The 117,845-nt window shown below is 34.7% G+C and overlaps 6 protein-coding genes across 7 annotated transcripts; 1 reads left to right on the forward strand and 5 right to left on the reverse strand.

Moving 5' to 3' along the window:
- Positions 1-3,717: 3,717 nt before the first annotated feature.
- LOC123549977 (uncharacterized) lies at positions 3,718-17,796 on the reverse strand. The gene is made up of 7 exons (XM_045338422.2): positions 17,681-17,796; positions 16,791-16,891; positions 13,788-13,856; positions 12,910-13,009; positions 12,271-12,369; positions 10,094-10,280; positions 3,718-3,801 (listed from the first exon to the last, which is right to left on the reverse strand). The coding sequence occupies exons 1-6, from the start codon at positions 17,715-17,717 to the stop codon at positions 10,105-10,107; spliced, it is 582 nt and encodes a 193-aa protein (XP_045194357.2). The 5' UTR covers positions 17,718-17,796; the 3' UTR covers positions 3,718-3,801; positions 10,094-10,104.
- On the reverse strand, positions 4,399-6,454 carry LOC123564690 (uncharacterized). The gene is made up of 2 exons (XM_053546502.1): positions 6,361-6,454; positions 4,399-5,786 (listed from the first exon to the last, which is right to left on the reverse strand). The coding sequence occupies exon 2, from the start codon at positions 5,638-5,640 to the stop codon at positions 4,531-4,533; it is 1,110 nt and encodes a 369-aa protein (XP_053402477.1). The 5' UTR covers positions 5,641-5,786; positions 6,361-6,454; the 3' UTR covers positions 4,399-4,530.
- Positions 17,797-24,218: 6,422 nt separating the features above from the next.
- Positions 24,219-32,237, reverse strand: LOC123549976 (uncharacterized). Of its 2 annotated transcripts, XM_053547017.1 has the most exons (7): positions 32,167-32,237; positions 31,170-31,273; positions 30,394-30,462; positions 29,565-29,667; positions 28,508-28,600; positions 27,660-27,841; positions 24,219-24,309 (listed from the first exon to the last, which is right to left on the reverse strand). In XM_053547017.1, exons 1-6 carry the CDS (start codon positions 32,204-32,206, stop codon positions 27,666-27,668), a joined length of 585 nt encoding a protein of 194 aa, XP_053402992.1. In that variant the 5' UTR covers positions 32,207-32,237; the 3' UTR covers positions 24,219-24,309; positions 27,660-27,665. The 2 variants fall into 2 exon arrangements, with proteins under 2 accessions (XP_053402992.1, XP_045194356.2); XM_045338421.2 differs by lacking the exon at positions 24,219-24,309 and having other exon boundaries at positions 27,591-27,841.
- Positions 32,238-36,914: 4,677 nt separating this feature from the next.
- On the forward strand, positions 36,915-52,701 carry LOC123548369 (uncharacterized). Its single transcript, XM_045335565.2, has 8 exons — positions 36,915-37,073; positions 42,877-42,983; positions 46,044-46,115; positions 46,892-47,009; positions 48,537-48,593; positions 49,894-50,118; positions 50,763-50,991; positions 52,635-52,701. The coding sequence occupies exons 1-7, from the start codon at positions 37,037-37,039 to the stop codon at positions 50,978-50,980; spliced, it is 834 nt and encodes a 277-aa protein (XP_045191500.2). The 5' UTR covers positions 36,915-37,036; the 3' UTR covers positions 50,981-50,991; positions 52,635-52,701.
- A 3,494-nt stretch (positions 52,702-56,195) lies between these two features.
- Positions 56,196-76,955, reverse strand: LOC123548368 (uncharacterized). Its single transcript, XM_045335564.2, has 8 exons — positions 76,834-76,955; positions 70,865-70,980; positions 69,867-69,935; positions 60,404-60,524; positions 58,393-58,446; positions 57,892-58,050; positions 57,124-57,200; positions 56,196-56,252 (listed from the first exon to the last, which is right to left on the reverse strand). The coding sequence occupies exons 1-7, from the start codon at positions 76,868-76,870 to the stop codon at positions 57,124-57,126; spliced, it is 633 nt and encodes a 210-aa protein (XP_045191499.1). The 5' UTR covers positions 76,871-76,955; the 3' UTR covers positions 56,196-56,252.
- A 13,241-nt stretch (positions 76,956-90,196) lies between these two features.
- Positions 90,197-99,728, reverse strand: LOC123549975 (uncharacterized). Its single transcript, XM_045338420.2, has 8 exons — positions 99,591-99,728; positions 98,265-98,374; positions 97,086-97,154; positions 95,692-95,812; positions 94,962-95,033; positions 91,495-91,731; positions 91,057-91,291; positions 90,197-90,263 (listed from the first exon to the last, which is right to left on the reverse strand). The coding sequence occupies exons 1-7, from the start codon at positions 99,625-99,627 to the stop codon at positions 91,068-91,070; spliced, it is 870 nt and encodes a 289-aa protein (XP_045194355.1). The 5' UTR covers positions 99,628-99,728; the 3' UTR covers positions 90,197-90,263; positions 91,057-91,067.
- Between the last annotated feature and the right edge of the window lie 18,117 nt (positions 99,729-117,845).

Below are 117,845 nucleotides of genomic sequence, written 5' to 3' on the forward strand. Positions count from 1 at the left end.
GGTTGGCCAAAACAATAAAACTGTAACTTTTCTTTTCATTTTGGTATACCTAAATTTTGATCAAATATTGCTATCAAGCGGAATAAGGTTGCTTGATACTGTATAGGGCTTATCCTAAAATTTTACTAATATGAAATGTAAATTTCAGTTTCAAAAGTAGACTTTGATCGCGGACACTAAATGTATTTTTTTCACTTTTGATGCGACTGTTATCATTTATGTAAGTATATTCATAAAGTGTTATGCTCATCGATACATAATTGAAATACTGTTAAAAAACGGCACAAAACCGTTTTATTGTTAAGTCTTTCTTTCTTCCTCTTTAAATTTCCTATCCTTTTCCTACATGTTTAGTCGTAAACCGAAGTCTTGTGATGTTAGCGAAAAACAAATTGATAATTTAATCTCTAAGACTGAAAAAAAGATGCATCTCCTTTTTTAAAATCATAAAAGGATGTACTGCCAACATTCCAACGCGAAGACATTCTTTTAGGCAGTGGTAAACAAGTCCTTGTCCTTTGGAACCTATTCTTATTTGAACGCGAGATATCATGATCAAAATGTGGTAGACACAGTTCCATATAGGTAATCAAAAAAAAAAAAAAAAAAAAACTTATGAGAACCGAATGAAGAGAGAGAAAAGTTATCGCAGTATCATCATCGTTGTCGTCTTCGTCATCTTGAAACACTATGTAATAAATAGTTAGTTATTAGCAATCTTATTGATAATGAAAGCATTTGATGTTTATAGGTCAGAAATGAAAACAAACTGAAGCAGGTGGTAGGACAATATCATTGATAATGTAAAGATGGTGTCTTTGCATCTAAAGACGTCCTTTTGTGTTACTTTAGACTCTCTTAATAAGTTCAAAACCAGATCAAGTTAAGAGGGTTCGTTTCATTCTTCCTAAGGTTAAAGGATTTCGACATAAAGTCCTTTTCGCTTATTGAATATCATGCTAGGAATATATTGCATTTATGTGTGCCTTTCTGAGTTCAACGAAGCTATTCATTGTAAAAGGCTTTTCATTTTATGTTAAATGCATATAAAGCAGCTGCCCAAATGTACGTAATGCACAATAATATGGTTTCAATATTGCTTTTTAAGTGATAAAGTAAGAGCCATAAAGGGAAGTAACAAAACTATTATAACACTTTCTCCTGAGTTAATCAGTATTCAAATGTTTGAAGCAATATATGAAACAAGTATCGAATAAGGATTTAGCTGAGACTTGATATGTTTATGTTCGTAACCACATTATAAGCAATGATATGATCTTATGCTTTTTGTACTACTAGACCGGGTTGTTACACCATGAGAAGTATCTTTGTAAGTACTAGTAATCCAGTAGGAAGGTTTTTTCTGAAAGAGTGGTGGATTTTTATCTTGCCTCCAAGGCCCCCCCACCCCCACCACACACACACAGAGTCGTGTCCTGAAAGTTATAACCTTGATTCTGATTTCAGACAAGTTATTAGGTCAGCTGATGTACTGACAGTGTATTGACCCTATTTAATAAGTTTCTTTAAACAGTCTGGTATTTTGTCACTTATGTTAGAGCTTATCCCGGCGGGAATTAATCATTAACACAATTATTAACACTGTTTTGTTTAACTATTTGAAAATAAGGTAAGTATGAGGTTTGCACTCCCCAAACGCGTTTAACCCCGAGTTTCCTTTATATGGGTTACTGACTGTTCTGAGGCGTTGCACCTGTTACTTCTTGTCCATTTTATGTTATATCTATGCATATTGTCAAGAATGTTGGTGGTGGTACTTCCTTTCATTCCCTCCCCTTTTCTGCTTCCTTGTACACCATTTCTTTCATAATATGTTTAGTTAAGCGAACGTTTCAATATTGCTCTTAAAGTTAACTTTTGTTTTGTTTGTTTTTAATGGGTTTAAGCACAGTTATTATAATCAAATTACAGTGGTATTTCATGTATTATGATACATTGTTTATGGATGTTTTAGGATACGACTCCTGAAATAGACTTAGTGTAGACGAATTTGCATGTGGCGTTTGATTCATGTATTTCTTTCATTGAAAAATGCCAAACTTGTTGAATTGATAACATTATTTTTGTTGATTATTAGTTTTGTTTACCGGAGGAAATGTTTATAATCTAAATCGACATGCCTTCAGATGTCCTCACAAATTATTCTTCAATCTCACGTACTTGTTTTGATAAACTGGTCAAACCGTGTTAAGGATTTAATTGCAGGCCTGTAAATGAGAAAATTTTTGAAGAAAATCAAAGGAGATGGAAATTATCTAGCCTGTTACCATAGGCGGGACTTATTTGAGACAGTCTTGTAATCTATTAAAAATAAATTTAATAATAAAAGGCCAAGACGGTACGAATACGATAGGGCACATTTAAAAATGTATATGAAGTTTTGAATTTTTACGGCGTGCCTCCGTTGCCATTAGAATACTTTGTGACATTCGGCCGATTATTTCACAATTACAGGATACATAAACTTATAATAACTATATGTAGTTTAGTTTTAAGCTAACAAATGGAATAGTCTCATAAACAGACTCAATCAAACTAAGTATTTTATTATTTTGACTGGTTGCTTCTTGGCACCCATTGGATATTTTTTATATTCTATTAGATAAAACTAAGTGGGCTAAAAAGCGCCGTATAGCGATCGTACAAACCCTCCCAAGTGCTGTTTTTAGTCAGCTTATATCCTTAGGACGGCCAGCACATATTTATGCAATCTCGCCAAGCATATCAATGTACTTATGTGATTAAGTTCCGCTTAAGCTGGTGCTGGTTGCATACGGGTGTCACACATTTTGTTACCTCTCATAAACCGGCTAAATTAAATTGTGTCTGTTATTACTTTGCTTTTTACGGTATATACTTCCAAATGATTTCTAAGAATTTTTTATATTATTTACAGTGCACTGGAAACATGTGCACTTTCAAAAGAGTTGGGTCATAACTGACATTACTGGTAAATTTAGCCTATTTGGTTTCTATTGAAGAAGAATTCCACACAAATGAACACGTATTAAATGAATGAATGAAAATATAAAATCAAATGACAGTGTGGGGAAAACAACAAGAGCTGTCACAGGGGACAGCGCGCTTGACTATTTCGGTGCTGGATAGTGAAATTGGGGATATCTGAGGGAGCTGGAGCTGTCACTGGAGTGTTTAATGATTCCAATGTGTATGAAGATGGTGTACGATAGCTTAAGTCTGTGTCAAAGTTATTTAGTAATAACAGAGATAGAGATATAGGGTATCAACACATTAAATGAGTATAAAAGTGACATAATTCATGGAAATTTTCTGTAAAAATAATGCACCATGTGTCTTATTACGTGGTAAGTAATGTGGAACAACTATTTCAAGTTTGAATCAAATCCATTTTGTTTCTGCACAAAACTTTTACCTGAAGTTCTGAGTAAAAAAAGGGAATAGTTCATGAAATATTGGTGTGAGAGTTATGATCTTTCTGCTATATGCAGTGAGTGATGATGGGAAATAACTGTGTAAAGTAAGTTTTAAAGCAAATACATCAAGTAATTACAGAGATAAAGTGAAGGTGCATCAAAACAAAGGTGTGAAAGCGGAAGGGTGCCGACGCAGACACCGGGTCGGTCGAGTAGAATAGCTTTCTATATACATTTACTTCGTATTAAGAGATTTCCTAAATTATACTTGCAATGAAACTAAAAGGAGTAAAACACAAACTTCACTTTGAACAAATTTAATAGCTCTTTACAGATTTTACAATCATATCGAGTTGATATGTCTTGCTTTGCTTGCGACCGTCCTCTGAAGAAGAAACAGATTATCACAAAAATTATTTTACGATGGTGGTTCAATATGAAGAGACAAAACGTCCTGTTACTCTCCCCCGCTCCCATCCCACCCCGCGCCTCTTTTGTATTATCTGCTAGTTGGTTGGTTAGCTGGTAGACTCTTATTTTAAGCGTATGTCCTTCCTTAATTGATACAGATCAATTTAATTACACCGTTACTAATCCAACTTGTCATGTGTTATAACACCTGTTCATAAATATAAAATTGTGCACAAACAAAAATGTACAATTCACTATAAAACGCTGAGCAACACTTCATTTTATTATCGGGTGATTAAAAGTCACTTTGGCCATAAATAAGCTGAAAAAATCCCATCTGAATCAGTTTAAAGGATGGTATGGAAGGTAAGTCATACACTTACGGACATTTTTCATTGTCTTTTTTGTGATAAGAATATGATATTGCGTCTAAATGTTCTTATTTTCCACTTCATTGTATAAGTGCAAAGGAAGTAAGTTAATAGATATCTGTGCTTGTAAATACTTGCCTGAGGCAAGAGTTGTGATTCTCTGCGTCCACGGATATGTAATAAATATCAACAACAACAACAACAACAACAACATTTATTAGCATAATCGACATATATATGCCTTTGGCTAATGAACAGTATACAGTTCTTTCAAATCATGCGTATAAATAATTTGTAATCAAGATTTCAAACCCTTAACAAATAAATTTCCTTCAAATATTTACATATATTCCATTGTCAAACATTTTCAGATTTGGCCACGATGTTTTTGGCAAATATTTTGAACGTAAGTTTTTATATTTAGGACAAGTCAATAACACATGATACTCAGATTCTATAACATTTAAATTACAATTTTGACATATTCTTTGATCCCTAGCTATACCACTATACCTTCCAGTTTCAATAGCTAAGCAATGTGAAGACATTCTAAAACAACTGAGTAATTTTCTTAAGTAATCATTATCAACATTTGTGAGATATGGTTCAAACATAAACAGCGTTTTAAATCTTGAATAATATTCTAGTTTTGGCATGTTTGTAATACTACCATGCCATTCCTGTATAAACTGGTCTCTTAACCGTTTTTGTAGCATTGGAAAATAGTTAATATTTGGCGCTATATGGTTCCATAAATATCCATATCCTAATTGTTCTAAAAGAGTTTTAACATATTTGGGCCAGTTTGTACATCGGGGAGAATTGACATTGTTACATTGGTCTCTAAAAATATCAGTCATGATAGAATCTGGATTATTTACAAGCTTTAACCAATATTTTAGAACTCTCTCTTTACACAGTATTGAGAGAGGATACCTTCCAAGTTCCCCCAACACTGCCATATTTGGGGTTTGCATTTTTACACCGAGTATCCTTTTACAAAATTTCATATGAATTCTATCTAAGCAACTTGTATCGTATACGCCCCATACTTCAGCACAATATAATAAAATTGGTTCAACCATACGATCAAAGAGTGTCAATTTAGTCTTAACATCAAATTTTAACCTAGAAAATAGTGAATATAGACCATTAACAGCTTTAAGTGCTTGATCAGACAGTGCCTTAATAGCTTCAGATAAAGCTCCATTACAATTAAATTTCATACCAAGATAGCAAAAAGAGTTCACAGTTTCCACTGGTGCATCATTAATGTACCATTGAAAATCAATATTCTGTTTTCTTTTTCTAAAAATACATATTTTCGTTTTATCAATATTTATCTTAAGCCCCCATTTAACAGAGTAAATATACAAGCTATCTAGCTGTGCCTGGAGACTCTTCTGGTCGGTAGTAAATAGTACCATATCGTCTGCAAACATCAACAAATAAATAGAAAGCTGTTGCAAGTCGTACTCTGTTAATGAGTTAAAATCAAGGTTTGCTGTGACGTCATTTACGAAGAGTATAAAAAGTATTGGCGAGAGTGGTTCCCCTTGTTTTAAGCCAAGCGAAACCTCGAAAAAATCTGAAACATTTGAAAAAACCTTAACACAAGCTGATACATGTTTGTATATTGACTGAAGCATTCTAACCATTTTACTACTGATACCTATTTCAAATAATTTAAACCATAGGGCATTCCTATTAACTGTATCGAACGCCTTTTCATAATCTATAAAAGCACAGTACAACGATCTATTCATAGAAATAATCTTTTGTATAATACTATGAAGAATAAAAACACAATCAGAAGTACTTCTGTTATTTCGAAAACCAAATTGCATATCAGTAAAAGCATTTTGGTGTTCACACCATTTATTCAATCTGTTTCTTAATAACAAAGAAAAAATCTTGGCCATAGTACTTATCAGTGATATTCCTCTGTAATTAGAAGGATCAGATTTATCCCCCTTTTTATGTAGTGGGACAATTATTCCTTTTGTCCATGATATGGGATATACTCCATCATGATAAATTTTATTAAAAATTTTAACCAAATATGGTGTTATAAATTGTTTGGCATCTATAAAAAAATCTGCAACAACAAGATCACATCCTGGAGATTTATTCCTACTTAAAGAAGATATGGTTTTGCTTACTTCTTGTACGTCAAAAGGCTTATCTAAACAATCAATATCAACAGATCGATCCCTTTCGTTTATTATTTGTACATTATCTGAAATAAAACTACTTTCAACAGGTGTATTTAGAATTTTAGAAAAATGATTTCTAAATAATGAAACATCAACATCGGAATTACTTGTTTTACTTGAATTTCTATACTTGTTTATCTTTTTCCAAAACATTTTCGGTGATTTGCGACTAAGTTCAGAAATGTTGCGCTTTTCCTTTGCAAAAAAGTTGTACTTGGCTTTACGTTTTACATCACAATAATATTTACGACTCTGCAGAAATTCGACAATATTTTCAGAATTTCCACACCTCTTTACTTTCCTTTTGTTATCTAAAAATAAATTTTTAGCCAAAGTTTGAGATACTGATACAAAGGAATATTTCAATATTTCATAAAATTCTACAGTTATACCTTAAAATAATCAATGTCTGTACTTATTGTGTGTCTGTCGTTGTGTTGCTACTCAATTGGGTAAATTTGAGATGAGAGCGTGTTGTTAGTGAATGGTTTACCTTCATGGTGTAGAGATAGACCATCAAATTTTCAGCGATAGAAATAAAGTCTAAAAATTAATTTCTAGGTCATTGAATTTACTCAAAATGATTTTACAAATGTGAAATATATGATAGTTTTGTTAATATCAATTACATAAGTTTTAATATTTAATTTAAAGTTGTGACCTGCAAAGAACGACAACTCATGTCTTAGCTATTAGTTTACTTCCCTTGCAATGAACGGTTTAAGATACGATATCATACCTTTTTGCACAAAAACATTCAGGATTTAGTCATATGTGTTTAATTTACCTTTTAAAACCTGCTTCATGTGATTTTGTCAGCTTACTTATGGTAAAATAACTTTTAACAAACCGATAAAAAATGAAAGTATTTCATAGTGCAGATAATACAGTTTTACTTGTATCAAAATGACAATCTCTATTTCCTATACATACATGTACATGGTGTTTAAAAAAAGGAGATTGCCATTAACGAATTTCAATCAAACTCAGACCTTACCTAATATAATCACTTTTAGTATCAGTAGTAAATGACTCATAAGGTTCACGGACAACTAATTTTCTCTGCTACAGTATAATATAATTAGGCCTAAAACAATTGTTTGTTTTCAGTAACATGCTAAAAATTAGGGTATGTAGGTTGGCTTTTTTTTCGATTCTTTTTATTCATTGGGACTTTCGGAAATTATATTTGTGTGAAAAAAAATGAATACAGATAAGGGGGTTATGCCTTTGGAGCATCATTAAGTTGATTTCGAACGACACTGGCCATGTTTAAAGCATAAAAAGTGCAATTTTACAGTGTTTTGTTAAAAAAAGTTGAAAAAACTCTCCGAGGCCATAAAACATTTAGGGTCGGGCCAAACATTATGATACTATATATACAATATGTTATAACACAACACTTTGATTATAATTTGCATATAGAAAAATTCACAGTTGTTGATTGCTTAAAACTGCTATAAATAAAAAAGTATTTAATTTCAATCTTGATAACATTTCATTTTAAAAATGGTGGTAAAGTATTAGAAAAGGGAAGAAATTATCATGTTAAAAGGAAGATATTCTGAAGAAAATACAAAAACACTTTTTTAATTGTGTCCATATCACCATGAACTTATATAAAATATTTTACAGACTCCACATCAAACATGAGCTTGTATAAAAATATTTTACAGACTGGACAGGAAAAGATCAATGTTGATTTTGAACCTTCAGTTGAGACCTTGGCCTTTGAGCTATGGGACTAGGTACTGCACATGACACATTATCTTATTAAGGGGAACAATTGTGTCAAGTAATATTAAAATCCCTTACTTGTTGGTAAAGGTATGGACCAGAAAGGAAAGAAAACCTATTAACTTTGACTTCCTACTGTGACCTTGACCTTTGAGTTAGGGATAAGGTTGTTGCGTAAGACAAGATGTCTCATGATGGAAAGCATTTGTGCCAAGTCATATCAAACTCCCTTACTGAATTATAAGTTATGGACGTACTAGAATTGACCTTTGACCTCAAAAATGTGACCTTGATCTATGAGCTAGAGGTCTGGTTGTTGTAACATGTCGCCTTATTATGGAGTACATTTGTGCCAAGTAATATAAAAATCCCTCTAAGGATTGCTGAGTTGCAGACCGGATAAAACAATGGCCCTGTTGGCATCTGACCTCCAAGTGTGACATTGACCTTTGAGCTAAGGGTCCGGGTTTTGCACATGGCATATCGTCTTATAGAGAAGAATATAAGTGCCAACTAATATTCAAATCCTGTTTCGTATTACAAAGTTATGGACCGAACAGGAAACACCCATATTGACATTTGATCTCCAAGTGTGACATTGATCTTTGAGCTAGGGTTCTGGGTGTTGCGCATGTCATGTCGTCTGATTATGGGGAACATTTATGCCAAGTAATATTGTAACCCCTTGATGGATGACAGAGTTCTGGGCCGGACACGAAACATTCCCTGTTCATACCATGAGAACAAGTCCGGCAGTTGTGCAGGACTGGAGTACATTTGTGTCAAGTAATACTTAAATCCCTTCATCGATTGTTGTGTTACAGACCGGACAGAAAAAAAACTTTCCTGACCTCAAAGTGTGACTTTGAGCTAGGGTTCAGTGTTTTGCGCATGACAAGTCGTCTCATCATGGAAAAATATTTGTGCTAAGTTATATTAAAATCCCTTGATGAATGACAGAGTTATCAACCGGACATGAAATTGCTGGCTGAAGGAATGACGGTCGGACGGACAGATGGCCGGAATGACGACAGAAAAGCGCAATCCTATATCCCCAGAGACTGTTTTTCAACCAGTAGGAGATTAATAAAAGCCTAAGGTCACCATGATCCAGAGACAATATTTACGACTTTTACGCATTGTTAGGTAAACCAATGTCACAAGTGATAAGTTAATTGCCTTTGGTTAGGACATTGTCCCTATTGCCCAGATTTAAAAGGTCAGAGGTTGATTTGAAATGGTTTTCAATCACTGAATAAGCCGCACCAAGAGAAAACTTATACAGTGCATTTGCGACCAACATGGATCCAGACCAGTCTACGCATCCGCGCAGTCAGGACCCATGCTATTCGCTAAAGGTTTCTGTAATTGCAATAGGCTTTGAAAGTGAACAACATGGATCCTGACCAGACTGGTCGCAAACGCATTATGTTTGTTTTTTCATGGTGCGTCTCAAATGTCTAATGCTTTTAGCCTACTGCCAGCTTACGTCCTAGGAGGTAAAACTGGTGTCAGTAGATTATCCTGTTTACAAATGTACAATGTACAAATATAACAAAAGTACAAAATATTTAATAGGAAAAAGGTAAAACCCAAGTTTATCTAACTTTAATACCACGGTTTGTTTAAGGAAGCTATTGTTGATTAGTGAAAGCCGTAAAAAACAGCCAGTAACGTAAATCAAAAAATTTTGATAAAGGTTCACCTACCCAAAAATGTCAAAAGTGTTGCAGTGCAAGAGAATCCGATTTATAAATAATGTATAATGTACCCTATATATGTACAGATACAGTCATTAGGCATTTTGGACCATTAAGGCATTCAAGAACTTTTATTTATGTTAAAATTACTTCACTGTTTCCTATGGACAAAATCCACTTACTTCACTCTTTCCTACAAAATCCACTTACTTCACTATTTTCTATAGACAAAATCCACTTACTTCACTGTTTCCTATGGACAAAATCCACAAGATTTACTACATCGCTTTTGAGCAAGGGCGTAACCGGCGCCAGCAGAAGGGTTACAATATCCGTAATTCATCATATCTACACAGGTAAAGTTTGGGTCATCTAAATCCACGCAAGGTTGGGTTGTCGTCTGTGTTAGGCTGACATTGACCATAGCAGCTGTATGTATTGATATTTTACGTTAAAAGATAACAATATCTAGGGCATAAAGTATCCAACATAAACTGTCATCCACATATCGACCATGAAACAATATAGAAGCTGTCAGTGTGAGGGAGTTTTGAAAGTGGAATAAAACTTTTCTTGTAATAGACTGTAAAATATTTAACTTTTTTTTGAGACTTAAAAATTCTGGAAAGGGGGATGGGAATAAGTTACTGTGTTTTTAGCTGATGAAGTACACGGGTTTAGTTACTGTGATCGCTCACGGTCCGTCGTCCGTCCGTCCGTTCGTCTACATTTGTTTTCAGACGACATCTTCTTTAAAATCATGTGGTGGAAGTTTATTAAACTTCCCCTAAAACCACGTGGTGGAAGTTTATGAATGTGACTTGAGTAGTCTTTGATTTAACATAGGGGCCGTCAGCGCTGAAAATATAAAACGACATCTGTCGTTAAAAAGTATTCTTGTATGGAACTACATTTGTACTGACTCAATATCAAAATTCTTTTACACAAATGATCCTTGTGTGATCCGATCCTCTACTACGATTTTTTTTCAAACAAAACCAAATTAAACCAATTCATCAATAAGAACATGGCCGCCATAGGGCATGATCACTTTTCCCTTTATGTATATTTGAAAACTTAAAAGTTCATCTTGTCAGAAAAAGCAGGCCCAATTTTAAAATAATTCTACACAAATGGTCATTGTCTGACCAAATACTAAGATCTTTCAAATTATACCGATTTGTTAAAAACATGGCGTGATTACTTTTCCCGTTATATATATATACATAAAGGGAAAAGTGATCATATATATATATTGAAAACTTTAAAACTCAGAAAGAGCACACCTAGTTCCATAACAATTTTACACGAATGTTCCTTTGGTGACCCTTAACGAAGACTGTTCAAATCATTCTGATTCGTCGTTGAAAATGGTCGCCAGGGGCTGTAACTCCTTTTCCCTATATATATGTAGTGGCAACTTTAAAAAATCTCCCGGTCAGAAACTGCTGGCCCGATTGTAAAATAATTTGTCTGTCTGTCTGTATGTATGTCTGTCTATCACAAATTTTGTCCACGCAACTCTTCCGACACCACTAAACGGACCACAACATTGATCATTGCCAAGCGTAGTTATACATATTGTTTGATGATTTTAAGCGGAGTTATGGCCCTTAATTCATCAAATCTTATGATGTTTGGCGTCTATTCGTTTTATTTGACAAATTCTATGGATTTTTAGCAACTTTTCTATACCTTTGGGTAGATTTCCACCAAGTCTTACAGGAGTTATCAGTACCAAGCTTAGTTATACATGTAATCGGCATGTTACAGTTCAATGATTTAAGTAGAGTTATGGCCCTTGTTTCGTCTTATTTTACAGTGTTTACACTGTTCACTGAATACAGTGAATTTCACCAAACCTCACAAGTGATTAGTGTGAAGCATAGTTGTGCATATTATTGTCACGTCCTGACTAAATTCCTGAAACCATGACCGTTGATTTGTCAAATTATTTCATCTTTGCTATTCTCTGATGCCACTGGTTGGAATGCCAACAAACTTCACAGGGGTTACCACTGCTAAGCCTAGTTGAATATAGTTGGCATGTTATAGTGCAGTGATTTCCACTGAACTGGCCCTTAATTTATGACATTTTACCATTTTTGCATGGTAAACGGTGGGAGACATACGTTTTTCGTAAAAAACATGCTAGTTTTAGACCATGTTGTCAATAACCGAAGATGAAGGTACCTCAGGACTTTATTGACTGTGTTTTGTACAAAACAGATGGCAAAGCTTTTAATCATCTTTTGCATACACAGTTATTTCTTTCAAACAAACTAATCCTAGAATTCATTGAATCGCTTAATGTTACATTCAGCTTACAGTAAGAGAGAAATGCAATCATTTTCTAAATCCGTAAAAATGACTTAAAGTAAATAAAATTTGACGATACAAATTCAGAGCAAAAGCTTACTTTGTGGGACCAATACAGTTGTCGCTGTAACTGAGGCAGGAGCATGGGTTGTTGGTTGTGGTGATGTTGTAGGAAATGGTGTAGTTGTTAAGAACTGAGCTGGAAACAAAAATACCGAGATTAATGCTATTCTTTTAACTTATGCAACAATTAACAGTAAATGAGCCGCACCATGAGAAAACCAACATAGTGTTTTTGAGACCAGCATGGATCAAAACCAGCCTGCGCTTTCAAAGCCTATTGCAATTAGAGAAACCGTTAGCAAACAGCATGGATCCTGACCAGACTGCGCGGATGCGCAGGCTGCTCTGGATCCATGCTGGTCGCAAAGGCACTATGTTGGTTTTCTCATGGCGCGGCTCAAATGCAAAATCTGCAGTGTGCCTGTTTGTGGAAGTTGTACTTTACTTGCATGATTCTCGCCAAACTATATTTAATATTAAAACTAGAAATTCTCCGCATGATCTTTACAGCCAAGAAAAAATACTGTTTGTCTTGATAACCATGTAATGAGGTAGTATATTAAATTTATTGATTAAAATAATGTTGAGGTTGTTTTGGAAACGGTTTTTTTATTCTCAGAAAAATGCTGTAAATAAGTCACTTTGAGAATTATATAATTAAGATAAAATTACTGACCGCATCCACTTTTTTGACAGTCTGTGCTATCACAACATTCCTTGCAAAGCAGCTGGCCCAAGTTGTGACCATGTTGATTTTGATGGTGGTTGTTACAGTCCTGAAAAGGGAAATACTTTTGAGTTTTTTTCTAAAGTCTCTTCAGAATTGTTTCAGCTTGCATATAAATGTTGTTTACATAATGTGATATTATAAACCTAAAATACATATATAAATAATATTAAAGAGTCTATGCGATAATGGAATTGAAATTATACTATAAATTCTGTGAATTAATGGATCGGGATGAATAAAGTACTACTGTCCGAGTGTATGGCGAACATGATATCGTTTTATTTTAAATTAATGAGTTCGATAAATTCAGAATAAATCAGAAAAAAATGAGTTGATCTACGTTTGTTTTCAGCTGGTCTCTTTTTAAAATATAACTTGTTTTAGTATATTTAGATGAAATACATAATAAAAGAATAAATATTATAAGAATCTTTCACTAGTTGCGGGTTAAGATGGGAATATCCGACACTCGGGTAACTGTTTAGGCGGTAACGAGGGTCCTGCTGAGTTACCGCCTATACAGTTACCCGAGTGCCGGATATTTCCATCTTTACCCGCTGCCAGTGATTGATTCTTTTTCTTGCATACCTTATTCTTCAATTTGTAGAAGATATAAAGAAAACGATATATTATAGTATATGGTAGCGTATGAATTTACACATTCATTCATAAATTATAGCAAGTGAGTCATTTTACACCCCTGTGTGTAAGACGAGTTTTTCTAGCACCCGAAAAGCACGGGAAAATCCTGTCCGGCCTGCAAGAAGAATAAATATAATCAAATCTTTATGTTAGGATGAAGCATACAGAGTAAGATTACTTACATCCGGATGTCCGCAGCGATATCTAAACATGTTATGTCCATTTTTGAGATACACTTCAGTTACACATGGCTGCAATCAAATTTCATATCCTTTATTGTATACTTAAATAAATTCTGCAAACCATACGACTTGTATTTCACAAGTAAATACGAATAAGCTGGAAAACATATTATACTTTAAGTCCTGTATATTTTGTATTTTGCTAGACTTCTTTCATTAATCTGATACAGTTCTGTAACGAGTTTATACAAAACCCATTCAGTTCTATTTTAACATCGATAAATCTTGAAGAGTTCTTTCAATGTTAATTACGACAGACAAAAATGTGGAGGTATATAATAAACGGGTCATTACAATAGAAGGTTAATCTTGGATATTGTATTCGGCTCTTGTGGATTATCCTTGCCGAATCACACTTGGGGCTCGCTCATCCCAATAGATTCGACAAGGAAAATTCAACTCCAGCCGAATACAGCATCCCAAATCAAGCTGCTTTAAAAAAAATCCCTTGATACATTGTCTTGAGGCTTAAGATTGGATTTACCCCTATGTGCCGTTTGGCGGACTTAGAAGTTCTCCTCGTAGTTGGAATCGGTGTCCTTTTAGTTCGTTGTACATCGGAATCATTAACTATATTCAGTGGTTAGGTTTGTTATAGGTCATCTTTATTCAGAGCAGACTTGAACAAACTAGTGTTTTGTATAAACTTGCTTGCTTGCATTTTAAGTTTCCAAAATTACTCTTTACAGATTTTATTTATAAGAAAATGAGGTTTTTGAAACCGTAACATCAGTTTAAAGCACGGCCAAACTAAGCGTATTATCTGTGCTAAAAGATGCTAAAAGAATTTTAAACTTAAACGAGCAATCAGAATTCTTTTCCAAAACTATTGCTTTTGTAGTAAATGTATACACTAAATAATCATTAAACACTGTTGTAGGCCATACACTTCAGGTTGGATGGCAAAATATTTTCTAACACATGCAAACTTGAATTCTTCAAACAGCTAAGTATGATCTTTCTAATTTGATTGTATCTATATATATTAATGGCTAATACGTACCCTCAAAGACGGAACACTAGTGAAAATGACATGGTAGTGGCAAATACAGGCAGCTTACGTGTGACAGTGACAGTTTTAAGGTTCGTCAAAAGTGTTTGGAGACCACCCCTCCAGTGAATGTCGATTTTGGAAAGTTATAGCTCATAGACAACTACTATTTATAGAAAATATACTGAATTGTTCAGAGGAATTACGAATAATATATACAACGGTAAGATTCTCTTGGACTTTGTATTTTGTCTAATATATGATGTACTTCGACTGTCAACGTTCAATTTTGTAGAAAATATCAAACTTCCTTTTCAAAAAGTATTTTTCTTTAACTTTGTTTTAGTTATGTGTGTTACATATTTATCTAGGTGCTTCCTTCCAGTAATGAAATATGGCTTACTTATATATTTTCTTAAACATAGCAGTATTTTGTCATTTTGTCAGCTCTTCTTTCACTATTGTATGGATTTCAACTACATTCGGCTGAAAGCATCCTTCAGTAGTAAGGATGCAAATTTTTATAGTTCTAAATGATTGCCTGACACCTTAGGGACGGCGGAGAGGGACCCTTGAAATAATGTAACGATTTTAATTTAAATAGCTTCTTGTCTATAGCTCCTTTCTGTATTCCAATAAAATTTCACTGGAACATCCACGATTAGAAGGGAAAAGGTAGCCCTAGCGCAATTGGACCAGAGGTTGGGCTCTTATATAACTAGCATCTTTTTGCTTATTTCCTTAAAATGTTTTCTTTCAAGAACTACTTAGTGGACACGACAACATTCAAATAGAATCGTCTTTTAGTGGTAGGAATTTGAATTGTAGAAATACAAGATATGATCCCTAGGGGCTTGAGGACAGGGCTCTTTATATGCAATATGGATTTTCTTTAAATGAAGCTTCTGTAGTATTGTGAAGTTAAAATGGTTCAAATGATGGTGGTCATGACCACTTGGGACCCTTACTTTGCAATAAGAATTACCCTTGACCTATTTTGTTCTTCAGAACTATTTTATGGAATAACACATTAGAAGCACCCTGAAGTAATATGAATTGGACCTTTGCTAAATATTATCCTGACAACTTAGGTTTTCAGAGGGCGTAACCCTGATATCTTAATAGTTATCTCCTTTTAACACCTTATTCTCCAAAATTTCTTGGTGCAATTCAAACAAAGTTTCCGGAAACGCCCTCAAACTATAGAAAGTAAATTACTAAGAAAGATGAACCAGTCACAGTTTAGGTCACAAATCAAGAACGGAAGCTTGGGTATAATAAGGAGTCTTCTTTAAACAATTGTCTCAAAATACTTGAATGAGTTCAATCAAACTTCACTGGAAGCATTCACATTCTCTGTTTGTAGGAATTCACACTTGTGCAAATCATTGCCCTGATCTAATTCTTAATTAATATATCTAATTAAAGTGAAAGCTTTTACTTAAGAAGACTTCTGGCCTAGAGTAGTTGAATGGAAATCAACCATTTTTGTTGAATGAATCCTCCGTTGGTATTGATAAAGAATACTTTAATAATGGACCCAATTCCTTTTTTGCCGGGAGTCGATTACTTAAGCGTAATATAGAATATTTCTTCTTCAAGGAAGTAAGCCCCAGTTTTAAAAGTTTTATGACTGTGCACTGTGTTCTTGTCTTCTGATGTATATAAATAAAGTCTTCCAAGAGATCCTTGTCCGGACTTTGACTTTTGATGAAATTTTACAGTACTGATTTATATGATTTTAAAATCTCATCTATACCGTTATGTAATGTGATACTATATAGTAAGTAAATACCTTTACTAGTAGTTTTGGGTCTAGAAGAAAGACATCTATCGGGCTAGAAATTATATATTATATGGCAATCGAAATGTATTTGAAAAGAAAATTGTCATTTATGCCTCTTGATTAATTTGAGTTACATGTCATCATGGTATTTGGTATGATAGCTTACTTCTGCACAATGGTGTATCTCTGTACATTCGGCTAGACTTCTGACTAGATGATGACAATTCCGGCACATTTTACTGTTCGGTGCCGGTATCCCGGGGATCACTGGAAGAAATAAAGTTGTGTTACCTGTTGCAATTTTACTAGTGTTCTGATACCTGAGACGCTTGTTAAAAGTTAGCAAAAGGAATCAACCATTCGTTGATATTGGAAATGGTACAGAATTCTTTAAGCGTCATCGCATTTTCATGGAAATGCGACATAAATGGAAACCCTGCATTTTCGATTTTTTTGAGTTTGAGCATCATCTAAATACAAATAAACAAAACAAATACGCAGTTCGCACGTAAATAGGAAATAGAATTTCGCACATCTGTGTCTTTTTATAGTAAAAACCTTGTGTTAAAGGTCATCATTATGTGAAGTTTCAGCCTTCGCGGGTTTATATACAAATACAGATTTCAATTAGAATTAATTATACTGGCAAAAACATGCTGGAAGTAGCATTATTATGTGAAATTTAACAAGAAGCATTACGTGGAGTGTCATTTGCAACTGAAAAGCAATTCACCATGTTTAATCATCTGCATTCATTACATTGACCATAATTCTGAAAGAATTTATGAAATGAAAGTAAGTACAGAAATCAAATATTACAAACTTCTTAAATATTGATGTGCTGCAAAATACTCCCACCCAGTGCACTAGATTGCTGAATTCGAATAAATCAGTCCGCACCCTTGAGTGCTTGTGGAAGTTTTACAGTTCTACTTTAAAGCCTGTATGTCTTGGGGGTATTAAAGTTTTAATATCAACACGTATGTCTAAGTAAAAAAAACACGATCTCAGCGGACTTTACAAACCAATAAAAATCTAAAACAGTAAAATACTTACAGCAAACAAATATCAATAACACTGCATAAGTCGCCATCTTGTTCACTGAAATAGATATGACTGCCAAATGATATATCTGAAAAGGCTTAAAATACACTCAAGAAAATTAAAAACGCAACATCCGCTTACGGCATATTTAATTCTTGTAACTTATATTAAAATAAGACCAATACTCATTCATATTGGTTTGTGTTACCTGAAATGAATTGTGAACTACCATTTCTTCTATTTACCGCGTATTTACTAAAATCTTTTTTTCAGCGTTTATTTTTGTCAAAAAGGCGTTTCTCAGTATTTTTAGTGAAGCGTTAGTTAAGCCCAGAGTACCTGTCACGTTTCATTTACTTTGTATGAGTATACCGTGCAGACTGCATTATCATTTACCTTAACCTTCACCCTGCTAAATTTCTAAAATGTATTGGTCCATCAATGGACCATCATTCAATTTGGGCAGCACCAATTGTTTATCAAACGGATGTTCACTGAAAACTTACTGACTAAATATCGAACAGTGCAGACCATGATCAGACCTCACGGATGTGCAGGCTGATCTTTGTATGCACTGGTCGCAAAGGCAGAATCACTTGCCGCCAGCAGGCTTAAGGTTAAGTCAACGTTTTTAAATTTTGTGAGCGTACGAAAGCGTTTTTCAACGAAAATATCAACTCAAATTTTATTATTGAAACTCCTTGGTCAATTGATTAATTCTTTAATAGTGTCGGGACTTTAACGGATATTTACGGAAGAGCATAGTGCCAGGTGTGTGTTAATATATTATTTATTAACTCAGTAGTTACTAACACGAAACTCGAAATTTTGAGTTACTAAGTCGAAATTTCGAGTTATTAAGTTGAAATTTCGAGTTACGTATCTCGAAATTCGTAGTTACTAAAAACAACATTTTACGATGATGTATAGGTCCTGGCCAGGATTAGGTACCTGGTGCATCCATCGCGTAGCCGATTAAGATGACCGGGCAGCGTTTGCTAATAAAAATATCACTATTTAAACCATGTCTTGAAGGTTTTCCACCTAGTTTGAGCCCATATGGCAAGGGAATATATACCGTGTAGTAATGAGTCTGACCAAGATTGGGTACCTGGATAGATCTAGAATTTGAGGAGAGGTCATAGAAGGTGATCGGGGAGTATTCAACCTTAGAATATTTCACTATTTTGACCATATCTAGAAGGTTTCCGACCTAGTTTGAGTCCCTACCACCTGAATATACTATATATGTAAATGAAGGTATATATCGTGGATACAGTTTGAAATCTGGAGTAGCTCTAGAGGCTATGGGGTAGGTCGTACATTGATGTATGGTAGTATATGTTCAAGTCGCTACATGTTGGGTACAGTATAGGGTATAACACACTAAATAGTTGTTGTTCTTTATTCTATATAAAACTGACCTACTTCCAATGGCCGCAGCACACATCAGAACCCATTTTAAATGTCTGTAACCTACATTTTCTTGAAGAATATTTTCAGTGCTAAATAAAAATCAGAAGAAAAGTGGGGGTCATGTTTGATGCAAGAAAAATAATTTCAGTCAAACACACAAACTGCAAAATCAGCTAACAAATGAGACCCCAAATTATACTGGTGGTGTATGATCTAGGTTTCCATGAAAAATTTTGTCATGTTGTTATCATTATGAAAATGCTACCTACATGTCAAGCATGGATCTGTCATGTGATTTTAGCAAAAAAATTGCAAAGAACATAAGGAAAATAGCTCTACAGAGCAAAAAAAAACTGAGGACTATTTGTATCCGCCATTATATTTAGTGTCTGTATGTCTATATAGAATTCTGCTTCGAACAGTCAAACGTCATTCATTACATTTTTGGCCTTTGACAGACGGACAGACGTTCAAATTTTGCGGATAAAAGGGCAAAATACGAAGTTGAAATTCAGTATCTCGAAATTTCGAATTAAATGACTCGATACTTCGAGTTACTAAGTCATAACTTCGAGTTAAATATCTCGAAATTTCGAGTTAGTAGCCCGAAATTTCGAGTTAGTATCTTGAAACTTCGGATTACTCAAAAAAACGCACCCGACACTAATGCTCTTCCGTAGATATTCGATTTTCTTTACTGACGATCGAATTTCTGTTTTCTTGAAAGAAAATTAATCACTAGTCACGCTTCAAATACAGAAAAAGTGCCACTTTTACCTGTATTATTGCACAAAATGAGAAATATACACATAAGCAAAACCTTCTAAAACAACATATGTAGCATTTTTAAATTTCAGCAGTGTAGAATGTTTGTTATCTCTCCATTATGTCTGCAGAAAGAAGTCCAATTATACATTACTCTCTTAACTTACAAGGTGACTTGTTCCATCTTTTATCTAGAGAACTTCGTATATATGACATAAAATAAGCTGTTCAAGCCCTATATGCAGCTTAATTAACCGGACAGAGGTATTTGTCTCAGACAGTGTAATCTACATGCTTTATGGCATATTCGCTTTTTGCTGGGTTTAACCACAGGCGCTTGAAGCTCTGTCAATAAATATATGCATTATCATATCCCACCCACCTAATATACTATGAAATAGTACAGGTTGGCAAGTAAATCTCGTATTGTCATGTTTTACCAGCTGATAACCGGAACAGAATCTCAGTTATCAATGTAAACAACCTTTCAGATGTAAGAAAAATTATTCATCCTATGTTATGCTGAGTACAACTAACGATCTCTTCAAGAGATCTAACCTGCATATTTTATTAATTAAGCTTCAAACACCTGTGGTTTAACGTCACTCCGACACAATAATAAGTCATACGGCGACTTTCCAAATTATAATGGTAGAGGAAAAACCCAGGTGCCACTTTGGGCAATATGACATCATAGTCGGGCACCTGGGTAGAACATATGTAGAACCAACGACCTTTTGTAAGCCAGCTGGAGGTCTTCCTCTGAAACCATCTTACATCCCAAGCGAAATTTAGAACCTAGAGCAGTGATGGGCAAGTAAAGTCAGCAGCCTAAACAACTCGGTCAGTTTTGAAATGCTGATTAAAAATATTTCAGGTAAAGCCTTGCAGCAGGGATACTGGATCAAATCTTTTCAATTTTAATTTGTGCTGTTGTGCTATATGAAGAGTTTACGTTTACGTTTACTAAGATAAGAACCAAATAGACTTAAAGACCTAAAGTCACGATATTGACCGAGGCAAATGTAAGTGAGTCTCTTTGCAATATAGGTTTTCTAAATAACACGATCTTTAAAACTTCCTTGTTAGAAGAGAAAGATAAGGGAAGGCCGTTCATTGAATGACTTTATTCAATGTCACTTTTGTACATGACCTGTTGGAGTTTTATCGTTCATTCTCGGTTTAAATTTGTTGACCTCTCCTATATTTACTGGTCTGGCCGTTAATGTTAACTTTAAAGATGTATTTGTAATGTTAGAACTAATGTTTCATTATACAGTGACCTCCAATGAATGTTTTACAAGTTTCAGTTGCATCCTACTTTACATGCACACTTGTAGCAAGATATCAACGGGTGGTGTAAACGTGTGCGGCGGTTGGTACCTCATACAACTCCATCTACACTTAACATTTTTGTCTCACCCCATTTTGAAATAGTAGCAAAATACGAATTTTATGAATATACTAGTATTGCATTTATTTAGACAACTCGCTCAAGTTTTATGGAAAATTTGAGATATCTTAAACATCTTTTTTTTTTCAAACAGCATTTTGAAAATGAAACAAGAGCTAATTATTCTGACATGAACTTTCTGCGATTTGATCTCGATGAAGTCAAAATATTTCGAAAGTTGGGGGTCAGTCCATCCCGCAAAACTTTGAAAGGATTAAGCAAAATGAGTATTTGCTATATTTCTGTTCTAAGTTTTTATTGCGTGATTTCATTTTTTCTGAAACTATCACTATATGAAGGGTTTCATGATATCCACCGAAGTGTGTGTGCGAGAAGAGTTAAATCGATACAAAACCCCAGATACTTAATGATATCTAATGGTCATCTTTCACTAAATCAGATTATTTTTAGACTAGACAATCTTCGTCAGAAGAATTTAACTAAATTTGTTTAAAATCTTCCAGTTTTTGTGGTAGTACACGTTTATATTGTGCTATTACATGTATTCTGATTTAAACTGTTTATACATACAAACATTAAGTTTAGGATTACACAAATACTAAATAGTCGTTAATATTTACAAATATGACTTTGGGTCTAATACATCTTCAATTTTTCTACAGGTATGCTCAGGATGTTTATTTTCTTTCTTTCTTTAAAAGACAATGATGTTATTTAACGTTCCATAATTTGTTTGATTGTTATAATCAAATTTACTGAAATTGTGAGTAAGATCAGGACATTTATGCACTTACTGTGACTTTTAAAAAATCAGGACTAAAATGAGCCAAGATATAAGAGGACTTAAGTAACTTTCTATGCTTTTTAAAAATGGGGAGTAAAATGAGCCAAGATATAAGATGACTTAGGTGGTAGCATGTTTTGAATTTCCGGTGAATGACAAAAATAAAGACAAAGAATATTCAGTACATTCCAAAAATCGTTAAGTTATAATTCAACCAAATAGTTTCCTTTTCCCACCAGAAAGGAACAGTTTTTTTTATTTATTAATAACGAGGTTTGGTACCTTTATTACAGGCAATAAACTAATATAGAAATTCTTGCGTGACTTCAGTGAGCTCAACAAAGTAATGTCAAGCACAAATATTGATGTGGAATGTAAAGTAAGTTACACACTACAATGTCCTACCAAGATACTTACTAAAAACAATGCACATGCAGAATGGAGAGATAAAAATAATTTTGACAGATCGTGAAAACTAATGACAAATTTTGAAAGGTGTATGATGACTTATGAAATAATTAAAAGTTTGCTGTTATTTCTACCTTCAAGTTTGATTTTCTTAAAATGGTTCTTCTATATTGTAGCTTACAACTCATTTACTAAAACAATAAAAGAATAAATTGTTACCTTACTGTCGTTTTGTCTATCCAGTTGCAAATCACGTAAAAGTTCCTATTGCTACAGTCATTTGTCACTAATTAGAGCAACTCACAGTGTTGAAATCATACAAAACACATCCCTTATTTTCATATAGATAATGAGCATTTGTATTGGAAACACAATTTTAATACCAATTGTATATTGCAATAATGCTGAAATATCTTAGCCGCGGTGTGTCCTTAAGTAACTTTCTATGTCTTTTAAAATGGGGAGTAAAATGAGCCAAGATATAAGATGACTTAAGTAACTTTCTGTACCTATTAAAAATGGGGAGTAAAATGAGCCAAAATATAAGATAACTTAAGTATCTTTCTGTACCTTTTAAAAATGGGGAGTAAAATGAGCCAAGATATAAAATAACTTAAATAACTTTCTGTACCTTTTAAAAATGTGGAGTAAAATGAGCCAAGATATAAGACAACTTAAGTAACTTTCTGTACCTTTTAAAACGGGGAGTAAAATGAGCCAAGATATAAGATAACTTAAGCACTTTATATTGAAATTGCACACATCATTGTCTAACCGTACGCCAACTTCCAGGAATGTTTAAGATACTAGCTAAAATCGCAATGTTGCGTTGCTTTCATCAGTTGTAATTAGTTTCCATGTCTGACAATCAAAATTTATTGAAGAAAAGTATTTTCCTATATTCCGAAAGAAGGTTGTGCATGAATGTCGATGAAACATAATAAATATATTCACATTGTACTCTTAATTTTATTCCTGTACAATTTGAAACTGATAAAGATGTTTATTCCCTTACTAGTTTGAAAACATATAATAAAACAGTTTCTTTTACGACAGTCTTGTATATTTACATTTCGCCTGAGGAAAAGGCTTCTGGTTGTGAATTTCAAAGTTAATGTAGGCAATTAATTCAGCAAAATGTTGCACCATTTCTGACAATATGCATAAAAGGGACATCCGACGCAGATATAAAGTCAAGCCCATCCCAAATCTCACTACAGACATCTAATTCAGATTCAGGCCCTGAACACTGCAGTACATCATACCACAGCTACTATTTCAGTGTTGACCATTACTTAAGAAAAACAGGCCCAAAACCCAAACCTGTATTATGTTGAAACCTAATTCTGTATAGCCGTCATATCAAGAGTGAGTTGCTCAACCTTCACGAGAAGCTACCGCAAGTGCCTATTCTACAACGACAGAACTAGCAAGACGGATTTTTTTATTGGCATAATAGTGTTTATGTGTGAGATGTACGTCGTACATATTTACATTCCAGTAGTCAGTTTTACATTTTAGTATAAATAGTTAATAAGGCTAGCTGTAACTTGAATTGAAGTCAAAGCTAGTGCGCTGCTGCTTTCTGTGGTAATGCAGTACTGCTTTTCTTTCCTGACGGGTGTATTTCTATAATCTGTTTCATATAAAGTGGCTCAGTAAATGTATGAAGCAGAGAAATATTATTTAAGGAGTTATAAAATAACGGACATTTGTGATATACTGGTGCCGATTTTGTGAAATAAAAAGAATTAAAACGTAAGTTTCAATATTTAAAAGTATATTAGCAGATTTAGCATATAGTTTTAACAGTCATATCGAGTTCGAGTTTCTGGTTTCGCTTGGCGCCATCGTCTGGAAAACAGATGCATAAACAAACATAAAAAATGTATTAACAACATCAAATGGTAAGAATGCTTTGACAGGAAGTCGGACGGCCGGTTGGGGGAACGCATTTACCTTTCAAATATCAGACATCATTTGAGATAAGGATAACCATTATAATCAAATGACCTGTATCATTTTAGTGGTCAATCGATAAAGGGTAAAGGACACCGTGGCCTAGAAACTATAACCGATTACTTTATCATAAGTTAAAGGTCCATTACTAAGGGAAAGTGAGTTGGCAATTGTTTTCATAGCCAGTGCATAGACTTCTGCAAGTCACTAAATAATGAAGATTGGCAAGTCAAAATTTATAGAAGGTCTTTGGAACTCAAAGAAATGTATGTGTATTATGTTGAAATTTCAATGAATCGACAGAATGACCCCCCAGGTCTTTTTAACTTTCTTCATACTTCATAGAAAAAATATTGTACATATACTGCGATTTATTTCGAATTTCTACATACCAACTTTCATTTTCCAATAAAATGAAATAGTTTCTGTGCTTTTTAAAAGAAATTAAAATGTTCACTTTCCTTAGTATTGGACCTTTAATTATTCTCAGCATACAAGCGTCAGGAAGTATTGAGGTCATAGGTTCTTTGAATCTGAAAAAGATTTTCGATCTTCAAAACAAGTATTGAGGATGAATAGTAGTGGTCAGTAGAAGACGCTATAGATTTTGGGGTTATTATGCAAAAAGTCAACAAATCATAACTTGAGAGCACTTCTAAGGAAATAAGGTTGTCAAAACGTTGATTGACTGTGTCAAAAGATGGATGACCTCTATTCTAGGGTTGAACGCTTGGACTTTTGAATGCCAGTCTTCATGACAGGATTGTCAGTGATCATTAAATTATTCCTACCTATTTCAAGGTTACGGTAATTCTGCTCAATTTTTCAGCGTAGCGGGTACTGAAAATAACATATAATTTAATTGCATTGGTTTAAGGGTCACGTAAAGTGTTTGGAGAGCACACAACATAGGTGAATCTTTATTTTGGAACATTTATACCGCATAGATCATTCCATAATGAATTGTTCAAATGGAGAAAGAAAACCAAGATTTATGTAATGTAGAGCTTGTTTGGGAATATATATTTTAATTAATATCACATGTACTTCGACAGTTTAAGTTCTGTTGTGTAAAAGATGTCAAACTTCTTTTAAAAAGTATTTTTCTTGTCTTTGTTAAGATATTCATCTAGGTACCCCAAGTAACGAATCATGTCTAACTTTCTAAACACAGCACTATTTTGTGATTTTTACAGTTCTATTTTCACTTTTATTTACGTCTTTTGATGTTCACGTATAGTTTGTAACAATTTTGACATCCGGAGCACCTAGAGAAACACATTAGGCACACGATAATTATAGTCATAATGACAAAATAATTGCAAAGAAGTTGGATATTTTCTAGAAAATGGACAGTCGAAGTGCATTTGACGATATTTGATGTACAAAAAAGAAAAAAATATGTAATGAAAACCTCTTCTACAGCCGACTAACTTTTTCTGTAAAACAAAGACCTATGCCGCGTAACAGTCTAAAATAAAATTCACCTGATGTTAATGTGTATGTGTGTGTGGGGGGGGGGGGGGGGGCGGTCCAAATCTTTCCTCTTTTTGTCAATATGTACAAATTGGTTTAAAGAAAGACAGAACCATAGTAAAAGAACACGTTCACGTCACATAAGTATCATGTTTCAATTATAAATGTAAATATCAAGAGTTATATTAACTGTTATTTTACTGAAACCCAAGCGAAGCCCGTGTTATTGGTATTCCCATGGAAATTAATTGTGCACCCCTTGTCGCAGATTTGTTTTTATATTGTTATGCAAGAGACTTTATGTTGAGCCTTTCTCCAGGTACGCAGGCAGACATTATAACTGCATTTAATAATACATCACGCTGTCTGGATGATATTCTTAATATGGATAATGCGTTTTTTGGTCAGTTGGTGGATACTATTTATCCTAGGGAGCTTCAGTCAATTAAAACTAACAATTCGGATACTGATGCTTCATTTTTAGATTTACATCTCTCTATTTATGACAATTTTATACATACCAAAATTTATGACAAGAGGGATGAGTTTAATTTTAGTATTGTAAATTTTCCCCATTTGGATGGGGATGTACCTCAGGCTACATCTTATGGGGTATATATTTCACAATTAATTCAGTTTGCCAGAGCATGCAGTCATGTCAAGGATTTCATTGAACGCAGTCAATATATTACAAGTAAACTTCTTCAGCAAGGCTACCGTTATTACAAATTGCGTAAATATTTTGCTAATTTTACTTTCGTAATTCTGATTTAGTTATAAAATTCAATAGTAATTAAAAGACAGTTCTGCGAGAAGGAATTTCAAAACCCGTTTTTTATGGTAATGTGGTTTACAAACTTCGTAAGATATTGGTTCATGGTAATTTTCCAACTGTATTTGGTAAAATTATAAAACGTTTTATTAAAAGAGGTTACGACCCAGTTGTTTTGAGGCATACCGCATGTTTAGTTTACAGTTGGACACTACGCTTCCCTCTTTGATTGTGTCTGACGGAAGAGGGAGAGGACTCTATGATAAGCAGTTTTTAAATCCCACTAGGACTGAACTGTTTTGATACCTGTCTTCCGGCCTGTTTCGTCGGGCCATTAAGGGTGTTTCTCTTGATACTCAATGTCTTCTGCAAAGGCATTGAGTATATACGTTTTTGGTTCTTAAGGTTTGCTTTTTATATGTTTATACAGGAGCATTTTTGTGTTTTACATACCATGCCTTTTTGTTTCCATTACGTGTGTTAGAGATTCACCTGGCGGGGATTACTTTTATTTACACTGTCCCGTGTCTTTGGAACATGGTGGGGGTTAGAGTGAGGTTGAGAGCGCACCATAAACCGGTTTAAGCTCCTCAGCGGTGTTTTTGCCACTGACCGTTCCAAGACAGTGCCCCACTGTGTTCCTTTATTTGTTCGTTTTGTCCTCGTGTGTTTGCTTTGTATGCGAGTGCGTGTGTGTGTGTGTGTGTTTGTAGTGTGCATGTCTGCGTGCTGTGGGTTTCGTTTTGGGGATGCTGTGTTTTTGAAACATGGCATTCCCTGTTTAATATTTTCTTTGTTTATTTTCCAAGTATCATGAGAAAAAGATTTAAGAAATGGTTCGGTTAAACGAAATTGTCGATAATGTGGCGTCCAGATGTATGAACCTGATATAAAATTGCGTTTTAAAACAATATGTACAGCTGCGGGTAATAATCTTTAATAATCTATGATTAAAAGCGTATAACGAGTTTTCCTTGACATGTTTTTGTTACTTAACTGCTTTCTATGTACAAAAACCACATGTTTTACGACATCTTTTTTGAGCAAGCGCGTAGCCAGCCCCGGCGTTAGGGTTACAATATCCGAAAAAAGTCATGTCTGCACAGGTAAAGCTGACGTCATCTAAATCCACGCAAGGTTGAAGAGTCGTATGCGTCTGTGTTACATTGACCATTACTCCTGCATGTATTATAAACATATTGTGTTAAATAATGAAATTTTATAGGGAAAAGAAAACGCTTTTGTCAGTAAAGTAGTATGATTTTAGCCGCTGTCTTAAAAATGGTACTTGAAACTTGGTGACAATGGAAATCAAATATGCTGAAAGAAAATTGTTCAAATCATTGTGGATCGAAAGTGGGAAAAGGTTGTAAAAGTGCACGTTGGTAACAAATGTCTTGAAAACAATCATTTATTTATTCTATTTACATGCACTGGTAATATATTTTCTATTCTTATTTTCACAAGTATTTGCTCAGTAGAAGTTAGTGCACGATATGTATAAAACATAAAAACGGCTTTCTCTGTATCAACATGAATATTCCAACATATTTTAAACAGACAGCAAAATCTATGAAATATCCTGTATCTTAAAAATTATACATATTTGATGAGAATAAGATAAAGTACAGCTAAATTTCTTCTATATTACATATCTTTCCGGTTATCTCCTGACTAACGCTGAAAACTGTCTACACATTTCAGGCACTGCAATAGCGTACACATTAGTTGCATTTGAACCGATTCACCTTTAAGAAACATTTCTTTAAAGCACTTGAAATTTAGAGAAAAGAAACGACATAAAAGTACAAATATCACATACAAAAATTGAAAGCAAACGTTTACTTTGATGTGATGTTACAGCAGGAGCTACAGCCATTGTTGTCGTGTGTGCTGTTGTCATCGTCGTCAGAGCAAGGGTCGTTGTTAAATTCTGAGCTGAAAGCAGATATCACCATGTCACTGTCGATGCTCAAAATGAACAAAAGATTTCAGAAGAATCTTTGGAAGCATAAAGCGTGACAAACAAAATAACAGCAGAAACGGTTTGATTGAGTCTGTTCATGACTTTGAAGCATCTAATGTAACTAAACAGAATAAAAGCACACTCGGTTTTACAGAGTCCGTTTCGAAAGAGGTTATAAAACACGCTCTTCAAAACACTCACGTTCCCTAAAACCGAGTTATTACAAATATTGGGTGGACTCCTTAATCTCAAAGAAGCAGAAATACACACAATTAGTCAGACCATGGGGAAAAGGCCGCAACCATGTGATATGAACGGTAAAATGTATCTATTGTGTAGTATTCACTTTAAACCGGAATCGCCTGTCCCGTCGTCCGTCCCGCAAGGCCGTCGCCTCGGGAATCCCGGTCGGGGTGGCTCCTGGAGGGGAACCGGTACCCCACTGCTCGGACTGTCTCAGGCTGGGAAGACCCGCGATCGCGCCGTGCGACCGCAGCCCGTGTGGGTCGGCCGGTCCCGTTTTGATCAGGAACGGAAACGAAGCCTGGTGTCCGGGCGAGAGGCTGGGCATGGCCACTCTCTTGCGGGGACGTCCTCGGCGTGAATCGCCCTAGGGACGCCCCGACTTTTAAATATGCGTTTCGCTAGTTTATAGACGGTCCCATAAAGGCAGCAGTCTTTTTCCAGTTGACTTGTGAAAAGCTGAGAATTCAATTAACGTATGTATCCGTACGTGGGGATCTTTCGTCAATTTTTTTTAGGAAGATTCATATAGCTTTAAACCAGACACTTTTTTTAAATTTCAATATTATATAAGTTTACTTTTACAAATACATTGTATTTTACATCAAAACGGTTTGCGGAAAATCACTTTCTTCCAAAAAGATATGTTATGTCAATTTTAAAAAAGAAATAGACAAAGATGAAAATACTGACAGCACGCATCCCTTTGACAGTGCGCGTTATCACAACATTGACTACATACATTCTGGCCGTACTCGTACTCGTGTGTGTGTTGGTTATGATGTTTGTCACATTTCTGAAGAGTAAAAATTTGTAGAATTTGCACAATACCTTTACTGAATCTTTTCAGAGTAGTAGAAAATGGTCCTTATTATCCTACCCTTTGCCCCTAACAAAGACGTAGGGGATGTGGGACTTGTCTCTGTCCGTGCTTCCGTCCGTAGGTAACGCTTCTGCCCAAACTATAGCTCAAAAGCTATTAAAGGTATTATGTAGAATGAAGAATTTTCACACGAAGACAGAAATAAGGACATTTGCAGCAATGAGTAAAGTGATATTATAGTACAGTTTAGAGTTTGTTGAAATTTTAGTTACATCTTATTTTAATATATTTCTCTGAGCGTATGCTAAATTGCCAAAAGTACTTTCAGAAATTTTTAAGATACACGTAATTGTAAAATAATACTTGTTCACTGATTTATCTAATAAATGCTATTACATCTTAGGATGATGTAGTTCGATCAGTAGACGAAAATAAATTTAATAATGGTAGCAAAATTTTAATTTATATGCCTAAAATCCCAGATTATTTCTAAATAATATTCTTTCTTGCAAACTGTTCATGAACTTGACAATCGTATCCTAGATTCGTAACCACCAATCATTTGTTGAATTTTACTAATTTTAGAAATCAAGCAAGAGATTGAATCTTGGTATTCAGATTTTGAATTGACAATTTTTCACATATTTTCGCGAATTTACGTGAAATCAAAAGACGAACTTTTTTACATTATATACTTACGTCTGGATGCACGCAACCGTATCTGAATTTGTGCTCTCCATGAACAATGTACACTTCTGTTATACATGACTGGAAATATTAATATCATTGAACTCACATATGCGATGGGCTAGTGATCTGGCCAGCAGCCTGAACCACTAAATCACGGAGATTGATACATGTATCAGAATTTCACTCGAGAAAAAAACATAACAAAATCAGTCATTATACATGTGTTAAACAATTTACGAAATTTAGTTTAAACAATATATTATTTTTGAAGCAACATACACATAACATGTACAAAAAATTTGTACAGGTCAAATACATGGATTGGAAAACAAGCTGATAGGTTATATAAATTCCTTTCCAAACATTAAAAAACTACGAAATTTAACAAATCTGAATCATTTCAGTGACAATGCTACTTTTGTAAACTGACAATTTCCTATCCCAAAAGATAATAACGGTTGTTTACTACATTTCTGGGTAAAGGTTATAATAAAATCTAAACCGAGATCAAATACAAGTCTTTAACCTTTAGTCTGCTGGCGGCAAGCAGTTCTGGCTTTGCGACCAGTGCAGATCAAGATCAGGGTCTGCACTGTTCGCTATTCAGTCAGTAACTTTTTAGTGAACACCCCTTTGATAAACAAGTGTTTCTGCCAAAATTGAATGATGAACCAGTCCATTTTAGAAATTAAGTAAGGTGAAGGTAAAACTCGAACATTTGATCCGTTGTTTCTGATCACAACCAGTCATGAATTTACACTTGATTTGAAAAACACATAGCTTACGTCATGACAGTGGTGGAGCTCCATACATTCTGTAGGACCTGTGACAAGATGGTGGCAGTTCCGACAAAGCTTGGTGTGCGCTGCTGCCGGTAACCCAGGAATCACTGAAAAAGATATGTTTTGTAACCTCATTGATTTCTGTTAAGCTTTGCTTCTATAGCACTTGTGTCGCGCGGAACCCACCAGTACCCAGTTAAGCTCGGACATTTAGATCGAGAGTTGTGCTCCTTGATTTATATCAAAATGCCATGCTGGTATTTAAGTATGTTTACACTCAAGCAGCAACCAATATTTCTTCAACAATTTCAAATGATATTTGACAAACGGAATATATTTGACCTTAAGATCTCGGAAAAGTATGGCTATGGATAAATTCAAATAAGGAGATCAATAGTTTTAAGCCATTGATATATCGGAAAAATACTCATCATGCGTATATTGTATAATAAAATTTGTGAAAAAATAGTTGGAAGCAGATATTGCAACCAAGCATTATAATAGGAGAGTCTGACTCAGTTTGATTGAGTCTGTTCATGTAATGATGTGTGCAATACCCTAGCGGTTAAATCCGAATTCTGTTACAGTAAAACTAAGTAAGAACCTGAAAATATTACAGCACAGACTTTTTACAACCATGAAACGACACGTCAAGGCTGCTGTTGTAACAGTTAATAAAATCTGTGAAATGATCATCAATTTTGGAACCTCATATCTTAACCAATAGTTTTCATGTTTGCACAGAATGTGTGTAGCTGTAAGATCCCGTTCAAGTAGATCGCAGCAGAAGGTTCAAAGTCATGTAAAATATTATGTTTGACTAAGTTAACATTCTAACAGTCATTTCATTACTAAATGTCCCCTAATAATATTAAAATATTTACTCAAATTTCATCCCTGATAAATTCGCACTAATTTTTTTTATTTTTCTCAATGACTTATCATAGTCGGGGGACATAAAAGACATTTATTATAGTATCTGAAATAATAAAACACTCACGGCATAATAATATCAGTAAGACTGCAAACGTGCCCATCATCGCATATCATGGCTTTATTTTGAAGTTTGTTATACAGTTACTTTAACAGACAATTTCTGTTATCTCTTCAGTATGTCTACTCATATATTAGCTTACATGCGCACGTGTCCTAATACTATCTAATAAATGTTTTCGCAATCAAAATTATAGTGGGTCCTGTCTTTTAGGTTATATTTCAATTTACAATCTGTACAATATTTCAGCACCATACGTGTGATATTATTTTATTATATTTCCATAATTTATAAACACAATTTTAAAACACTCAAATATTCAATATTTCGAAAAAATATCACACAAATGATCCTTTGGTAACTCTCTACCAACATTGTTAAAAAGTTCTAATGCGTAAAAATACAACAACAACAACAAGAACAACAACAATAATAATAATAAATAATAAATAATAATAATAATACAATAACAATAATGATAATAATAATAATAATAACATTATTGATGATGATGATGATGATAATAATGATGATGATGATGATGATGATAAAATAAAAACAATAATTATAAAAAACAAAATGATGATCGACAGAGGACATGGTCACTTTTTTCTACATATATATAGTTAAAGTTTAATTTTTTGTGTCTGAAGCTAGCCCGAGTAAAAAAGGTATCATATTAATGTTCCTTGGGTAAAGTTTTACGGAGTCTGTTCAAATTGCTTCAGTTTGTCAACAACAAGAACAAGAACGACAACAAAACAAACAAACAAAAAACGCTAGGAGAACTAAAATTTATTATCTTAAAGTAATATCACATGAACGATTGTCTGATTTTTGAAATAATTTCCGAGATTTTCAATTTATTTTTGTTCATCAAAAAACTGGCAGATAGGGAACGTAGGGGAAAATTTCACATAGAACATTGAAGATTCTTTGGCAACATTATACTAAGATTGTTTCAATTATTCTAATTTGCCAGGAAATATGGCCGCCAGGGGGTGTGGGGGCGGGGGTGGGGGTGATTTCTTTTCCCTTTATGTTTATAATGGAAATTTTCAAGACGTCTTCTCAGCAGAAACTCTTGGCTCAACATTGAAATATTTTCACATGATTTTTTGGGTGACCATCTGTCTAGACTGTTCAGATAATTCTGCTTTTTCTTAAAATATTGCCGCCGGTTTCTCTGTATGTATATTGTGCAAACTTCAAAATATCTTCTTGCCTTACCAGGGCGTGCTGGTCCGATCATAAAATATGCGACAAAAAGAAAAGGTTGTTGGGTGGCCCTATACAAAGATGTTTAAGATTATTCTGATTTAGCAAGAAGATATTCACCTAAGTTAAAAACTGAAACCTCCAAACAACTTCACAACATTTGGTCTCAATTTCAAATAATTTCACAAAAATATGACCATCAATATAGACTGTTCAAATTATTTCGATATGATAAAATACATGACCGCATGAGCTAAAAATGAAAAACGATTCAAGTCGCATCCTCTACTGAACCACTGGTCGGGTATTGAAATAATTTCACAGAAATGTCATGGGTCCACTACTAAAATTGTTAAAGCCATCTTGGTTTGTCCCCTTTCCCTCCCACCACCTCACAAAAACATGATTGTCATTTCGAGAATTTTCTACCACATTTTTTTTTATTTGCTTAAGCTTTGAAACTCAGCTGAGCGATTTAGGACCACCATGATCATCTTGTTTCTTCATGTTTTTATTGTGACTGTTTAGTGATCACTTTTAGTCTGAGATCCTTTCTTATCGTTCATTGTATTTAAAAGTAAAAACATAAAAAAATAATTACTATTTCTGTGATCATTTTATTGAAGAAACATAAAATTCCATTGCAAAAACACTGAGAATCTTTTCTGAAGCATTTTGAAATGTAAAGCTTTCAAATTCAAGTTCAGCTTACGTACAACAAACGCTGCTAAAAAATGAACGTCTTAATGATTTCCTCTGTCAAAAAGCAGCTGCTTTGTTGAAATTAAACCGAAGTGTTTTGAACGATTAATTTTAATCTGGCCAGGAAATATCCACTTGTGTTGCAAACGAATGCCTGTATTTGTAAACAAATGGAGAAGAGGTTTGGGGGTACTTCTAATGCCTGGAATTCTATCAATATCCAGTTTTATGAAATAATCTTTTCAAGAGATATTATCACTTGTAATACACTTCACAGTTCAATATTTTGAAGATAGTTTGAAATATTTTAAACAGTCAGTGTGTGATGATAAGGTGATTATCCAAGTTTATTGGCCTAAGCCGATAGTACGCTGAGGACGTGGTCACTTTTCCCTATATGTATACAGTGAAAACTTTCTTTCCGAAACTATATATCCAGTTTTGATTTTGCTCACATCTTCAGTCGCTGACTTTCTTCCAAAGTGTGTTCAAATAGTTTTGTTTCGTGAAAGACCATGATCACTATTATGCATGGTCACATCACTCTAAATATTTATAGCAAAATTTGAATTAATTTCACATATAGGTCATTAAATTTCGTTTGTGAATGTTCAAATTATTTTTGAACTGTCAGATGTTATGTCTGCCAGAGGAAGTCGACAATTTCCCCGATATATAAATGTAAGCGAAACTTTATAAAATGTTGGTCCGATTTTATATTGCTTTTCTAATAAGTATTGATTTGCTGCACTTGCTAAAATTCATTGTACATCATATGAGCCATGCCATGGGAAAACCAACATAGTGGGTGTGCGACCAGCATGGATCCAGACCAGCCTGCGCATCCGCGCAGTCTGGTCAGGATCCATACTGTTCGCTAACAGTTTCTCCAATTCCAATAGGCTTTAAAAGCGAACAGCATGGAGCCTGACCAGACTGCGCGGATGCGCAGGCTGGTCTGGATCCATGCTGGTCGCACACCCACTATGTTGGTTTTTCCATGGCACGGCTCATATAATAAAATACAGAATAATTGAGAACATAGCATGTTGCTGCCCACGTCAGCGACGTCTTTATAACGTCCCCTTTGTTCACAAAAGCTTTTGTTATTAATTAAGTTGTTTTTAAATCTATTAAAGCTATACTGAACAACTTCTGTTGTTAAATCTCCATTATCATATGAAGAATAAGAATATACATTTTCAACAAGATATCACTTTTGGTTAACGTTACATTTAGCTCAGGCATGTGGATATTTCATTTCTTTTGTCATTTATATTTCTGGAAATCATAAAATATCTTTTTGTGGCTGCACCTCGATTTTGAAAACCAAGTGACAGAGGATTTATAGTTAAACTGTAAACAGAACAGTTAAGACACTCCTCTTTCGTGGCTTTACGTTTGCCCTTCGTGACTAAATGTTTCCTATAACGTATTATATGCTGAAAATGTTAAGTTGGTAACAAATACAGATACAGACATATATGCAACCTTACATGCGAAGATGACGAGAAGTGTTGTAACGTCAATCGGGACATAAAAGATATTTAGAAAGAAAATCTATACGAACATCTTTTGGAATTACAGGGCGCAACCAAGCAAAATATAGAAGACATATGCGACACCCCTAATGCCCCAATGACCCGTGTACATATCACGGTATAGGACTTGAATATTAAAACGAGGAGAAAATATGTAGTCGGACGGGTAGCTCAGTCGGTAGAGCATCGGAACGGTATTCCAGGCTCAGGGTTCGAGTCCTGGTCTATTTGCACATTTTTCTCACCGTGATATTTGGCGCCCAACGTGGGGCTCGAATCCACGACCCCGAGATTAAGAGTCTCGTGCTCTACCGACTGAATTTAACATGATTTTGTTTTCGCAATGTTGTTGTTTTTAGATAAGTTAAGATAGTAGTTATTTTTATTACTTTTGCGTCCTGAAATTGACAATCATCTATTGAATGTTTTTACTATAATTATGTTTAAGTCACTGAAACTGATAATTGAAATTTTTTATGTTAAAGCCGCTAAAATTATTACAAACTTTATAATCTGTTTTAAATCAAATGTAATTTCTTTATACTGAATACTTAATTTAAAGTTAAAAATGTAATTATTATCACATTTTATGTGTTTGACACTTGTCATAAGAAAACAGAACACTTCTGTCCGGCATGACATTTTAAACCCTTCGGAATATTAAAGTATACGAGAAAAAAATGATTAATTTTGATTATAAAAGTAGAATATATCGACTATGTTTTATCAAATAACGTTTAAACTTTGTTCTGTTTAAATAGGTTAAGAGTAATACCAATTAAATACATGTACTCCCACTGAACTGTTGTAAGAAATATTGTAATCAAATATATACTAGTTTGACAATCTAAGAGGAAAATGGTGGTCGTTTTGAATTTCAAGACGGTCACCAAACCAATGATCTAAATCTGGAACAATACTTCTTTTATTCAGTATTGTAATATCTCTTATAAAGAGCACAGCAAACCTTTCAGCATATTGACCATTCAGCACATACAGTGCGTTTCTTTCTTTAATTCTCTTATAAAGTGTTAAAAATATTTATAATATTTATTTTCTGTTAGAATCAATCAGTTTATCTTTCTATCCATGTATTTGATATGTTATCAGGCTTTTAAGCGTGTGTAAACAGTTCGTAAATTGCAAACAAAAGCTCGGTAAGAAGCTCCATTTTGCAAGTCAACGACAGCAGTTGGATTTGTGCATTTAAGGAGCACATACTGCTTCAGGTTTGGACCACAGAGTTTCACCAATAACATTTATGTCGTATGTCTTATCAGTAAAATAGAAATAGTGGGAGTTCCACAGGCCGCCCAACCTGTGATTTAACCCAGAGATAGTAAACAGTTTCTATAGGTTTCAAAACCTTAGCGTGAATATAACTCACGAACAGCTCATTTTAAACGTTGATAACGATGTATATTACTGGAATAGTTTTCGTTTTGTCGTGTTGTAAGTATTTCAGACTTGCTATTTATTTTCCTGAATAAAACAGAAAACAAATAGCTTATCATAAATGTTATGCCATTTGGGCGGGGGCGACAGACAACGAAAAAGACTGCTATGTATGGATCTTCTTTTGTTCCTGGCGAAAGGACGAGACACTGGCATAACAAAAAATCAGTTCTATAGTGTAGCTTTATATCAATTTTAATTTTGCTCCCACATTTATGTTTGGAGCATATAGCGTGGTTGTGGCTGTCCGCACATCCGTACGTCCCGAAATCTTGTGTATCTTCTCCAACACTAATAGCCTGATTTTCTTCAAGCTTTCAGAGATGAACAAGCTTAATGTGCAGATGACCATAAAGGAAATAACTATTTTTCCAGCAGTTATGCCCTTTGATAGTTTTGCTATGATTTAGAATATAAAGAAAAATATTGTCTATCCAACTCCTTAAACACTTTTGAAAGGATATGCGTGAAAGATTCACAGATGAAGGACCTTGATGTGAACATGAATAGAAACAATGTACTTTTTCTGTGGTATTTGTTTTCTAGAAATATGGCCCTTTTTAAACTTCATTAAATAGGGCATACTGAAGAAATTTGGTGTATTCAACACTTCATACACTTTATGAAGGAATGGATTTAAATTTGCACATATGCACAAACTTATTCGAATACAGTTTACTTCAAACTTTCAGCCGATCATGTGAAGACAGTTTGTACAAAAGACTCTGCTATTTAGAGGATGTCGCAATATTTAGGAGCATCCGTGTCCTATGGACACAAATTTAGTTTTATATTTTAGTTCAAACACCTTTTCTAGATCTTTGACGAAAACGTAAACAATGACCAGCTTATTTAAACATTTCCTATTTGAAAAAAAATTACCATCTTATTCGTTAAGTGTCTGTTTATACAGATCACTATTACATGTACGAGGTGTAGCATAATTAATAATTATACATTTACTAAAATCTATTATGTCATGTACAATAAACGTTAAAGGTAAGAATGTACACCCCCCCCCCCCCCCCCAACACACACCTCTAGAACAACTGGAGCACAGCAAACACAGTCATAACGATACGTTGCAAAATAAGCCAGAGTCTAAATAGAAGGCCTGAATCTTAACCTGTGAATAAAGACCACCTGTGAATAAAGACCACTTTTTGTTTCTCCCAAGGGTGGTCTTAATGGACAGGTTTGACTGTATGTAGTAGAAAGTTATAGGCGACTACTTGCTTCAAAACCCACCAAGAAGTGCCTACTAATAATATGAAAGAAATAAAAAATGGGGAAGGGGTTAATAGGTGGGAGAAAGGGAAGGGGAAGTAAAAGTGTGTGTGTGTGTGTGTGTGTGGGGGGGGGGGGGGGGGGGGGGCGTGTGTGATTGAAAGTAATACCACCGCCTTGGAACGGCAAGTAACATATACAAAAGAAACTGGCAGTTCTTACGTGATATAGGCATGGAAAAGTTTTCTATTTTCAACTATAAGACATGTTAATGTAAAAAAAAAAGTTATTCCCCTCAGAGATAAGCTGTAAAGGTAGTGACAAAATTCCAGACTGTATAAGGCAAAACATGTTAATAAGATCGATCTGAGGTATCAGTGCACTGTAAAAGCACATATTTTCCCTGGGTCAGAATTTCGCGAATCTTTAATTTTGAGAAAATTCGCGACGTTTAATATTCGCGAAATTATAAAAATGGTATCATACTTGAATCTAAAATATACAAATGGTTAATATTTACGCGAGGATTAATTTTCGTGATATGTAGGACCTCGCAAATATGGCGAAAATTAAACCCTCGCGAAAATTTCTGCTTTTACAGTAGCAGTGCACTCAATAATGACTTGTCTGAAATCAGAGCACAAAGAACATAACTAGACAAGTTGCAAGACAAAACAAAATCCACACCCTTTGTTTATGTAGGATTTAGGACAACATATTTTTCAAATATATTTTAAATAGATATCATGTTTAGTTAATGCACATCCCCATATTATATTTGGTGTATAAGACCAAATTTAAGAAGAGTTCTGTTATAGTGATCTGTATCAACAGACACAGTTTGTATCTTTAAATGTTCTGTGGTAATCTGTGGTAAAATTTAGTTAAATCCTAGATAGTCTGTGATAGTTGTAACTCTGTTGTAATATAACAAGATTTCTAAAATTGAAATCTCATAACATCATGCAATCTCTTACAAAACGAAGATGTTTCGATGTAAAAATCCATTTGTTGTTCTCCGATAAACATTTTTATGAAACAAATAATGTCATTTCTTGTGAAATGTCGTCAGAGATGTCAGTTTAATAAAAAACGTTACTCGTCAACAAATACTTTAATAGAAATCTTGGTGCATTTCTTGATGAAACCTTGAACTTTAAAGATCATGTGAATCGCAAATGTCGTTCTGCCATTTTGAATTACCTACGAATTAAAAACATTCGAAAATATTTAACCAAAGCAACCACTTATATTTTAGTTTTGTTTCTAGTTATCTAACATCTGGATGACTGCAATGTCATACTGTAAGGTTAAGCTAACGGTGAGCAACATAAGATACTCTAAACATGTGTGCAAAACTTGTCCTTACCAGGAGGAAATCTGACGGTTCCAAACAAGCATTGTATGACTTATTGTATGGATTCAGTGTTGGATTCAGTGTTGTTATATTTTCTGGTCCTTTGGGATCATGGAGTCCACCCAATGTTCATAGGTAATAGAGTTCCGCTTAAGCCGGTGCTAGGGGGCATGAGAGGTGTTGCACTTTCCACTACCTCTCATGAACAGACTCAGTCAAACCGAGTCTGCTATTATTTTGCTTGGTTGCATTATATGCTTCCAAAGGATCCCCTAACAGATTTCCAGCAATATTTTAAAGCCGTGTGGCGGCCGTAAAATGTCTCCCCGCACTTTGATTCAGTGTTGTTATATTTTCTGGTCCTTTACCACTCAATGTTCATACGTAATAGAGTTTCGCTTAAGCCGGTGATAGGGTCGTAAGAGGTGTTTTCATTTTCCATCATGAACCGACTCAATCAAACCGAGTCTGCTATTATTTTGCTTGGTTGCATTCTATGCTTCCAAAGGATCTTCTTACATATTTTATTTACATCGGTTGCTGGTGAAAGCAAGGATTGAGTTTAAAATCCTTTCTTTCAGCTGTTACATTGGCGGAGCACCTACTAGATGTATTTAACAGAATTGCTTACAAAGTTTTTTCCAAGAAGACATTGTCTGAGATCGTCAGAAAATTCCGAATGTCGCCATGTTGTTCCATACAACAAGTGCAAAACATTCAATGATAGAAGTTTCTGTACTATTGGTCCAAAACTGTGGAATGAACTGCCCTTAGCATTACGCAAAAGTGAATCACTTGATACATTCAAACAAAATCTTAAAACAATGTATTTTAAAGACTTTATGGCATTGTTTTAATTTTTTTGATAAATGATTTAAATGCCATAACAGCAAGTGTTAGGTTTTAATTTTTTGTGAGTTTTTTTTTTACATTTCATCATTTATATTTTTAAGGCTTGTTAAATTAAATGTACAACGTCACTGAATACGTCATTTATAGAAATAGGGGTTTAATGGGGGCTTCGTTTTGAGGTCGCTGCGCTTTTGGTGCGTGGCATTCCCTGTTTGATATTTTTCTTTGTTTTTACTCAAGTTAATCAGTTTCAGTTTCTAATAGCAATAATAGCAATATCTGTTAGTGATGAAAGGAAATCCACAATCAGAAGAATACAGCTTCCTTGTCTACGTTGTTACAGTTAATTGATTTAAGGGTACAGTCCGATTTTATTATCTAGATTTTTATGTTTTCCCTTTGACATAAAAAATAGATGTAATATTGATCTTTATAAATTGTTTTGAAATAGATATATTAATAAAATAAGCATTAGTTATGAAATCGTAGAAATCAGTTTCTCAGACTTTTTGCATTTTTTGACGCATGATTTAACTAACACGTTTAGTAACTTATCTCTATCCGACCAATAGTTACACCCTCTCCCCCGGGACTCTTAACATAACTGCGTTATATGTAAGTAGGTCAGTATCTGCATTTAGAAACAAGCTGGTCATGCTTTTGAAAATTCATCAAAGTCGTTGGATAAAGATATGTTTGAACTATATGCTAAATAAAGTTTTAAGATAAACGTTCTGATTACCTTTAGCTGTATATATAAATTATGTTACTTAGTACACTTAACATTATAGTGACACTGCGTACAGTTATAACATTTAAGTATGGTGACTGATATCTGCCATTTCGCGATTTCGCCCCGCGACGCCGCTGATTGAAAACACGCGACTTAAGAAGTTAAAATGGCGGGGGCGCGGGGTGAAAACTCGCTATTTTGGACAAAGCGTACGGGGACAGTGCGCTGCCATACCGTACTATTGCCCAATGGTTTCTCGGTTGGAGGGGAGAACAAGAACCAAATATGAGGCCCGCCCTGGTTGCCCTCTGACTGTTGTGTCTGACAAAGTAATTGATGCTTTGAAAGTAACAAACGAGAAAGATGTAAGACACAAGAGCGGATAGAGAAAATGTCAGCGGTTTGCCTGATTTTAAAAGAAAGGCTAACCCAGGAGAATTAAAGAATGGGACAAATTTTACTTGTGAGTTACAAAAATAATACTCGCTCTCTTTATAACCAGATTGCATCCTATTAACAGTAAGTAAAAGAGCTCTTGAGAATGCTAAAATGATAGTTTTCATATACATGAGGTTTCCTCAAATGTAAGATTCCATAGTTAGATGTAGCCTCGACACTAATTCATCAAGATTTAAAATTTAGACTTGTTGAATTTTCTTTTTGCTATGCCATGATTACATTTGTAATAAAACTTTGCAAGAATATGCATTTTTCAGTTACAGAAAACAGGACAAAATACCATAAAATATAAATATAAGTAAAACAAATCTGTGTAAATTGAATATATTAAAGGGCAAGGACTGCCTAACAGTAAGTTAATTTTATATGATAGCGATCCTCAAGCTTTTCATAACGCTGAAAAGTCGGACTACTATTGAAAAAGCTATAACAGTTTGAAACTGAAGAAGATAACTGATCATGGAGGCAGTCATTAAGTGTGTCATTTAGTGTGTTTATGACGTCATTAACATACTGTTGAATTCCTTATTTAGCAAATAACATTTTAAAAAGATTAATTTCATATGTTTCTTGAGTGGAAGATGTAAAACATTGTAATTCCTTTAAAATAATTGGAAAAAGGCAGAGAAGTTATTTTACAGAAATAAACAAATACAATTCAAATATGTATATGGAAATTTAATAAATCCACCATTTTCTATTTTGTTGCCATGGAAACAAAACGGTCACCATTTTCAGTAGAAATTGAAAAGCTCATAGCTTTCTCATTTTTAAGCCAATTTTGAAAATCATTTCACTTCCATAAATGGTTAAAGAAATACTAGCAGTAAGAAAGAGTTAACGAAGAAAATTATTGCCTTTCTCTTCAACCTTCAGAAGTCTTAACTTCAGGCATTGGTCGCTGATAAATATGACCCATACGCATGCGCGTTGAATTGAGATATTCATATATGAACATGAACAAAATCTCAATCTGTATAATAAATACGAAAATGTTCTTTAAGGTGGGTCGGTGGAAAAGATCTCCCCTAGCCCGTGCGCCGTTAAGAATGGGAACGAAGACTTTTAGTTATGAAGGCTACGCTACTTTGAGTTTATGACTTGCTGAATTGTAGTAAATGCGAACTTCAATCTAAGGAAAGAAGTAAATAGAAATATACTTATCTTTTCAGTGGTACTAGGAGTTCCGGCTCGTGGAGGGACTTTTATGTGTCGAACCTGCCATAACGTCAAGGACCCCAGTAGCTGCACAACTTTTGAGAGGTGCCACGAACACGAAGTGAGTCTGTATAAGAACAAAGTAACAAAACACTGAATCTGTCTGGGAATTAAAAAAGAGGTAGCTTAAGGCTACGCTGATATGGCGACATCAGTTTTTATAACAGTTGTCAAATCATTAGACAAGTTCACGCTACCCAAAATCATTTCATTGTCCTGCATGTCAAGGAAAAAGTGAATTTCAACTTTGATTTTGGAATGTTTTTGGTAACAACTTATTGTTTGCTATTATCTGCTTTTATGCACTTAAGGGTTTATTGGCCTTTAAATACTAATCGTACTTGTTAAAAACAACTAGTACAGGGAATAGAAAAAAATGAAAATGTTTATTTATCAAAAAAGCAAAACAATTTGTTGCAAAACAAACGATACTACAAGTAAAATAATGCTATTTAGCATTGTGAAATTTATCAATGATACTGACATTTGACAAGAGCTTGAATAAACTATTGCTGCAAAATCACAATGAAAAATATGAATGGATGTACATGTACTTGAAACAAGTGCTATTTGTTACTTTACTTATATGCACAAATGAATACATGTTGAATAGTAAATAGTGTGTAATTATATAGAAAGCCTGACTTTTTGCATTATGACCCCAGAACAATTGGAATTTCTGCTATGCTATAAAATTGGATGGCCGTATATCCAATGTCTTCTAATTATAAATTCTTAACCAGTTACAGTCTCAAGAAAACTGTGATCTTGACCTTTAACGTCTTACCTCCAAAACAAAAAAGGGTCACTTACTGACCGTAGACAATTATGATATAAAGTAAATTTGCATAAACTTAACATTTGTAGTAAAATATGTTATTCAAACGTGCAATAATACCTTCAATTGTCTTCTGTGTAATTTAGAGCTCAGATTGTGATGGAAAGGATGTGTACTTAGTGTATATAATTTCAGTAATTATACTCAACTACAGATTACTTTTGATCAAGATGCAAGTCTACGCATGCCGCTTCAGTTGACTGAGACCACGTATTAATATGTTATATCTGGCAATATCGTTTGAGATCCTCTACTAACCACTGTCAGTCAAGCAAAGCAATTTGATGGCAGTTGTCTCAAGCTTTCTGCAGCCATTGAAAACAAACCATTTTAGTATCAGTACCCTTGAGACAATGAATATTAATGCATTGCTTGTAATTTGAGAGTTCTATGCCAAGGTATTCTTCAGTCATTTTTCGGGTATTAGCTTCAGCCCAGAAGTCACTATTATAGGGGCGGTGCTGAAAGGGCAAAAGGGCACCGATATGGGCAGAAGGGCGCCGCTAAAAATGGACAGGGCACTGCGCCATGCTATTCCGCTCTAGAAAAATCCCTACGATATGACAAAACATTCTAAGTCAGTAAAGCTCCTCTACTGATATCAATCAAGATTGTTTTCGTAATTGGTAAATATATAACGATGTCCTTGATTTATTTATTTATTTATTTCAACATACAATGTATCTATACAACATGACAAATTACCTATACATACAACAAACAATAAACAAATCTGTATGAATATAAACTGAAATGTGCCAGGTCACAAAACATTATATGCCAAGGATAACACAAAAGAAGAGTAAAGATAAGCTCAATACTCTTATTTCCATTGTGGTCCTTAATACATAGTATTGTATGACAAAGGAAGAAAACAAACATTTTAAATTACTTAAATATTGAACTTCAAGTAGCACACTTAGAAATACTTTTTTTAGAAGAATAAATCGAAATATAACTTCAATAAATTACTATCACAGATATAATTGAAGCAAAAAATAATCTCAAAAATAGTATCACATTTGAATGAAATACATTAAAAATTACAATATCATAGCTTAATGGACTAATGTTATAAATTTGTAAATAAAACATATGGTAAAAAATGAGTAAAAATATACCAAATTGCAATTCAGGTGCAACTAGATTAAGATTCAAAATAATTAAAATAATTTGCCAGTTTAATTAAAGTAACTGAAAACTTGTGTTAAAAAAATCAATCTAGGCAAAATTAAGATTTTATAAAATATAAAAGAAGTATTTTCATATAAGAGTATAAAATTTTATTGAAGGGAATCTGTAAAATGCTGTTTAACTATACATTTAAAAACAGACATTGATGTGGAATCCCTAGCTTACTGAGGTAAGTCATTCCAAAGACAACAGCCATTAAATACAAAGGACTTTTGGCCAAAACCTTTAATCTTCCAGTATCATTCACATCAAGATCCTTTATCTTTTTGCTAAATCTTGTGGAGTACTTATGGACAGACTTTACAGGGGTGAAATGCTCACACATATATGATGGGGCCTTTTGACATTTAATTTTAAAAACATGTTAAAGTATTAATTGGTTGACCCTGACCTCAACCGGTAGCCATTTCAGATCAAGAAAATGTTCTTTCTTGATGTGTGACCTAGGGTGTAAACCAAATGATATCTAACTAATTTGTTCTGGGTGATCTTATTCTTCAATTTCTTAGTCAAACCGTAAAACCAGGCTGATGAAGCATAATCAAAATGACACTGAAAAAGTGATGAAACCAACAACTTTTTAGTATGAGCAGTGAGAAATGCACTCTTGCGGTAGAGAAATTTTAACCTATCATTGGACTTCTTAATTACTGACCTAGCCATGGATTCAAATGACAAAGTGTAAACAATAGTAGCACCCAAATATTTGACAGATGATTTAGAATCAATACTATGGCCATTGCAAGAAATATTCATACTCAAATTAGATTTTAACCTTTGTTTTGACCCAAAGAGAATTGATTCAGTCTTTCCAAGATGAAGAGATAATTTGTTACTAATCAGCCATTTATTGACAGTGTCTAACTCTTGACTTAATTGTTCTTCAATATGTAGTTTGTTTTTGCCCGCACCTAGTACAGCTGAATCATCTGCATAAAGAAGTAACCTGTTTTTAACAACACCAGACATTTCATTGTCTTGTCTTTGGAAAAGAGCCGACAGGGTAAGGGCCAAGGGAGATTGTTACGGTTGTATTACGTTGTTAATAATTTCATCAGCCTTTTATTGATTACTTTGTTTTTATTGCAGTCGTGTGTAACACAAGTGCATAGCATGAACAATGAGTATGTCTTCACCAAAAGTTGCAAGGAGTCACATCATGTAAGTTCCACTTTATAGTTTTATCAGGTTATTTAGTTGTATGAAGGCCTATCATGTAAGTTCTACTATGTGTTAGGTTATTTAGTTGTAAAGAGTCCCATCATGTTAGTTCCAATTTCTAATTGTATTAGATTGGTAAGTTGTGTGGAGGCTCATCGGGTAAGTTCCACTGTCTAAATTTATTAGGTTATCTAGTTTCAGAAGTGTCCCATTAAGGTCAGCTGTCTAATTGTATTAGAAATTTAGTTGCAAAGACAGCCAATCATGTTACTTCCAAATTATAATTGTATTAGATTGTTCAGTTGCAAAGAGCCTTTTACGTACGTTCCACTATTTGATGGTATATTTATTAGTAATATTTAGTTGCAAAGAGCCATCATGTATGTTCCGCTGTTTAATTATGTTAGGTTATTTAGTTGCAAAGAGCCCTGTCATGTAAGTTCAACTGTTTATTGTACTAGATTATCTTACATTGTTTATTGTGATATATTTAAAAGAATATTCAGCTGACAAAACCATGTTGGACCAGCCGATAGTAATCCAAAACGAAAATTTCGCCGAGCATTTATTTACAATAATTTTTACTTTTTGCTTGTATAATCAACATTAATGAACTGAACAAAGAATACCGGAAAATGATACCAAAATAAGAAAACGCACGGATATTGCCGATCGCCATTACAGGCGAGTCGCTTTGAAGGTGCATTTACTGTGTATCGTTGAGTGTAATTATTTGCCTGGAAAAAAGGATGGATTTCCGACTTATTTATTTACAGACTTGTGATCATAATCAGGACCTCCTCCTTGGAAAAAGGCAAGGGCCGCACCATGAGCACGGTCAACTCGTGTGTCAGAAATGCTGCCACACTTCGGGATGTGGCAGTGACCTATGTTGTCAGTATTTCAAATTCATTGATCAACAATAACAATACTTCTTATTATTTCTAAGGGCACTGATTCACTCTATTGTAATCCTACTGTAGTATTTATACATGCATCCGCCAGCTCTATAGATAAAAATACTTTAGAAGTTCCCATTCTGTTTAAAAGTTGGATAATTATAATCATTCACAAAGCTTACTATTCATTCTATATAAACAAGGACATAAAACATTTGAATAGCCATTCAAACTTAATATTAAATTTATATTTAAAGGTTTAATCATGGTACAATTTTTTATTTGGTCTGGCTGCTTGTAAAGATTTAGCCGTAAGTTTTACAAATATTTGTAAACTATTCGTCTCCAAAATGACAGTAAGGTCAGATCGATGTCAGCTACACTTATCTATAAATGAATGAAAGTCACAGCTGACAATTTAGGTGAATTACTTACGGGACTGAAATGACGTTTGATTTCAACAAATCACCTTGACATTGAACTGACATGATTGAAATATGTGCTGAACATGTTCTCTCTTTATGGCAAAGTTTGACCGAGCTGATATACAGTACTTCTTACCTAACCTTTGATACCACGGTACAATCGATATGACTTAAAGTTGCGTTCTGCACGTTTATGCCAAAATGTTTCACAATCAAGTCAAGTGGAAAACATATTCAGAAAACACTATTCTGTGACGGACAGACAAATGCACGAACAACCGGATGAAAAATTATGTAGTCTCCCGAATTTTGAGTAGGCATAGAATCTAACCCTTTTATTAACGAAAACGTACACATTCAAATTCGTAATCGAATAATATTATGTTATATGTACTGTTTAAAAGGAAAGTCAATATATTTACTATAAACCTGATAAGTTGCCATGAAACAATCGGAACATTGGAACATTGATTTGATAGCGTTTATTATCTAATTAATATCATGTTTGTATGTCTGTTAAACACAACAACATATTGTAATACCCCAAGCCTCGTTGTATGTTGCATAGATTGATAAAGTCAGCAGATTGTTTTCCAAACACAGATATATTTACAAGATAAACTATACTAAGAAACAATCCGGATATAAACGCATCAGCTTCCTAAACAATCTTTGTCCCACATAAAATTTTTGAATAATTTATTCTTCCAAGCCGAACGTTCATATTCATTATCCTTACCACTCAAACCTCTTCCAATTTTTCCTTACTCCGTGTCCCTCTCTCAAAGCTGTTCCCGTGTTGTTTGATTACCCTGTCCCGTTCTGTCCTAAACAATACCAGATAAAATAAACACATTGATGAATTAGCTGAAAGCTGACCTGCGCTCTATCATTGTGTGACAAGATAACGAATAACTTGATCTGCCAGTTGTTAATTTAAGAAAATGTATACAAAAAACTCTCACCTTATGACAAGCTGCTGAAGAAATATCATTATATTGTGACTTACATATAAGTATTTCATAAGTATTCTGTTTCAAATGACACTTTTTATGAACGTTTTCTGAACTTATTAAATAATTTGTTTTCTATTTCAGCGACATATTTTACTGCAGCAAATACGCATGCCCCGGCGACCACGATTTCAGTAGTCGGTATGGAACTCTTTGTAATTGCTATATCACACGTCACATTATGGCGAATTTATATACATGTAGTTCTTAGTATTTTGTTCTTTAGATCTCATTTTCAATCTCTCGATGAAATATTGTTGTTTATGGTGAAATTCTTGACGGACAGGTGGTACTGCCTTCAATAAATAATTGCAGTAGTAACTTTGGTAGAACATCACAACACCTTTTTTTGGTCTCTTTGGATAAGCTTATCATAACAATGTGCTTGTTTGCTTGAAACTATAGAACAGTTATTGTAAGATGATGAAGTTGATATTAAATTTTATAAACACTGGTCAGGCCAAGGTCAGGCCCATGGCAGACATATAAACTTTGATGTTCTCCGATATTATCGTACAGTTAATACTTTATTTTATGTGTACGCTAAAAAGGAGAAATGTGGTTAATACCTAATTGAAGAATTAAAACTAGATTGTTCATAAGTAAAATGTTTACAAACAGCCGGCCTTGGTCTACCAAAGTACCCCTTATCTACTGATAATATTGTGAAAAAATTATACACGAGCTACGAGATTTTGCATCCATTCCACAATATGCAAATACATTTCCACATGAAATACATATATGTTCTGTATAGCACGTGAAAATATCGCTCCTTTCGGTGGACCCAGTAACAGTCCAATTTACGAGTCATAAAATACTCTCATTGTTTTGTACAGTGTTATTGCACAGTTCGTTAAAGACATATAAAAAGTAAGTGTGATTTACAGCTTTTTTAAATCCAAGTTCGCGCATTTCGACTGTTAAGTCTATATCTAAATTTTGACTGTTTTGTATGAAACTTTGCCAAATTTATGGAAGTATTTTAAATGTAAACCTTATGGTCAAATTAAGCAAAATTTTGATAACATTTTAAAGTTTAACATTTTACTAATTCAAAGCAGCTTTAAAGAATTATTTTAAGTTGTCTAAAATCTATAACATATTAAATATTATATTCCGGATGCATGCAACGATATTTATCCATAATTTATAATTCAAAGCTGTTGAACTGATTAAAAACGTTCAGAAGAAATCTTAAGTGTAAAAAAGAAGTAACGATGCTTGAAAGAAATATCCCGTTCTTTCTTTTTTTTCCTTAAAGATTATAATAATAGGCCTACATATCTCTCTGTGCTTAACGGGGTAACAGCGGTTACATGACAGGAAAGTATTGTATATTAAAAACTAATGTGCTCTCGGCAAATCAGAGTTGTTCAATACCTCATGAATATTAATGAGGTTTTATTGCTGCAAATACGCATTTATTGATTTTATCTAGATAGTGCATGTAGAGACTACGAGAGCGCCACATTCCAGTGCGCTGAATTAGAAAAGTACAATTTCTGCACAGACACCTCTAGCGTAGGGTATGCTATCGCGCACGATAAATGTGCGAAACATTGTGGTTTCTGCAGCCCATATTGGACGGTGAGCCATGTAACAATGGCACCAACTACTACAACAACACATCTTCCACCCGTAACAATGAAACCAACTACCACAAGTAAGATTGTATATAAATTTGTCTCGGGGCGTTGAATTCTTCATTTGAGGAAGCCATCCAGCTTGCTTACGGAAGGAAGGTCGATGATTCTACCCAGGTGAAATTATGCACAGAGGGCACCTGGGGTCTTCCTCCACTATTAAAGCTTGAAAGTCGCCATATGACCTATACTTGTGTCGGTGCGACGTTAAACCAACAAAAACAAACAAAATAAATTTGTCATTTTTTAAACAAAATAAAGAAATCTAGGCTATAATACAAGTACGCGTAAATGTATGTAAGACCAAACAGTGTTTATTAAAACAAAAATATCCGATCATACCTATAAGACTCTATAGAAGTAAAGTTTGAACTGCAAAATTTGGTTACACATGTTATTTTTGAACATATGTACATCTAAAACTTGTTGAAATCGGAAAAACAAATAGTGATACTATTCCCACATATCGTAATGTAATTATACGTATGCATGCCTTTACATTTATAAGCCATGAGCCATGAGCCTTTTTAAAGAAAAGAAAATGTTATGTTTTATTTGTAAGAAACTTGTGTAGAGTTGCAACGTCATTCAACAGTATGTTAATGTAGCGGGAGTGTACGTCTAAACTTGATTTATACCATTATTTTATATCATTGTTTTTAAGTGTCTAGCGACTTCTCAACTACCATGGTTGGCGGTATCTCTCCTGTGGTTGTTAACGTCAACATCACGGCGACGATTTCCTCTGGCGATTGCGCTGATAATGATGATCCTACATTAACTTGTGCTGACATGCAGAGGTTTGGATTTTGCTCCTCGGACTCTGGAGCTGGTTACACGTTTGCGAAGGAAAGATGTAGAAAAACATGTCAGTTCTGTTAGGAGAAAACTAGGCAAGTACCGGATAGAAACTTGGGTATACACATAGTGAGACCCCGATATTTCATTTTTAAGCATTGCTTCTGATGTTTGACATTACATAGTTTGTCACGTAAATGCAACCGTAGATTTATCCGTATGATAATCCATTTTAATCATATTTTTTATTCCAAATACTTTTCTGAAGTGGACATTCACATTGTATTTACTAGTTTACTGGCTAAACTTTTTTTAATCTTTAGATTTTTTAAAACTACAAATTTCTACAATGGCGTTTTATATTCTCAGTCAAATAATGTGAAATCTTTTTTACTGTTTTGAATATAATTTCCTTTAGAAATATTTTTTTTTCTACCAAAATAGGCCGTTTATAATCTCATTTGTATGGCACGTGTCTGTTATACCAGCTAAATTCGAAATTTAACGCAAACCACTGACAATGTTTTTGTTTTGGGTTTAACGTGTTTTTTAACAGTATTTCAGTTATTTTACTGCGGACAGTTAACCTAGTCAGTGTTTCTGGCTTCTGTACCAGTAAATATTAGTTCTCCACAAGTACCTGCCAACTTCCCCCATGAATCATAGGTGGAGGACGAATGATTTCAGATCAAATCGTAACGCTAAACATACGCCTCTTGCGGGGATCGAACTCACGACCAAGCAATTCGTAGATCGGCGCTCTCCCTGTTGAGCTGAGAGAGACAATGATAGTACATATAAAGAATATTAGGTTACTGTAAAGTCGAGACTTATTTTTTCTTAGCCGAACCTAATAAATCTAGATTTTTAAAGACATTAACCTAATGTTCTATTTATCCTACCTTCTGATTTGAAATCTTTTTTAATTGAAATTTACCACAAACTAGAAATGTGTCTGCCTTACATTTCAAAAAAAATAATACTAGTATGCCAATCAAATTGCATATACAACCTACATCAAAATGGTAAAATCCAGAACATTATAAAATAAAAGTAAAAAACAAAGGCTAACCGTGTGTTTTGTATCCGACCTCTTTGTACTGCTAAACACGAATGACTAATTTTAATTTGCTGCAAGTAAAGGTTTATTTGAAGTTCAGTTGCAAGTCGGATACCAGTTCTCTCCAAGCAAACGTTAGACGTGACTTAAATTTATACAAGCCATAACGCCGCTTGAAGAAAACAAATTGGTAACCGTTTCCAGGATGGTTTCATTCAATAACATTCCATTCCAGATGCAGTATACCTTGATTTAAATGCAAAAGCTAAAATCCTGAACAAACGCTACAGATGAGTCATTTTCCGTTTCTCCGAGTGTTTCCGTTATAAAAATCATTTTGCGGTAATTGCGAATACGGTAGGCATACGCTATACATTAGTCGCACGGTCTCACGTACCTAATAAAAGCGCATTTATAAAAATAATTGCATAAAGACAAGATGGTGTCGTTTTGAAAAAATAATCAAAAAAATAAGTCCGGCAAAAGTTTAGATTAAAGCAAAATTTATTACTAGTATATCCCTAGATTTTTCCCTATATTTCTCATGAAGGTAGGATAAATATTATATATGTGTGTGTTATAACTGTTCTTTTCTGTTATATTTATGCTTTTGTTGCTTATTTATTTAACGGTAATACTATGCAAACAACAAACGTTTAATTTCTGTTCTCGTTTCAGACCATTTACAAGAATATTTTCTGTGTTCGTTGTCAACCGAATTTAAAAATAAAATTGTGGAACAGTTTTTTGTTTCAGAATATTCTTGAATGATCTTTAAGATATATCCATCAGTAAATCAAAAAAGGACATATATCCAATAGGAAATGTTTCCAGACTTAATATATGGTGTAATGGACTATCATGAATCCTATGAAATTATCTGTTTGTCAGCTGTTGAAGCCTTAAATATTAAAGGTAACAGTTTATTTTTATTCATAAACATATTTTTTAGATTTCTTCTACCTTATTTACAAGCATATTTTTAAAATCTGCACGCCGAAAATCTGCACGCCGAAATCATTATTTTCAGACTGATTCTAATTATTTGATGGGTTATGTAGGTTTACAGGCCCGGATCCAGAAATATTTGACTGGTGTGCACCACAGGGATCGGTCACATGCTATGATAGAGGGGAAAAAATTTTGTTAGAGAGGAATTTGTTTTTGTTTTAAATGTATTTTTAGATGAAATTCAAGAACTTATATGTAAAAAAATATATCTCCCGTAAAAAACATAAATATAGACAAGGGAGGTAACATGGTCAATTTCAATCTTGTCTACTACGTTCTTGTACCCATGCTATCGCGTCACATATTCATAATATCCGACTAATATCCACTGGACTACATGAGCAAAGGCTCACTTTAACCGAAAATGTATACTTTTCCCACCTTAAAATGTTCCACAAAGTCGTAATTTATAATTTTCTATATGCCGACACAGTCGTGTTTACATCAGGTACACGATCGCGTAAAATATTTACACGGTCATGTCCAGGGGTAAAATGCAAAAAATAGCGGTAGAACGTGGTGAAACAAGTTATGGTTCTTAAGAATGATAATAAATACACTAACTCGTGTATTTTGTCTTTCTCGCTCTATTTTCCTGCATTTCGCGACAATTTTGATATCACGTGACAATCGTCAAACAGTTCATGAAACCCGTGTTCTGATTGGATGACTGAAACAAAAAATGATCATGTGGCCTTTCTTGTGTCATGGCTGGAAAAGAAGAAATGTTTGTAGTAATGATAAAAATACACGAATTCTTCACCGATAGCGCTTTCCGAGGTGTGTAGATGTTTGCACCAACTGGTGTGTGTGTGTGGGGGGGGGGGGGGGGGGGGAAGGATGGACCCTTTGGCATGGGTCCGGGCCTGGTTTACATGAATATTGTTCACAATTATGTTAACCTTGCATACCTGTGCTAGATAAGAATATAACCTGAAATACAAAGTTTACGTAATTGCATGGAAAGCTGAATAGCACACTAATGTTTCTGTCTGGAAACAGGCCGTTAGTTAGAATTTTCATATAAGCGTTCGATATGTCTTACTGCTAAGTTTCAGCAATTGGTAAATGTAATTTTCAGGGGAACATATATGATGTTCTATGAATGCTGCATATTGAAGGTTCACAAACAATTGAACCCGCAAAAATGTTGTTCCTGACAGCCTAATGGAATACTGTTGTTTATCTGACTTTTCAAGAACAATAACTAAAATTTCAATGTGGACTATTTCAAACATGACGAGGCCGATCTTCTTACATTTTCTGTTACTCTTTATGATGCACCTGTATATTATCTCTAAATATTACAAAGCCCATCTATTTACTCATTACGTAAATTTTAGTAGGACAATACTTCATCTAGGGATGATCATCCAACATGGTTTGTGCTCAGTTCTGCCGTTTGCTCATACATGTTAGTACTTTTCTTGCATGTCAGACAGGATTTTCCCTGTTTTTGCCAGTACTTGAAATACTCATCTCGGGGTGTAAGATAGCTCAAGTGCTAAAATTCATAGAATGCGTAAATTCATACGCTACTGTAATTGTTTTATTTCTTCTATTAATTGAAGAATACAGTATGGAAGAAAAAGGATTTATCACTAGTTGAAGGTGCGGACTCTCGGATAACTGTTACCATCAATCTAGATATTTCCATCCGCACCTTAAACCAGTGAACGTTTCTAACTGTTTTCCTGCAAATTTTGTGCACGTACACTGTACACTATTCAGCAACTGAGCAGGCACAATAAATATATGTCAATAAAAACGAAATCATTTTACTGACAGTGTGATAAGCTACGCACAACGTGATCAAATTAGTTATGGCAAAAAGGAAACCATTACAAACTGACGAAGGGTGTTACAATGCTCCAAGAAATTAGTACATATATTAAAATGTTGGTTTAATAAAATACCAGATGGACATAGTGATATGATTCCAATGTTGTGATCATGGATGACATTAGTTTTTCATTTATGATTGAGCCCCGTAAAAGACATACTACCCCGTATTGCAATATCTACTTTTAAGTTTGTATAATAATAAATTTGTTAAAGAAAAGCCGAAAGCCCCTCATAATATATTTGAGTAATGTTACTTCACATACGGGTCATAACAAATTCAAAGCTGCATACAGCTCTCAGCTTAACGTAATCTAATTTAATAGATCTACACAAACTGACATTAAACCGTATGATCTTCTAAACCAAAGTATAAACATTTGCTATTGCCAAGTACTTGATCTCTATATTTCTCTATCAACAGAAAAAGGTAAAAAGCGAGAGCATTCCAGAAGTAAGTTTAACATTCGTCGGAGGATAGATTCTTAATTATCGTTAAAAGTGGCCGCTAAAAGGGGACGGGGTTGCAGTGTTTTACAAATTTGAAAATATTAATAAATAAAGATAAATATAATCTATATTTTTGTTGAAATTTGCTACGAATGAGTTAATTTAGTTAACTTTAATTACAGTACAAATATATGTTTTGCTTGAAGGGTCTTTCGCTTTTATGGAAATGATGTCTTTATTTTAAATAGCAAAGTAATGGTAATTTCAAAGCCTACTGCCTGGACCTTCATGTGCTTTGTTTTATTTAATTGGGCCACATCATGAGAAAATAAACATAGTGGCTTTGCAACCAGCATGGATCCAGACCAGCCTAGTCAGGATCCATGCTATTCGCTAACGGTTTCTCTAATTGCAATAGGCTTTGAAAGCGAACAGCATGGATCCTGACCAGATTGCGCGGATGCGCAGGCTGGTCTGGATCCATGCTGGTCGCAAAGACACTATGCTGATTTTCTCATGGCGCGGCTCAATTATCATTTTCTGATGGAAGGGCATTCCTTTTTTATGGATATTTTATTTAATGCTATACTTTGGTCATTAATAAGTTGTTTCTTTGGTACGGCAGTACCTTGTAACCATTGCATTTTGTTGCAATTTGAAACAATTAATCCTGTCGAAGTCCCAAGAAAAGACTCAATCAAATACACGTCTGCTATTATGTTGGTTGATTGCCTTCAATGCTTTCAAAGAATCTATTTATAGATTCTATCGTACAGAACAAAAAAGATACGCGACTTAAGTTAACGGATATAAACTGAACCTAAAATGTTGAAAACTGGAACACGATATAATGCTTTTATCTAAAAACGCTTCAACCGTTCACAGAAAAGTCACTTTTTGCAAAGTTCTTAAAATGTTCAAGAAAAACACACAGAATATATTCTATAGTTTTATTTCAACTATTGCTGACAAAGAACAACAATATTTCAATATCTGAAATAAGAACAGAAAGTAAACGTTAGCAGTTAACTTAGCTTTTTATATAAACAAGCAACAAATGTGTACTATTTGTACAGACCAGAACAGAATAGTTACAAATATATTAAATAATGCGGCCCTCAGTCTTTACTATGGGATAGGGTTGACCCACTCGGCGCAAAAAAAAAAAAATAAAAGCGAGATGTTATGAACAACATCTCGTTTGAGCGAAAAGACATCAAGTTAGAATAAATCGATGATAGAATGGGCTTGAATATATATATATATATCAAAATGTATGAGAAAAGATAATATGACATTGCATAAAATGCTTATACTAAGAAATATCTCTATAACACAGTCCCTTTTGATGCAGTACATTGTGTTATTTTCTTTCATACTCACTTTATTCGCAAAACCTCCTTGCAAATGGCTTTTAGAAATACACTTGGATTTTGCGAATTAAAAAAAAGAAAAAGCATTTTAGATAGATACTTCAAGTACACTGGCAGATAGACAGACACTTGGAAGTGACATAACTACATAACTACTTAAATCTGAACACTGATCAAGACCGCTAATCGCCATGCTGGTATCTGCATTAATTTCATAAGAAATAAGACATCAGTTTGCGTCAATCAAACCTAGCTCCTCATAAGATTTGCGCTCTATAAATGTAGAACATTATCTTATCACCAATGAACTATGTTTTAGGAAACGTAATAATACATTATTGCTTGTTATTCCATCATCACCAAGACTACGCAGTCGCTTTGCACAACAACTGGCGATTGAGCTGTTTTGAAAAGTATATTCAGTGAGCTCTGACAAACTCCATCGGGTCAATATTCCACTAGTTCAATTTCTTGCTCTATCGGGTACTTGCCTAGTTTCCTCCACTCGAGATATTGACATTGACGACAGCAGGGGTCACAACCGCAGCCGTAGTTGGGAAAGCTTCAACTGAAACAAGATATACATTGTAATGTCCTCAAAACATGTAAACTCTGACTTTTGATACGACTGATAACCATTTATGTCATTTTTTTGTATGCTGCATAGCTCTGTTGTTAACCAGTAACTTTATGTTGCCATCATTTGATACAAACGTGCTGATAAGAGACAAACTAGCATAAAGTCGAACTTCGTTCGCTCGAACTCGACGGAACCGGCATATATTGTTTGGGTTATCGGTAGTTTGAGTCCTCGAACAATATACATTATATAGGGATTTTGCCTGGACTTGATAATGAGTTCGAATGCAGAATGCAGTTGGAATTATCCTGATTCGAGCGAACACAGTCTGACTGTTTTAGGAATCCGCCATACAAGGCGACTCTAATATGTATGATTCTCAAAAGAGACAGCTACTGTAGATACATGCACGGATACGTTCGTGTATCCGATGTATGCCAATACTGTGTCGAAATTCAGAACTTCCAACTTTTACCAAATTAAAGAGTTCAGGATAAAAAAATAAAACCAATTTTGCTCTTCAAACCCGTAAACCTGTTGAGAACGTTTAGATATATTTAACTGATATTACTTTTAAGCGACGCTTGTGTGGCTAAAATACACGTACATGTACACTATCACACGTACTGAAATCTTAGCCTGTCTATTTCAAAAGCAGATACATTTTTAAGATTGTTACTTGTGGTAGCTGCCCCGTCTGTACTGCAGAATCCACAATGTTTCGCACATTTGTCGTGCGCGATAGCATGTGCTATAGAAGTGGTGTCCGTACAGAAATTGTATTGGTCATAATCAGCACAGGAGAAACTATCACTCTCATAGTCACGGCATCCATTAGCTATATCAAATATTAAGGTTTTGCTGAATTAATGCAAGCAAAGTAACAGTACTATAACATCACATATACCGTTGAAGCAAAATTACTGATGTAAATCTTGAAACAGTAAAAATGCAAGTACTGCTTTTGCAACGTCATTTCCGATGCATACGTTAAACGAAGCAAAAAATCGTTTTGGGGGAAAAGTTCATCATTTTAGAATAAATATAGGACGTATACATATCATACTATGTTCAAACGCAACATAAAAGACTTAATATCGAATATTGTGTACTTTAACTCGTACAAATTATATGCAGAAAATATGCAAAGCTGCAATTTGAAAGTGTAACAGTTTCATACCGGCGACAGTCGTGGTAACCGGAACTGGCGTGGTAGCTAGGCTGGAATATTTCGCTGAAACAGCAAAATAAAATTATTCTATTAACTTACGGACCTCTTCTCTACAAAATATATTTCGTTATAACGAGTCTACATTGTCACAATTGAGAAAAAAATCTTATTTGTACTAGACGTTTCTCGTTATTGCGAAATGTGTTCTCAGTAGTACGAAAAAAAAATACCTCACCATTACCAGCAAGTTTTCACATGTGATCGGTAAAATTTTTTTCTACGGCAGCACTTCAGATCCCTCCGCATAATGTACCTTATATCCGTATAAAAAGCCTTTTGAATAACATCTCTTAAATCCCCTCGCCCCCTCCCCTCCCCTCCTCCCCCCTCCCCTTCACTCCCCTCCCCTCCCCTCCAATCCAATGTATGCTCTTATTCCAAATAAACATTATGCAGACGACAACTTCAAATTATTTTTAGTTAGTCGACTAAAGCTCCTTAACTTAGTCATGGTCTACATCATTGTTAGAAACAAGCATCATCAGCATTATCAATAATCATTTCTTTCATTTTATTACATGCTCTCAATAGCATCACTGATGTCAAATATACGATGCTTGGCAAACACGTATTGATACCCTAACATAATTTACATCAATTAAAAATATGGCTGTTTGGATCATTTTATACAATACCAAAAACTGACGGGCTGAAAACAGTATCAGACGATGGTCGTACAATTTGCAAAAGCACAACGACGACATGTAAATAATGCAAAAACGAACATACAAGATCTCATAATCTTTTTTCAGACATATTATTATTAGTAGTAGTAGTATTAGTATTATTATTATTAACAATAATACTGATCAGAATAATTGATAATAAAATAAATATGATGATGATAATAATAATAATAATAATAATAACAATAATTCAATTTGTACTCGATTTCCAGTTAACAATCTTGTTTTCTTAAACAAATATCATAAAAAAAATGTTCGCAAATGGGAGATATAAACACTAAATCTGGCATAGTACATGTGCATTGTATGACCTGATAATATGAACATAATCACTTTATAGGAATAAAATCCTGAAAGTTTGGATAAAATCCCTGGAAACTGTAGAAGTTATCTGTATATCTCTGAGATAAACAACATTTTGTAAAATTTCAAGGAACCATAACTCATCATCATCCACAAAGATTGTACACGTTCTGACAATGTGCGATAGCTAACTTCGTAGTAATACATTTCTGCTATTCGGACAATATCCCGTGAAAACTGTAGGAGTTATAGTGGCATGTGTGTGTGGACAAGACATCACCTACTAATATTTGCCACCCATCCCGTGAAAATTGTCCCGGGAGCATAACAGAAAAAAACAGTAGTTTAGTGATTAAGCTGCTGATCACTAGACAGGGACCTCACTGGTTAAACCTTACTGGAGACAGACATGTTTGTTTCCTCATGTATGAGTAGTGTCCAAAGGTACAGACCTGAGGTTGAAGATCGATCTCAAAATTCCAGCATCTGAACGGCTAATTCCAAGCATGTTTTATTTATAACCGACTAACGGCAAAATAACCAGTCTTACATTGTTAAAGGCGTATGCTAGAATTTCCTGTATATGAGATGGGCGAAAATTTTCCCAATAACAGAATTTCTTTAAACTTTGGATATTGAAGGACAATCATCTAAGAAACAAAAAAATGCCATAAAAATCATAGGTCACCGGATTCGAAAAAGAGTTATCTGCCCTTGAAAACGTCATTTTTGGGGGAAATGCCTTTTTAAGGGCAGATAACACTTTTTCGATACCGGTGACCTATGATTTTTATTGCATTTTTTTGTTTCTTAGATAATTGTCCTTCAATATCCAAAGTTTGAAGAAATTCTGTTATTGGGAAAATTTTCGCACCAAATTCAAGCATACGTCCTTAACAGGAAACGGACTCGATAGTGATAAAAAAGTTCCAATCGAAATCGAATGACATAAATAATCTTAGAATACTGACAACATAAGTCTTTTTCACAACCCATTGTGTGACAACAAGCCCGACAAGCAATATCACCATGTTCATGACCGTGGTGTGGTTGCCTTTTGCCAAGGATGCCGGATATGGGTTCATCGCATTGCTGTAAATCAATAGATGGATAATTTACATTTTTAGATACTATCTTAAAGTTTTATGATAAAAAAGTGACAAATTAAATGCTAAGTCATTCAAATCACCAAACATATTGTAAAAATTATCTCTAAATACAGGCACATCTTTGGTCGTACATTACGACAGCTAATGCCTAATGTAAGTACTTACCGGGTACTAGACAGATATCAATAATTGAAATTGAGTTTAGTTCCAGCCAAATGAAGATTGATGTTTTTGCGGTCTTATTTCACGGCTACTAAACCCTAGAGCCACCACCAAAGAGTGGTGATAAGGAAAAGAGCTATCGACATTTCCATGGTGCAGCTAATGTAAACAGGTTGATAAAATTTTTATTTTACGTTACATTTTCGTTGATATAACTTATTTTAAAAATCGGAGAATGTGGTGCTGCGTAAGAACATTTGTACTATAGGTTGACTGTTATTTCGTTAAGATATTATGTAAATTAATGTGTCAACAGCTTTTCTGCAGATTCCGACATTTGTGAATTTTGATATCTGTATGCATTTCAGCTAGATGTTGATGCATAGATACACCATATGAACATTATTGCAAATGGTCTAAATATGTATGATACTCACACAGACATACATAAGTATTAATAAAATCTCCTGTAAAAGAAATACACCAGCATTTGTAAAAGTGGTGGCGATTTCGCATCAGTGATGGTGCTATACAGTAATGGTGGCGCTGTGGCGAACGGTTAGCGTTAAACTGTCTGACTACAAATAAGTAGTTTTATTTTATGCTAACTGATGAAATACTGTGTTTTATCCATATCACTCACTGCATATCACTCATTGTAAATGATACAGCTTTGCCGATCTACATGTACTTTGTGTATAAATTTTAAATTATTTGCTTAAAACAGGATGAAAATTGTAGTCGCACTTTGTTCTTTATTACTCTAGTATATTTCTCTATTCAAATTATTTTACATAATGAGAATTTCATAACATTATGCAGCAAGAAATAAAATCAAATGGAACTTTATGTCGTATGCGTCTTTCTAACGTCACAACACATCTGACGTCATGTTCGTTTACGCGCGTCTGTTTCCCGCGCTGAGATTAAAAATTGTTGCAAAATGCATTTCACAACGTAATTAAGCATAAAATAAAAAGAAAATTTGTTTGTTTTTCGTGAATATAGAATATCTCCCCTCAGAGTGAGAAAATTTTCACATTTTCACTCGCGCTACGCGCTCATGAATTTTCTCGCTTCTCAGTGAGATAAATTCCATATTCACTCAAAACAAACAAATATCCTCTATTTATTCATGAGAAATAAGGTATGATTACAGGGATTGTCATTTACCTATTTAAATTTAATGTCTTAAAGTTATTTTAGAATTAAGAGAAACATGTGTGTGAATAATAATGGCACGGCTAATTTCTTAATTACATTATAAACCTTTTATATATTCAAGTAACTGCTGACACTGCTTATCCTTTGCAGATGGGAACGGGAAAAGTGGACCTCTCCTAACAACTTAAAAGTAGAACAATATCTTGCCAAGCCTTTTTCTTTGAACGGATTAATTCAAATGAATACAATTATCCCACTGAAGGCAAATTCTACAACAAGAACACATACTCAACCAATATACCGTCACTCAAAAAAGGCTTAATTTGTTCACCGATCAAAATATAAGTCATAAAAAATAAACTGAAATCTAGAACAAAACTTTCAAACCAACAAACACTTTAAGATATGAGACGATTCTATGGAGAAAAAACATTAGCGAAATGGAAGAATGTGACACTTAATTATATTAAGTTGGTGCACGTGATGACTATGTCATTAATAAGGCTGATAAGTCGATTGATAAATTTCTTTTTAACAATTTGAAGACGAAAATCATTTCAGAAGTATTAATAAATGTTCTGGAAAAATTTGAAAAAGAAAATGTTAAAACTGAGTTTCTGTCATTTCAGAGTCGCGGCCAGTAATATTCCATATGCTGATGTTACATGTATCTTGTTTCTAGATGTAAAATAATGATTCAATGCAGATGGATCTCAGCAGGTTAGTTATGTAAAACGATACATTTCTCGAGGAAAAATGGCCATAGGAAATAATTATTATGTGGTGGACACTTTTATTTCGGAAATGCTTAGCTATGAACTGTTGTCTGTTCTGTGTTTTTTTATTGATTGGAGATTTATTTGTTGGCTATATGAGAAATAAAACTGTTTAATTTGTTCAGATCTTAAACAAGGTAGACGTGTAAGTTAGTAGCCGCAACTGAACAGAAAACGCATACCATAGCCACATCGCCACCACTACTGTACAGCGTCATCACTGATGCGATAGCGCCACCACTTATAAATAATACTGGCATATTTCTTTAAGGGATATTCCATTAGTGCTAATGTTTGCCTGTATAAGTATCATACATATTTAGACCATTTGCATGCGCGATAATGTTCTTACAGTGTGTCTATGCATCAATTACAGCTCGAATACAGACAGATATCAAAATGTACAATTGTGCCAATCTGGAGAAAAGCTCTTGACACCACAATTTTTATAATATTTTAATGCAATTACAGTCATCCTGTAGTAAAAGTGTTATTACACGGCACTACATTCTCATATCTTTGAAATAAATTTTATCAATAAAAATGTAAACATTTACGGTTGCTGCACCACGGAAATGTCGATAGCTCTTTTCCTTATCACCACTTTTTGGTGGTGGCGCTAGGGTTAAGTAGCCGTATACTTACTAGATAAAATAACGCGTGACATTATTTTTTCTGCAGGAATTTAACCATGCAGATAAAACGTTGGAAAGTACGTGCAAAGAAAAACAGATTTTGACATACGCGTTTTAAGAGGTTAATATTGTAACTGCACTACTTGATGGAATTTTACTAAAGCGTTATGTTAGTGGGTATTCACTGCGCAAAAAGACCGTGAAACTCACCCTTGATATAAGATCAGGTCACTTTACATGTAATAAAGGTTTCAGTCTTTCAGAATTTCTTTTTCAAGTTGATATTTTATTGTGCAGGATGTTAGAAGAAATAGCAAAATGTCTATTGATCTCTAGCGTTTTATGTAATGATAAAATGTGGTAATAAATACTCAAGAAAATTAAAAGCGCAACTTTCAATTATATAGGCACTGGAACTAGAAATACAAACTACAAGTAAGCACAATCTGTTTTATATAAATATGAAGCTAACTGCATCAAAGTACACAGTCTGGGTAAAATATTTGGAACAAATGGAGACAACTCCGCTGCAATTTTATTTTAAGCTTAGGTAACTATGTACAGAGTATGTCATGCAAACCTTGCACTTTTTAACTCTATGCATGAAAATATCATGCTCAAGTACTGCAACGTCAGCAGTTTGTAAAGAAAAATATGTAAAGATCAAATCATTTAATGCCCTATGGAAAGTGTGACATTTTTTGTGGTGAAACTTGTCAACAAATAGACGATTTATTTTAAGAAGTTAAGGTTTAGCAGTATATCACAAAACCATAGACATTTTTAGTAAACGAACAACATCTGTTCAATACATTTTTACTGTTCTGTCCCGTACAATTGGATACTTAAAATATTCTAAAAGAGTTGTCCCCCTTTAAAAAGAATGCCGTCTGTAAAGAAATTAGGTAGGGGGGCAATAGGGTCTACCATGCATCCCCCAACCCCTCCCCCTCCCTAGACTTTTTTCAGGTACCAAATTGTTTGGCAAGACCAACCCTTTCGAAATAAAAAATGTTCCCATGAAAAAACTCTTTTCAACTATATAAGATTTCACTGTTTCCATTGCAACCGTTCATTTTTGGAAAATACGACCATATAGAGGATACTCAGTCATATCTTGGTCAGATTTGGTGATAAACCAATAAAAATGGTGTCAAAATGGAGCTAAGACATTGGCCTTTAAAACGCAGCATTTGTATTTAATTAACTAATTTGCATATTCAGGAAGATTAATGAGAATGTTACAAAATGACAAAATTTTATTAGAAAATAATATTTTTTAAGTTTTAAATCAATTTAAATGCACCAAACAGTTTTGATCTGATCTGAAAGTCTCTCAGTGTTTTCTTAAATAGTATTTTGTAACACTGATGGTAACTTTTTTACTCCAAAATAGGTATGTTTAGCTAATTTGCATAATATTAACCATGACCACAACCAACATCTCAAAAAACAAGATACAATGTACCACTAAAATTTAATAAAATGATATAATTAAATGTTATCAATGAAATAACAATTATGTGAGCTATATTGTTTGGAAATGAAGTTTGAACACCGGTACCTTTTTGGAGAAGGAATCAGTATGTAACATACTTTACACATGCTACGTTACCATTTCAATAACCTTGTTTTGTTACATCAATTATTTAGAAAATATAGATCAGATAGCTTCAATCTGGTCTCAATGTCTCTCAGTGTTTTCTAGAACAGTATTTTATTTCTGTGCAGGTAAATAATTTTTCTACATTAGGTATTTTAGCCAATTTGCTTAAATTAATCTATGTTGAAAAAGACATCTCTGAAAACAAGATATAACTAAAACTGAACAACATGATGAACTAAACTGTGATCAATAAACTTGTGTTATTTGAGCTGAAGCACATGAAAATATAATGTAAATACTTATTTGGAGGAGGAATCTGTTTGTAACATACTTAACACATGTTACGTTACCATGCCAGTAATCTTGTTTTATTGTATCGTAATTTTCTCAGAAAATGGTAGAGGAATATTTAGTTATCAAGTTGTTAAATACTTCTACAAAATAGTACAGCTCCATACTTTCCAAGCAATGAGATTTTTGCCATAACGGCGCTTTAAAGTACGTCACCACTGTACTTTGCTATATTTAGAAATATATATGAAGAAATCTGAACCATTGATTTCAATATTATGATATTATGGATTTGTTAAAACTTTAAAGTATTGATTCTAACATTCTTTGTTCACTTTTGTCAACAAAGAAATTATCTGAAACATTTATTACACATTCAATGTTCCTTTTTCATTTTGAATTAATGCATCTATCAGTTTAATTATACTAATATCTGTTTCTTAAATATGTTGTTCTTTTGTTTGATGGTTTCAATATTGTTGTCAATACTTATATTTTACATTGATTATATATTTTATGTATATATTCTGTATATTGTAATCATGTATACATCCCTGCTAACATTCATACACTGATAATAGGGTTACAATTTGGTGCTTCCTTTCATGGAAATCGTTGTAATGGAATATTTATCTCGTTTTGTGTTATTGTGAAGTGTATCAATGCAGTTTTTTTACGTGAGAAATAAAGCATTTTGTTTTTAGTTTCAGAAACACATGAATTGTATTGAGATATTCATGGGCTTATTGATGAAATATTCACTGTTAAAAAGCTGTACTGAACAAAAACTAAAAAACAAAATGAAATTTCGGGTACTTAAAGTAATCTTTAGATTTAAACTTATAAAATTGGAAAAAGGAGTCAAGAATGTGAATGATATTAAGTCTATGAAAACCAAATTGTTAGGAAAACAATCACATAATGTTATTTAAAACTGACAGAAAGATACTGAGTGCTGTATGAACGACACTGATGAGTTGCTGAAAACATTTTGCAATAGACTTTAAGAAGATCCTTTTGAAGCAAAGATCGCAACCAAGCAAATAAATAGCAAACTAAGTTGGATCATGGCTGTTTATGAGAGGTAATGAAGTGTGGAAAGCACCTTACGCCCCCTAGCACTGGCTTAAGAGGAATTCTATTTTAGTAAGTATGGTCCAAAAGGACCAGAAAATCAAACAACACTGAAAGTGAGAACGAGGATACTGGGCCAGAAAATCAAACAACACTGAAAGTGAGAACGAGGATACTGGACCAGAAAATCAAACAACACTGAAAGTGAGAACGAGGATACTTTTCACAACCATCATATGGCACTTAAAGAGTATTCAAGGGGAAGCAAATTGTTTTTTAAGCTCATCCTTTTGAAGCATAACAACACAATCGAGCAAAATAATAGCTGACTTGATTTGATTATGTCTGTTCGTTAGATGTAGTGAAATGTGAAACTGCCCTCATACCGCTAGCACTAGCTTAGACAGTGTTCTCTTATAGTGAAATTTTATGGATTACATAAAATTTGAACTTAAAATCAGATGAAATGTCTGAAAAATATGGAATGCATAGATTATGAGGCAGTAGTGTTACAAGAACCGAATTCTGCACGTCTTGATTAAGATGTTACTTACGATGTTTTCACTTTAATGTTACTTAATATAGCATATTTGCTCTCTTGTTGGTTATCTGTTATGAATAATATGTTGCTTTATAGCATATCATTCATAAATTAGAAAACAAATGACAAAAGAAGATCATAGGCTCTCAAAATCACTTTATTTTTATGAATGAAATTTGATTACATTTTGATTCTGAAGCAATTTGTATCATACTCTCGAGTTTCTTGCTACAGCTTGAACTTTTGTTAGTAGTGTTTCTCCTAATGTTACGGTATATTAAGGAATATTCCAACACATAATATAATTTAGTCGTTGTCTGTACAATTTAGAATACCAAAAAATATTTTGTACATTCTGGCATTCTTGTTAAGGTTTCAAAATGACTACAATAGTCTTCTTTATTTCATATGTATAAAGTTTTACATATTTCTTATATCATGATTTGGTATAACTAAAACAATTTTGTCCAGTAGCTGTTTTAGTTTTAATTCTAAAGTTTTTACTTTAAATACCAGTATATTCTCTTTTGTTTATTAGTTTTGGTTTAGCACAACTTTGCAAAAGAAATTCAGTCATGTAATGTTGAGCAGTTAACCTAACAAGTGTCCATGGATTCTGTTCTGGAACTACTCAGTTCTCTGCAGGCAAGTGCTAAGTTCTCCGTATTGTACATGTGGGTGTAAGTCTACTTCTACTAAGCTGACTTTAGACACGATGTTTTTATTTAATCGTCACGGAGAGCAAAGGCCGCATCCAGATATCTGATTCAGGACCCTATGATTCATCCTATAAAACTAGGGTTTGTTTTGTATAATATGTTCTTTTAATGTTACTTTTTCTAAAATTCAAAAAGTACTTTTATAAAACTTGACATTTACTAACAGAAAGACTGAAAATATCAGCTGCATGATCATAATATTATGGATGCACAGATGAATATTATTGCGTGTTTTATTGAAATTCCATCTAAAGTTAGAGTTACATGGATGGTGCAATATATATTTTAGGCTCTTTCTGAAATAACAGAAGAAAAACTTCTTAAAACTAACAGCTAACAGTTTAAATAAATCAGTATGCGACAATTTGGGCTTCAACTTCTTTTTAAATATCTTTTTCAAAAGCAATGGTAGTGGTAACGTATTTTAAAGTGTATTACGGAAAAATATCACACTCTCTGACAATAAAGAAGTATATTGTATTATTATAGTACAAAATAATTAATATTAACCGTGTTTATGGAATATTTTCTCAATAATTGATGCAATACAACAAGGTTGTTGAAATGGTAACGTAACATGTGTAATGTATGTTACATTTTTATTCTTCCTTTAATAAAGCGTTAATTCTATGTCGAAAAACATTATAGATCATATAAAAATTTGTTTTCATTGATAACAATTAATTATATCATCTTATTCAGTTTTAGGGGTTTCAGAATTTTATTTATTGTTTGTGACACTGGTTCATTTTATGCAAATTAGCAGAGCACATCCAGTTTTGAGTAAACAAATGTGCCATAAAAGTAACAAAATAATATATTACAAAACACTGAGAGTCTTTAAGACAAGAACAAAGCTGATTAGTACATTTAAATTGATTTGAAACTTAGAAAAATGTTGTTTTAACATTCTCATTAATATTTATGAATATGCAAATTAGTTAATTTAAATACAAATGCTGCTTTTTAAATGCCAATGTCTTAGCTCCATTTTGACAGCATTTTTATTGTTTTATCACTAAAACTGACCAAGATATGACTGATTATCCTCTATATGGTCGTATCTTCCAAAAATGAACGATTGCCCTGGAAACAGTGAAATCTTATATAGTTGAAAAGAGATTTTTCATGGGAACATTTTTTATTTCAAACGGGTTGGTCCTGTCAAACAATTTGGTACCTATGAAAAAAAGTCTACGGGGCGGGGGGGAGAGAAGGGGGCGGGGGTGCATGGTAGACCTCATTGGCTCCCGTACTAAATAAAAGTAAACAATTGTCGAAAACGATGTTTAACCTAGTTATGTAAAGTTTAAGCATTTTGACGTTGTTGCAAATGCATCAAAACGAAGACTTGTAACAGCTTTTTTTAAAAATAATGAGTTTTTAAAGGCGTCGAACTGTCCAGAAGTGTGGCGCCTTCATGTAATCCCTTTATGGAATTCAACACATATATGAATTAATTGACAATGGATTTATAGTATAATATAAATGTTTTATACGCAGTTTAATTTTCATGTAAGACAATTCTTTCTTTCTATGCGTTGGTGATGTTCAAACATTTTTCATCGAAACATAGACCTAACTCTCAAAACCCACAGGATTTCACAAGGTAAAATATGTTGAGAAAGCTATTACTAGTAAAGGAACAATCACTGCTACCAATACATATGCGTCAAGGTATGGGAAAAAATCGAGAAACATGAGAAAATCAAAGAAAAGAATTTCAGGACTGTTAGATGCATGACTGTATTATCCTGTGTAGCAGGTAACATAGACAGGTTAGTTTTCTATTGCATTAGTATAACATGAAATTTACATACAAAGATGAAATGTTATTACTTCATACTCAAGTACCATCAATCCTCTGAAACTATCCTACATTTATAACATTTATATTCATTAAAATCAGTGTCAAAGTTTAGTCTTGCCAAACAAAAGTAGTGATATCTCAAAAATCTATTACACCACAATTAGTTATATCGGTACGACAGAGTCACCAAAAGTATGCCTTCAGGACTTAATATAAGACACTTTGTGTGTCAGCGTCGCTTAAATCAACCAAAACTGTTAAAATCAAAGTCCTTGCCAATTTAAACATCTATTAAAAGGAGTCACTTTTTCGGATAATTGGCATTTTTATCGACGACATAATATCTGAATATCCGAATAAAACTAACCGCAAGCAGTAGTCACGCATCGTGTAAGCACAGAAGAATAATCATTGGTAACTTTATCTAATAGTCATATATGATAAATTTACACAATAGGGAAATATCAAAGTATCACTGTAATAATTTCCTTCATTGATTTCAAGGGGCGTTTTTTCATATCCTAAGTATATTACCAAAAAAACTTACATGAGCATCCATGCACCTATAACTGAAGTAATATTCGTTATTCAGGAAATGTACTTCTGCTCCACAACTCTGAAATACAAGAACAAGCTAGTGGAACGCTATTGCGAATCGGAATTTTCCGTGATGTTGCTCATTACAGTCCTAGATCGGTCTTCCAAGCATGTCTGGAAATGATAATCAATTGGAACGCACGACCAAAATACGAAAAATCTTGCATGTCCACACGCATTTAGTGTATAATAGTTATAGGTTATTAGCTTTGTATCGGAAAATATGCACGAGTTCTTCAGCGGAGGAATATTGCGCTCCTAAAGTCGCGCAATATTCCTCCGCTGAAGAACGAGTGCATATTTCCCGATGCAAAGATGATAACCTTTTTATTACATACGCATCTACACGTAAAAATATAATGTAAATATCATAAATTTGTTCAACAACCTGAATAGTATTGAAAATATTGAACTAAATAGAATCAAGTAGTGCAACAACACACACTGAATTACGTCACGCACCCGATATGAAATTCAGGCGTCAGTGGGTGGAAAAATATTGACGTTTCCGGTACCAGTGTAACTTAACGGGGAATAGAAACGTGTATGTAATAAGTATAATATACTGCCTCAGGGTTAATGTTAATATAACCATGGTTACAAACTATACACATTAAAGATACATGTACTTTACATTCAAATTGCTTAAATCCGGTAAACACTGGAGTCTGTAATGTATACAGGTCTGCTATGAGTCACAGTGTTCTCCAAAAGCGATTTCGGCATTTTCAAGTTATGAAAAGTCAATTTGCAGCTGACGCAAATACGTAAACGAAGCAGGCGCTCTACCACCCAACTACGGAGGCATATAGCAGCTTTACCAACATGATTTTAGAATGACTGCTTGTTTATAGTCCGTTTTTTCATAGTTTGTTCACTTCTTTGTGTCTGTTATTTCTAATTTACGTGACATATGTTTTAAATGCTGAGATTGATACTGTCCCTTACCTCGTGGCATTTATGAAAGTTTTTGCAGCCGTCGGCGTTCTTGACATAGTCGTGTTCGCATACCCTACACAGTAAACTGGCTCCGTGACCAGGCGGGGCCGGAACTCCTAGTATCACTAGTAGGGTGAAAAAATAAAGATTCATTTATAATTTTCTTTTAGTTCTCTGCAGCTTATACTCTATAGCATTACCTCATTCCTGAGCAACCTTAATGACTTGCGATTGTTTGCTTCCCTTCAAAATAGAGAACGTGTTATCTGGCGGCGAATACCCCGAACAAAATTTCTAAATACATTCTTTTTCGATTACAGTTAAACGCATATGTTCAAAAAAGAAAATTAGATAAAACTTTTTGAGGATATATTCAAATTAAGAAAATGTAATTTAATGAAACAAACGTGTCAGTTGTTGTTTTTTCTCCAAAATATTTTAAAATAAAGCTTCCAAACTTACTTTTCGTTCGGAAAAGTTTTTTTCTATGCCTTTTTATTTTATTTTATCATCTATTATATATATATATATATATGTTTTGATAAAGCGTTACGCAGGATTTACATATGCGAATGATATCAAGTTTTAGGTTACTTACTTTTTTAACATTGGTACTTATTAAATAAAAAAAGTACATTTAAAGCATAAAAATAAGCAAAATTTGATCATTATCGAGTTTCCAAAAATATAAACATTTTACCACTTTTGTTTTCAAAAACGCCAAAAATTGGACTTTCTTTATATTTTAACTTCTTTTAATGAATTATCAATCGTCCTCTGTCCAAATTTAAATGTTTTGTGACAAAGGGTCTTCTTAGAAAGATTTTTTTCGATGAAATTTTGGGTGTTTTAACACAAAATGACGCAAATAGTCTAAATCATCTGACACTGCTCACGTTAAATCCTACCCCTAGGTATATTATAAGAGCCACGGCCAATAACAGACAAATATACTAACTCAGTTCAATTGCGCATTTTTCACCCGTATCGCGCAGGTCGACAAATAAGTACTACATATGTATGCATCAGAATCAGTGCAGTGTCCTACTAAATAAAAAGACCAGTCACATTCCCGGCCGGAACATTTGTCGGGTTTTCCAACTTCTTACCAGTATGATTTAAACAACCAGAATCAATTTATTGGTACAAAACACAACTCAAAGACATAGCTACACTTCAATATTTACAGTAACTATTCGACAGTTTTCAGTTATATATTAATCGCTATCTATAAATAAAACCTGATATTATACTCTTTTTTATTATTTGATTGTACTGGAACAGGGAAATGTATTTCAAAATTTAACGAGAACTTTTTTTTTTTCATTTTAAACGAACAGGTCATTAAAATATTTTCCATGAATTGGGAATAAGAAGTAGCACCAAGTCCAATTGTTACCTTGAAAAACTGGATCAGTAACGCATCGGATCAAATGGAGCAGTTTTGGTGATTTTGGGTAAGAAAATTATATTTTTTCTGTTATTTGAAAATCATTGTTAAGGACGGCATATAGCACAAGATGTGCTCCGAATATTATGAAATACTCGTTGCTTTTCATTTTCCAGCAAATCTAAGCACTTTTTTCAATTACTTTTGAAAATCATGCGAAAATAGCAGGTAAACAATAGCCTACCGCGACTCGGAAAAAAGAAGCATTATTTCAGTACGTTCTTTGGCAAAACCGCTTACTTATATCACCGCACATTCCAATAACATGTTTTATCAATAAATGATAAATTACGAATATTTCTTGGAAGACCATAAGAAGGCGATACGTGACCGTGCCGGTCAGTAACGCAGGAGACACAGGTTCAGTGACTGCAAAATACAGTAACATAGGGGCTTTGGTGTTTTCTTTTGTGTTCGTTTTCATCAATTTACAAGGGAAACATACCTTTATTCATTGTATTTATCTATCAAAACAGTGATAAGTAGTGGCAACACAAAGAATAACACAGTCAAAAAGATGTTTAATGCTCCACTCTGATAAGAGTCATGTCACCATATGTTGCTACTAAATTGAAGTATATGGAAATTGAAAAGAAGAGCAAACAGGATGTCTCCAATTTATCCAGTACTAATTTTTAAGGTATAAATTATATTGGTTGTAATAAAAAGGCCTTCCACGATGTGGACATACCATTGGGTTCCGTGTTCCATGAAGGTTTACATCAGCTCGCCAGTACAGTATGATTTATTACGTCCGTTACACTGGAGAATTTTGTCTTTGTGTCTTTTCGTATGTCCCTTCAGGTTTCATTGGCATATTTGATAGCATATGTAGCACGAAGCCATAATAATAAAAGGATAATGCAACGACTCACCCTATTTCTTTGCTTACATTTAGAACTCCTATAGTTCCGGTAATTATAACCCTGTCACGGAGGTATCATGAACTCTTTTTCAATTCACCTCCAAAAAAGAGGTGGAGCTAGTGTTTACAAGCCATTATTTTTGAGAGAATAACTTGCAAAGCAGTGGTATGATTTATATTTTCAGACAAATTGAATTATTTATGCTAAAGGATTGTTAATTCCGTAATTCTTCAGATTTTACTACTGAATAAAGTTCGTAGCGAAAAGTCTCTGATTGTCGTCAAGGACCCAAATGCCTTTGCCTTACTTTTAGTCTGAAAAAGGAAAATTTACATACTAGTCTAAAGGAGGTGAAATCATAAGGACGAGAACCATCTAAGAATAGTCATGTAACTGGGGACCAGTTCTTACCTGAGGAACTCTTAAAGATATATGCGTTTTCAGTGCGAACGTTTTTGACATTTTGGTAGAAACGCATTAAATTAATAGATTTGCTAAGGTGAGAAATAAAATTACATTGTAGAATGAAAAGTAGTTCCAAGTAACAGCATTTTAATTCTGATCTAGGGAAAGATAAATGAAAAATGGTGCGCTTTCCTCAGAAATTGATGAAAACGAACACAGAAGGAAAATCCGAAGCTCCTGCATTACTGCATTTGCAGCCGCTGATCCATTTGCTCCTGCGTTACTGATCAGTTCAGTCATGAATCGCTTTATATTAGCCTTTCAAAACATTTAATTCATCTTTTGTAACACCAACTTGAATGAATCAAGGACAACACGGAATTGGTAATATTGTATGTTTATCAGAGAACGTGCTAGAAATAACGCTTTTTCTGAGTCATAGAATTGTTTTCCTGCTATTTTCAAATGGTTTTCCGACCGAAGTAATTGAGAAAAGTGCTTAGATTTGCTGGAAAACAAATAGCAACGAGTATTCCATAATGTTCAGAGTACATCTTGCGTTGTATGCCGTCTGTGACCATTATTTCTAAATAACTGAAAAGGACTATTCTCTTAACAAAACCGCTCCACTTGATCCGAGATCATGCATTACTGATCCGGTTTTTCAAGGTTACGATTGGACTCGGTGAGTAGAGAATGAGTTATTGCAGTGACGGTTCTTATTGCGTTTTACAATACACATTTCACAGACTGCGAGCGACATTGTTTAAAAATTGCGCACTAAAGTCTTTGCTATTACTGCTAACAGTAAAAGTGCTTTCTAAATTTGGAAGTTGCAAATAAAGATAATAATCAAAAAGTGTGTTTCTTAAATGTCATTTGTACTTCACACTTGGCATAATTATGCCCCTGTAGGTTATTTCAAAATGAATTTCACTGATAACGAATTGATCCGACTCCTTTACGAAAAGTCAACAGTTTTGCAAAACCACGGTTACAAAGTAAAATTCAATAGAACAAATGCGTTACGATTTTTAATATTTTTATCAAAATACCTTCAATATGTATACATAAACGTCACTTAATAGTGCATAGCATACATGCACATTAAAACCAATATCCTGAAGCAACACCTGACGTTTTGCAAATACGGTAAGTTCCTAAAAAAGTTACATTTCTAAAATTTAACTGCAATAAATTATCATAAAATAACGTAATTTCAGGTCATTATTTCTATCTATTCCATTTACGAACTAGCCCAAACCAAAGGTGGTTCCGTAATGGCACTCGGCACTTTCCGTGTGGTTACATATTCCCGTTAGGCAATTCGGCTAGCTGTAGCTCTACTCGCACATTGCTTTCCGTCAAAACCGGAGAATGCCGAAATCGCAGCCGGACAATACGCAATTTACCGAGAGTCATTACGGATCTCCTACCTTATGTCATAAAAAAAAACATAGTGCAGCCAAATGGTGAATGAGTTTCATTAAATCGTGCCATTTATATGAAAAGAATCATACTTCGTGCAAATGTAAATTTGATGGTAGTTCTGCACGCTCAGATTAAAGTTGTTCTTACAATGTAGAATTTGATTATACCCTGATTTTCAAAGCTTCAGAATATACTTAAAAAGTTTGGAAAACTAAAACTATAGTGGTGTGCTTGATTTTTTGCTAGACTGATTTGAAAAGTTTGGACCTCACACAAATTTTGTTAATTGGAGCCTATGGAAAAATCACACTTTTGATAACATTTTAGATTATCTATTGACATACATTGTAAGATACTGTCCTGTTATAATGGCCATCAAAACTAAAATGGCTGCCAAAATATGAATCTGAAGTAGTAATTGATTACTCCAAACGAATCATCACTACACTGTAATTTAAGAACATATTTATTGTATACGCCATAAAAATTGCGCGATGAGTTTAACAAATTTGTTGTCGTTATTATGCATGGACGATAAAAAAGGAAAAAAATCATTTCACACGACCTAATTCCTCAACAGCAAAACAGTAAATTTTAACTGTTTTACGTACTTCGTAAACAAAGTTGAACACTTTGTTAATGAGTTAAATATATGTTTGTACAAGTACCTTGCAGATGCAAGGACCTTTGTTACAATTACCACCACATTTGCAAAGAGCTATGCATAGCATCACAGCCGTAGCAGATGAGGCAGTATTTACTTTATCAAAAGCGTATGTTAAACCGAACATCTCATATAACTCACACATAGACTTAAGTGTTGCAATATTTATATGAAGGTCATGAGCATCTCGCAATATTTATATGTGTCACTTGTGTGTAGCGAAATCCATGATATTCTCTAACTAAACCCATACCGGAAACGCTAGTGAGTACATATTTATACGTATCACTGATTAATGAGCATTCTCCTATCCGCAAAAAGAACACACCTGTATCCAGGTGTATGGACAAATTGACAAACGTTATGAGGTTAAAATGTAGCACTCAAGCTTGAGCATAAGCGGTGTAAAACCTAAGTCACAATCAATTATCAAATATACAGAGATATGTGTAATCATGCTTAAATTAACAAGGAATGGCATGAACGAAATAAATTACTTAGTTAAGATCTGGTAGAGTCAAATTGCAAAGAACATCTTAAGATAAAGAACTGTTTTGTAAATTTGACTCTTGCAAAAGAAGAAGAATCAAACACATTTATACAAAAAATCAAAACTATGTTATATATACTCTGAACAAAACCTGAAAACTCAGATACCGACATGACTGGTAATGAACTTTAAACATTTAAAACAAAATTTATAAGTACATTTCATGGATTTAGGGTATGTACAAAAGCTGTTTGAGAATTCGTTTTATATAAATCTCGTCTGTCACAAAAACAATATGCTCGAGTCCCGTCCATTACACATTTCAAAGGTTTTGGAAATAGTATTTGATCAGCATCTAGATAAAACCAAACTGCATGAGGAACTGCAGTCTGCATATAGAAGGTTTCACTCCTATCAGTTGCCTGTTCTACCTAACGAAACTCCATGTATCTAAATATACACATTTTAGCCAGCCTGATACTTCTATTACACAACTATTATTAGAACAATCTATACGAATGGTCGGTTTTAGGAAAGGTTTTAGTAAGGTATATGTAATATTCTGACCAAAATATTTCATAAATTTGTATTTAGGCAAAACCAGTTGAAATCTCAATCAGAGCCTTTCTAAGAACACACACATTTAATTAATTTTAGGTTTTAAATACTTACAACATGACAAAACGAAAAGTATTCCAGTCATAAACATCTTTATTACTGTTCTCAATTAACTCTTCTTTGGCACACTGGTAGATCACCTTTGCTTCGATAAGCAAGCCTGTGGGACATTCTGCTATCTAGATAACTGATAAGTATTAGTACATGTCCTAAACGAACACTTCATAATCAGGAACATTAGACGATTATTCATTTACAGATTCTATGTTAAAAGCAGTGTCTTTGCAAAGCTTAGCTGCTTAATAAAGCAAAACGCTTGATAAAGCAAATCTTTAGATTGGAGACTTTAAATAATGAATAAAATCTGTAAAAAGATAATTTGGAAGCAAATAATGCAACTAAGCAGAATAATAGCAGACTCGGTTGATTGAGTCTGTTCATGAAAGGTAATGAAATGTGCAACACTTCTCACGTCCCCTAGCACTGGCTTAAGCGGAACTCTGTTACACATCTATTGAATGGACTCCATGATACCAAAGGACCAGAAAATATAACAACACTGAATACAAGTATAGGGAGACATTTTACAGCCGCCACACGGCACTTAAAGATTGCTGTTGTGATAGTTAATAAAATCTGTAAAAAGATCCTTTGAAAGCAAAGAGTGCAACCAAGCCTTAAAGTCTCCTGGCTTATTAAAGATATTAACATGGAATGTAATTGAGATTTTTGCAACATTTATACACTTTATGACGTTTTGTAGGACGTAAGCCATGTTATGGCTTTGTTCGTTTAACATTGCTGACTCTTAATCCTTACCCTGCTAAATTTCTATAATGAACTTGTCCATCTTTCAATTTAGACAGAGTCTTTAACAATTAAAAGGGGTGCTTACCAAAACGATACTGACTGAATAGCGATCAGTGCAGATCTTGATCTACCACAAGAGGGACGATGGATGACATATAGAAGACCCTAACAGAATTCTTTTTTGTGCAAATAACTGTTCTACTCATTGTCACTGTAATCAGCTCAGTTGAAGCAGAGAATATTTCAAGATTCATTTTGCTAATAGTACTATTATATCTCTTTTAGACTGATGTGTTGTTCAAATTAGGTAAAATAAAGTCTTTGTTATTATTGCTTTGAGGGTTGTTATTATGAGTAGGAGAGCTCTCCATATATTTTGTACAGCTGGGCTAAAGTAAGGGATATAAAAGACAGAAATAACAGAGACTAACTCCATTTGTAAACTGTGAAAAAATAAATCTTACATGTATAACAGGATTTACGAGATATCAAGCGGATTCTTGCATAACCTGTGAATTCAAGAATGAATTCTTAAAATATTAATCTTAAAATGTTATAGATAAATGGTTAACTATTCATTACTGAAGAAATATATAGTGATATTACACGTCTTTGTTTCAAATGTATCAATTTGTCATAATAAGCAAATCTGAAATTGTTTTATTTAATGTCTAGCTGCAACAAAATTTAGTCAGTCTAGCCCGCGTAACATCACGCGTAACATCATGACGTCACAGTATTCACGTAGAAAAAAGGTCAAATAACGCTAAGAGATTTATTTTTTCCTACAGAAGCTATGGACTAAAGTATATTTTTGACAAAGATTTTTAATTATTCATAGCTTGAGTGAATCATTCTATGCGGCAAACAGCCGATTCAGTCCAATTCTATTAAGTATCTTAAAGTTATTTCCGACCGAATAGGGGCGGTCGTACAAAATATGAATAGATATTAAACATAAAGGCAAACATACATACATGTACATTACTGGAAATATGCATATCAAGTTGACAAAATTAATTTTCGAAAGTGTGAATTTACTAAAAGAACTCTAAACATTATCGTCTCATTATTGTACAATGTCCGGTATACTTGTACTTACGTGTGATTACGAGAACAGACGGAAAGTTCATAAAGAGAGAAGGGCAGAATAAAAGACGCATAAGGCATATAGCCTACCGAAATGGAAAGTAGAGCGAAAGGGCTCACTCACCGCGATCTAATTTTTGTCGCCACATATTGGGACATATCAGACAACTGTGCTGTACATTTGAGGATTCCCTGTTGAAGGACATACGGCTTTTAACAAAAGGGTATGCACAGGGCAGGAATAACAGACATCCTCCTGTGATCTTTGGGTATCCACTTACAAACATTTCATTAGAACTGGCGAGGTGTAAGAATAAATGAGCCGCACCATGAGAAAACCAACATAGTGCATTTGCGACCAGCATGGATCCAGTCCAGCCTGCGCAGTTTCGTCAGGATCCATGCTGTTCGCTTTTAAAGCCTATTGCAATTAGAGAAACCGTGAACGAACAGCATGGATCCTGACCAGACTGTGCGGATGTGCAGGCTGGTCTGGATCCATGCTGGTCGCAAATGCACTATGTTGGTTTTCTCATGGTGCGGCTCAAATGTTTGCCTTTCACAATGGTACTAATGTCAACAAATGTGTCTTTCAGTGCAATTGTATTTAGACATTTATTAAGAACGTGTCGGGTTTTATCAAATTGCACCTGTTCGCACAAAGGGCATACAGAAACTTCTCCATCGGCAGGTTTGACTAAACCGACTTTGAAATAAGATAATTCGAGATCCCAATTATTCAAAGGTCCTGTCATTGTTATTGATAGTCTTTAGGGCTACCAATAAAACTCATTTTCGTGGATAAGTTTTGTAATTTTTATTCCACATAAATTCAAACTATAGTGACTGAGATCTAAAATAGCTCTGCAGCATATCAGTAAGGCGATATTCTGTAACAAAACTGCATAGATTTGGGATGAATCCCATTTTAACCACAGCATTTGACAAACTAATACAGAAATATACTGTTTTTTTTTTACATTTTATTATTAATAAACTATAGTTTGGGCGTGGTGATATTTAATGAAGGAACGGGAGGTTTCGAATTTTGGCTTCAGAGGACAGTCGGAACAAGCCTACCACAGTAGACTTATATCCGACCGAGTTAATATCAGCATTGAACAATTTGCAGTGAACGTTTTGTTCGATTTGTTAAGCCGTTCTACCTGTAACTACCTTGGTTAACTTCATATCCTATCATAGTATGGTACGAGTTTTCTAACTGATGGCAGAACTCAGATTTTATAATACAGACGAGAATGATCCCGTGGAGAGTCGCTGTAGGTGCTTGTGTTAGATTAGTGTGACAGTATCTAACTGTTTCTATAAGAGAAGGTCATAGTGCACGACTTGTCAAGATTTATTTCAAATTTACACCTACGGCATAGTCATGAATAAAATGAAGCATCAGTTGTAAATTATCTGGTGAAGTTGGTCAAGTGTAATATCATTGACTTGTGTCGAAAGTTATGAACTTAAAAACATAGCTTTTTCTTCGTTAAATGCTTCCTCTTTGTATATTTAACACTGCAGTTTTAAAACTGCTAATAACGCTTGGCGATTTCCGTGCTATTACGAAGCTTCTACATTTGGGGCATTATTGTTTTCAGCAGTATTATTTTCTTTGGCCTTACTTTTTTTTTAGGATAGGCGGACTTGTACACACGAACTCAAACGCCTTGAATATAAGTGATAAAAGTCACGCATTACGTGCACATGATGTAGGACACGTTAGTATTGATAGTAATGGTGAGCTTTGCACAACTCTGCGTTCATCGAAAACCGATCAGAAAGGTAAAGGAGTAGCTTTTTATTTACTACCTACACATTGTTCGATATGTCCAGTTCATTTATTAAAGAGATATATGGTTGTTCGCCCATCTAGTGCTTCAACTTATTTATTTGTGCATTTGAACGGTCTACCCGTCACACGCAATCAGTTTAGTGCAGTTTTAAAGAAATCTTTGACTGCAATCGTTCATTTAGGGTAGGTGCTGCAACAGTAGCTTTGCAGAACGGCATGACTGATGACGATATTAAAAGACTTGGCCGTTGGGATTCAAGTGCATTTAAATCTTGCATTAGAATCCCCTCACGCCAACTGTTTTGTTTGTTTGTTTTGGGTTTAACACCGTTTTTCAACAGTATTTCAGTGTCTTAACGGCGGACAGTTAACCTAACCAGTGTTCCTGGATTCTGTACCTGTACAAACCTGTTCTCCGCAAGTAACTGCAAACTTCCTCACATGAATCAGAGGTGGAGGACGAATGATTTCAGACACAATGTCTTTTATCAAATCGTCACGGGAAACATACGCCTCGCCCAGGGCTCGAACTCACGACCCCGAGATCCGTAGATCTGTGCTCTCCATATTGAGCTAAGTCACGCCAGCTGTTGTCCCTCTGATCATAAGCCTATAAGCAGTTGCATTCAATGTACTTGCATTCTGTTTAGCTGACAAGCATTTTAAGCTTTTCAGTGCGCCCTACCCGTATCTTCAATTATAAAGTCGGTATTTTGTCACACCAAGGGAACAGCTGAGGGTTCTCAACTTGCAATGCAGCGTCATAATGCGGCCATACTGTGGCAGGGTCAGAGTGGTATGAAATGGTGGCAAGTTAAACCATTAATCTTACACTTGCTTCGTTTTGAAGACAATCCAGTCATCATTGTTATTCACTGTGGTGCGAACGATATCGGTGTAACCAAAACAGTCGATTTAAGGCGCCATATAATATCCGACCTGAGCGAACTAAAGTCAAAACTTCCCACAACGTGTTTTGCCTAGTCACAAATTTTACCCAGGTTGCATTGGAGAGGCGAAATCTCTTACCTTGCATTGGAGAGGAAATGAAAGTGCGTCTATAACTTCGCTGCTCATTTGTTTTTAAATTGCAATGATGGATATATTCGTTATCCAGAAATCGTTGAATCCGCGACGGGTCTCTTCAACAAGGATGGGGTGCACTTGTCATATTTTGGAAATAGCTTGTTTTTATCCACTTTGCAACAAAAGCTTCAGTCTTTTCTAGCAGTAAATTATTAATGCACGGATTATCATGCAGGGTTTGGTTCGCTATACTGGTGGCGGTTGTAAAGACTTTTCCACGTTGTTCCAAATTCTCGACATGTTGGGTTTAGGTCAGCCTTCACTAGTATATCTTAACTTTGTGTAATAAGAATTTTGTTTGTTTCAAGTATAGTGTATTGGGCCTCTTCTCCCATGGCCTCGACATCTACATTTTAACCATGTACTTTTTATCGTATGTGTTTGTATATTGACATTCGTGTAAAGCTATGACCAATTTCTGCCAAACATTAATCAAAACGAAATTAGATATTAATTGCTATAGTACTTTGTTAATAGTAACATAATGTTATCATACAACTGCCTTAAGTTGTTCTTTTATAGTATTATTATTGTTCTGTGCCAAGCTATCTTCAGTTAATATGTGTTTTTAATGTTCACCATTCAAAATCGGTTACTGAAGGAGCGCCAATCTTGTTGCAGGGACTCATTTTTAGCTAATGTCACGTTGCTATATTGATACACTTGATTTAATTCAAACTCCTTTTGGGTCCTTTCAGTTCTGCACGTGGCAGAAGGTCGTTTGCAAATAAATGTCAAAGTTGTTTTTTGTTTCTAATCTAAGGAATCCTCGATCGTTTATACTTGCTGATGTTTAATATTCAACCATTCACGCCCCTAATTTTGCTTGTTAGATGCTCTCCGTGTTGTCCTTTTTCTTTATAGTTTCAGATACGTCTTGCGTGTTCAAGTTCGGCCTACCAACTTCCTTGCTTTCAGTCGTTACCACTTCACATGGAATATTGATAGTTTACACATGTTGATTTATGGAAGAATACTGACAGTTTTAAAATGTTAATTTATGGACAGTGTTTGATTTCCAGAACTGTAAAAAGTGTATGTGGAATATATAAACGTTTAAAGTAGTCACTTATCACGTTTGTCTGTTTTTATATCCCTGATCTCCGTTGAATTCTGAGCCCAGGTTCGGCGGTTAGGTCAGCCTCCGCCAGTATCTCTTAACTTTGTGTAATAAGAATATTGTTTGTTTCAAGTATACTGTATTAGGCCTCTGTTCCCAGGGCCTCGACATCTGCATTTTTTATCATATAATTTCTACCATATGTGTTTGTATATTGACATTCGTGTGAAGCTGTGACCAATTTCTACCAAACATTTATCAAAACGAAATTAGATATTAATTGCTATATAGTACTTTGTAAATAGTAAAATAATGTAATCATACAACTGTCTTAAGTTGTTCTTTATAGTGTTATTACTGTTCTGTGCCACGTTATCTTCATATAGTAGAAAAATACCACCAAACACGAAAAACTATTACAATTATAATATACCGACAATTCGTCGAAAAGCTTCATCAGGGTAATACAGGGTGTGCTTACTATGACAGGTATAAATGTCCATAAATTCTCTACAATTGTAACTAAAATTAAGGAATTTATGTTCTCTTGAGAAATAAATCTATGATATTTTTCAGTAGGTACGCATGAGCTATAATTTCTGCTTCTGTTACTCTAATCCAGTCCATATAATATAACGTGCCTCGATTAATCACTTTCACGCACAATGGTTCACGGGTTGAATCGTTTTGATCAATTTTATATTTCAAACCGGTTCATTCCTTCACAAATAACTAAGCAGGCAAGTCGACACTTTGTGTATAAAAATATGTTCATCACATGTTTGAAGAGCTGGCGTTTTCCAGTAATGTTGCTACAGAGAGGAGGATGCAAGAAAAATGCAGATTAGTTTTGAATAAATTGTCTTTCCTTTACAGTGTATTTCATTAAATTAAAGAAGGGTGCAAGGCTGCAGTGGTTGGCCGCTGGGGCACATGAATGCACTGTGGTTTGGATGTTTTCATGTGTTGTTTGTGTCCAACAGTCATTTGTTGTTTGCGGTATCAGGGGCTGGGTTCTTTTCGAGGGAAATCCCCGTTTCTATTGAAAAGTAGCAGCAATCGTCATTATTTGTTTGTTGCCGTTTTGTTGGGACGTTGTGTTTTGGATATTGGGTGACAGTTTTACATGTCTCATGTCAAAGATTTGACACGTCGCAAAATTCTAATAATTTAGGATGAAAGCTCAAAATTTACACTGCTTATACAGTCAAAACTAAACGACTATCCTCAACGAATAAATGAAATATCTTTGAACATTTCAAGACCGAAGGCCTCAATACGTGCATATTTTACAACAGCATTATCAACAACATTTTATTTGTTTCACTACTGCCTCAGATATACACTCTATTACAATTGAAATGCAAAAATTAAAAAACGATTGAAAATTGAGAATGAATGAACGCATCTTTCTATGGTTGTTGCTACTAGCTGTTGAATACTTATAAAGCGTAATAATTTATCAATCCATTATGGTCATGTTGCTGTCGTTGCAGATGGTTATAATACTAAGTATACTAGAACGGATCTAGTAGATTTATGTACAGAAAAGGTCGATGTTGGTGAACACGACTAGTGGTCAAGACGATTCTTATGATGATATCGGAATGGACGATTTTGATGATGATCACAATTTATTACTGACGTTGTTATTATATCTCTCAGAGGAGATACTAGTCCAATGCACTCGTACAGGAGAATTAATTTTGTTTGTTTGTTTGTTTGTTCAAAAATGTTTTTTAACGCTGTCCGTGTTGATCACGTGAGCTATATAAAATTTATATGATCCACAATTTTGGTATGCCTTTTAAAGGTTTGATACTGCGGTAGTATCTTAAAATTCAAGCTCACTTCCTAGGTTGGCCACTAGATCAGCATCTTAAGTTTAGCGTTCGACTGGCCTTCTCTTATTATTGGTGTTAAGGGCGTGCGCTTCTTAACCGTTAGAGGGGGCCTTGACCTACATGGTCGGCCGTTCAACCAAATTCCTCGAATTGACTGTATCTTATATTAAACAGGGATTACAACTCTTCGGCCAATTGGTCTTTGTCCCGTCGAAAGTTGTTTATAAATGTGTACTTGTAAGTCAGTACATATTATATATTTTATATATTTGTGGATCACTTTGCTACAAACCTCTAACATTTGGGTATGTTGAAACAGACATCATCCCCCTGTTTATGTCCTTGAGTGCCGCTTAGTGGACGCATTGGTCGAGAGGGCTAAGACGCTTTCCCACGGAGGTGAAGGCCCCTGGTTCGGATCCTGGCTACTCCCATTGCGGTGTGTCCTTGGGCAAGGCACTTTATCACGTTTGCCACAGTCGACCCAACTGTAAATGGGTACCAGCAAACTGCTGGGGGTAAGGTATAAATGGTTTTAAATGTTCTTAAAATAGGATCGCTCAAAAGCTCTGCAGAACTTAATTGTTTCAATTGTTTCACAAAGCGATCGTAAATAAAATTACCTTTACCTTTACCTTTTGCCTTTTAGTGCAGTTGATTGCTTGGAGGGTTAACTATTGCGCGGCACAATGTGCCCGATCCTCACCTTTGCACCCGTGTCTGTTGCGTACATTGTATAACTAAACAAATTTATCAGTTTGTGGAATAGTATTCTCCAGTATTTTGTGAGTTGGATATCAATTTATCTTTTCAGTTTTGCAGTTCCGCATAGTGGTGTAGGCGCCATATATTATTTATTCCTCTGTGTGTGTGTGTGTGTGTGTGTGTGCGTGTGTGTGTCCGTGTGTCCGTGCGTGCGTGCGTGCGTGCGTGCGTGTCTGTCTGTCTGTGTCCATATGTCCGTCTGTCACAAAGCTTGTCCGCACTCTAAGATGAACATTTCACATCCGATCTTCACCAAATTTGACGAAAATGTGTTTGATCATAATATCTCGTCCAAGTTCGTTAACTTGCCAAATCGGCTCAGGCACTTCGGAATGAAGGCCCTTGAAACTTGTTTTTTCATAATCAAAGCACTGAAAGTCTGATAAGGCAGTCGCGTTATAATCAAAGCACTGAAAGACTTATAAGGCAGTTGTGGGAGATAAGCGCCTTTTTCAAAAGCATCTCTAGTTTAAGAAATATAATATCGTGGTTATTTACTAATTGTTCTAATTTTATAATTTTGGTGGTATCCTCATGATGATGATGATGTTGATGATGACGTTGGGCTAGTAATCATACCTTTGAACGCAAAATTAAAATATTGTGATAATGATGATGGTGGTGGCGGTTATGATGATGATGATTAGACTATGCATTTTACTGTACATTGGGTAATAATTACAGCAGTACTATGTTGACCTTCCGAAACTGGAAATGGTTTTAGATTAATCATACATTGTAGGGTTAACGCACGTCTTTTTGTGTAACAACATCTGCAGAATCCCAAGGGATTGGTTGGTGCACCAACATAGCCCGAGGGATTCTGCAGATGTTGTTTCACGAAACAAACGTGTGTTATCGCTGTTCTTGCATAAAACACAACTAAAGTGCTGGAAATATCGAAAAAACAAGACTATTCAGCTGACATTAGCCGATCGAAGTCGGCCGTTTCAGGTTGTTATGGACACATGTTTTATTTATGCATTTCCAGGGCATACAGAAACAGGGCACATTTTATACATGTCGAACGGACATTCTTGTTGTGGTAATTTCTTTAATATTAAATATATGTAAAATAAGCATGACTCCCCCTTTTTCCGATATATCGGTATGAACTTAAGCTTTAGAGGCTCGGAATTATGAGAAAAGGGCATACACGGCATCCTGTCTTTACACAGTTTGCAGGCGAGGTGCCGACAGAACACAATTCTGCTTGGTTTAAATTAATAGTCTGTCACTTACGCTTTTTAAATGTAAATATTATCGTTTAATAGAAACTGGTATCGATACCTATATTCTTCATGTCGTTAAAAATGAAATCTCTAGGCCTATAACTAGAAAATTTTGCTTTGCACCCCGCCCCATCGCGATCAAAGTTTGATAAACACAAAAATTTGGATTTTTCCAACATCGATATAATCAACTTAGATTGGATTTATAAACTCAAACATGGTTGGTGAGATCTACAAATAAATTGAAAAATATATAATGAATACCTTCTGTTCATCAAATGTTCATTCACTATGGAAAAATCCTTCAAACTTTACGCTTCGTCATGTTTATGCTTTACATTACACACCATCACTACATCAGTAGACTGCATAGATGTGTAAAGTAGACACAAACATTTTTTAAAAGTTTTAGTGTAAGATTTAAAGTTAGCATGTCAACTTCCTCGACTCAAATTAATTTGGAAAACGAAATTGTATTTTTGTAAATATTGTTTGCCTATCATTTTCAGGGATTAAATCGCGGCGTGTAAACTTACTTTGAGTCAAATACGCGTAATAATACAATAATAAGGAACGTCAATTCAGTCGCGTATCAAGAGAGGTAGCGCTTATTACAAGTTAAAGTAAAGTTAGGTTGAAAAATGATATTTTTAATAAAAATGCAGATGAAAAGATTTCATAAATCTCGGACCTTTCGACTTCGGCCAAAATTGATTCCGGATCCATAATTTGCTTACGTTGGACCCGCAACAGCATATTCAAAACGTTCACCAACAGCGCGTGCTCACGAGAATCTCCTTGTGTGTACACGTTTTTTCCCTGTTTGTGCATGCCCGAAATCGGCAAAGAGCAAAGGTTTTATGCAAGAATAAGTATTAGATTGCGTCACATTTTGTTCATTATACAGCAGTACAATCTATTGTTTTGTTTTATTTTAAGCAGGTATTGAAAGTAAATTTCTTTTGGGCGATGGGTAAAGAAAACAAGCATGTGGACAATAGAAATGTATGCTGGTGTTGGGTAAAGTAGTTAAAATATGTTATTTGGTAGCATTACCTGAAGGTAAGTAGTCAGGTAAAAGCTACCTGTTATTAAACCGTTGTCTTCGGTCCCTTTTGTCCTACTATCTAAATGGGTTTATGACCACATTATTTATGTTAACGCTTTTTATCAAAAACTATTTTGATGTGGATGTTGTAGAAGCGAAAGATAAAAAGTCGATGTTATTGAAAAGTTGTATTTGGTCCGTGTTCTACCTATATGATACAGACTATACATTGGTTTATGTCTGTAATATCTATGTTTACGCTTGCAATTAAATTGTTTTACTGTGGCTTTTGTTAAATCAAAATTTCTAAGGAGGTTAATTTGATCGAACTGATTTGAACGGCATATGTCATATAAATTTTGCTTTCGAATTACGACTTTGACTGTGTTTTCAGTGCTAGATGGTGCCTGCGCATGCATGTATTATGTAAGAAAATATTCCGTATTACACTGCCAGTGGCTTAGTCGTACAGGAATTGCAGTAACATTGATTCTTGAATATTGCATTAGTATGGTATTTTAATGCCGCCATCTATTTAATAATTGTCGTCCACAGTGCCAAATCTAGGGCTGTGCGCTTTTTGACTTTATCGTAATCACGAAATCATTTATCAATAATCAACATCTGTATAGTATTTCTATTATTTAGTTATTTTATTCCGAGGGGGTTAACCCAACATAATAGATAATAATTTTGATACTATATTTTCTTTTATTTAGATGCTTGTGTATGCAGCTTCTATATCCTCTTGTCACAGGCGTTGTGCTGTCGATATATGTCATTATACCGGAACCAAGGAAGAAGCACTGTCGAGTCAAACCATACACTAGGAATAGAAGGGCAGCCTGAGAGCACTGTCGAACCATTTGGTGGTTTGCATGAGACTTTGCTAATTCTAAATATACACTCGGAGTGGCAGGGTGGCATGACCTCGGTAGAGTTCTTTCACCTAAGACTGGTGAAAGTAAATGGAAACTTTGCTAGCAGGGTAAGCAAAACACTATTTAGTAAAATTTTTGATCTATTCAAATATACGTTATTACATACTTGAATAATGGCTGAATTATAAAGTGCGCGTCTTATAAAGATTACCACCTGACCTATTTCGGGTTAGATCCAAGAAATTATCAGGGAAAAAGTAACTGCTGCATATTGTTGATTAGATAAAATCAAGAGAAATAATGGCCAAATAGAGTCGAATATAGCTTATATTGCCATCTTTGAAAGTAAATTATCCGGAAAATCTGGCATTATTTAAGAAAGGAATGCTTGCATGTGGCTATTCAGTAATTAGATACAATATTCAATGTACCATTTTATGGACGAATTTTATTTCATAAAATATTTGGTGGCCCTCAACACACTTTGTGCATTTCGGTATGGCATATTGTATACACAATCATCAGTATAATTTAGGCAATCAGAGCAAAATCTATTATCATGATGTTGAGAATTCGTTGAGCATCTTGGCCTCGGAATTTCGGCAGCTGGATTTGCTAGCAGAATTTGCAATTTTGCATTCTCCTTCCATTGTCTAGTACATGTGTACTTATAATAAATTTAGAGCTTCAGCATCATAGCGTTGCCTATTTTGTTTCTATGCAATTTGGCTAGAAATCTATCATTTCATGATACTTCTATCTCATACAATATGCCATGATATTTCATTAATTTTCTGTAATGATATTATAATAATAAAAGTCACGGCCTTATCCCATTCAATCAGCATTTGTTATTTATTGCAAATAGTCAGAAGCGACAGACTGTTCTTACTGATATATGGGTAAAATCTAGGTCAGTTCTCGTCATGGTTAAAACAACATGTCTCTCAGAGTGCGGGCGAGTCTGTCGCTTCTTATTTTCATGCCCTACGGATAAAATAACTGAAATGTGTAAAGTCAGAAATCAAACGATATTCATTTTCGATAAAATCTTAATATATGCAATTGATTTACATTTTGTTATCATACTATTGTTCGTGAAACACCCTCGAATAAATAATAAAACTGTCAAAAAACGCAAACTCCCGTTGAACCGAAGCATGTAGGTGTGACCAATCGATGGACTCTTTAGGCTACTCTTTCTCTTTCCTTCCTGTCGCTTGTATATATTCTGATTCCCGACTTCTTGTAGTACACACGACTACATTTGGGGAGGCAAAAGAAAACGAAAACAATATAGAGGTTTGGAGATGTAGCTCCAAGCCAAAAATATGGGGGAAGCAACCTTTTCAAACAGGATATTCGTGCCCTGGCCTGCTTCGTCGGGCTCTAAGTAGTGTTTCTCATTGCAAAGGCATTGAGTACGTGTGTATATGGTTCGCTGAGTTTGTTTATAACTAATTACACGATCATTGTTACCTGTTTTAGCTTTTGTTATCATTGCGTGTGTAAGGGATTTATCACATACTTTAAGAGCATTAAACTCCCTAGTTTTTTTGTCTTTGTTATTTATATGTTTTGCGTTGTCTATGCATTTTTGTGTAAATATTAATTATGTACGCACCCATTATTACCCTGATCAATACCGAATTACGATTTAAGGGACTACATTCTTGGCACATGGCTTTCCTATTTGAAATTTATCCCTATTTTTCAGTGGTATGAATTACATTTATAAAAAAAAAACGCTCTAAATTGTTGGACGTTTCTACGAACGAGTTTCAAAAAGAAACGAACAAATTGATCCACAATTTTATTTAAGGATTGATCACCATTACCAGTCAAACAGAAAACATTCAACTTATCTGAAACATAAAAAGATAGACATCATTAGTATTTACATTGTTCGGAATAAGCTGCAAAAAGTTACATATGGTGTGCGATTCAGCACCGCAAAGACCATTGGATGAAAATGTTAATAGCTTCTCAGCGAATAAAGGAGAAATAAAAGTTTAGTGAACTAGTTCATGAATTTGGATCAATTGCCTTTCGACTTCTCGAAACAATGTCGCCCAACCCCTCCTCCTAGGATGACCTTTGAATATCTGTTTCCGAATTAGATTTCTGAAAAATGCCCAATAACTGATATCAACTTTCGTCGAAACAAACTTGATAGACCGACACCGCTATATCTTTTCACATGCACTCATAGTGTTGCTTCAAATGGGCCTCTTCTTAGGTCCCTATCGTAGGACGAATAATGAAATCATGCTACAGGAGAGATTACTATGTCGAAGGGTTAAGCTGTTATTTAAATAAAATTTGACATTCGACTTCAGCTCTTGAAAAAAAATTGGTACCGCGAATGACAGTACTTCAACAACCGGAATTTTACATGTAAGTTTTATATTGAATTATGCATACAAATAGTTTCATTTCGTGTTTCTTTTTTTCGCAACGTGTTTATACGTTTAATATGTTATTAACATATTTTTACTAGCATATTGCTTATTTACGTATTTTAAGAATGCAAAAATAAATATTCTCACCAGGTTTTATTTTGATTATTCCTTCTACGTTGGGTCGAGAAGTAAAATCAAAGGTTAGTTAGTCATGTATGATCGGGTATTGATCTGAGCAACTTTATATGATACTTGCCTGATCTCTGCCTAACAGAACTGACATGTTTTTCTGCATCGAAGTTTGGCAAACGTGTAACCAGATCCTGAGTCCGCAGAACAAAATCCGAACCTCAGCATGTCAGCACACGTCAATGTTGGGTCATCTGAATCGGTACAGACGTCAGGGTCAATCGTCGCCGTGACATTGACGTTCACAACCACAGGGGATGCACCGCTTACCGTCGTGGTCGAGAAGTCACCAGAGATGTCCACTGAAACAAAATATAGTTTGGTGTGATGATTAATTATATTCCTTGGTTTTTACATCGCTGCTATAACCAATTTTTGCCATGCAAATTTGTGTACATCTATTTGTAGAAAACCATTCGATAATGTATCGGATATTTTGTGACGTTCAAACGTGCACGTATTCAATTTTGTTTCAAATCTGAAAAATTTGTAAAATAAATCTCACTTGTGGTAGTTGCAATAGGAAGAGCTGTCGTGGGATCCATTGTTGTGGATGGAAGAACTGTTGTCGGTGCCTTGGTATTTGGGTTCACCGTGCCGTATGGACTGCAGAACCCGCAATGTTTCGCACATTTCTCGTGCGCGATTGCATAAGCTACAGAAGCAGTGTCTGTACAGAAATTATATTTACTTAATTCAGCACACTGGAATGTAGGACTCTCATAGTCTCGGCATCCGTTATCTGTAAGAAACATTTAACTTTGATTACGTAATTTCAAAATAAATTTGCTATATTTCCAACAAATGATAAAAAGTTTTATATCGGATAATGTCACTTCTACTAATATTGAGAGTGTATCGGGTGTTTGACATTCCCAAAAGTACAATGCATTTAAAGTAAATATCGTGTATAAATATCAACCCAAATATGATATGACATCGTCTGTCTGCCAGGAATTTACTGGAAATAATTTGGAAAAAAAAACTTTTCGCTTCTCTTAACAGATTTCGGTTGATAAAATGTTAACATATGAATAAAATATTAACCTATGAATAAAATGTTAACCTAAGAATAAAATATTAACTTATGAATAAAATGTTAACTTATGAATCTAAGGTAAACGTTCTTCTACAATTCCGTAAGTTATGCAGATTTCATACCAGAAAAATTTCACTTGGAACTATTCAACTGGACATCGTCGGTTCAAACTACAGTGCAGATCATGAACTGATGCATGAAATATGTATGTTCAACTAAAAGTGACCAAATCATAGATGCAAGTAAAATTCTCCCAATTTATCTGTCATGTTGGAAGTGTAAAGGGAATTTTCCCCTTCTTTATAATATAATAAAATAGCGAACTTCCAAGGACTGCAAATTCAGACCTGTATGTACCCATTTCCAATGCTTAACCTACAACTTTTTCTGGAACGGTACAACAAGTCTCCATGAATCATTTGCTCCTATCCGAGACACCTCGCTTGGAGTGTAGATCTTTAGGTGTTAAGCGGAAATAACCGAAGCATGTCGTCTGCGCTCCTCGCTAAATTATCCGATATTGATCTTTTAGTTGAGTTAGACGGTGGAAGGAAGACAACTGTGTATAGCGTTGATCTTAATAAACAAGGGAAGATAATAGTATCGATTTTTATCCAATTCTTCAGTCTCTTCTTCTTCTATTTATTCCTATAGTTTTTTATGCGCATCTTTCTGCGCAGCCGACACTTTCTATGGAAAACTGAACTGAAGTCAACATCTGTTGAAATATGTGACAGACAATGTTAAATATGAGGAATCTTGAATGAAATAACATTTTTGATAAGTTTTATCAGTAATCAAATGTTGATACTGGTTTATGTTGTATTGACAAGTATCATGCCTTATCTGTATCTTGCTATTTTTTTGGTTGTGTTTTCACATCGCATTTTAGTACAAAGACAGTGTTCATATAATGTAAGATAATTGACTTAGTACTGATAAGACAATATTACCTTTCGGATTATTTAGTATTCAATTATAGAAAAAATTAAGAATTTATAAAACTTTCTTTTAACTACTAGCAGACATACATGTAATCAATTTGGTCAGGTTCGCGCCATTTTCCGTCCGAGCAGGTGTTGTATTCTAGCGGTCTTAACATAAAATTTAGCCTGGTGACCCATACATTTTTAGCCATTTTTATGCTCACAATACAATTATCTGTACACAAGAAAAACAGGAAAAAAATCTATGAAAGAGTTTTTTCAAAATTTAAAATAATATTCTTCACTATGGGTATTTTTCATTGAAAAAAGTTCACAAAAGTTAATATCAAACAATATTGTTTTCTTCATTTGTACCCATTATTGTAAGGATAAAGTATTACAAATATGACTATGATATCAAATAAGTATATAATAAAATCTGTAAAAAGAAAAAAAAAACGTATTGTGCTGTCTTGATGTATATTTTGGTTGGTATTTATAAAAAAGCAGAAAATTATGAGAATGTTGAAAAATCGCTGGCAGTTTCAGCAACAGTGGGTGTATTCAAAACAATTTTTCACAAAAACAAGCCTGGTGACCTATTGTTTTTATTTGTTCATTGTTTTCAGTACAAATTTTCCTATCATATATGTGAATTAAAAATAATTCTATGAAAGGAAAGAAAACTGTAGGAATTCTCTTTAAGTTTAATTAGGGTCCATCCGCCCGTAAAGGCACAACATAGCTTTCTCTAATTAAGAGTACGGACCCCCGGCATGTCAACAGGCATGCCGTTAAAGATGCTTTTCGAAGCCAAAATGGTGAGAATTTACCTCTACGCAATTTCCGTAGAGTATATGCCAAAGAAAAGCAATTTTGATGCCAAAATTGAGTCACTGTCGCGGCCAATGAGACCTAAATGACAGCTCCCCTATGGTAGCCAATAGACAATATTCAAGAAGGTGGGGCAAGCTTCGCCCTTAAAAGGGCGGTTGGGGCCGCTGGTACAAGGTGTCTCCCGTGGTGTAGATGCCCCTCCCCACTTGCCCCTCACGTTGAGCGTGAAGTTTGAGTGGCTCTAGGTCTTCTCTGCATGCCGTCTAAGTACTGGCAGGTTTTCTCTCTGGTCCACACATCTGTGCCACTCAGAAGATCTGTCGCAGCGTTCTGTTGTTGTCTTGCCATCTATCGCCATGCAGGAGTTCCATCATTACCAACCGAGTTGAATGGAGCCGGGTGGCCGAAGCCTTTTGATATTAAAACAACCGAAGTTGAGTAGGTTGGCTCCCCCGGGTAGAGTTGTTGGAAGTCTGCATGGCCCATCCTCGGCAGGGCCACTCCCTCCGGATAAGTCAGGACACCGACAGCTGACTTGGCTCCACATCTGTCGATGCCCTGTGCCTTCTCCACGACGTGTACGCTCAGGAGGGAAGGAGAAGTCCAATTCTTCAGTATGTGTCTTACGGAAGGTCGTTGGTTCTACCCAGGAGCCCAACCCCCCCCCCCCCCCCCCCCCCCCCCCCCCCCCCCCGCCCCCCACCCCATGTCTGAAACAATGCCCGAAGGGGCTACCGGGATCTTCCTTAACCAGGAAAAGCTAGAAAAGTCGCCATTATGACCTGAATTCTGTCAGTGAGACTATATAAACCCAATAAAAAAGAACAGTACAAATAATAATGCAAGTTTATCATGTTTTTCCCTCATTAACACGTTTTTTGTGTGTGCTCTTTTTGAAAATCTAGGCATGTAGTTGTCGTCATAAAATGAATAAAATAATATGATATCATACTTTGATTTCGTTTAAATTTTAAGCTGTAATTAACAAGAAGGGTTTTTCTAAAAGTGTGCTCAATTTCAAAAAAGTATTTTCAACATATATTTCGATATGTATAAAAACAGCATGTGTTGCGTTAGAACATTTGTGAAATGTATTTGAATCTGTAACAATGTGACTGTCATTTCTTTGTGATTTTACATTTTAATGTTTGGATTTTTAGATTGTCATACCACTTGTAGTTGTGGCGGTTGTAGTGGGCATAGTCATCGGAGCAGGCGTGGTAGTTCGGCTAAAATACTTCGCTGAAATAGCAAAATGATGGTTTGAAAATTTATTTACTAAGTGCTTATTACATTTTATATGAAACACTTACTGAGGTGTCAGTACTGCAGTTGTAACTCAACAGTCCTCATGCATTGGATGAAAATGATAGTATATATGTACATGATTTTTGAATGGCTTCCCGGCAAAACTCAAAACTAATTATTGACCAACAACCAAGCCATACGATACCTGTATAAAAATAGAATGGCGCGGGTGTCTATCCGGCTGTTTTGCCCGCCCCCCCCCCCCCCCCCCACTTCCCCCCGCCGCCTCTCCCGCCTGCTGACAACTCTTGTTACACGGTGATATTTGCTATGCAGAGGTGTAGTTAATCTAGTTTAGACTACTGTCATTTCGGAGACAGTCCAAGTTCAGATACTGGTATGACTTGCGGCTAAATTTATTTGTTTTTGTAAATAATTTTGAGCTGGCGATATTATTTTCGCTGGATAAATTTTTCAAAACTTTCATTTTCGACTAATCTTGAAAGAAAATATCTTTCACTGGCATCACTGTACTTAGTTAAGAAATTTCTTACATAAAAAACATATTAGCAAATTGATATTTCCCTTGAAATAATCATATTGGGAGAGCATATTATTATTTAATAAATGAAAATGAGGCTGAAATACTGACAACATGTATAACTGTCACATCCGGTGCTCGTGCAGCATTCCCGACACACGTGTTGACCGTGTTCGTGGCCGTGGTGTGGCCCTTGTCTTTTTCCAAGGGGGCCGGGACCAACGCCGCACTCCTATTAACAAATAAATAGACAATTCGTCTGTTTCGAGGTTGTTGATATTCTAATCTGCAATTCTAACTTTATTTAGGTCATTAGCTTGAAGCCCTATATATGCTTTTCATACCGCATACATTGTTTCCCCTGGTAGCCATTTGTCAAACCCGCCAATGTAGTGAAATTCTGTTTATTTATATAGCTGAATATGTAACCTTTACATGTGTGAATGAATTTGATAAGAACCGTTAGACTTATACTATTTTAAGCAGAGTTTGTAAACTTTATATTTTCAACCCAGTTTTGTCAAGGGAGGTAAATATTACAATAATCGGGAACTATCTGGTTCTTTAGGGCGACAGGTGCAAAGATCCCACGAATAGAAAAACGTGCTTTTGTATCATTTGTTCACATTTTATTTATCACACACTATAGCAGTTAGCTAATGCTTAAGAGGTTCGACTTGCTTAACAGAAATACATCTAATTTCTGTCAGAGGAAATACTGTGAACTGTGAATTCCGGGATAATTCAAGACAATATGATTCAAAAGTTGCTACTGACCTCTTAAAACGTTATCAAAATTTATAAAAATTAATCATAACTACCTTAGAGGAAAATAAGGTCAAGGAATTTTACATCAGGCTTTTTCTGTATTTGATACTTTATATCCTTTCATATTTGGCGGTTCAACATTTATACGTATACCATGTTAACTAACTAAATAAAGGCGGTTCGCCGATATTTTGCCCACTGTGCCCATGTGAAAATAGGTGCGGCATTATGGTCCAAAAGCACACCCAAGCCATTTCTTGACCTTTTCTACTTACATTTCTATGATGTCATGTCGACTATTGACATAATTATTCAAAAAGCGACAATGCCCGGCACAAAATGATAACGTAACATAAGGTCGTTATGCACGTTTAATAAACCGGAAGTAATTACCCGGATAATATACTATAAAACCCGGAACCGTCATGCGGATCGAAAACCAATCTACTAGTTATTGGCAATTTGAATTTATTTAAAAAAACGACATGTATATCACTGTCGTTGTAAACATAAAATGAAATAATAAAAATGTTAACAAGTGTAAAAATTTCTTTAGAATCAGCTTCAAACGTTCGAATCTCTTTCATCATGGGAAATACCTCAAAAATAAGCAAATCAACTGGTATATGTGTAACTTTAGCCTAAATCTTCTGGTATTTATAGTAAGGCATATGATTTGTAATATACCAAACGATGCTAAATAAACTACTGTATTGATACTATACAGTGGAACTTACAAGTTGGTGCTTGCAACTGTAGGTGAATAAATACTCAAAATTCAGGTAATGCACATCTGTCACACATGACTGCAATAAAAGAAGAAGGTAATTCTGCATGTTTGAAAAGAGCATTGTACAGATAATATCATCGGCAAGTGACCATTACCCTATTTTAGCCCACGCTTAAGCTTCAAGCATAGTACCAAAGACAGAAAATCTTATTCTTTGTGTATGTTTTAAAGCTCCTGCAATTAGTAATTAGGGAAGTATATAGTGTTACACATGTCCGTCCGTCCGTCAATCCGTATGTATGCGTGCGTGCGCATATGTTTGTGTGTGTGCTTGTATGTATAGTTGGATTTCAAAATCATTAGGCACAAGTCACCACCATAACAACACAATGTATCTCATGTAAGATTTAGACCCCTCGTTTAAAGGTCAAGATCACACGTAGAGGACTAACAGTCATTTTATTTTTCCGCTCTAAAACGTTTTTACTAGGTAATTAGATACTTTCGCCTAAATACTAACCATAACGCAAGTCCATAAATCTAAGTTTAAAAGTGAAGGTCACACTTTGAGGTCAAATTCTTTACGTCTGTTTTCTTGTCTTAACTTTCGTATTTATGGACATTCAAATGACTGATACAAATACGATGATGTACCACGTGAAAGACCTAGACCCACAACTTTAACCGGTCTATAACTTCTGTATTCATGGACAGATATTTAATTAACTTTGCAAAATCACCATAATGAGACAGTCAGTCACATGCAAGACTCGGGGCCATAGCCATACTCACATTTAGAGGTAAAATAGTTTAACTATCTTTTTAGCTTTGACTATAAGTTCCTTATTCATTGATAGCTATTCAGATAACTTGCAAAAGTATCCTTTCTTGTCCTGACTATAAGTTCCTTATTCAATGATAGCTGGTCAAATAACCTGCATATTCATTCAGTATAACAAGGCTACATACGAGGCGGCTGGTATCTTTTGTAAGCCTGAGACCCCTACATTGGACCAAAGGTCAGTGCCACAGGGCTAATGCATTTATATTGTTTTGATAAAGTGACTTGGGCGAGTCATTGTCTGGATAGAATGTATGTCAACGTCAAAAGGTTTTTACCAGTTATTTATAATAATTATATAAGAAGAAATGTAAACTTTAAGAGTTTTATATCATAAACTCTTACCTCGTGGCAAGCCGCCATTTCTGTGCAATCTCTGGGGTCCTTCACATTATGACAGTGCCGACACATCATTGTCGCTCCATGGCCTTGAAGAGCCGGAACTCCCAATACCACTGGCGAGAGATATAAACAAATAAGTCATTTAGTTCCTAACCTGTCCGGATTCATTCCCTTATGATAAAAGTTTAATCGCATATCGGATTTTCTTCACCTCTGGTTCTTACTTTTAGAAATCATACACGTATATTTGAAAATATGTTTATTTAAGGCTCATCTACACTATTCAAAAAAACTTGCACAAGATATAAATCACAGCCTCTTGTATAGTGTAGACAGTACATTGTGTCCCCCATTAGTGTCTTTTTGAGTGGCAGTTTCCTGATAATTTTCGGCTACAAGATCTTGTAGCCTTGAGAACTCATCCTATTTTTCTTGGATGGTAGTGCTGTCAAATGCTCTGATAAAGGGTTTTTGATGAGGAGCACCTGCCCGGTATGGTATTTTGTTTACATTTTTTCATTAAATGTGTATTGAGATCTAATAAAACCATCATTGAATGTTTGGCTTTGATAATTTAACAATAAACATGGCAGTGTGGACAGCAGAAAAAAAAGATGTTTTAAGTGAATGTCATGTTCAAAAGCCAAGTTTATATAATTCAATAATAAAATTATATCTAGTTCTCCAGTGGAAGAGTAACATCAGCAAGTTCGGTGTTCTCAAAAAGTATTTTTACATTATCAATGATGTTTCTCACAAGGTTTCATATTAACAAAATATGACTGTTATATCATATTTCCTGAAATAATATCTTTTAAGTAGCTTTGGTCTTCAACTGGAAATGTATCACTTCAACTAGAGTTTTTCTCAATCAATGTTTTCAACAATGATTCATTTTTTAAATGTACAAATATTTGATCTTTATAAACACTTTGTACCATATCATTTCGGCCATCTTTTTATTTACCTGTCATGATTTCCCTCCATTTAAAATTAATTTGTCTTCCAAGTTCAAGAAATATTGCAAAGCATTAATTGCTTGTACAAGCTATAAATTATCTAGTGATTTATGGGCCCTGCAAGATTTTCTTGAATAGTGTAGACGAGCCTTTAGGAAGCCGTTACATGTATAATGCGAACAACGCGTCAATATTCTGACGATCTTGATAAAAATGTTTGTGGTGGCTGAGGTCTGTTTACTGTTAGTAGAGATCACTGCGTAGGAGATTCATATTACACAAGATTATTTTAGACACACAAATCTTTGACTATAGCTATGTACTAAGTGATTTGTCGGATTATGCATCTTAAAGAAATCTAAATACTCACAAAAAGATAAAACGAATAGTATTCCAGTCATAAACATGGTTGTTCAAAGTTTAAAACGTTCGTTTCATCAAAGAAGTAGCACATCTACTAGCCGTCTATATTAAGATAAGCACAAAAGGCCTACTAACTCAGAGGAGGCACTCGCTATCTTTGAGTTATGTAAGAATGTAATGAAATTTGATTTATTCACGTAAAGGTGTATCTATAGTTTAAACATTAGGATCCGATGGTTGCCCTTTCATATCCATTTTTGTCATTTATTTAAATATTTGAAAGTTTCTCTCAGTATATATATATATATATATATATATATATATATATATATATATATATATATATATATATATATATATATAGAGAGAGAGAGAGAGAGAGAGAGAGAGAGAGAGAGAGAGAATTTATATGAACCAATCACTACCAAAATACACCAGACCTATCACCGCCACTGGCGCCAGACCAGAAAGAAAATGCCTCTGTATATGTTATACCCTACCCCTAGGTATTCTATAAGAACCATGGTCATGAAGGGGGAAATATACTAACCCGTTTCAATCGTACATTTCTCAACTTAAACGCGCAGTTCGGTGAATGGGTGCCTAGTATATTGAACAAGCGATAATTTATCTTCCAACGTGCACTAGTCACATTGTCTCAATATTCCATATTGCTGAGATTATCAACATATTTTAAGCTTTCGTCAACGTAACAGAAAAAAACTTGCGTGACCTTGCGTCACGGCAGTGTGCACATGTTAGGCGAAACGTAAACAAACAAAAAACAGAATTTAAAAAAAATCACAATTTTACACTAAAACTCGAAATGATGAATGAAATTCATCTTATATATGATTTTTAATTTGAAATCATACATTGGTCTACATCTGTTCTGTTTATTTTATTCATTTTGCTCATTTATGCTGCATTTTCACATATTAGCGAACACGTGTAGTAAAATGACAATTGACATACATTTTCACGACAGCAAATCAGAATGGTTTTGTAATCTAGAACGGAACTTCACCAGGGAAGGTCAAGCAAGTTTTTTGTGTAACGTTGAAAGAACTATAAACTACGCGTTGTTTTTGTAAGATAAGAAGTATTGAAGAGATGTATAACATGTACAGAGGCATTTTCTTTCTGTTCTGGTGCCAGTGATCACGGCAAAGCGCCTAGAAAACGAGCGTGCGTATGCCGCAACAAGTCAACAATTTCGATGCTGCTTTATATACACACCCGAATTGTACTAGACATTCGTATTGGTTCAACATTTGCATATAGACTAAATTCTCTGTAATCATGTCTCACAAATCAGCAGTGACATTTTAGTCTTTTTAACTGATTGGGACAAGTGAAGCTATATTTTCTCTCTCTGAAAGTTATCTGAATCTCTCAGATACAATGTATTTATAGAGGTATACTGTGAATTAAGCGATAGAATTAAATACAGAACTCCACTAACCCAATAAGATATGTTTTGATGCTGCTTTATATATACACACCCAAATTGTACTACACATTCGTACTGGTTTAACATTTGCATATGTACTCAAATCTCTATTATCATGTCTCACTAATCGGCAGTTACATTTCAGTCTTTTTTAACTGATTAGGACAAGAGAAGCTGTATATTCTCTTTGAATGTTAACATGATCTCGCACATGCACTGAATTTATAGAGATAGTGTGCATTAAGGGATATAATAAAATTCAGAACAGTTGACTTTCCCATATGTGCGATCCGCAAGGAAACAAGATTATGAATTATTATAGGTAAAGAGATTTTATACGAACCAATCGCCACCAGAATATACCAGACCAACTACTGCAAAGTCCCTAGCAATACAGACGAGCGTACATATTCCTCAACAAGTCCACTAGTTTTGATGCTGCTTTATATACACACCCGAAATGTATTACACATTCGTACTTGTTCAACATTTGCATATATACTCAAATCTCTGTTATTTCTTACAAATCAGCAGTGACATTTTAGTCTTTTTCACTGATTGGGACAAGAGAAGCTGTATATTCTCTCTCTGAAAGTTAACTGAATCTCACAGATACACTGAATTTATCGAAATAGTGTGCATTAAAGGATATAATTAAATTCAGAACAGTTGACTTTCCCAAACGTGAATTCCGCGAGTATACAAGTTCGCATTGTGGCACCGTTAAATGTCGCAACACCGCTAAATGTCGCAACCACCGTTAAATATCGCAAGGTTGACGTTAAATGTCGCAACCACCGCTAAATGTCGCAAAATCATCTGCCGCTATATGTCGCACCAGGAAGGGCTAATACGTATCAGTTGTTCCAGGTCGCGCTTTTAACGCTAAATGTCGCAAGAATTTGTCCACCGTTAAATGTCGCCAACACCAACGCTAAATGTCGCACAACAAAAGAAGAAAAAATAACTGAGGTAAGTTCAACAGTCTTAACAACTTGCATATTATTTTCAATAATTTTGAACCCAACATAAGATTTTGTGAGTGTGTGCATGTGTGAGTATGCAGTTTGGATTATGGGAAGGGACTGCCATACCCAACTTTTTTCTTCTTAGGCGTCTTATCAAGCAATTCGCAGCGGGGTGCGAGAATAGCCGCCGCAGAGACTTTCTGATATCAGACAGACCTGTGATTTACATTTAAATATAGAAGGATTTAATTTTGTTACGACCATTCTTGATTTCTGTTTTGATATTTAAATTTATCACTGTTCTTACGATAAAATTCATTTTCTTATCTTTCCACTGGTGTATTTTTTATCAATGTAACACTTATTCTTCTGGCTTCCAATTTCATTTGAAATTAACCATAGTATTTCCCTATGTAACGTATATAAAATGCAAGCAAAACACGTTTTTCGCTAACTTTAAAGGGCATTTAATACTGTTTCTCCTCTGAAACCAATTGTATCACTGTTATGACGTGAAAATATAACGAACAAGGAAAATGATGATACAAAAATATTCAAAGTAATTCAACAGCATCTTGCTTCCAATTGCATTTAAAAACGGCTTTTTAGCCACTCTGTCCAAAATGTCAGAGTTATGTTCGGTTCGCTGATAAGATTCTCCGTAGTAGAGGCAAAGATGTTAGAATTATGATAGCTTTGTTATATAAATATAAAATAAAATATTGCCTTTATCGCATTATCGTTTATTATATGTAAAAATAACTGGTGTCAAAAATTACTGTGTAATGCGGTAAATGTCACAGCCACGTGTCATTGTTACGGTCAAAAATAACAGTTTATAATTTTGTAAATCGTCGCAACCACGTGTCATTGAAATATTCGGTCTTGGAATGTAACAGATTTTAATTATCATGTTTACGAAGCATACAGTCGGACAAATAGTTGTCAAGTTGCCAAAACTATTCTAAGTTTAAATGTGAACAATGGCTGAAAAAAAACAACTAAATTCGTTTTCTGTGACTGTTAAAAATGTGGTTTGGTAGAATGACTAAACTTGATATCTCTTAATTTAAACTAATTTTTTACATTATATTAATATTGATTCTAAGATAAAATGGCATATAGCCTGTTGGCTGTTTTGTTCAGTATATATAAGCGTGTAATGTGTTTCTGATTAATAGCAAAGCGTTAAGCACAGTAGCTATCAGCATGATCATACCATAAAACTGCTGTAAACACAGCAGGTATCCGCACCAGTATAAGGGTCAGCTATAAAAAGAAAAACTTCATGATGAAAAGAAATGAAAGAAAATTACTAGATTTTAAGCTAAATCATCATATTTCTATCCTTAAAATCTATCCTAAAACGTTGACTTTTTCGGAAATTATTGAAAACTTTTGATCACAGAAATGTGAGTTTACATAACTGCATGCAGTGTGTGCTACCAGGAAGGTCTAATACGTATCAGTTGTTCCAGGTGCTACGCTATCCATACGGATATGCAACCAGATGTTCTATTACGCAACGTATTATACTTAATTAATTAAGCAATACAAATGTGATCGAGGTCTGATAAACCTAAAATTATACAGTCCTATGTACATGCTGGAACAACTGGTACGTGGCCTTCCTGGCACAAGGTACACTGTTCCTGAAAATATCCCTTTTCCAGCATTAAATCAGGATTTCACGGTACCGAGAAGGTTATGATAAATCTAATTAATAAGGGCCATACATTAATTGGTACCACATGGTTCATACAGTAGATTATAGACATCAGTTTGTTATTGCTGACACATCTCATTTCATATCTATATAGCATATAGCCATGCAGTTTTGATACTGGAGAAATAGTTGGACATGTTAGAAAATTATTTACATTGTATAATAAGTACAAAGAGTTTAAGTAATAAATAATGAAGAAAAAATATAATAATGATTAATATTTTTGCAACCTGTATATTAAAATATAGAATTTTTAAAATGTGAAAAAAGATGTGCAAAGGGTTTATAATTTGTTCTAGCACCTCCATGGTTCTAGTAACCAGTTAAAATTTATGTAACAGAAATAACCCTAAACCCTGGAGGGCGTGGTAGCATGCGGCATTTCAACTACCGTCCATGAACAAGCTCAATTAAACCGAACCTGCAACATTTTCATTTTTTTTGTCATGTTGAGCGACCTGTGGAATTTCTATTTTTGGTTGCGGGTTTATCCCGCGACCAAAGTTAAGTGTATTTCTGACAATCATGTAGCATCTTTATTTGATTCCAAATCACATCTGAAGGAATTTGTTCATGTGCTACACAAAGTAGTCCCATTCATGAGCAATGCGGATGAATTATCAATGACCAAGCAGTTCTTATTCATCCTCTATCCATTCACACTGGCTATTTAGATTATATAAGATCTGTCAATGATTAGGTATTCCGGCCCATGGTTACATCACTGACTTCCAGCTGTTCATGTAAGGTCAGGCAGAGTTTATCTTAGATATGAGGCACATTAGTATTTGTTTCTTATACATGTATATTTATAGATTGGCATTTAAAATGAAAATAACTCTAGCAAAACCCGCAACCACAAGACATCTCAAGGCTTTGTGCAAAGGGGTAAATGAACTTGCACCGGGTATCTCCGCATCGTTAGAAAGCCTCGAAGTAAAATGTTATTTTAACACTAAATGTTACAAATCGAGTTTAAAAGCTATTGATGAATCAGAATTATCTTATCTGAACATCTTTAATTCACAATTTGAATGTTTTCAATTAAAATTTCAATGACTATAATTACATCATAGCTATTTTTCACGAGGTTGGTAATTGATTCTGTTCATATTTGAGAGATCATGAAAATATCTTATCCTATGAAATTCTTGCATTAATTTTAAGGACTCCCATTTCTTCCGTCCTATTCTTTTATAGATGATAACAAGTCAAAAGTTTTTCCGCCGCCAGAAATGTATATTCAGATCAGTCATAATGAATGTCCTTTTAATGATCTCAAAAATAATTTGGGTCACCTGCAGGTCATGGCAATCTAAATATATTAAATTATATCCTAAAAAATCTAATATCTATAGTTTATGCAAACCACACTTTCCTAACCAGAGTCCTAACAGAAGTAATGTAAGCACATTTCCATTTATTCATCTCTATCAAAGGTTATCAGCTCACTGAACAGCTGATTATTTGTTTACATGTTATGTACGCGGATATTGATGACGTCATACACAACCTGTTTTTACAATTTAATATTAAGAAAAAGCATAATTCAACAAATCTCCGATAATCGTGGTAATCCTACATCACCACAAAATTATAAAATTCTTGTATCTAAGTCAATGTACCACATGAAAGGCGAAAATAGTAGAAATAAAAATGTAAACAAAAGGATCGTGTGAATTAGGTCACGGTCATCCGAGATGGTTGTAACTTACGGTGTGTTACGAAGATGGTCGAACGTGTCACATGACCTAAGTTTTTTCTTATCTTAAAAAAAAAAAAAATAATATATATATATATATATATATATATATATATATATATATATATATATATATATATATTTGTTTGTTTGTGATACACTAATACTTTATTTAAATGATAAAATATTCTATTTATATATGTATGTGATACATTAATACTTTATCTAAATGATAAAATATTCTATTTATATATATATATATATATATATATAAATAGAATATTTTATCATTTAAATAAAGTATTAGTGTATCACACATCTACGAACAAAAAAATATGTACAGGATCGAAAACTTGTCACGTGACTTGCTCCCTTGATGAAAGAAGACTTTAGTTTCACCAGTATCAGTTGTTCCAGGTTTCACACGGTTCTGAACAGCATGTTTGCTTTTTTAATGGTGCCGCGCCATACATACGTTATTGCTTTGATATTTAAACGTTTAAGCGTCGACGCGGTACTCGCCACAATACTAAAATTATTTCAAATCTAAACTACGGAATCCTATGGAGTCCTGTTTAGCTCATGTGACATTAATCTCACGTGTCATGTCACCCATTGTTTCGTTTGTCGAGCGTCTTTCGCGCGTCGTTTTGTATTGTCATGTGTTGTGTCGCATGTCATGCGTCGGCCTAGAAGAGTAGACGGTCAACACACAATACACAGCACAACATTGTGACACGATTCTCAACACACGATGCGACGTGTGACAATACTGTGCATCGTGTCGTATTGTCGTGTCACATTGTAAACTCTTTTAGGTCGACGCCCGACATGCGATACGACAGACGACAATACGATGTGACACACGACACGACAATGCGACACGACGTGTGACATTAATGTCGTAATGTCGCACGTCGTATCGTGTGTAGAGGATCGTGTCGCATTGGCGTGCGTCTTTAATGTCGTGCGTCGTATCGCATGTCGTGCGTCGACCTAGGAGAGTAGACAGTTGGCACACCGCAGGAAAATGCAACACGACGCTCGACACACGATACGACGGACGACAATACGACACGACATTAATGTCGCGCGTCGTGTGGTATTGTCGTGTCGCGTGCCGTGTCGTATTGTCATGAGTAGTGTCGTGCGTCTTGCCACGCGTCGTGCATCGACCTAAAGCATGACAGACGACACGCGAAATGTGCTAAACAGGATTCCGTACTAAACACTTTCTCACGTGGTTTGGTGTTAGTTTAAACATATTTTTATCGACGAAATAAATTAATCTTATTTACAACAAACTATATCAGGAGGGAGAGATATAACAGGAATCCCTCCTCTTTTAAGTACAGTTACATATTTTAACAGGGCCTTGCTATTTACATTGATTGGCAAATGTTAAATAATATATGTCGGCTGTAATTTCTACTTCCTTCTTTCCAGGTACCTCGGTTATCATATTTATATCGTCCCCATCTTATCTGGAGAGCATGACATCTTATCTCGTGTGCATGACATCTCATCTCGTGCACACGACATCTTATCTAGAGCGCACGACTCTTATAACGATCGCTAGACATCTTATTCCGATCACTCCAGATAATTCAATTAAAAATAACATAAGTTTGTGTCCTAATACCACCGTACTATGTTGTTGTCATAAAACTAAATTTCAGTAGTTGCCGACAACTTCCCCACACGATACCAAATATAAAAGAAGTCATCTCTTCTATCAAAGTCGTAGACTAAACTAGCCCAGTTCAGACCAGACCAGCTCAGTCGAACACAGCCCAGCCCAGTCTGACTCATTTCAGCAAAAGCTGCTTCAAGATATATTTTTGTAACAGGAAAATGTATGATATATTTGACATAAAAAGGCATTTGCACCGAAGAAGCAAACCCGGACATGTTGAAAGACAATCAATCGGAAATTGATGCACATGCGAGTAATGCGAACTGCACCGGTCGTGATAACGCCTATTCATTTTAAGGGGTGCACACGAGAGACATACACCTGTTCGTGTCACTTATCATTTACCTTTAGCCGGCTAACCTTATAAGAATCTTCCACTGGTTGAAGGTGCGGATGGAAATATCTGGATCGAAGGTAACTGTTTAGGCGGTAACGAGGCTGCAGAGATACCGCAAAACAGTTACCCGAGAGCCAGATATTTCCATCCGCACCTTCAGCTAGTGATAGATTCCTTTTCTGGCATACCGTTTACTTCCATTAATAGAATAAATAAAAGAAAAGAAATGCTTTTCTTTTAAGCACAATTTTAATTCAGTATCGTATGAATTTACGCATTCATTCATAAATTTCAGCATGTGAGTCATCTTACACCTCCATGTGTAAGACGAGTTTTTTCCAGCATCGGCAAAAACACAGGAAAGTCCTGTCTGGCATGCAAGAAAAACTGTTTTTGTGTTTTGTATCAATGCAGCTGTAGAAAACGAATGATTTCCTATTCTATCTATTAGGCATGTCTTCTATTTCTTCTTACAATTAAGGTCATAGTGCGACTATCCAACTTTAGTGGCGGAGGAAGAACCTATGTGCTCCTCCGTGCATTATTTCAGGCACGAGCGGCCACCATGATAGTTACTTTTAGTTTCTTGAAATTGTTTCTTAGCATCACATCATGATCCTCCATGCCCACATTATCCCCCTCACTCGTCCATCCCCATCCCCATATATGAACCCCCTCCTCCGTCCCTTACTCCCAAAATATTTATTTACTATTTGTTGTCTTTTTTAATATTCTGTGTCATCATTCACCCCCTTTTCCACCCCTAGCCTGCCCCCACAAACACACAATGTCAAGCTGTGAAACTAAGGTTAGCGATCTAGGGCTATCATGGTCCATCTTGTTTCTATATATACCAGCAATTAGTATAAAGATAATTATTTGTATAACATTAACATGTTAAGTCTGCTGCCATCGAAAAAGTATACAAGACTGTATGAATATGACTTCCGTCGGGCTTAAAGCTAACACCACATCATTTTACTATTGAAAATTCAAATTTATTACATCAAATAAAACCTAAGAACAAAACACAAAGGATAGTTAATGTATGTCTTAGTTTTGAATAGTGAGTGCGACATTTTGCGTTGCTGTTGCGACACATATAACGGTGGACAAAATCTTGCGACATTTAGCGTCAAAGGTGTGACATATAGCGGCAGATAATTTTGCGACATTTAGCGGTGGTTGCGACATTTAACGTTTACCTTGCGACATTTAACGGTGGTTGCGACATTAAGCGGTGTTGTGACATTTAACGGTGCCACACGCATTATGAAATATATTTATACAGACTAATTTTTTGTCGATAAATAATGTAGAAAAACGTTTTGGTTCGTTTATGACTTTAACAAATTTGATATCGTAATTCGCAGTGCTTTCAAAAGTGTAAACGGTTATAAACAAATAAACAAAATTGAACGGGTCAACAAAATTACTTTTTAATCAATGATACGATACCAGTCTGATAATGGTAACTTTCAAAGGACAATACACAGGGCTTGATGTCTGGTAGAGAGCATACCTGACTAATATTACTTCGACTAAATCTGGTGGTGGTCATATCAGGTCTGAAATTATTCTGACCGCCTCTAGTAGTGAGCATATCAGGGTTTAATTTAGACTGACCGTTCCTGGTGTCTGAAATGACATTGACCGCATCTAGTAGTGAGCATATCAAGTCTTAATATCAAGTCTTAAATTACTCTGATCTTTCTTTGTAGTGAGTATATCAGATTTAAAAATATTCTGACCGTTCCTGGTCGTGAGCATAAAAGGTCTTACATTATTCTGACCGCTTTTCATATTGAGCACATCAAGTCTTTAATTACTCTGACCTTCCTGGTAGTGAGCATATCAGGTCTTAATATCAGGTCTTAAATAAATCTGACCGTACCTGGTAGTGAGCATGTTAGGTTATAAGTTACTTTGACTGTTTCTGATTGTGAGCACATCAGGTCTTAAATTACTCTAATTGTTCCTGGTAGTGAGCGTATCAGGTCTTGATATCAGGTCTTAAATTACTCTGACCGTGTCTGGTAGTGAGTATATCAAGATTATTCTGACCGCATCTGATAGTGAGCATATCAAGTCTTTAATTACTTTGACCGCTCCTGGTACTGAGCACATCTAGTCTTAAATTTCTCTGACCGTACCCGGTAGTGGGTATTTTAGGTTTCAAGTTACTCTGACCGTTTCTAGTCGTGAGCGTATCAAGTCTTTAATTACTCTGACAATTCTGGTAAGTAACATATCAGGTCTTTGTATGAGGTCTTAAATTACTCTGACCGTTCCTGGGAGTGAGTATATCATGTTTTAACTTACCCTATCCGTTTCTGATTGTCGGCATATCTGGTCTTTAAAAACTCTGACCGTTTCGGATATTAAGCATATCAGATCTTAAGGTAGTTCTGCACGTTCGAATCGATTTTTTTTTTCTACAATGCAGAATTTGATTAAACTCTGATTTTTCTAAACTTCAGAATATACTTAGAAAATTCAGCAAAAAAATGATAGGGGTGTGTGCTTGATTTTTTCGCTAGACTGATTTGAAACATTTGGACCTCACGCAATTTTTCATAATGGGAGTCTGTTGGAAAATCATAACTTTCATAACATTTTCGCGAATATAATTTTTTCTACAATGTAGATTTTAATGAAACTTCTCACAGTTGTAAATAAACGTATGGCCAATAATGTGGTGAAATGAAATGTATAGGTTCGTGTGTTTAATTTTGAGATATTTGACCATGATTAAAGTAAACCGCACATTTCACGCTAATTCTAAGATATTATTTTGAATTACTTAACGTGTCAGACGTTTCAGTATCATATTTTAACTTTAGAAAGATAATAACAGTGCCATTGTAATAAATTTACTCACAGATTAACATTAATTCATAAAGTGATTTTATTTCCGTACGCCGAATCCAGGCTTTATTTTACGTTTTCCGGATAAATGACGTTACGCCATCACTTCCGGTTTATCAAACGTGCAAAACTACCTTAATATCAGGTCTAAAACTACTCTGACTGTTCCTTGTAGTGAGCAATCAGGTCTTAATATCAGGTCTAAAATCTTAAATAACTCTGACCGTTCCTGGTATTGATCATATCAGGTCTTAAATTACTCAAACTATAGATTGGTTTGAGCATATTAGGTCTGAAATTACTCCAAACGTACCTGGAAAGGAGCATATCGGGTTATGGCACCGTTAAAAGTCGCACCACCATTAAATGTCGCAACCGCCGTTAAATGTCGCAAGGTTGACGGGATATGTCGCAACCACCGCTAAATGTTTCAAAATCATCTACCGCTATATTTCGCACATGTAACGCTAAATGTCGATGATTTGCGACATTTAGCGGTGGTTGCGACCACTGGCACCAGATCAGAAAGAAAATGCCTCCGTACGTGTTATACCCTACCCCTAGGTATTCTATAAGAACCATGGTCATGAACGGGAAATTATACTAACCCGTTTCAATCGTACATTTCTCAACTTAAACGCGCAGTTCGGTGAATGGGTATGTAGCATATTGAACAAGCGATAATTTATCCTCCATCGTGCACAAGTCACATTGTCTCAATATTCCATATTGCTGAGATTATCAACATATTTTATGCTTTCGTCAACGTTACAGAAAAAACTTGCTTGACCTTCCCTAATGAACATCCGGTCTAGAGGTCACGACAGTGTGCACATGTTTGGCGAAACGTAAACAAACAAAAACAGAATTTAAAAAAATCACAATTTTACACTAAAACTCGAAATGATGAATGAAATTCATCTTGTATACGATATTTAATTTGAAATCGTACATTGGTCTGCATCTGTTCTGTTTATTTTATTCATTTTGCACATTAATGCTGCATTTTCACATTTTAGCGAACACGTGTAGTAAAGTAACGATTGACATACATTTTCACAACAGCCAATCAGAATGTTTTTTTAATCTAGAACGGAACTTCACCAGGGAAGTTCAAGCAAGTTTTTTGTGTTACGTTGAAATTACTATAAACTACGCGTTGTTTTTCTAAGATAAGATGTATTAAAGAAATGCGACCGGTACTCAATGGAAGATAAATTACCACTTGTTTGATATCCATAGTACACATTTACCGCACTGCGTGTTTTAGGTATGAAATGCGCGATTGAAACGGGTTAGTATATTTTCCCGTTCATGACCATGGTTCTTATAGAATACCTAGGGGTAGGGTATAACACGTACGGAGGCATTTTCTTTCTGATCTGGTGCCAGTGGTTGCGACATTTAACGGTGCGTGCGACATTAAGCGGCGTTGCGACATTTAACGGCGCCACACGGGTCTATAATTACACTGACTATATTTGATAGTACCAAAAAGTCTTTGTCAAATACTTTAACCTTTTTAACTAAGGATCTGTATCTCTTAAACTGATGACTGTAATTTCATTTATTTGAAAATATACATTGTTCTAGCTGTCTGATTTGAAACATTAGCATATTCTACTTGTCATGTGATTATGGGACTGAAACTGCTTTCTATAAAATCTTTAGAAAAAAATGTTTAAAAAAGAGTTTTTGCTATATGACAAGGGATAATGAATATTAAAGTCATCCACAGATATTTTAGCTCTTAATATGTATAATTATATTTAAATGTTTCGCATTCATGTTTTCACTTTTCGCAGTGTACTATCAGCATTATTTTTCAAATATGAAAATTTCCTTTCGACACTTAATATTAGACATTAACTTTTGGCAATTAGCGATCAGTAGTATCTTTCATTCAGCACTTACAACAGTTTAATCATATTTTATTGCTTATTAATATTTACATTTATAACAACAAACAGTAAAAATGTACATGTACAGCCAAGAAAAATAAGCAAATGGGTCGGGCCACAAGTTCTCACAACATCAGTAAACGGCCCTTTCCAATAGAAATAACTTAATATAACTCGGCGGAGAAAACAACATAAATATGCGAAGTTGTGTTAATAATATTGAAATAATTTGTTAATTAATTGATGGAGAGAGAGAGAGAGAGAGAGAGAGAGAGAGAGTTGGGGCTTGTCCAGCATTTCAAAGTGTCGTCTATTAGTTAAGATATTTTCATATATAAGAAAGTGTCATTAGAATCTACCTGTCTGTTTTACATATTTTTGAACTTGTAGAAAGATGAACGTGTTTTCATCTTCCGTATATCGATCATTCCCAAACAGAATTGTTTGTAGGTTTAGCGGATGAAATTTACGTGTCTCGTGAAACAAGACGGTTGACACTTATCAGACGAGCGAAAAGAAATTACTATGAACACATGTCAGAAAAACTTAACTCAAGATTGCTATCTCCAAAAGACTGGTGGACTACACTCAAAGCTTTCATTTCAAAAGACTCCCGAAAGTCACTGCCTCCTCTTATAAATTCTGATTCCAACACTTTAACATTTGGCTCCCTCGAGAAAGCTGAGCTTCTGAACAATTTCTTTGTGGGACAGACTCATCTAAATGTTCATGGCAAAACTGTTCCAGCGCCTAATGTTCTGCCTGAAGATGTTCAACTATCATCTATTGCTATCCAACCTAAAGAAGTTGAAGACGTTCTTAGAAATCTTCCGATTGCAAAAGTGACCGGTCCTGACGGTGTAGGCTATCGTATTCTCCGTGAAGGGTCTCATGAACGTTCATTTCCACTTTTTTCTCTCTTTAACCACTCTCTTCAGCAATGTGTAGTTCCAGATTCGTGGAAGAAAGCTCATGTATGTGCTGTCTTCAAGAAAGGTGATCCAGCACTTGTTAATAATTACCGCCCTATCTCGCTTCTTTGTTGTACTGAAAAGGTTTTTGAAAGAATTGTGTTTAAACACACTTACAACCATCTACTCGATACGCACTTTATTTCTCCTTATCAGTCTGGTTTCAGGCCAGGGGACTGAACAGTTAACCAGCTTGCCTTTCTCTATGATACTTTCTGCAAAGCCCTTGACGACGGACTTGAAGTTAGGGCGGTCTTTTTCGATATCAGCAAAGCCTTTGACAGGGTGTGGCATCAGGGCCTCTTAATAAAACTCCAAAATGCCGGTGTCTCAGGGAATCTTTTAAAATGGTTCACCAACTATCTGTCTGGACGGCGTCAACGTGTTGTTCTTCCTGGTATTTCTTCATCCTGGGCATATATTGCTGCTGGTGTTCCCCAGGGATCGATATTGGGTCCCCTTTTGTTCTTAATATTTATAAATGATATCGTCCTTGATCTTGGTAGTCATATCCGCCTTTTTGCAGATGACACTAGTTTTGACATCATTGTTGACTCTCCGGTCCCAGCTGCGGAGCTTCTGCAATCGGACATTCTTAAAATCATGTCATGGGCTGATCAATGGCTTGTAGATTTCAATCCTTCAAAGTCAGAATCACTTCTTATATCCAGAAAAACAACACAGTTGCTTCATCCTGCTCTGACTATTTATGGCCAAGTGATTCCGGAAGTGTCACATCATAAACATCTTGGACTCATACTCACTCATGACTGTTCTTGGCATGAACATGTCAACTACATCACTGAAAAAGCCTGGACACGAGTTCAGATTATGCATAAATTGAAAATGACTCTCGACAGGAAATCCCTTGAAACGATATATACTTCTTTTGTTCGCCCTAATTTAGAGTATGCCGACGTTATCTGGAATAACTGTACAGCTTTTGAAAAGGATCAGTTAGACAAGATTCAGAATGAATGTGCGCGGATTGTGACAGGAGCAACTAGACTAGTATCCCTAGAAAATCTCCAACGCGAAACCCATTGAAAATCACTTGAAAACAGGAGAAGAGACCACAGATTGATTTTATTTTATAAAATGAAAAAAGGACTGACCCCGGAGTATCTAAAACAGTTGATTCCTCCGTCAGCAGGAGCTTCAACCCAATACAATCTTCGCAATCCTGATTTTATAAGACCGGTATACTGGCGCACTTCACAGTACTTCAATTCATTCTTACTTGCTACTATACGTGATTGGAACAATTTGTCCACAAGAACCCGAAATGCGCCAACTTTGACTAGCTTCAAAAATCTTATAAAAAATAACGTTAACAAAACTCCAAAATTCTATTACACTGGCAATAGAAGAGCCCAGGTCCTTCACGCAAGACTTCGGATGAAGTGCAGTAGCTTGAATTATCACTTGTTTCTACGTAATATTGTTGAATCCCCTCTCTGTCAGTGCGGTGAAGTAGAAAACAGTCACCACTTCTTATTTGTATGTAGAGCTTATGACAACTGTCGCACCTCACTTCTGGCGCGTCTTGTCCCTATCACTAGAAATATTTGTGAAACTACCCTGGTCTTTGGTGACGACTCTTTATCTGATGAAGGTAACATAGAACTATTTGCTGCTGTCCAGAAGTATATTCTTGACAGTGGAAGGTTCACTAATAATTAACATTGACTTCCATTGTGACATGTGCTGTAATATCTTGATAACACCTGACATCCTTCTACGTTTTAACTGGTTCATCTGCAGGTGGATTATTTCTATTTTCATTATTTTTCACTTATTTACATTTATTGATTTATTCTTTTCTTTCTCTACACATTTTTTTCTTATAACTATCACGATTTGAAATTCTTTACTTCTCTTACTAGCACTTAACTTAATTGTGACTTCTGAAATATGTATGAACAGGCTGATAATATTTTGTCTTTTTCTTGGTAACTATAGGAATAAAAGAACTTTGTATGATGTTAAGTGACTACGATTTTCTTACTAGCACTTAACTTATTTGTGACTTCTAAAATATGTACGAACAGGCTGTCAATATTTTGTTTTGTTCTTGGGATTTATAGGAATAAAGCCTTATATGTTAAGTGTCTACGTTTTTCAGAAACATCTCTTATCGTATATTTTCTTCTAAAATTGGATGTATTGCACAAGAAATATTATTCTGTTTTGTAATTTAAGCCATGTTTTTGGTGTATATCTTATAATAGAAGATTGACCTTATAAGTACAATGTGCTTTCGTCAATATTCTTTGCATTGCAAAATGGTTACTGTACTATTGTTATTTGTGAAATTCATGCAATAAATATGTTTAAACTAAACAAGACAGTTCTCTGAGTATGATAATTTCTACAGTTAAAGAAAAAATGATTGGCGTCTTCGTTTTGATGACCACATTCACATGAAGAATTGTTGCGTAAATGATTGTTAAGAAGATCAGCATTCAGGTTACTACAGCCGTTGCGTAAGCGTGCGTGATATACAGAAAATTTTCGGTCACCAATACAAAAATATTTAGGAACTATATCTGATTTGTATTTCGCTTTCAATCTGGTTTTGAAAATACTCAATGAGTCTGAGTTTTTAATATCTATTTCAAGATTATTCCATAGAGAAGTAGCAGATGGAATAAAAGATGAATTATATATCTGGGTGCGGCGGGCTAATGTCACGTAGTCATTGCTATTACGAAGTCGGTATGAGTTTGATTCGGATACAGTTCCAGGAAATAAATCAGCAAGATAATCTGGAAGCTTTCCTTGTCTTGCTTTGTATACAGTAGTTAGTTTTTGAATAATACGTCTGTCTTTTAATGAAACCCAGCCTATTTCTGTTATTAATTTTTCAATGGAGACAGATCGGGTTACATCACTTACACTTACACTTACAACAAGCCAGCCTTCCAAGACTTAGAAAGTGAGTTGAGATCAAGGCAACTTTAAAAAGGTTAATTTCGTTTGATATGCTGTCAACAAAATATAATTTGAATACCCATTTTCTCTCTGGGCTCATCTCGACTCAGAGATAAAAAATCATATGTGAAAATGTCTGTGCAATTAAAAAGGATTTTATGATAGAGAGATTTATTTTAAAAGGACTCCAACTACCGCCTTTCACAGACTTCCATAAGTTTTCAATTTTATACATGCCGCATGAATGTATGGTAGCCAAGTGCACTACTTATACTGAAAAATAAACGTTTTCCCCAAAGAATGTTAGAAGAGAATTTTTGAGAATTTATGTATTGTTCCATAATGCTTTAAGGACAAATGATAGAATTTTCATCCTAGAAATTCCAACTAACCAAAAAATGGAACCAAATATAAATTCGGCATTATTAGGCGGATTGTTTCGGCGTAGCCGTACAATATCACTCTTGACCTATATTTTTGAGCAATCGGAGCACAGAATGGGTCTGTGTTGAAAAGAGAAAGTGTTAAATAACAATATTCCAGAAGACAAATATTTCATAGTGGATATTTGTTAGTTTTGGTACCAATAACTGAAAAGATTTCTTTAAATTTCAAAGTTTTTAATAATTTATCGTCACAAGAGAAATGGAAAGTAAGCTTCTTCCCCCGTTGTGTACCACGCTGACAAGAAACGGAATGTTCCGAACCCAATCGGAACACCTCGAATGTCTTCAAAAGCTTGCCGGAGACCGTCAAATAATTATGATTGTTTTAAATGTCAATTCTTATAGCAAATTGTAGTCCGACTTTAATTATACGGCAGTATATAGCACAAAAATAAAATTCTCCATATCAATCTTGACCTATATTTTTCATGGAACGTAGCTTTCCCTGTTGGATACCTCTACGCCGTTTATCTTTTTTAAAGATATTTATTGTTTAAACTGAATTCAAATAACAAGTGCTATCGGAAGGACTCCGTATATAATATGACTGCCTTTGAATACGCGTTTGTTTATTGTAGGATCTGAAAAAAGGTCTTCAACGATTTGGTACAACGTAGACCACAGGCTGATAATTAAATAAAATATTTCCATTTACACGCATCTCTATAATGCGGCTTCAGATACGTAGTGGACAGAAACCTTCACTTACGTTCAGTCATGGCAGAATGTTATTCTATTTAAATCATATATATACACAAGTAATCCTCCTGTAATAGACCGGAAACAAATGTGATGATGGTATGATGGTAGCAAAACAAGTTTTGTTTTGTTTTGTTGTTGTTATGATAACTCCACCAAGGACTCTATTCCTAGATAAACTGGCTTCCTGCATGGAACAGACTGATTTCTGTACAAGCAACATGCCACGCTGCATCATTAAGGAGCTTCTATATTAACAAAAATCATAAGGCAGGGCATTTCATTTTTTATCACTAAAATTTTAATCCATGTAGAATATGGCTTTACATCTGCTTACATTCATATACAGCTCTTTTACTACTGTTCTCCATATAAAACTCCTCAATGAAGTATTATTTAAGAACACGATACGCCTCCGCGAGGAATAATATTCTGAGGGTGCCATATATGGCGTGACACAACACGAGCGACAATTCGAAAATTCAAAATAAAAAGGGTATATAAGAAAGCGGTAGGAAACATACAATAAAAATGTCATGTCTTGTTATGCTAAAAATATTG

The sequence above is a fragment of the Mercenaria mercenaria genome, chromosome 6 (genome assembly GCF_021730395.1).
Source record: "Mercenaria mercenaria strain notata chromosome 6, MADL_Memer_1, whole genome shotgun sequence".
In the NCBI taxonomy this organism is placed as follows: Eukaryota; Metazoa; Mollusca; class Bivalvia; order Venerida; family Veneridae; genus Mercenaria; species Mercenaria mercenaria.

Coding starts and splice junctions, on each gene's coding strand:
- LOC123549976 (XM_053547017.1), bottom strand. CDS start 32,206: ATGATGGGCACGTTTGCAGTCTTACTGATATTATTATGCC. Junction 30,463..31,169: donor AGCTCCACCACTGTCATGAC/GTAAGCTATGTG, acceptor TAATATTTCCAG/TCATGTATAACAGAAGTGTA. Junction 29,668..30,393: donor ACGGTTGCGTGCATCCAGAC/GTAAGTATATAA, acceptor TTTACTCTTCAG/AAATGTGACAAACATCATAA.
- LOC123548369 (XM_045335565.2), top strand. CDS start 37,037: ATGTATATTACTGGAATAGTTTTCGTTTTGTCGTGTT. Junction 46,116..46,891: donor GTTGCAAGGAGTCACATCAT/GTAAGTTCCACT, acceptor ATTTATTTACAG/ACTTGTGATCATAATCAGGA. Junction 47,010..48,536: donor ATGTGGCAGTGACCTATGTT/GTCAGTATTTCA, acceptor TTTCTATTTCAG/CGACATATTTTACTGCAGCA.
- LOC123549975 (XM_045338420.2), bottom strand. CDS start 99,627: ATGTTTATGACTGGAATACTATTCGTTTTATCTTTTT. Junction 95,813..97,085: donor ACAGTTGCAAGCACCAACTT/GTAAGTTCCACT, acceptor ATTTGTTAATAG/GAGTGCGGCGTTGGTCCCGG. Junction 95,034..95,691: donor ATGTGACAGTTATACATGTT/GTCAGTATTTCA, acceptor TTGCTATTTCAG/CGAAGTATTTTAGCCGAACT.
- LOC123549977 (XM_045338422.2), bottom strand. CDS start 17,717: ATGGCGACTTATGCAGTGTTATTGATATTTGTTTGCT. Junction 13,010..13,787: donor ATCGCTGCGGACATCCGGAT/GTAAGTAATCTT, acceptor TTCCCTTTTCAG/GACTGTAACAACCACCATCA. Junction 12,370..12,909: donor CTGTCAAAAAAGTGGATGCG/GTCAGTAATTTT, acceptor TTTTGTTTCCAG/CTCAGTTCTTAACAACTACA.
- LOC123548368 (XM_045335564.2), bottom strand. CDS start 76,870: ATGTTTATGACTGGAATACTTTTCGTTTTGTCATGTT. Junction 58,051..58,392: donor GGTTACCACGACTGTCGCCG/GTATGAAACTGT, acceptor TATTTGATATAG/CTAATGGATGCCGTGACTAT. Junction 57,201..57,891: donor AGACGGGGCAGCTACCACAA/GTAACAATCTTA, acceptor ATCTTGTTTCAG/TTGAAGCTTTCCCAACTACG.
- LOC123564690 (XM_053546502.1), bottom strand. CDS start 5,640: ATGTTTGCAGACGATATGGTACTATTTACTACCGACCAGAAGAGTCTC.